A 144,179-nucleotide genomic window follows, 5' to 3' on the forward strand; every position below is an offset into this window, starting at 1 on the left:
CTTTCTCTATAAACACCTTAAATACTCATCTTCGATGGGGTGCGTGGGTGGCTCAGTCAGTTAAGCGTCTGACTTCAGCTCAGGTCATGATCTTGTGGTCCTTGGGGTTGAGCCCCGCATGGGGCTCTGTGCTGACAGCTCAGAGCCTGGAGCCTGCTTCGGATTCTGTGTCTCCCTCTCTCTCCACCCCTCCCCAGCTCGCGCTCTATGTCTGTCTCTTAAAAATGAATAAACGTTAAATAAAATAAAATAAAATAAAATAAAATAAAATAAAATACTCATCTTTGGAGTTCAAAAACATTCTATGTTCACACTGGTGTTTTCCTGAATTGGGAATTTGAGAAAAAGACACCTTCTCTTTCATGCCTCTCATTGGATCACACACACAGGAAATTTAGAAAACGTAAAAAACAAAAGTAGTCCACCACCCCACATCCCCACATTCCCCACTATCTCTCATCCCCACGTTACCAACAACCCCCAATCCCCAGGTTACCCTCAACCTCTCCATCCCCATATAACCCACAGCTCCACTTTCCTAGGACTACTATTAACCTTTTAGTCTCATTGTTTCTAGTCTTTTCTTTATGCATTCTCTCCCCCCACCCCCTCCACTAATGTAGTTGAGCTCACCCTGCAAGTTAAATTTTGCCACTTGTTTCTCTAACTAACATTAGGACGTAAGTTTCTCCCCTTCATCCCAACTTCCTTGTAAGTCACATTGTAAATCTTGGCCCAATGATCTCGCGTACAGACGCAGGGATTTTAAAGCCATGGGAAGTAGTTCTCGTTGCTGGAGAGATGGCTTCTCTCACCTTGTGGGCAGGGGACCCAGAAGAGTTTTGCAGATGCTTCACTTGGTCTGTGGGGAAAGCTGGTCCTGGGGGCAGGGGAGTGACTCTGCACTGTGTCCTCGGTCCCCCGGTGCCCCCTTCACGGGGTTGGCAGGCCCTTCATCTCCCACAGCCTGAAAGAACAGTGCAGTGATTAGGATGAAATCAGCAGGGCTGTCTGAGGAAGGGAGGGGCCTGTCAGGCGGGTACAAAACATGCCCTCAAAATATACCCAAATGCACAGGAAACAGCTGTCCTTTAGAATCCTAATGCTCAGAAAGTATCAACCGTTAGCACGTTGTATTTCTACAACAACTTGGATGGACTTGGGAAAATCACCCCATCCTATCTTTCTGGGCTTTTGTCCCCTTATTTGGCAAGTAACTGGCGGTGCCTGGTGGTATGCCAGCGATTGGCAAGGCCCACAGCACATATGTGGCCAACCTCTGATTATTTGGAACATCATTCTTTTTTTTAATGCTTATTTACTTATTTTGAGAGAGAGAGAGAGAGTGAGCATGAGTGGGGGAGAGGCAGAGAGAGAGAGAGAGAGAGAATCCCAAGCAGACTCTGTGCTGTCAGCAGGGAGTCCGACTCAGGACTGGATCTCACGGACCCTGAGATCATGACCTGAGCCAAAATCAAGAGTCAGATGCTTAACCAACTGGGCCACCCAGGTGCCCCTGGAACATCATTCTTAATATAAAAGCAAATATGTTTATCTTGGGGAATAGAATGCAAAATTTGCTTTTGTTTTAAAAACGAAGCACAAGTCTTCAAAAAACAATTTGGTAGATACTTCTAGAAACTCTGGGGATATGCTTTTGTTCTTCTCTGCCTGAGGGAGTGCCTCAGTTTGAGACACACTGGACCAGAGGGTGGCTGGAGATCCTCTCACCTATGATATAGAAGCCCCTCTGGGCATAGGTCACAAACATCTTTCACAATTACTCTCGACAAGTTCAGCCGTCGTGAGTGCACTGTTTTCTAATACTTTACATGTTGTCTCCTCTCCTTCCCTCTCCCTACGTTCCAGCTGGCCTCCTATCTGTTCACTTGGTCCTGCCTCAGAATCTTTGCCCCAGCTGTGCCCCTGCCTGAAATGCTCTTCCTCCCTGTCTTCATGGGGTAGGTACGTCCTCCTCATCATTCGGGTCTCAGGGGAAATGTCCCCTCCTTTCCTGACTATGACATACTCCCTGGCACACATCGCTTGTATTTTCTCAGTAGCTTTTATCAATATCTGATTTTTTGTGCATTCTGGGTCAATTTTCCGTTATCTGACTTCCTCAGACAGAAAGTAAATTCCACGAGAACAGCAATTCTCTCCCATTTTACTCGTTTTTTTCTTGGCACCTAGAGTATCACACAGAGTCAGGCATGCAGAAGGCATTCTGTAGCTGTTGAGTGGATAAGGGAACCAGGCACCTTTACTAATAGTGGCGACCCTGTGCATAAGGTTGTCGATTGGTCAGGACACTGCATTCCCCAAGTATCCTAAAGTATTGGGTATTGGCCTTGATAGGTGGGATATGGTAACCCCAGAGGACACTGGGAAGTTCTTGTTTCTGAAGCCTCAAGAAGTGGAGAGTGTCCTCTTCTCTAATCAGCTTTCATTTATTCTTTAGTTTCTGCCATTCTGGTCCTTGTGATCTAAGAAATACTCACGTCAGAGAGGTAGGGTGGCGAGACGACATGAGATCAGTCACAGGAGCTGCAATCTCCCCTCCTGTCTAATCCCTTCTGTGTGTTTCTCCATCGATCAACCCCGTTGACGCCGTGAACCCAGCAACTGCTCCAGAGCCCTCTGGCTTGAAGGCTCCCAAGCAAGGCACATGAAAGGGCAAGACAGAGGTCACACTTGCATACCTCTCTCTCTTTGGCAAGTCCTCCCATGGTCATGAGGTCTTGGGGGCAGAAAGGCCTTCAGGTCAGTTAGCCCACCGAATCCCTTTATTTCTGCATTTAGGAAATCCAAGGGTCTTCACTTTGCACAGCCAGTTGGAACATATTACTCAGTTTAATTCCCAAATATTTACTGTGTGCAGAAGATTGGGCAAGGTATTGTGGGTGGATGGGAGCCACAAAGATGAACAGAATGTAGTCACGAAATGAATATGAGGAAAGCCAGTCTCACAAATGACTATAATTCAGGACAGAATGCAATGAAAACAAGTAGGGGAAATGAGTTTTTCTTTCGCAGCCTTCTAAGGAGGCTGGTTAAAGAAGAGATCTTTATACAAGTTGGAGGTAGTGACAGCATGAGCTCTATCTAGATGAGACCCTCTAATCCCGGCTGACGCCAGACTTACTCTGTGACTTTGGAAGGGTTATTTCTCCTGTTTGGGTCTAATCTGGGGAAGGAGACGTTGGATCCCTAAGACACTCTTCACACTCAAAACAATTGTATAAGTTCTAGAAGAAATTAAGAAGTGGGGAGCCATTCTCAGTAGGGCATACATTTCCAAAACCATAAAGGAAGAGATTGATACTACATGACTACATGGAAATTTTAAAAAAAAAAATCACCATGGGAAAAAAATACTGTAAACATAATTCAAAGACCAGGGACAAGCTGAGAAAATACACTTCAAATATATGGTGGCCAAAGAGCTAATTTCCTTCTTTTGTAAGAACGTACACAAATCAACTTGGATGGGACTCTGCTCCCTCATCTGAAACCCAGGGGATTGAACCAGTGTTTGCCAAGGCCCCTGTCTTCACTCTTGGAGTCTTCTTGGGAGGCCCGCATTGCTCAGGCATGGCTGGGAAATGCGGGAATCCCGTAGAGGTATCCTGGGGAGCTACCCTACTAGTTGACCCCAGCCAACTGGTTCCGCCCAACTCAGAATGGTGTCTGGGGGGGGGGGTAAAGTGGGGCAGTGTGGGTGTGGAACAAGGCAACAGCTGTGCCCTGGTGACTCTCTCTGACCTGCCCCCAACACTGACGTCCCCTGAAAACTATTTCCCAGCTGAGCCTGAAGCGGAAGAAAATTGTTCAAAGTCATTGATAAGTTCTAGACATCTGACACATTTCTGTCCATTTCCTGAGCACCTACTATGAGCGGGCTGGCCACTGTTGGGTGCCTGCTACGAGGGTAAATGACATGCTGTTCCCATGCTGTTCTCTACATGAAGCTAGAGAGAGAGCGGTGTGGTGAAGGAGTGGCTCTGCATGCAGGGAAGAAGTGATAAGGATGCGGACTTGCATGGGCCGTGTCTCCAGCCCTCGCACACACAAGAAAGTGGTGATGGCGAGTGGGAGCCATCAAAGGTTATAATCAAGGGGAAATGCTGCAGATTTGTGAGTTAGATCACACTGGTGGCTGGGGGAAGGACGAGCAAGAAGCTGTTGGAATGTTCTAGGTGAGAAGTAGTGAAGGCAAGAGCTCACTGTGGTCAATGTAGCCACAAGAGGGACAGAGTGTCATTGGGCCGCCAGCCCACTGTGGGCCACTGAACCAGAGTGCTGCTACCTTCGCCTCGGCCACATCACAGGGAGCGACCGTCCCTCTGCCAGTGAGTGTCCCATGCCTCTGTAATCCGGACTTGGCTGGCCCTTTACCCTTCACCTTGGTACTCACCCGGCATCCAACTTGAGGCTGTTCTCACCATTTCATCTCACCTGATGGCTCAATTCCAGTGCACCTGTGGGGGCATGTATATTCCCCCCAAGTTTTCATCAAGAGATTAGAAAGAAGGTTTGCATCACCTTCCTCGAGATAAAACTTATAAAATCTCCTTTAAACATCTCCATTCCTTCCTCACTTTCCCTTCAGGTACCAGGTAACCGTTTCCTCTGTCTTTTTTCTTTCTGACTTTATGGTCTCTAAAATCTTTCTCTTTCCCCTGAGCAGTCGAACTCTGGTCCTCAGCCTGCTAAATCAGAAGCCAGACCGTTAGCTGGCCCCAGCACTTTAGGATGGAAGTTAGAGACCATCTTTGTATACTCAGGCACGTGGCATATAAAATGATTTACCAAAACATAGAAAAAACCCAACGAACAACAGTAGAGACAATAAAACCTGCAGGCTCTTCCAGGGGTGGGGCTGGGGAGTGGTGACATATTCTCATACATCTCTGCATGCTCCCAGCTGGGCCTTGCAAGACCTTCCTTCCACATGGGGTAAGTTTGTTGGACATGTGTCAATTTAGAGAATTTATGTATATTTCTGGGAATTGATTTTCTTTTTTTTTCTTCAAATTTTTATTTAAATTCAAGTTAGTTCACATACAGTGCAATATTGGTTTCAGGAGTAGAATTCAGTGATTCATCACTTACATACGACACCCAGTGCTCGTCACAAGGGCTCTCCTTAATGCCCATCAGCCATCTAGCCCATCCCTCACCTACTTCCCTCTATCAACGCCCAGTTTGATCTCTATCTTTAAGAGTCTCTTACGGTTTGATTCCCTCTCTCTCTTTTGTTTCCCCCTCCCATATGTTCATCTGTTTTGTTTCTTAAATTCCACATGTGGGCAAAATCATATGGTATTTGTCTTTCTCTGGTTGACTTATTTCGCTTAGCATAATATGCTGTAGCTCCATCCATGTTGTTGCAAATGGCAAGATTTCATTCTTTTTGATGGCTGAGTAATATTCCATTGTATATATAGACCACATCTTCTTTATCCATTTTTCAGTCAGTGGACATATGGGCTCTCTCCATAGTTTGGCTATTGTTGATAATACTGCTATAAACATCGGGGTGCATGTACCCCTTTGAATCTGTATTTTTGTATCCTTTGCATAAATACCGTGTAATGCAATTGCTGGATTGTAGGATAGTTCTATTTTTAACTTTGTGAGGAACCTCCATACTGTTTTCCAGAGTGGCTGCACCAGTTTTCATTCCCACCAATGGTACAAGAGGGTTCCCCTTTCTCTACATCTTCACCAACACCTGTTGTTTCTTGTGTTGTTAATTTTAGCCATTCTGACAGGGGTGAGGTGGTATCTCATCGTGGTTGGATTTGTTTTTGGGAATTGGTTTTCTTAAACACTGGTTTTCAGACCGTGAAAATCTAGAGAATTAACCTTATGTATATACAAGAAAAATCATAAAATGGAGGTGAAGTCCAGGTTAGAGAACTTTTTTCACTTTTTTTACAAAAAGAGCATTATCACATTTGTTTTGTGTTTTGTGAAGCTGATTCGGGACCGCTGGAGGGCCAGTCCTCTCCTCCCAATAAGATCGCTGCTTCAGGCTCTAAAGCAAATCCAGAGGCAAAGCTAAAGAGTTCCCATTTGGGAGTCCCATAGGGAAGTATTTGTGTCCAATGACTGTTGTAACAAATTGCCACGAACTTGGTAGCCTGTCATTCTTCTGGATGCTGGAAGTGTGGAATCAGTGTCCTAAACAGGATAAAAAGGCAAATAGCAAAACCAGGAAACCATTTGCCACAAACATGACAGCGTGGTTCCCAATCCATGAGAAAAACACTAAAATCTAATGAGAAAAACAGCAAAGGACATGAAAAAATAATAAATAGAAGAAATAAAGATGGTTGTTAAGATAAAAAAATCAGCCCTCATCATTGGAAAAATGCATATTGGAAAAGAAGGATATGATTTTGTTCATCAACTGTTCAAAAGTTTTAAATAAAACATGAGGTGTGCAGTGGGAGAGGCACTCTGAGATGATTTTGTAGGAATGTGAACTGGTGTTCTTTCTGGAAAGACGCCTGGTAACATTCATCCAGAGCCTTTTAAAAAAGGTTTCCGATCTAGTAACTCCCTTCATGCCTCGGAGTCTTTCCTAAGGAAGTGATTTGCCAGTCAAGTGAAGACGTTCATCATATTGTTTATGATGGTAAAAAGATTGAAAACACTATCAGAGGGGTGCCTGGGTGGCTCGGTCGGTTAAGCGCCCAACTCTTGATTTTGGCTCAGGTCATGATCTCAACAGTTGTGGGATCAAGCCCCATGTCAAGCTCTGTGCTGAGCATAGAGCTTTCTTGGGATTCTCTCTGTCTCTCTTTGCCCCTCCCTCTTGAAATAAATAAACATTAAAAAAAAAAGAAAACAATATCAGAGAATGACTAAATATATCATAGCACATCCATATAGAGGAATATTCGCAATATAAAAATCTCACTTTTGGGATGTCTGAGTGGTTCAGTCAGTTAAGCGTCCGACTCTTGTTTTCAGCTCAGGTCATGATTTCTCTGTTTGTGAGATTGAGCCCCACATCAGACTGTGCTGCCAGTGTGGCACCTACTCAGGATTCTCTCTCCCTTTCTCTCTGCCCCTCCCTGGAGCACTCTCCCTCTCTCTAAACAAACAAACAAACAAACAAATAAATAAACAAACTTAAAAAATAAAAATTAAAAATAAATAAAAAATAAATAAAAATCTTGCTTTTGCAGAATGTCTAATGACATGAGAAATGCTAATTATATAAAATCCAGTGAGGAAAGTGGAACAAAACAGGACATATGTCAATGGTGAAAAATGTGCATAGAAAAAGAATGGAAAGCATGAAGACATTTTTATTCAGAGTCATTTGTATTTCCTTATTTACTTGTTTTTCCTTTCTTTCATCATACTGTGAGGCCAGGGAGTGGGCGGAAGTCGAGGCCCTGTCCCACATTAGACATTCATTAGTTGAATTGTGGAGTGCGGTTGGATTTTGTTTTCTTCTTTATATCTGGTGTTTCCCTAATTTTGAGCAATAAACGTGTTACAACTCATTCTGTAGCAAATAATAGAAGTGGAACTCAAGGTAGTTTATACCTCATGATGGATTGACTCATGAGCATCCAAAGATCTAGGGCCCTAATCCCTGGAACCTGTGAATATATTTGGGAAAAGGGCCTTTGGAGGTGTGATTAAATTAAGGCTCTTGCGTGATGGGGTGATTATCCTGGAGTATCCAGGCGGGTCCTAAATGTCATCACATGTGTCTTACGAAGAGGGGGATGGGAGATTCAATGTGGACAGAAGAGGGGGCAATGAGAGCACAGAGGCAGACTAGAGTGATGTGACCACCAGCCCATGGATGCTGGCAGCCACCAGAAACTAGAAGAACCAGGAACGGGGTCTCCCATGAACCTCAGTGAGGAGCACTGCCCTGTGGACACCTTTATCCTGGCCCCGGGATACTGACATCAGAGTTCTGGCCTCCAGAAATGCCAGAGAATACATTTCTGTTATTTTAAGCCATCAAGTTTTTGGTACTTTCTCATAACAGCCACAGGAAACTGATACCCCCCCCCAAATATGTGGATTTTGCGGGTTCACATGCTGGGAAGCTGTGAATGGAGCTGACATCAGAGGTGCTCAAGAAATATGGTTCCACAGTGCCTGTCCTGCCTTCTTCCCTGCATCCCCTGCCTCTGCTTCTCTTTTCTACCCTAGATAAGCTTTGTCTATGAGATGAAAAGTGAGGCAATATCTTTATGGCAGGGTGGTGGTGGTCAGGATGAGGGTGGGGAGAGGATATATCTAGGTTTATATCAGTCTTACATTCCCAGGAGTGAGTACTTTTCTTTTCTCCCTAAGTCCACATTACATTCAGAGAAAGATTCTGATTGGTCTTCTTGGGCTAGGGTGCCCAACCTTTGGGCCAGTTGTGGAGGCCGGGGGTGGGGCTCTGTACTGTGATTGGCAGCCTCACCAGAATCCCATAGAATCAGGGAAGGATAGGGGCACCTGGGTGGCTCAGTGGGTTAAGCATTTGACTTCTGCTCAGGTCATAATCTCAAGGTTCGTGAGTTTGAGCCGTGCGTTGTGCTCTGTGCTGACAAGCTCAGAGCCTGGAGCCTGCTTCGGATTCTGTGTCTCCCTTTCTCTCTTCCCCTCCCCTGTTCCCTCTCTCTCTTCTCTCTCCAAAATAAACATTAAAAAAAAAAAAAGAAGAAGAAGAATGTAGGAAGGGTAATGCATCAAAGGAAAAACCAGGAGATGGGTATAAGGTGCTATCCTCAGAAAGATGATGAAAGGGATGTTGGGCAAAGCAGAAAACAGAAATCCAGATAAATATATATTTGCTCTGTGAATGGAAAACTATAGTCTTTCTCAGATTTCATGAGTTTTCTCAGAGTCCCTCTGTGAATTTTCAAATCATACCCAGGATCATAGACTTAGAATTTGAAGCAATAGCAAAAGTCATCTGGACCACTCTCATTTTACTAGGAAACTGAGGTCCAGAGCAGGAAACTAACTTTCCCAAGGTCACACAGCTAGTAGGCTGCAGAGTTGGGGCAGGACCTAGTTCTGATCTGTGGCCGAGTGTACTTTTTGGCTTCTCTGTCTCTGCCAGCAGTTAGCACACTAGTTACCATCCAGCACCTGCTACCCTGAATTTGGTCCTGGGACCTTGCTCTCTTTCCCCATCTCTCCATCTCCCCATCTAGGAAGGTAGCCATGGGAAGGAGGCACTCAGGCTGTACGTTTCAGCCCCAACTCTGCCACTCCTATTACATGACTTTTGGACCCAGCCTCTTTACTTATAGAATAAGGATAAGAATTCTTACTGGAAAGCACAGTTGTGCAGAGAAAGCGGGATATCTGAAATCACCAGCACCGTGAACACAATACTGTCCCACACGTGTTTGCTGAGTGTGCAGCTGCCGGTGACGACTCCTCTCAGTTTCCTAAGATCCATATCTGCAGGACCTCAACTCATTCAAATGAATTTTCTTTGCTTCTAACCTGGATTCAAGCTGTCTGCAGCTTTGTCCTTCCTTTCTCCATGTGTTAACTAGACTTTTCTGCACCTTATCATTTTTTTTATATTGATCAAGATCAAACCAGCTCAAAATGTTATTTAGTATTTTTTCTATCATCTGCTACTCATTCCTCTCTGTTCCCATCTAATAAAGGAGAAACATTTCCCTTTATTCTTTTTTGTTTTTTGCAGTATCTTTGAAGACTGTTTTTCTGTGCCTTTATGTACTCAGCCCATAAATTACATTTCAGTTTTTGCTTTGGTCTCCTGGCTTTTGTCTCCCTAAGCCTTCACTCTTGTACTTTTTTCTTTTCTTCTGAAAAACCAGGTTACACTTTTAAAAAAATAATTCTTTCTGGTGTAATGCATTGCTTACAACAATGCACGGCTCATGGAAAACAACCGTTAATTGGTGGTGATGACAGTTACTTTAAGGGTTTTTGGTTCCCTCAAATTCACTCACTCAGCCTCAGATTTACATCAGAGTTTTTGGCCCGATTTAGGGAAGGAATGTATTGTCATCTGAGATTTTAGTTCCAAGCTACGTGAAGTAGCTCTTTGGAAAGAATATTGAGAAGCCCCCACCTCTCGGAGAAGGCTGGGGAATCGGTTTGGGCAGGTACAGACATGAGGCACCCAGGAGTGCAGAGATGGCACCCCAGACGAGCCTGATGATGACACAGCTGTCACCACTTCTGTTAAACACCCAACACCCTGTTTGCCTGGCCTCACCATCAGACATGGTCATGGGGCTGCAGGCGTAGTCACCTGGTGTCCCTAGAAACTGGGTGTTGTCACCAGGGCCGAATCTCAATGGTTCCCACTTCTCTGCATCTTCAGGGTTCCCCACGTTAGGTCACATATCCTTGTCCCCCTTTCCAAGCCCTGTTTACCCCAAGGACAGCTATCATTTATAGCAGAAGCTCCGTTATTCAGTAATAAGTGGTATACTGTGTGCTACCTGAGTGTGTGTATGTATTGGGTGGGGAGCAGCACACGTGTATGTCAGTCATCCCAGAGGACCAGTTATTTATTTATTGGTTTGTTTTATTATTTTTAATTTTTTTAGTGTTTACTTATTTTTTTGAGAGACAGAGAGAGACAGGACATGAGCAAGGGAGGGACAGAGAGAGAGGGAGACACAGAATCCGAAGCAGGCTCCAGGCTTCGAGCTGTCAGCACAGAGCCCAACACGGGGCTCGAACCCACGAACCGCGAGATCGTGACCTGAGCCGGAGTTGGGTGCTTAACTGACTGAGCCACCCAGGCGCCCCCACAGCATTCAGCCCTTTAGACAGTGGCCCACGCGAAGCTCCTTTCATTCATATGCATGATCTGTCTGTTGGGGTTGCCAGAGCCCTCTCTGGGCATCCATAAAATGTAGGAGAGCAGAAAGTTCTGAGACAGTGCCTCCAGAGAATCAAGCCCTGTAAGAAACTCTTATTGCCTCTTTCAACGGGACTTGGGTTTTCTTTGCTTTTTCAAAGTCTCCAGTGATTCAATTGTTGCTGTAGACCGTGTAGAAAGTATTGCTCACTGGTGTGAGGTTGAGGATGTTGACGAGGAGAGTAACAGCTTCTCCTGCGATGTGCCTACATCCAGCGTCAGGCTCTGTGATGGAGGCTTTAAACGCTTCATTTCTAGTCGTTAGAACAAGCCTACCAAGAATTACTGCCATTTTACAGATGAGAAAACTGAGGATCCGGGGGGCTAATTACTTGCCAAGAGTCCCACATTTGGGTGATCTCCAGACTTTTATGGCCGCAAACCCGAGCAGTAAGAAGGTTTTGGAACACGCATGCACCTCCGTTTATGTTCGTTTATTTATCCATAAAGCATAAATTAGTCCCATGCTCATTAGTTAATATCTCTAGGCACAGAATATGCCTAGAGCAGTTTACTGTGAATAATAGTGGATGTAAATCCACATTTCATATAGTCTTCTTGATAATTTTTCATACTTTTTTTTTTTTTGGCCAATTGCTTGTCAGATGTGATTAGATCAACATTATTTTTACCTCATCATATGGTTGACAAAGAGCTTGTACCAGGATTGGGAGAAGTTTCAGCTGTCATTTTTCATGTCAGCTTGTGGTTTAAGCTACAATTTCTAATTGTGCTCTTGTGAGAGTAATTCAGTTCAACCCCAGTGATATTACCTGTGAGTTCACTTCATGAGGCAAAGGTAAGCTGTGGTGGACAATAGGCAGAGAGCTAACCTCCCAGTGCTGACTTTCCTCCCTCACCCCTCACAGTGCCCCTCCCCTACCCGGACACACAGACCAGGGCAGGGGGAGGGCACAAAACCTTTCATCACACAGTGGAAAGCTTAATTTCCTTCTTTTGTTGAGATTTTAGAAGTGCTTACGTAAATAGTTCTAAAAGCTTCCAGAATCCCAGTGCTTCCTCTTGTCCCCTCTCCTCTGAGCTCCATGAGGCAGAGGTTGGTTAAGCAGAGTGCTGAGATCCAAATGTGCTTCTCTGTCTGTCTGTCTCTCTCCAAAACCTGTGCTCTTTCCATGGGAGACCACCTCGGTGCCAGTTTCGCTCTTCCCTTGATTTTAGGACATAACTGGTTGGGATCAGTAGTCAAGACCCATCTTAACTGTTTGTCTTTCCTTCTCTTCCCTTCCGTATTTTGTGTCCTGCCCAGACAAGACCGATGGCCTTGAATTTGTGAGCAAAGCCCTTCTGTGGGCCAACGAATGAGAAGCTTTTAGGTCTTTTTTTCTAGAAAGTGTCTGTATCTTGCTTGACTTCATCCCAACCTACTTCCCTGATTCTGAGGAGCTCAGTGTTTGTGGAATAAATGAAGGAAGGAAGGAAGGAAGGAAGAAATGAATGAGTGTTTGGGGGATGCCCAAGATGGTTGGAAGAAAGGCAAGTTGAGAAATGATGGGGGTGACAGGACTTGGCTACAGAAAAGGGGGTCTCAGAAGTCCTCGGGCGCCCACCTTTGAGAATTAAATGACATCTAACCTTGGTCAGCGTTTGGAAGGACACTTTTTGTTCAAAAAAGAAAAACGTTACCGTACACTGTGATAAGACCATTTCCTTTCTCACAGCGTCTCCTTTGATGTCAGGTCTGAAATATGAAGTCATTAGGGGATATTAAAACAGTGCTGACAAACTAATTAACAAAAGACATTACGCCGGATGGGCTCAATTTATCCTTTTTAATGGTTCTTATAAATGGGTGCCGCCAATTAAAATTAATAAAGATTTACCAGCGATTGCCCGGTGTACATTGCTAAGAAGCGCTGCTGAAGGTCGGCTTAAAGTCAGCTTTGGCGAATCTGTAAGTTTCAGCTCTGGAGCGGCGTGTCCCACGGAGCCCCTGGTTTTTGTCCTCCCCTGGCTGCCTCTCCTCCAGCTCCTTTCACTGGCCATTCTGCCTTCTGCTGGGAGCGCGCGGTGGGTCTCCCCTACCCCACTGGCAGCTCCAACCCATCCTGGGCTGCCTGAGATGCCCCCAAATTAAACACACAAAGAGAAGCACAATGTGCTCTGCCCAGTCCTACGCTAGCTGCTCTGATTTGTCACCATTTGCATCGTGGCACTTTGGCTGTCACTTCCGGAAAGAGCCTTCGGGTTTGTTTAGCAGAGCCCATGTCTTGAGATCCACCCAGCCTGGACCGCTCTGAAGCCTTCTTGGTGTCCTCGGATTCCTGGGACAGTGCAGTATGGGTGCACTGATGCCCGCAGAGGTGACCCCAAACTCGAGTATGCTTTCAGTGGGCAGGGGTCCGGCAAGGGTGGGCATGGTCGCTAGGCAGAGAACCCTGTGGTCACTCTTACTATTTTTTAAATCAAGTACAGGTTCCTTGTGTTATGCATAAGACAGCCCCTAATTGTTCTCTCTCTCTCTTAAAGCAAGGGATACCTGCGATGTCCATGCAGATTATGCCCCTCTTCTGAAACCCTGGCTGTCCTTCCAGTCACTTCTCTAGCTCGAGGCTGAGCAGCTGCTCTGCTGGAACTCTTTTTACCCTGAGACCCCAGCCTCTTCTGTCCCACAAGCTCCACTCATCAGCAACCGCCCCCCTCACCCTGGAATGGATCCCCTTTATAATGTGGCATTGAGGATAGGCGCCAGCTAGCTCCTGGAGATCTTCCTTGGCTGGGAGGGCAGGAGGGGGGCTGAATTTTCATCCCCCGACCCCCAGGGCTGGATATGGTGGTAGTAGCAACAGCTGGGGATAGAAGGGGAGGCTGCAGAGAAGAGGCAAAGTCTTGGAGGCAGTTTTCCCGGCATCTTGCACTGAAATGCATGGAGAACATACAGACATCAGACCTCTGTTAAAGCTCCAAGGAGCCTGTGTTGGAGAGCGAGAGATGGTAAGGGGGTTCTGTTAGGACATAGGCCAGCAGGTTGGAGTCACAGGAGCCTGAGGTGTCGTTCCCCATCCTACCAGGATGTGATTCGAAGGATGTCAAATGGCCCCTTCTCCCTACGGGCTGGTCGTCATCCCTGTTGGCGTGAAGTTTCTAGGTGGAAGTTGCTGAGGGTTGCATGCCAGGTGCTGATTATGGCGTCAGAAGGCTGCAGATACTGCTGCTTCCCTGGCTCCCTTGCTGACCTCCAGGAACTCAGATGAATTTATCAGACGGACCATATGACACCTGGTCCTATCAGGTGACACCTATCCTGGTATCTTGAAGAAAAGGACAGGCATGTTAACAGGGTGCAAGCTGGGCAGGAGGGAGCAGGAGACTCCCAGGCTTGAGAGAACAAAAGAACTAAAACCCAAGTTTTCTACTTCACAATTTACCCAGTGCCTTCTTCTTCCTAGTGTGCCCTTATTGTGGCCTTCTGTGTATGGTTTCCCCCAAGAGTGGGGTCAAGGACCACTGGGCAGGTACTTGGATGCAGCTTCTTGAGTGAGATCTAATTTCCCTGCTACAGTCCCCAGCAGGGCTGTGTCACATACTCTTGTTGTCAATGATGCTTTTAGACTGTCTCTTACCTCATGGGTCTCCTGAGAGAATGCCATATGTAGGATCATCCAAGGAAGAATATTGCCTTAGAGTTAGCCAGACCAGAGATCTACTACGCCTGGCCGTGTGAGGTTGGAGGTGGCCACATAAAGGCCCAGCACATGATTATATGTCATTCATATTGGTTCCCTTCTTGTAGCTTTTTCTTAGATCCCTGCAACTTCCATCTACTGAAAATATGGAGGTAGTATTGCCCCAGTAACTGTGCCCATGTGGCTGGAGGGAGTTGTCTTTCTTATCAACTGTCTTTGTTAAAAGAATCCAAGGAAGACCGTAAACCTTTAGTCTCTTCCAAAAGGAGAGAACTGGGAAGACTTGGACTTACTTAAAAAAATCAGAGAAATAATAGCACAGTGGGATCTGTTTGTTCTAGGTCATTTGAGTCATAAAAGCCAGAGCTGGACAGGCTCTTCCAAGCAAGGGTTGGACTCAGGGGTGAAGAGAGACAACTCCCACAGAAGGCGGGTCCCTTCTCACCTTGGAGGGTCAGTGGGGGAAGTTGGCCCTGCCTGCCTTGTCTATTCTCCACTTCCCGCTTCCCACCTAATCCTCAACTCCATGTGGAAAAGGGCAACACAGATCTCCACAGAGACCAACAACAGAGCCTCCCGTGAAGGCCATGGGAAAGCCTTCCACAGGCAATGAATTCACGGGGAAATGTGACCTCCAGAGAACCCGATTCCCTGGGAGGCATTAGCCACACTCTTAATCGTGCATTTTATTGTTTCCTTTCTAGCATCGCACAGCAAGTCACTTGTGTGACAGTACATTAGAGGCGACAGAGCAAGTTAGAATAAATAGACTCTGTCCACTCACAGAGCCTCCTCTATCAGAAACCAGGACGCAAATGCCTTCTGAATGCCAGAGGGGTGAAGAGTCCACGAAACAGACTTGAAGAAACGATTCCAAGAGTTTCCAGGAGTGCCTTCAGCGGGACCAGTCTTAAACAGCAAGATGTGGATGCGTAGGAGTTGAACATTCCAACGCTTCCAATTGCAATCTCATGACATTTAAGGGACCAGTTTAATTTTAGCTGTGATCCTCCCCCCTCCCAAGCTACGGCAAAGGCAATTTTAGGGTTTAATGTGAGATTGCCCTCTTCAGGAAGGGGCAATGGGGAGCAGTTAAGAGGCCCCCCCAGACTTAGAATCAAAAGATGCCCTTGAGATCTGTAGCTCCTCCACTGTCAGGGTGATCTGGGATAAGTGGCTTTACTTTGCTGCTTTCTCATTCCCTCAGCAACCTGTCAACTGGGAATCATAACCCCCACCTGCGTCACCAGGGGCAACACACTGTTGCGAGACTCAGACGGGACCTATGTCCCTGAAAGCGAGGTGTGTGCAAATGTGAGACGTTACTCGATCGTCCTTAAGGATTTCAGATCAGGAGGGAAAAGGCAATGCGGGCTGGCTGGCAATTGTGTTCTTATCTGGGGAAATGAGCTAGCGCTCATTACACTTTAGTCGTCAGCAATCTTGTGGGTTGGGTGTTTGTGTCCTCTTTCTACAAATGAGAAACTCAAGGCTCAGCAAAGGTGTGAATTCCATGTGATTATATAACCAGGGAGTACCAGAGCCTAGACTTGAACACATATATTCTAATTCCAGAGCTCATACCCTTTCCACCCTCCTAAGCGGGCGTTGATCAGTGTCCCGGAATCATCGGGCCAGCACTCCAGAGCTCAACTCCTTCCCAGGAACGGTGGTAAGGAGACAGCAGAGGCAAACTAGAACAGGGCCCCAGCTTCTATTACCTGTCCACAGCCTTAGGGACACAGGTGAGGGAAGCCGTCATTCATTTTGTCTGACAATCCACCCATCCATTTATCCCATCATCTACCCACCTCCCTGTGTCCATCCATCCTTCCAGGAGACCTTAGTGTGATAAAGAAAGAACAGAGTTTGGAGTCAGAAGTGGGTTTCTGTTCCTAAGGCAGAATGCCTCTTCCCTGTACCAGAAACATCTGTTCAATATGTGCATTCTAAGACCTACTGAATTTGGTTCTTGGTGCTGGAGCTCAGTAATCTGCAGAGTTAACAAGCTCTCTGGGTGACACTGATGCACATGGGAGTTTGAGGATTGTGGCTCTAAAGGAGTATCATAACTTCCTCAAGGAATAGAAAATCAAACGTTAGTCTGGTTTGAAGGCGAGATTGTCCCTGACTCCCTGTGATGGGGGCGGGGCGGGGAGGGAGTCCATGCTGCACTCTTTAGTTTCATCCCTTTTCTCCCCAGTCATATCCTTTTCCCTCAGCAAAGAAACAATCCTCCCTGATTTGGTGACACTCAGACTTGATCCTGCTCTAGGGTACTTTTGTCTCCCTCACTCCACTGAAAGCCAACACATTCTGGAATCCTAGATCAAGGAAGAGCCTTGGAGATTCAAAGCTAGCTCTTTTTTTTTTTTAAGTTTATTTATTTATTTTGAAAGAGAGAGAGAGAGAGCACATGCATGTGCAGGGGAGGGGGAGAGGGAGAGAGAGAATCCGAAGCAGGCTCCATACTGTCAGTGTGGATCCCAATGCAGGGCTCGATCTCACAAACTGTGAAGTCATGACCTGAGCCGAAATCAAGAGTCAGATGATTAATTGACTGAGCCACCCAGGCATCCCAAACCTGGCTCTTCTGACAGCAGAGTCTCTGCTCTTTCTGCCACACAAAGCTCCCTTGCATACAGTTGGAGATTAATAAATGCTTGAATAATGAGTCAATGGCTGGTTATTTCCCTTGAGCTATTGTAGGTCCAAAATTTTTGCCTAGCTCAGGCTCCTCATGCTCACTGGGAAACCAGACATCTATCATGGACATTGTAATAATTCTTACTGGTTATAACAGTAACTAATGCCATTAGCATCATCTACTGAGCACCTGTGAGCCAGGTTCTGTATTAGATACTTTACGTACCTCATCTCACAGAGGTCTGAAAAAGTCTGTGTGAGTATCTCCATTGTGCAGATGCAGAAATTGAGGCTCAGAAAAGCTGAGCTGACTTGTTCAAAATCACAGCTAAGGGGGAAGAGCCAGGATTTAAAGCCCTGTTCGTCTCTGAAGCCATGTTCTTTGCACTATTCCAGGGTGGCCCTCTTTATGGCTTAATAAATGTTAGTCTGGTAGGTCTCCTAGAAATCATGTGGGCGGCTAGGACTCCCTTCACACCGAGGCTTTCGGGTCTTAGGTAGTCACAGAGGAGTGCTGGGGAAAAGCGACAGGGACCTTGTCCAAGCAGGAGCAGCTCTGGGGGCGGCCACCATCATTTCAGTGTGAGCGGGCTCGCGTTGGGATGTACTGTCCTACCCTCCCAGTAAAAAGGGAATAGGCTGGAGCCCTCTTGGCTCTTCCACAAAAGCAATTCCATACACATGCTCCAGTAATCCTCCTAACAGATCGAGAGGGGCATTATACTTGCTCTTAGGGGTTCAGGTGAAGATGCTTCTCAAAACTTTACAATGTAAATGAATCACCTGGGCAACTGGTTAAAGTGCAGGTTCTGATTCACTACATCTTCGTGGGGGTGGGGCTGGGATTCTGCATTTCTGATGAGCTCTCTCTGGTGCTCATGCTGCTTGCTGGCCCACGGCCCACCCTTTGAACAGTGAACCTCTTCTAGACCGAGATGCCCTGATGTGGTCACACTCCTCCAGGGCCCTCCAGGCCTCTCCCTTTATCCTGTGTGGGTGCTTCTTCCTGAGTACGATGTGGATGAAAGCTGAGTGGACAAGACATATGAAAGGTAAAGAGGATTGCTTCTTGTTGTTGTTTTTTTTTTAATTTAAAAAAATTTAATTTTTTATTTATTTTGGGGAGAGAGAGAGACAGAGTGTGAACGGGGTGGGGCAGAGAGAGAGGGAGACACAGAATCTGAAGCAGGCTCCAGGCTCTGAGCTGTCAGCACAGAGCCCGATGTGGGGCTCAAACTCACCAACCACGAGATCATGACCTGAGCCAAAGTTGGACACTCAAGGGACTGAGCCACCCAGGCGCCCTTTGCTTCTTGTTTTGATGTCAGTTTCTCCTCTGCCACACCACCTTTCACGTTCCTTTCAGGGACACTGGAGAAAAGAAAAGAAATAAAAATGAGAAAAGCACCTCCAAAGTGTCCAGCTCAGCACAAGCCAGGCAGGGCTGTGGCACCCACCCTCTTGCGGGTTTTCTAGTAGGGAAGCATGGGTGCTTGGGAAAGTAGAAAGGAGGTTTCATCTCTTCCCCAGGACGTCTTGTAGATAAACTTGAATTTGGTTAGCTTTTACTGAGAACCTGCTATAATAGCAACAACAGTTGGGAGGTAGTGAGGGTTTCCTACGGTCCTGGTGCTGTTTCAAACACTTTAGTCTATTAATTAGTTTAATCTTCCCAACAACGCTTCGATATATGTGGTATTTTTATTTCTTTTTACCCATGAGGAGGCCTAGAGTGTTGAAGTTACTGGCCCCAAGTCACACAGGTAGTAAGTGGCAGGGCACGGATTCAGATCCAGGCCCCCTGACTCCAGGGTCTGAACCCCTTGGCTGTGTAACTCCCCCCTTGGGCTGGACTGGGAGTATTCAAAGGACCATGTGACCTGGAACAGGAAAGCAGGTGATTTGATTGGCTTCATGGGATTGGTGCTTTATAAGCAACACCCCCCCTTCATCCTCACAACAACCCTTTAAGGGTACAAGGTGTCCCCCCGTTTTAGAGATAAAGAGAAGGAAGAGAGATCTGGTAGCCTTTCCCACAGTTAGCAAGTGACCGAGCCAAGGCTCGAACTCCGGAGCGTCTGACCCACAGCCCACGCTCCTCCCCAAGCCCCTGGAGGACTTTATGGTACCAGCTGGACACGCCCAGCAGCGTGACGTTATGATGGGGGCGGGGCCTCCATGGGGTCTCAGGGCACACCTCCCTTCCACAGCCCCTTGCCTCCCACGAGCCAGATGTGTGCACCTCATAGGGGAGGGATTATGTGGTCTTCCCTGCACCTGATGAGGGGCCCAGATGTTTACCCCAGGACTCAGGTTTCTGGAGAGGCAGGCGACAGCAGATGCACCGTCACGTTCTCCATTCCCCTGTTAGGAAACACGAGTGTGAATGTGCTCTCCAGTGCTGTGTGTGCGTCCCCTGGTTATCATTTGTAGTGAGCAGTGTCAACATCTGTGTGGTCAGTGGCTGTGGGACCCTGCTCCTGCCATGTGAGCCATCCCCTGTGAGGATGGGGCCCGAGTAGACCTCTGATTTTTACCCCCTATAACTTGTTCCTTCCTTCTGCAAGAGAAGAAATAGAGAGTGTTAATTAAGGTTGTTGCTCATCCATGACAAAGCAAGCCTACGGAAGACAGGGCCATCGTATCCCACGGGCAGGGGTAATGTTCAATGGCTTCACATCTGGAGGGCATGGGCATTGTCCAATGGAGTGGGCAGGAGAAGCAAACAGTACTCAGCCGTACTGGAGTGCACCAGCTGAGTATCTGCCCTGTCTTTGGGTTCCGAGTTTGCAAAGTCCTGTGACAATGCCTGAGGCTTAACAACAATGACGAAAAAGCCAACTATTAAAGTTAATAATGTTTTAATTAAATACAGCAAAACCTCGGATTGCGAGTACCTTGTTCTGTGAGTGTTCTGCAAGACGAACAAACATTTCTAGTAAATTGCAACTTGATAAAGGAGCGATGTCTTGTAATATGAGTAGTACAGGATGCCGAATGTCACGTGATCACAACCGAGTCAATGGTTCTTGAAATTTGCTTTGACAGACAAATTCTTTGGATTACAAGTATGTTTCCAGAACGAATTATGCTCGCAAACCAAGGTTTTACTGTATCTGTAAATCCTAACGTGTTAGCAGCTAATTTCAAATCAACTCTCAAATAGGGATAAATTCTATTTAATGTAGGCTGTAGGGTTAGATAAGCAGTGCGATGGGGTGTCCAGAAGTGAGAGGACCTGGGGTTTGTGGAGATCCTAAAATCCCCATGGGGGAAGGAGGGATGGTGACAGTTAATGATGGCTCTCAAGTCAAATCTCTCCTTTCAGATCCTGTTCTGCTCCTTGTTTTTCTCTCACATCCTTCCCTATAGTCATTAATAGAGTAAAAATCCCCACTTTCTGAAGGAGGAGTGAGGATAGGATGTCCGTGAGCATAGCAAGAGGGGCACTGGTCTTTGCCAGGAGAGATCTGCATTCCTTCCTTGGGTCAACTGTTTTCTCATTAATGCTGCATATGTTTACTGAGCCCCAGGCTTTGTGCCAGACCCTGGTGATATTACCAAGCAGCTATGTGGCCTGGCAAGTCACTTGACCCATTGAATCTCAGTTCCTCCATCTTTAAGATGAGGGGTTAGACTAGATTTCATTTCTGGGTCCTTTTAGCTGTTGTTGCCTGGAACTAGAATATATCTGGGGAGCAATGGTAGAAACCACCACGTGGTCCTCATGTTTCCTTGGGCACGTGGGAGCATCCCTCTTTGTGTGGCCAGCTGAGGCCAGGTCCTTAGGAGCTGCAGACCCCAGACCTTGGGCCTGGAGATCTCTGCGTGAGGCTGGCGGACCAGCAGGAAGTGCAAAAACTCACCCTGGGGCATTCTCATGCTGAGGGCTCCCTGACCACATCTGAAGGCTCTGTGCTCTGTCTCTGCTAAGGGGCTGTCACATCTTCCTAGCACCTGACTAGGGGCCTTTTTCCTTAGGCAGGTTTCTCCCTGGTCCCAAGCCTCTTTTCAGCCCCGAGTGGTTGCCAGGGAAGAGAAGGCAGAGAGGTATATCGTGGGGAGTGCTCCCTAGCACTGCCACCTTGACTGCATCAGGAAGTAGCCAGTGGGGAGTTGGATCTAAAGCACACACTTGTAATTTGTAAATCCAGGGTTTCCTAAGGCTTATGAAATAAGTGAAATTAATTTTAATATTGTACTTTATTTAATTCAATATAGCCAAATATTGTCATTTCAACTTGTAATCACAGAATGATTCTTAATGAGATAGTTTACATTCTCTTTCTCATACTAAATCTTTGAAGATCAGTGTGTATTTTATACTTACAGCATATCTCAGTTGTGACTGGCCGCATTTCAAGGGGTCCACATGTGGTTTGTGGTTATATACCATCTTGGATGGAAAAGCTCTAGAGCATTCATGGGTAAGCTTTAGGGAGGTTGTGAACCTTGTGGTTGTAAAGGTCTGTTTCAGGGCACATTTTTTAATGAGGGGTGTGTAGCTTTATCAGATTCTCAGAAGCATTAGTGACCCCCAAAAGATTGGGAAAAAAATGTCAGATTTCTCTGAGATGCATCCTGTGATACCCAAACTTAGCACTGCAGTGCTGGGTAGGGTACCTTGCCCAGAGACTTTCAAAACTCTGGCTGGCTCTGATTCCAGATAGATAGTTTACCTCAGTTTATGTGGGTCAGAAAGTGTGTTATAGGATGGAGGAAGGGACAACCCAGGACTGCTGAAAGGCAAGGAAAAACCATCATAGGAGAGAGGGACTGTCCTAGCTACTTGCCGACTAGTATCATTCCTAGGATCTGTTTTTCTGGATGAAATTCCAGATCACCAAGGAAATAGAAATACGGTTGGATTTTCTAAATCCCAAGACAGATGTAAAGAAAATAAAGCAGCCGGTTCAGAATTGTATGAGATATGGTTTTTTAAGCAGTGGATTTAAAAAAATTGTTTTTGGGGCGCCTGGGTGGCGCAGTCGGTTAAGCGTCCGACTTCAGCCAGGTCACGATCTCGCGGTCCGTGGGTTCGAGCCCCGCGTCAGGCTCTGGGCTGATGGCTCGGAGCCTGGAGCCTGTTTCCGATTCTGTGTCTCCCTCTCTCTCTGCCCCTCCCCCGTTCATGCTCTGTCTCTCTCTGTCCCAAAAATAAATAAACGTTGGAAAAAAAAATTAAAAAAAATTGTTTTTAATGTTTATTTTTGAGAGAGAAAGAGAGAGACAGAGCGTGAGCGGGAGAGGGACAGGGGTAGAGAGAGAGGGAGACACAGAATCTGAAGCAAGCTCCAGGCTCAGAGCTGTCAGCACAGAGCCCAATGTGGGGCTTGAACTCAGGAACCGCAAGATCATGACCTGAGCTGAAGTCGGATGCTTAACCAACTGAGCCACCCAGGCGCCCTACAGATGTGCTATAAATGTCACTCTGCTCTCTTTCGCTCAGAGTCCTTCCTTCCAAACAAAGATATTAGCTTTTGAATCACATGAGATGCTCTGAAAATAAAGTCACTTCTGAGTGGCCTTGACCCTTTCCTCAGCCCTCCATTTATTCCTGGAACAAGTCCAATCAGAGGGTTCATCCTCTACACCAAGGATTCTCCACCTGGTGACCATGAATGGGCTTTACAGAATACATACTTGTATACATACTTGTGAGAATATTTCTGGGGAGAGCATTCTAAGTTTTAATCAAATTGTCAAAGAGATCGATGACCCTCTGTAAGGGTCAGACCACTAGTCCACACCCTGCAATCAGTGGAGATTAGAGCTAAGATTCTGGGTCTCCCTTGGGTTCTGGAATATCTTATGGAATTCTCCCCTTGAGGACGCTCACCAACCCCCGCCCTCCTCCCCCGAGAGGTGGGTAGAGAAGCCATAGGGTTTCTGTGTGCTCAGAACCTAGGCTGGGCTCAAGTGAATGGCCTGCAGAATCAGTTCCAAATCCCCCACTGGAGTTCCCTGGGCCATTGGTTTTGTGTGATGGCTAAATCATGATGTAATTCTACTCTAGTGGCTCTATGGCCCACTGTCTTCTACTGTGTTCAGCTTTGGGGGATCCTGGGTGCTTGATGTGAGCTCCTGTCCAAGGCCAAAGAGTGAGGATACCAGAGTTTTTATATTGGCCCTCCATGCTGGATGCAGAGAATGTGAGTTAAATGGGGCCTTTGAGTTCATCTAGCCCCATTCCTTCATGTGACACATGGGGAAGCTGAGGCTGGAGTGGTAAAGTGACTTACTCAAGGACACGCAAACTGATGACTGAGCAATTAGGACCAGAACGCAGCTCTTTCCACCACCCAATACTGCCGCCCCTCCTGTCTCAGTACCCACAACCTAACTGGTGCCTTGTCTCGTCAGATGACTTAGGTGGAATCATGACTGCTTAACAACCCTGAAGTGTGACAGACCTGTGTTCAAACTTCAGCTTGGTCATTTACTGGTTGTGAGACCCTAGACAAACCATTTCAACTCCAAGCCCCAGTTTCCCAATCTGTAAACTGGGGATAATCAGACCTATATCCTGGGCTTACTATAAGGACTGGATTAGAAATGTGTTACAGATTTTGGCATAGGGCCTAAGGCATAGTAAGTCCTAAGTAGATGGTAATTATGATTGAGGCTTCCCCTCCTCCCCTTCCTTCAAAATTCCCTAACACATCGGTCCTCTTGACCTGGCAAAACATACTTGTCCTGGAATCTACAGAGGCAAGACCTTGCTAGGTGACTGACTAGCTGATTAGCACTCAGGGCCTATGGGCTTGCTTGTTGTGCTGTATCTTTCACCAGAGTGTGGGTTTGAGGAGCACTCGCATCAGCCTTGTTTGCTAGTGTCCACCCCAGAGTCCGGCATAGGGTAGATACCGAAAGAATGTTTGTCAATTGAACGCATATTTAAGTAGTGGCCTTCGGTGTCCTAGGAGGCTGAATAATGGCCCCCAAAGATGTCAAGTCCTAATCCCTAGAGCCTGTAGGTGTTGCCTCATAAACGAAAACAGTCTTTGCAGACATGATTAAGTTAAAGATCTTGAAATGGGGAGATTATCCTGAATTATCTAGTCGGCCCTAAAGGCACTCACTCAAGTGTATCCTCACAAGAGGAGAAGAGGGAAAACTGACTATACAGAGGAAAAGGCTATGTGAAGACAGCAAAGAGAAATTTCAAGATGCTGTCCTTTATGTCCTTTATGTCCTGGATGGCATGATGTGCCCACCAGCTAAGCGATGCTGGCAGCCGTCAGAATCTGGATTCTCTCATAGAGTCCCTGGAGAGAGCATGAGCCCACCAATGCCTTGATTTTGGACGTCTGGTCTCCAGAACTGTGAGAAAAATTAATTTCTGTTGTTTTAAGCCACAAGTTTGTGATGATTTGTTACATCAGCCATAGGAAACTAATGCAAATGTTTTTAGCCAAAGATGTTAGTGACGTGGGAATTTTAGGGATCAGAAAGTTACATTTTTTTAAAGGGTGGAACCAAGGAAGCTCAATATTCTCCAATTCTGTTTCCATTATTTCTCTGTAAATAGTGTTCTCCCTCTGTGAAGTCACTGACAAAGCCTGATGGTGTGGCCAAGAGAAGAATCCAGGAGGAATGGGTGGTGAAAGTGGGTTCTTCTCTTGCATCTAAGGGAAGAGAAAGAACAGATGACTTGGTGGGGAGGAGGGAGCACAATATTTAAGAAAGCTGAGCTGTGTAGATTCATTCATTTATTCAACAGGTATTTATTGAGTGCCTCCTATGTGCCAGGTGCTGTTCTAGGCACTGAGGGTGCAGCAGTGAATAATATGGAGGGGGGGAATCCCTGGTTACATGGAGCTTACATCCTAGTTGGAGGAGACATACACACACAAACAAAATGAATGCCCACCTCCAATGGCGATGCTCAGATGAGCAACCTGGACAGTGGCAGTGCTCCCTGTGACATCTACTTCTCACTCCAAAAGCTTTATTCACTGACAAGCTGTAAGCAATTTTCCACCCATGGTCATCAGTCTCTCCAAGTGGCTCTGTTTTCCAAAACACTGCCTGCCCACCAGGGCTCTGAAGGCATCCTCCAGGACATAAACACTGCACTCTTCTCTCTTTTTCTCTCTTGCTTTGTCTTTCTTGCTTCTCTGTCTCTTACCCTGCCCCATGAAGAATTGCTATTTGTAAACTTGTTCCTAGGACCTGTGATGAAATTAGGGGAAATGGAGGCAAAGAAAACACAGCCTTAACTTTTAAAAGAATCCCTTCTAAGAGAACCTGGGTAGCTCAGTCAGTTAAGTGTCAGATCTTGATTTTGGCTCAGGTCATGATTTCATGGTTCATGGGTTTGAGCTCTGCCCCAAGCCCCTGCTTGGGATTCTCAGTCTCTCTCTCTCTCTCTCTCTCTCTCTCTCTCTCTCTCTCTCTCCCCCTCACACACTCACACTCTCTCTCAAAATAAATAGGTAAACTTTTTTTAAAAAATAAAAGAATCCCTCATAAATTGAGGGGCAGAAACAAGAAGACTTTTGGATTAAAGTAGCTCTTTCCCAACTGGCATTTCAGAGTTTGTGATACATTTGTTACATCAGGAGCCACTAGAAAAGGGGTACAGAAAGAGGGGCTCTGGTTTTGTGTTTCAGATCAGTTTCTAGGAACTGATCTGAAAAATGTGAAGGAGAGAAGGTGCTCAATGTGAGAACCAAGATGAAGAAGTGACAGGAAGGCAGAGCCCATCCAGTTCATTGAGAATGAACTTTCTGGTTGTCATAGCAGTCCAATAATGGAGTGGGCTTCCCAGATAGGAGGAAAGACACATGTTCACCATCACTGGAAGAGTAAAAACATGGCTGAATGACCACTTGGGGAATGTTGGAGAAGGCAGTCAAGTTTCTGAAGGGGTTGAACTAAATGACTTTAAGATCTCCTCCAGCCTCGAGACTCTATGATTTTACCAAACATCCCAGAGAACAAGAATATAATTTTTAAACTGAATGCAATATACTTGAAATTTTATGTGCCAAACAAGATAGCATGAAAATATAGTAAAAAATGGACAGAAACTGTAGAGGCAGGAGACTTTACCACATCTTTCTTTGTATGAAAGCAAATGAGAAAAAAAAAACCTAATTGAGGAAATCTCTATAAGTTCCTAAAGGCAAAAACAAAACAGAGTACACTATGTGTTCATAATGTAGTAAACTGACAGATAAATAACATAATAAAACAATAAGCAGCATTATTTTTTGTGTGCCCAGTTGAGTCACATAACTATGCATAACTGTGTCTCCCTGCTTTGGGATTCCAGAAGCCATATAGTACAATTTGACCCCACCTCCCTGGCTTTGACTGATTGATCGATGATTGGACACTTGAGCCAGATGGGCCAGAATTCCTTCCCTGGGAATTTGGAATCAAGACACAGAGAGAAGAATATCTTCTCTCAGATGGATGGATGTTCAGTACACAAAATTGAGAACCATCAGTGATCACCATCTACCATATGAACTGAAGATAGAAGAAATATGTTGGGGAAGAGAGAGAGAGAGAGAGAGAGAGAGAGAATGATATATATACATAGGAGGGAACAGAGATTAGATCCTGAGGGAAGCTCCTGATGACTTCCCAGTCACTGATATGTGACTGTGTAAGAGTCTCCCCTTCACTCTTGCCCTTGAAGTTCACAAAGCTCTTATATCCTTATATCCTTATCTCCTCTTTTACTTAAGTCAGATGGAGATATTTTCCTTATAATCAGAGAGTTCTAACTCATAAAAACAAACAAGCAAATGAACAAAAAGAACACACTTCAAACCACTTGAAAATTTCAACACTGTCTTCTAAACAACTCTTGCTTCAATAGTGAAATAAATACTGAAGCTTTAGAATATTTACACAGTCATTACAATGAAAACCGTACAAACAGCAAACTCAAGGCTATAGCTAAAGCTACACGAAGAGGAAAATTCATAGCTTCAACAACATACAGTACAAATAGCCTGGTTAAAATCCCTTTTCTACCATCCACTAGCTTCATAAAAATCTTGTTCAAAGTTACCACTTCGTGCCTCAGTTTTCCACATCTGAAAATGGATGTAATAACAGTACTTATCTCATAAGGTCCTATTATGAGAATTAGTTTATACAAGGAATATATTTAGAACAGTGCTTAGCACATAAAATTATTAATTCTGGACATTTATTCAAATAATAATAACAATAATAAAACAATAAGTAATGTATAATGAAGCATGCATACTGAAGCCATCTTTAGGGATGGGCAGCACTGGGCAGCCTCAAGGGCATTTTAGCATTCTCATGTTCCCCTATAGAATAAAGGCAGTGCAACCCCAGTACATGGCTGGCTTCTCCTGTCTTCACAGATAGAGCTGTTCCTGGCTTGGGCTGAGGGCAGGAAATGGAACCAGGTTGCCATCTGAACATCTCAGCACCAGTGTAGGAGAGATGAACACGAGGCTGTCTTGGTGTGGTGACTCTGTCCTCCCTTGACTGAGGGGTTCATGGGGCAGGAGAAGGGTTTCTGGGCTCCCGATGATTTTTGATGCTGGAGGTCACAGAAGGGGGACCACTGGACCTGAAAATACACCCTCCTGACTCCCACTCACCACTGATAGCCCAAATTCCATGATCAGAAAGCAGATCATTCATTGCTGACTTCTGGCTCAGCCAGGCTGCGTTCTTATCTTAACATCCACTTCCTTATCTTTGCAGGTGGAAGATGGAGTGACTACCAACAACATGCATTCCTAAGGTGGTCTGATGGAGTGTGGGGCTCCAGCGAGGAAGTGAAGCCCTGGGCAGGAGGCATCTCATCATGGAGACAGTCTGTTATCTGGTAAGAACAGGGTGCTGGAGAGAATGCCTTGATCCTGCCTGGGCTGCTCGAAGGTCCGTCCAGGGTCCTGTGTTTTTGTCCGTCAACCCGGTATTTGAGGCGATGTGTCCCCATTGTCCTGTGGAGGCTCTTCCTCCTACATGAGTCAGATGTGCTGTGCTCCAAAGAGCTTTTGAATCCAGTTACACTTATGAGGACAGCTCGCCATGGCTGGACCCCGGGCGTTTAATTCCTTGTGGGTCTCACAGTGGCCATCTGGAGAGCCTGCTGCCCTATGCTCGGTGCTATAAACTACCTCAGTCCTAACAAATACTGATCAATAGCATATTCAGAGTAGACAAATTCATCATTTACTGATCATCTACTGAGTGCTAGGCACTGGGGACAGCAGGGCACAGGGGAGAGCAGGGCAAAGTCCCTGCCTTCATGGGGTTCACATTTCTACCGAGAGGCAGACAAAAATAAGAGAACAAGTACGAATGATGTTTCAGAGAGGTAGTTGGTGCTCTAAAACATGAAGCATGGTGGGAGCCATAGAAAGTGACAGGAAAGATGAGACAATACCAGGAAGATGGGGACATCTGGGCAGAGATCTGAACAATGAGGGAGCTACTCAAAGACCCGAGAAGGAAGTTTGGTCTGAGGGGACAGCCAATGTCAAGTCCCTGGGACAGGAACTGACTTTGCACAACAGTGAGAACAGTGAGCAAGGGGCAGGACGGGAGGAGATAGGGTCTGACCCTGATGGAACAGATCCAACAGAACTTGACTTCTGTAGCGTGAGGAATGGAATGTGATTGCCTCGCTCAATTATGCACTCCTTAAGTCAAGACTATAAACCCAGTGAACCAGTTTCACCACACAGCATTCTAGGATGAGCACTGGACTGAGAGTCAAGAGATTGCAAGTTAGTCTGCTCAGCAACTCATTTGCTGTGGGACCTCAGGCAGATCCCTTAACCTCTCTGTGCCTTCATTCTTCACCTATAAGATTAAAAAAGTAGAGGCCCCTTCAGCTCCATATCCTTGGAGTTTACAACAAGTCAGTATATTTCAGATGCAGAAAACTAGGTTGTTATTTGAGAAAGAAGTGAAGGAGGAAGAAGAGAAGGGAGAGGAAAATGAGGAGAGGCAGAGTCGCTTCCAGATTCTACGTTCTTTGCCTCTGTAAACAGCCAGCAGAACGGGAGCACACGAAGAGTGTTGCCAATGCCCTGGAGGCGAGATCGCATAGGAAAGACGTGAGGGTGTGCTCTGTCCCTGACCACGGTGCCACACGACAGCACCAACAAGTCATTTGAGAAACTAGTAGGGTTGTCCTGAGAGCCTCCAGGAATAAATAAAAGAAATTATAAGAAGAGCCAACCGGGAGAAACTTGAACATGCTCACGGAGGGATATGCTGGAGTTTCATGTCCTTCAGGGCTTGGGATATTTTTGCCAAGTGGTGAAGAGTAGAGAGAAGAAAACGTGCAGGTAGAGGGGCTCTTCTGAGAGACGAAGGCTCCAGGGAAGGTCCGGCTGGTGGAAGGGGCCCCAAGATGATGATTGCCAGGGTTTTTCCCTGGGAGGTATGTGGGGCAGGCCCAGGCCGGTGTCCCTGAGCAGGTGATCCTGAAGGTGTCTTCTCCTAAAACTGAAATGCTCTCTAGTGCATGGTGGGGACAGAAACTTTCCATGAGGCGTAGAGCATAGGTAAGAACCGTTCTTTGGAGTCAAAAACACCCAAGTCTGAATCCTAGCTCACCTGTGTGACCTTGGGCAAGTCCCTTAATGTCTCTATGCTTAAAAAAAAAAAAAAAAGGATGCTACTGACATCTACATCATGGGGTTGGTGCAGAGATTATGTTAATGTTAAGTAAGGAGTAAAAAAAAAAAAAAAAATAATACTGCCCTTTCCCACCAGGGCCTGAACCAGTTCCTGAAATAAATAGGAGTCCTCATAAGGAGGCCCCACATCACCATTATTATTGATAAAGGTCATAACATGTGACTCGTATTGACAGGATTTCCTGATACTGAGCCCCAGAACTGACAGACCTACCTGGCCCCCAGCAGCCCTGAACCTGCACCCCAGGAACAATCACGGGGACGGGGAGCCCAAGGGTTAGTTCCCCCAAAGAGGCTGGTAGGCAGAGGTTCTGCTGCATGTACTCAGTTCTTCCTCCCAACTCACCAATCAGATGAGTCGCTCCCTAAAGGAGAGAGAGAGAGACCCAGGGGTGTTTCAGCGGGTAGACCTCACTCCCTGTGGAAGAAACCTCAACAGTAGGGAATGATCTAAACACAAAATCAGGAGATCTATGTGACATGGTTGGCACAGGAACCGGGATCTGGTAAACGTGCAGTAAATTGCCACTTTATTTTATTTTATTTATTTATTTTTTTAACGTTTATTTATTTTTGAGACAGAGAGAGACAGAGCATGAACGGGGGAGGGTCAGAGAGAGGGAGACACAGAATCTGAAACAGGCTCCAGGCTCTGAGCTGTCAGCACAGAGCCTGACGCGGGGCTCGAACTCCCGGACCGTGAGATCGTGACCTGAGCCGAAGTCGGCCACTTAACCGACTGAGCCACCCAGGCGCCCCTTAAATTGCCACTTTAAACAGTGTCTTCAGCCTGGCATGGTTGGCTCATTCTTCCATGCCAGTATTTATCAGGCGTGGTCTATGGGCAGTGTTTTGTGCCCACTGCTAGGGAGGACACGAGAAACAAGTCCACCCTGAGCCCTCCACCCCTCTGCCCATTCTGCTGCTGCTATCACTATTTCTTACTCCTAGCTAAGGTTTACGAACTGGGTATTCCACATCGGAAACTCTCGTGCGCTCCTGATGTGCACCATCTCACGTAATTCTCAAAACTCTTAAACGCTTGTTATTACACATCACCTCTGTAGTTGTGGAATCTGGGACAAATGGGTGAAGGCCTTGCTCAGGGAGGCCAAGTGGGCGAGTGCTGGGCGAGACCAAAGCTCCTGATGGTTACGTAGCAAGACACATCGATGTGGGCCGACCAGGTCTGTCCCTCAGCCGTCGCCCTGGGTGGTGCATCACACATCACAGGCAACCAGGGCTGAGAGGTCCCCAGGGAGGGCTTTGGCGTGACGGTGGCCTTGCCATCAGCATTTGAGAAAAGCAGATGAGGTGGCCAACGTGTATGTCTTCAGGACATTTCCCAAGCCATTTGGGCATGACTTCGCTTCCCCGAAAGGGACATAAACTTGGAAGGAATAGAATCGTCCTGAGGAGGGAATGAAAGTGAATTCAAGCTGATTCAAGGGGCAGGGGACCAGCTTCAAAACCAGCCCTTCCATAATGAGGCCGCCTGCTTGGAGCTCATGGAGATCTGCTGGGCTCCAGATGGCATCGTTGTTTGGCTGTCCCTTTAGCCAGAGCTTTGGCTCTTTTCTCGAGGGCAGGGCTGCTCGCCTCCCCGAAGCTTCGCCTGGGCCAGCCTCTAGCACTGCTGTGCTCATGAGGTGCGATTTGGCCAGTACAGCTCTACAGTTCATATGCGCGCACTGGACCTCTCCCCAACACAGCCCCTCAGCTGCCTGGGGCCTGACGCATCTCTCACGGTTGCCCCACAAGGCCCGCTCTCCTCCTTGGCTCAGGGGTGGGTGGTGGGGGTTCCTAGTCCTAAAGGGGAAATGGTAGTGTGCACATTGTCCAGGAAGAAGTTGTTTTCAGTTTATGAGGCTTAATGGACTGCCCTCCCCACCCAATTTTAATAATGTTGCTAATGCGCCAGAGAGAGGAACTAACGAATTCACCTTTCACAGTTAGTAAAAGTTGCAGGACCCCTGTGTGAAGACACACAGGCTTTCATGATAGGAGCTGTAGGTTGGAAAAACATATAAACCAACAAGGGCACGGAGGAAAGAGGATCAACGTTTAACTGTTTAGTGTGTGTCTCAAATGGGGTCTCCCAAGAAGCAACCCCGAGACAAGGTCTGGAAGCAAATGGTTTAGTTGGAAGGGGATCCCAGGCAGCATGAGAAGGAGGGGGGCAGTGACACAGAGAAGGGAAGGAAGCTGGTTACCACCCAAGGACACTGGAGGTTCGTCCTACTGGAGAGTTCTGGAAACAGTACGGCTCACAAGCCTCTTAAACACCAGCCTCCACCAGCCTCAGTGGAGGGCGTGGCATGCCTCAAGCTTGCCTTGTCCTAGGAGGCCACAGCAAGCGTTCACAGCCACAGAAGCTCTTGGAAAAAGATGCAGATGCCTTTAGGTAGAGGTGAGGTCAGCCTGCTCAGAAATGGTACACAGCCCAAGGGTACAGCTGGGGCTCTGACAAGGTCTGCTGCACCGTGGGAGCTGATGCCTTCCAGATGACATGTCATTCATTATAACCTGATAATGCCGGTGGTGTGGTCCACACTACATAGGTGGAGGGGGGGGGGGCGGCTGAGGGTCAGAGGATGCAGTGTTTCCCAACCAGAGTGTTATTCTTTACAACCTAAGGTGTTTCCATCTCTTCCGTCTTCCCCAACTAAATACCAGTGGCGTTCCCCTCTCCCCTAGGCATAGTGACTAACTGGCTATCTGAATGGGGAAAGAATGCCCTCCTTGCCCCCCCCCACCCCCCACACACACTCACACAAGTGCTGCGTGGGAAGGTCTTCCTTTTAGACCACTTTGCATTCTACCCCAAGGTCATGATTATTGATTCGACTAAGAATGAGCCGAGCTGAGGCAACATCATTCTTGGAGCACACTTTACTTGACCTCTGTAAAATGGACGTCCTTAAACTGAGCTCACAGTTGTGTTGAAGAATTGAATACTGAACACGAAGGTAGCACAGCGTCTGATCGAAAGTCAGTGCTCAGAAACTGTTAGCCATTATTACCCCTTGAGGGGCTCAGGAATCTATTTCTTTCCTATTCCTTATTTCTTGCCCCCTCTCTCTTTTTCCGTTTCCTGCCCTCCCTCCCCTCCCCACCGCCGCCGGCCCCCTGTCCGTTCTCCAGGAGACATTCAGGGCAGAGGAAAGAACTGATGTTTGAGTCTCTGTCCTCACGAAATAAAGGTGCCGTCAGTCAGGCCAGAGTCATCTGTAGCCGCAGCTGGAGAGGCCAGAGAAAGACCAGCCAGGGTCTGGCCCTGCAGTGTTAGGGAGGGTTACGTGTGTGTGTCCAGCAAGCAGGGAGCTCAGCGTACGTAACGTGCACGCCGGGGCATCCAGCTGCACACTCATTAACACTAATGTGTAAGTAAACGTCACCCTCACCAGAATTTACCCGGATGTCTTTTTTTTTTCTTTGTTGTGGAGGCAGGTCTTTCATAAGCTTTTAGTGGAGTTTTATAACTTCTGTGATATTCAAGGCATGCTCCAGCGGCCGGGATGGCTTCAAAGGGGGGGGACTCAGGCCAGCTCACTTTTGCTTGGGTCAAGGTTATGAGGCATTGTGAGCTGACTCTAAGCAGAGGAGCCTCAGCCCGTGTTTGCTCTGGTGGCCAGTCCAGAGTCATTCCAGGCTTTGCACCACCTTCCACATCCTCAGCCAGGATGAAGGGAGGACCCAGACCAATATTAGTCTGATGGCATTTGTGTGTGGGACGGTGGCAGCTGAGAGGGAGTGAATTTGACCTCTTCACATGACGCGTATCAAGCTCCGTAAGCAGGATTCAGACTCAGTCATTGCGCAGGAGGCTTCATCTGTATGATGCATCCCTTCGCATCAGAGTGATAACTGGGAGTAATGAGAGGACTTAACACGAGTCCACCACGTTGCAGATGCTGCGAACACGCTGTTCGGTGCCTCCCCACAACCCTCATCGGTATTAATATTCCCATCTTACGCATAAAGAGGCAAACTCAGAGCGAGGATTTGACCGCTGAGGCCACAGAGCCAGTGAGAAACACAGTGGGGATTAGGATCCTTTGGGCAGCTAAGTCTCGTCTAGGGTATCTCAGCCTCGGACTGTTGCCATTTGGGAATAGATGATTCTTCATCATGGGGACTGTCCCGTGCATAGTAGGATTTCGAGCAGCATCCCTGACCTCTCCCCACTAGATGCCAGTAGCATCTTCCCAACTGCAAAACCCAAAAGTGTCTCCCCTCCAGAGGTAGCCCCAGTTGACATTTCCTTTCCGTGGGAAGAACCTCCATCTCGTGCTTCTACAAAGAGCATGGTCGGAGGGCGACCCTCGGCCCCAAACCCTGGCAACATCCGAGCCTCAGTCTCCTGGCTTCCCTTTTAGCCTCTCCCCGCGAAAGCTTCTCAGTTCATCAGTCCTGTGACCTCCTCCATTCATTCACTCGTTTGCTCAATGCCTATTTCTTGAATACTCTATACTCTATACCAGGAGACAGAGAAGCAAACAAACAATCAAAACCCTCCTGCCCTGATGGAGGTAATATTCCAGTGAACAGAAATCGCTCAATAGGTGTTACAACCCATGTGCCTGCACCGATGCATTTTATTTTCACACCAACCACTGCTACTTTCAGTGTCTCCGGGCACGGTCTGAGACACTGAGAGGCTAGAAAACTTGCTGAGGTCCCGGCTAGAGAGTAGTGGGAGTTGAGAGTTAAGGCCAGGCGCCGGGCTCCAGACCTGTGCACCTGCCCCTGCATTCCCCTGCCTTTTCCAATCTGCACCTTCACCCCACATCTCTTTCCCACGGTCTTGGATATTGCCACACAGAGTCCTGGTATCTTTCCAGATATGCAGGCAAATGTCATCTCCTCTCCCCACACAAACTGGCCATCCACTGATCTCCCCTGTGAACCAGGCTCGACGTGTTTGTGCCACTGTGGAGTCATGACCTTTTCCTCCATTCCCTACAACAGCTTCTTTTCTCAAGTCCCGCTTTTTTTTTTAAATGTTTTATTTATTTTTGAGAGAGAGAGAGAGAGAGAGAACAAGCAGCAGAGGGACAGAGAGAGAGGGAGACAGTCTGAAGCAGGCTCCTGGCTCTGAACTGTCAGCACAGAGCCCAGCATGGAACTCAAACTTATGAATCATGAGATCATGACATGAGCTGAAGTCGGACACTTAACTGATTGAGCCCCCCTAGGCGCCCCAAGTCCTGCTGGTTTTTAAGACACATCTCTCATCTTCATTCCAGTGACCCAGCTAGGCAAGCCTATTCGTACCCTCTTTTCATAGGTGAGGAAACTGAGGATCAGAGAGGTCAAGTGCCTTGCTCGAGGCCACACAGCCAATAAAGGTTAAAATGTATGCATGTCTTCTGATCACAAGCTTTGTGCTAAGAACAGATCGTTTCATGAAAAATGCTATGTTGCTGCACCTGCCTCAAGAGCCCCTACAAGGTTAAGGACCATGACTTGTGCCGTGTCTGGATCTCTTACTCAGCGTCTAGCACTTGGGTTGATTCAAAGAGCTGGAGCCACGTAGCCCAAGTTGGAAGAATGTGACCCAGACTGTGTCCTAAAGTTAATGCTCTGGAAGTCCGCCAGAGGGCAGTGCTCTCCCCGCGGAAGAGTTCATCTCACAGCAGGTGCACAGTGTAACTGAGAGGCTAGCTTGAAGTGACCAAAGAACTTGAATCTGAAGAGGTTCCCAGTCACATACATGCACGCCGTGTTTAGAATCTTGCTCGGCTCTCAGACACTGATGAAATCTTGGGGACTGTTACTCAGGCATTGCTAGAGAAGAAACATGGCTTGTGCCCGAGTCTGGCATTCGGCATTTCCTAGCTAGATGATCCTGAGGAAGTCTCTTCATCTCCCTCTGTGTAAGAGTATCTGCCTGGTCTCTCTCACTGATGGGGCCACGATGAGGCTAAAACTGGACACGTGTGATAGTGTTACAGCGATTCACTATTATAATTATGGATGTTATGAAATTAATGTAACTTAATTCAGTAATTAATTTTGTGCGAAAGCGTTACCTGAAGCCTTGCTATCAGAGCGCGGTCCACGGATGAACTGGCATCACCTGAGAGTTTGTTGGGACTACAGAGTGGAACTCCTCGTAGACTACTGACCTTTAATACTATTTTGGCTATTTTCTTTTTTAATTTTTTTAACGTTTTTACTTATTTTTGAGACAGGGAGAGACAGAGCATGAACAGGGGAGGGTCAGAGAGAGGGAGACATAGTACCCGAAGCAGGCTCCAGGCTCTGAGCTGTCAGCACAGAGCCCGACGCGGGGCTCGAACTCACGGACCGTGAGATCATGACCTGAGCCAAAGTTGGACGCTTAACCGACTGAGCCACCCAGGCGCCCCTATTTTGGCTATTTTAATAGTATTTTGACAAGACCTAGTAAGGTCTGACACTGGCTAGAAACAGAAGAGTTTTAATGAGTTAAGAAAATAGCAAGAAAAACAAGTTGTGGAATTTGTTTGGGAGTTAATACTGAGTTCGGTTCATTGTCCCCCATAATAGAAGTGTCCCCGATGATGAGCCTGAGGCATGTTAAGCAAATTGTTTGGAAAGCTAAAAAAAAATGTATCTGTATCCAAGTTATGCCTTAGGGAACTCGACTTGAAGGTAAAATAAAACATCCTGTATTTAAATCAGTTAGGATAGGCTAAGTTATGCTGCGGTAGACAACCTGACATTTGAATGGCTATAAAACCCCAGAGGTACAGGGCCGTCGCAGGTGGGTGGGGGGCTCTGCTCTGTCACTCAGGAGTCTGGGCTGCTGGGGCCACTACACCCCAAACATTGCAGGGAAAGAGCTCCGGAAGGCCTTGCACCGGAAGCGACATACCACACTTTGACTCACAATTCATTTGGTCCAAGCTAGTCACCCGAGCATGGGGCGTGGGGGCCCAAAGTGCAATCGTATCCTGTGCTTGCAAGGTGAGGAGCTATAAATATTCAGTGACGAGCACTGAATAATAATTCAGTGACGAGCACTTAATAATGACCACAAAGCTTATCCCTGAGTTATTCGGGGCAGCAGCTCCCAGAACTGGTTGTGCGGGAGAGCTGATTGAGGACAGCCTTGTTCAACGTACAGATTTCAGAGCCCCTATCCCTGGAATCTGATCCAGAATCAGGACTCTGTTTTAACAAGTGCCCTAAGGGGTCCTGATGCACTGCCTCCACAGACCAGCATTTGAAAACCACTGGCTTTGAGTCTTCCTGTCCCTTGACCCCATCTTGAATTTACAGGGCGCTGGATGTGTTTCCCAGGAACGCCTTGACAAATCACCCCAAACTGGGTGGCTCCAAACAACAGAAATTTAATCTCTCACAGTTCTGGAAGCCAGAAGTCCAAAATCAACGTGTTCTCAGCAAGGCTGGTTCTTTCTGGAGGCTCGGGGGCACAATCCATCCCATGCCTCTCTCCTAGCTTCTGGCTGCAGGATGCAATCCTTGGCATTCACTGGCTTAGAGCCATAGAATTCCGATTTCTGCCTCCATCTCCGCATGCCCTTCTCTTTGTGTCTATGTGTCCTAAGGGCACTCGAGGAATCCAAAATGATTTCATTTTTTAAAACCATCATCTAATTCATCTGAAAAGACCATTTATCCAAATAGGGTCACGTTGGGAGAACCTTTCTCGTAAATACCTTTCTGGGGTCCATATTCAATCCACTGCAGGCACACATTCAGACTGAACCCAGTCTCTGCCCGTCCTCTCTGGACAGCCAATAGTGGACTTTGCGAGCCACACACCACAAGGGGTCAGGCAAGCCTTATTTTTCCGCTGCTAGTTCCCTGCAGCACCCAGGAGTCCTTTCAATGTCAGGGGGAAACCACTTGGGCACTCCGCTGTGAGGGTCCACCAGGGCAGGCTGTAGGGCTGGGATCCCAGACCCAGGAACCAATTTCCCTCCTTGCTGCCTCTTGCAAAACAGAAGGATTGCAGCACGAGCACGTCTGTTTGTACAGCTGTCTCTGCCAAGCCACTGGGAAAGGTACCTAACATTCCAATAGCCTCGGGCCCATCTAGGACCCGGATGTTGCTGGCATTTCCCCTCCTCCGCGGTGAGGGCTATGTTCTTGACAACTCCCAAGGTTGGAGAATTCCGGGTGGATGGTCATAAGATATTATGAGGAAAATAGGTATGGGCATTCAGGACATCAAGCGAACGCTTATTTTTATATTCTCTAAAAGATGGTAGTAATGACAGTACATTAAGTAGAACACCTCAATGTCATTTGACACATCTTGAATTAGTAATAATGGCTCCTCAACAATTATTTTCCATTTAAGCAATTCCTTTGCTCGCCAGAAGCGTTTTAGTGCATTCGGTGGGATATCATACGTTAATCTTGCTTGGTTTTCAAGATTATGCCTAGGAAGAGGCACATTCCTTTCTGTCTGTGGTTTTTCACTCAGGAATGATGAGTTTGAAATGTGACAACACAGAGCCCCCGCGTCACTCTCCCAAAGTCCTAACCTGGAGAGACCTGTGGTTTCTCGCTTGGGTGGTGGTGGGGAGGCATATGGAAGTACGTCTCAGGGGACTAGAATTTGTCTCAAGCCAATTCGCAGCAGGAGGATGGGATTCCTAGGAGCTTGGAGTGTCTGGGCCTGGCCTTCTTGTCAAACTGGCCCAGTGCCCCAAACTGTCAGCTGCGTGGTCCCCTCCTCGGTCGGGGCTCTGCCTGACAGTCAGCCGCGGCCTGTCCTGTTTCTTCATCACTTTTGCTGTGATTTCTGTCCGTGGCCAGTTGGTTTATTTCATCATTTCATTGGTTTTGTGTTCGGCATTTTCCCTCCTAGAATGTAAGCTCCTGGAGGTTAGGGGTCTTGTTTGTTTTCCTGGAGCCTGAAACCTGTAGGGCTTGGATAAATTTTCCTTGAAACAACGAAGGTCCACTTGGTTGTGCCTGGAGCTGACCTTCTCGGGGACCTGCTTCCAGGACCTGTTGACTGGTTGTGTGCAGAAATGTTTGCTTTGCACAAAGAAAACCCTCTGCTTATTGTAAACCTTTGCTTTTTGATCTGTAGATTTTTCAGAGTTTGCAATATGCAAATGTGAATTGTAATCTCCAAGAGGAGAATTTACTGTGGACTGTTCTCCAAAACGTTGACCTTCTGTCTTGGCTGCCTGGAGCTATTGTTCCAGAAAGGGCTTCAGGCAGGCCTGAGCTCCATTCCCCTGTCTGGTTGTGCTGGCCAGCTGTGTTCCCTACTGGCTGGGGGCCCCTTGTCACTGCCGAAGAGACGTGGAATGACTTCTGGACAGAGTCGTGACATCTGTGTTCCCAGCCTGGTATAGTCATCTTCAGGCTGTTTCAGTGTGAGCAAGTCACGTCTGTTCTTTGGGCCTTGGTTTCCTTACTTCGTTCATTCATTTGGCAGATGTTTATTGAGTGTCTACTAGGTGCCTGGCTCACTGCTAGGCACCGGCGGTAGAATGGTGAGCAATGAAGGCAGTCCTGCCCTCCTGGAGCTTACGGTATAGTCAAGAATAAGGATGTTACCAAACAGTGCATGGAGAGGTATTGAAATGTGACCATGACAAGTGCTGTCATGGAGGGTAAGTCCCTGATGTGGTATGAGATCCTAATGATGGAGGGTCTAACCTAGTGCAGGGTTGCATACCGTGTAGAGAAGAGCACCCAGAGTTAGTTGGAAGCTGACGAATGAACAGGGGTGAAGAAGGGAGGGAGGATTTTTCCAAGCACGGAATCTTCTGGGACTCCGGCCCTGTGGTAGACAGGTAGAGATGAAGGGGGGCCAGTGGGGCTGGAGCAGGGAGGTTGGGGAGTGCAGAGGCCAGGAACAGGCCACCAGGGGCCCGTGGTGTGGGGGCTGGGCTTTATCCTGAGAGCCATGGGAAACCATAGATGTGTCTGAGTCTTTGAGTGCGGGTGTGAGCAGCATAGAGCAGCATGCGATGGCTTTGCATTTGGAGAAGATGCTACACTGGGGAGTGGCTTGGAAATGGACCAGAGAGGGCGGCCGTGGGCCACACCGGAGGTTACAGTAGTGGTTCAGATAGGAGATGGTCATGGAGGATTGGTCCATGGATATTTTTTGAACACCTACTATATGCCAGGTGCTTTTCAGTGAACCAAATAGGCAAAGAACCCTATCCTCATAAAGCTGATGTTTTAGTGAGGGGGGAGATGAACAGTAAACATAATAAGTGAGGGAGCTGAGATGTTGGGAAGCATTATGTGCAATGCAAAAAGAAAAATAAGTTGAACAGAGTAAGTGAGTTGGGAATGGGGATAGTTGATGGCAGAGATCCTTAGGAGGTAAAAATGACAGCATTATGGGGCTCCTGGGTGGCTCAGTCAGTCAAGCATTTGACTCTCGATTTTGGCTTAGGTCATGACCTCCCAGTTCATGGGATTGAGCCCCACTCGTCTTCAGGCTCTGTGCTGATAGGCTGGAGCCTGCTTGAGATTCTCCCTCTCCCTCTGTCTCTGCCCCTCCCCCTTCATGTGCACACGTGTGCTCTTTCTTTCTCTCTCTCTCAAAATAAATAAACATTTTTAAAAAATGACAGCCTTCTGTGATGGAGGCTGGGAGGTTAAGGGAGAGAGAAGCATCAAGGTCAACTCGTAGATTTCTGGTTTGTGCAACTGAAGAATGGTTGATCAAGAGTGTACTAGGCCAAACGTGATGCAAGTCCTTCTGATTCTGCAGCCGTGTGGGCTCTGTGGCAGTGGCCGTGGCTGCAGGTGGGCCTGTAATCTGGTCTCTGCATCCCAGAGACCACCCTGCCGTGGGAAGTCCCTCTCCTGGATTCACCACACAGGATGCGCCACGTTGCTCTCTGTGCATGGCGGGCCCACGCTGTGGGTAGCTGGGGCTCCTGCTGCATTGCCGTCAAGCCCTCTCCCTGGGGTTGGCGGCATCTGTCCCCATGTGTGCTCACTGATGGAGCTCAACAAACTTGATGTTGCAGACTGCTGCCCCGGGCGGGCACGCTGCCAGCATCGTCTGCGTATCCCTGCCCTTGCCGCTTCCTCTGGCCTGCTGAGTGTCCTGTGTCTCCGGAAATGACTCTGCCTTAACCCTCCAGGGAATAGGGTATTTGTAGGGTGCATTTCTTGAGATGGCCTGGGGGCTGGGGTTCATGAGCTTTAGGATTTCTGGGGTCTGCATATTCCTAGGGTTCTGGGTCACTTTGACCAGGCTTCCCCTGAATGATGATTTCAGTGACAAGAGGGATAGAGTTGGCTGACCCTGGGACCTGCCTGAATGGTCCCTGCTGTTCCCTCCCTAGAGAAAGCCAAGGCTTCCTGTTGGGCTCCCCTTGGGCAAATGCCTGGCATGGACAAAGGAAGATGATGAAATAACAACCATGATGAATGGCCACTGAATGCTTTGCACACGCTGAAGAGCTTTCTGTGGATTATTTCACTGAAACCTCAGAGCAACTCTATGAGGTAAGTGCTATTAGTATCATCTTTCTCCTTTTAGGGATGATGTAATGAGGCTCAGTGAGCTTGCACAAGTTGCCCAAGGTCACAGAGCTAGCAAGGTACGGAGCTGGATTCACACCCAGGCCAGCCCGTGCTCTGAACCGTCTGCTCTAGCAGCTGATGGACGGGCACGAAGGTCACCCAAGTGGGGGGGGGGCGTTGTTCAGACTCCAGTCCTGACTTTGCACTGCGTCCTGTGGCAATTTGGACCAAGTCCATTTACTCATTCATTGATTCCTTGAATATTGATCAAGTGCCTCCTCTTCAAGGGCTGGGGGCCCGGTGAAGTGATGTCTCACGTGAAGGGCTCACACGTGGTAACTGTGACAGACACATAAGCACATCATCTGGGTTGCAGAGGGTCAGGTGCTTTATGGAGCAAGGCAGAGGTGCGGGTGACAGTGACTGTAGGGGGCAGGGGTGAGGGTCTGGGAAGATGTGGCCTTTGTGTGGAGCCCTGAAAGAGAAAGATGCTTGCCAAGCTTTCCGGGCAGACAGAACTGTGAGAGATGGCCGAAGATGCCCGGAGTGCCTTAGGAACTTTGGGTTGTCTCTATAGGTGGAGTAGAAGTTCACGAGTGTGGTCTTGGTTCTATAATTAGAACCTACATGAGAACCACCTGGGGTGTGTGCAGCCAGTTTGTTAGAATGCAGATTCCAGGCTCCGTGCCAGTCCCGCTGAACCAGAATCTTTAGGAATTGGGGCCTGGAAATCTGCATTTCAGCCAGTGCCTCAGGACACTCTGATCTGTACTGAAGTTTGGCACAGGTGAGGAAAAGCAGAGGTCGGCAAACTTCTTCTGGAAAGGGAGAGTAAATATTTCAGGCTTTGTGGGCTAAGAGGAAAATTGAGGACACTATGTAGGTACTGATAACCATTCAAAAACTAGGGGCAACTGGGTGGCTCAGTTGGTTAAGTGTCCAACTCTTTTTTTTTTTTTTAATTTTTTTAACCTTTATTTTTGAGACAGAGAGAGACAGAGCATGAACGGGGGGGGGGGGGTCAGAGAGAGGGAGACACAGAATCTGAAACAGGATCCAGGCTCTGAGCTGTCAGCACAGAGCCCGACGCGGGGCTCGAACTCACAGACCACGAGATCACGACCTGAGCCGAAGTCGGACGCTTAACCAACGGAGCCACCCAGGCCCCCAAGTGTCCAACTCTTGATTTCAGCTCAGGTCATGGTCTCATGTTTTGTGAGATTGAACCCTGCATCAGGCTCTGTGCTAACAGCATGGAGCCTACTTGGGATTCTCTCTCCCTTTCTCTCTGCCCCTACCCCCCCCCCCAAAATAAATAAACTTAAAAAAATAAAAATACAAAAACAGGTGGTGAGTGGACTTGACCTACCGTAGTCTGAGCATAGCCTGCCGGCTCCTGTTTTAGACAGTTATCCATCATCTGAGTGGAGAAGAACTGGGACGGGCAGAAGTGAGGAGAGCAAAGCCAATGCCATATCCAGGGGAGCGAGGAGAATGTCTGAGTTAGGGCTTGTAGAGCTTCCGGGGGGTGGGGGCTAGAATGTTAAGAGATGGGATAAAGGACAGACTGGACAAGAGCTTGGACAGGAGGGTGGGGCCGAACAAGGAGTCAAGAATAACTGAACTGTTGGCTCGTGCTCTTGGGTGGACGGGGATGTCATTAGCTTACGATACGTAAGAACGTGTGTGAACATAGTGCCGTGTTGAGCAGAGGTCCCGTGGGTTGAGGACTGAAAGGGACGTCTTTGCATTTGGCCATTCAGAGGTAATTAACGACGTTTGTGGGAGTAGATTTAGGAAAGCAGTGGGCATCAGATGTCAATGGATTTGACAGGAATGGGAGTCAGGAAATGGAACAGGTCGGCTCACTGTCCCCACGCTCTGGCCAGCAAGCCCAGTGAGTGCTCTTCTCAGAGGCAGAGCTTGGGGAATGCACAGTCTCTCCCAGCCTAGGGCCCCGACCCCACAGACTACTCCCAGTGGTGGGTCAACTCACCTGGGGGCTTCTTGGTGTGTGTGTGGTGGGTGTTCTTCTCACCATGTGGGTCCTCAGCAGTTTCAAGATCCAGTGATTGTTGGTACATGTGTGGAAGATGGGGGAGGAAAGGGGCATCCTTTCCCAGGAAGTGTGTCCTTCCTGAACCTTGGAGATGGCAAACAACCATAGCCCACCCCTAGAAGTAGATGTCCTCGTAGTTAGCATCCTTTCTGCAGAGTTTCTGTGCTTTGGCTGGTACCAGTGGCATGGTGGGAAATGACGGAGACTGGGAATCCTGGCTCTGTGCCTGACAGCCTCGTGGTTCTGTGAGGCACTTTAACCTCTCTGAGACTGAATTTCCCTCTCTGCAATGTCAGGGGTTGGATGGGATGGAATGGACTCACAGGTGTATTCCAGGTTTGAGCTCCTATTTCTGTGGGATGCTGGGGCAGATGCCTTGCGTGGACACAAGCATCTTCCACTCCAATGTTTTGTTTAGGGGTGTGCCCAGGCTGTGTCCTGAGTGCCTGCTGAGGTGTGTACCGAGGGCACCCCCCCCAAAGTGGGCACACCAGCCTCTGCCCCACCCTGAGGCTCTGCCCCGCACACCTGAGTTCATCTTACTGTAGTCTCCACGGGCGCTCACTAAACTCATTCTACCCCGTCTCATGTCAACATTTTCTTTGATCGCGGGGGAAATGAGGACATTAAGGACAATGTGATGGATGGTTTCTTTTAAAGCTAACTTTTGTTTTTAATATAAAGAATTGTTCTTTCTTTGAGGTCATTTCCTCTCTCCCTTCATTTAATCGTTAAGATGTGCATTCTTTTATGAAATAAGGGTAAGGGTAGATGGTAGTTTTTTCTACTGACCTTACTTAAGAAAATGGATGTTTGTAACATCCATATGGGTCCCTGCCTGATTTGGGGGGTATCTTATTGAGCCATGAAATCCAAGTTTCTAGGCTGGATTGTGACACCAAATGGGGATAATAACATTGGGTACTTGCACAGAATTGTTGTGTAGATTGAGGTCCTGCGGGAAGGCACAGTAGAAGGCACAGGAAGGCACAGGAAGGCACTCTTAGCCACTAGCCACACCCACATCCCCCCCCCCCCTTCAGACATTTGGAGGGCCCACTCATGAGAGTTCAGAGGAAAACAAGGAGCCGGGACACCACAATGCTCCTCTCCCCAGGGCTGGCTGAATATTTCACCCTTTCTGGAATCCTGCTGTCTGGAATCCTTCCCAGTTGGTTGTTGAAAAGAATAGGGAAATAAACATTACATTCATGCATTCTTTCATCTCTTTGTTCCTTTATTAACCTTGCACCTCTTTCTGTTTAATATGTTCTAGAATTGAGTATATGGACATGGTAGGATACCAAGCTACCATTCTGCTTGGAAGACAGACATGCTGAGCCAACAAAAGCTATATGTTGTGGTCAATGCTCTTAATAAAGTCAGATGGAAAGAAGTAGAATGAGATAGATTACACAACTCTGGTTATTTCTGCAAATGAGCACTATCTTTAATCCTGAGCTTCCTGGAAACCTTGGTAAAAAGGAAAACATGTTCCTGTTGTCCAATATGGTATTCCCAAACTTCCATCATTCTTCAACAGCCATTGCGTGTTTTTTGCCTTTCCTGTGGATCTACCCAAATTTTTACGCGCTTGCTTTTTTTTTTTAATCAATACAATTATTTCACTTAATTAAATTGAAAAGAAAATTTGATATTTTCATAGCTGGAAGACCACCATCACTTACCACAAATAGAGGATAAACACATACATAAATGCATAATCATTAAAATAAGGAATTGTCTGCTAATATAATTTAAAATAATCTGAAGTTATTCTGTCTGCCACTTAAAATGCACCAGCTACACGAGGGTAATAAAATGACATATGTAAGGTCAATTGAAGACAAACTTCTTTCTTGGCATAAAATTCAAGGAAGTATTCATTGCAAGAGACCAGAAGTTCCATTCAAATGGATGTTTCTTATGAACCCTATAAAAATTAAGGGCATAACATTAAGTCTCAACACATTGAATGCTTTTCTTTGGGGAGGTGTGCCAGTAGCAAGACAAACATGCTGTTTCTGAAGCTCTGACTCAGGAGTTTGCAAACTTATTCTGTTAAAGGGATCCGTAGCGAAGAGTTAGGCTTTGCGGGCCATATGGTCTCAGCTGCCACTGCTATTCTGACTTTGTATCTTGAAGTAGTGACAGACGTGTAAAACAGGAGTGGTGATATTTCAATAAACTTTATTCATGGACAGTGAAATTTTAAATTTTGTATATTTTCACGTGTTACAAAATATTATTGTCTAAAAATTCTTTTCAATCACTGAAAATATTAAAAGCATCTTTAGCTTGTAGGCTATATAAAAACAGTCATGGGCTGGATTTGGCCCAAGGGCTATAGTTTCGAGAACTTACCAGAGTCGAGATCTGTTATGTTTCGTCCACTGTGGAAGGCTTCACAAACCAGCAGCAAGGTCATGTAAGGGGTTGGCAGCAGAGTTAGAACTAGAACCCAAATTTTTCAGTTTCGAACTCTGAGTCCGTCCCCGTTCTAGATGCTGCCGCTCTGGATGGAGGAAGCATTTACTCTGTGTCAGGCCTGATGTAGGTCTCTTTGTAAATAGAATCTCACTTAATCTTCCCGGCATCCTTTGTGTGGCATTTTGATCCCATTTTGCAGGTAGAGAAACAGAGATTTAGAGAGCTTAGGAATTAAAAAACTGCTAAGTCATGGAGTCATAGTTTATACCCAGATCTATTTGGTTCCAGGGACTTTGCTAAGGAATTGCCTTGACTTTGATAAAGAATCGTTTGCCTGTCTTCTTTCTCCTGCACCCAGGCTTAACCCCCACAAGACTGCTCTTTAATTATAAATGCCTGGCTTGTGGGGGAAGAAAACATGGCCCCCACTTTTCAGTAACAAATAAGCTCTATGATGGATGAGGCGAGTGACAGCAAGCACACAGGGGAGAAAAGTGCTGTTTTGTTATATTTCCTAGATTCTTCTTTTAAAAAATTTTATTAACGTAGAATTGACATACTAAATGGTGCATACTTAAAGTGTACAATTTGATGTTCTGACATATTTATACACCAATGAAACCACCACCACAATCAAGATAATTAATGTATCAATTGTCCCCTCCACCAAAGTTTCCTTATGCCCTTTCTAACTACCCACCGTCTGCCCTTCTCTGCCTCACGCTATATCCAGGCAACCGCTGATCCCCTTTTGTCACTATAGATTAGTTTGCATTTTCTATAAATCTGTCTGATTCCTTTACTCAACATAATTATTTTATAATTTATTGCACTATGCATGAAAAGTCCATTCCTTTTCATTACCAAGTAGTATTCCATCGTATTGATATACCAATTCATTTATTCATGCACTTGTTGTTGACATTTGGTTTGTTTCCAGTTTGGGGGTACTATAAATAAAGCTTCTAGGAACATTCATGTATAAGCCTTTGTAAGAACATATGTTTTCATTTCTCTTGTATAAATATCTAGGAGGAGAATGGCTGGATTATATACTAGGTATACGGCTTTTTGGTTTTTTGTTTGTTTTTTTATTTTACAAACTGCCAAACTGTTTCCCAAACTAGTTGAAAATGCCATTTGCTCCACATTTTCCCCAACATTTGATACAGCTGTTCCTTTAAATTTAGATATTCTAATAGGTGTGTGGTTTTAACTTACATTTTCCTAATGACTAATGAGAGCTTAGGCTTCATTAATTACCACTAATGAATAATGATAGTTTAGTTTCCAACTAAAAATAATTGAACAGCTTTTCATGTGCTTACTTGCCATCTGTATATCTTCTTTGCTGAAGTGTCTGTTCAAATCTTTTGCTCATTTTCTCATTGTTTTGAAAGGTCTTTATCCTGCATACATGTCCTTTATTGGATATACGATTACAAATAATTCCTCCCAGTCTGTGGCTTGCTTTTTTCCCCCTCTTAACAGCGTCTTTCAGGGGCGCCTGCATGGCTCAGTTGGCTAATTATCCAACTTCAGGTCATGATCTCACAGCTTGTGGGTTCGAGCCCTGCATCAGGCTCTGTGCTGACAGCTTAGAACCTGGAACCTGCTTCAGATTCTGTGTCTCCCTCTCTCTCTGCTCCTCCCCTGCCTGTGCTCTGTCTCTCTCTCTCTCTTTCAAAAATTAATAAACATTTAAAAATTTAAAAAATAGCATCTTTCAAAAACTGGCACTTTTAATTTTGACAGAGTCCAACTTACCATTGTTTTGATGGATCATGCTTTTGGCATCTTTCTAAAAAATCTTTGCAAAGCCAAGATCCTAAACATATTTCATCTACATTTTCCTTTAGAAGTTTTATAGATTTAGGTTTTACGTTTAGGTCTATGATCTATTTTGAGTTAATTTTTGTATATGATGTGAGGTATGGATTGAAGTTCAATTGTTTTCCATATGAATATTCAATTGTTCTAGTGCCATTTGTGGGAAAGACTATGTTCTCACCACTGATTGTATTTATACCCTTTTCAAACATCAGGTATTCATGAGTGCGGATCTATTTATGGATTCTCTGTTCTGTTTCATTGATCTGTTTGTCCATATTGATGCCAATATCACACTGTTTTGATTACTGTAGTTTATGGTGAGCCTTGAAATTAGATGTAGTCCTCCACCTTTGTTCTCCTGCAGGACTTTCTTTCCTTCTCATCTGGAAACAATGCTGGAGTGGCTGTGGAGGGTTCTGCTTCTCATTCTTTGCCTGATCAATGACTTGAATCTCTGAAAGCAGAGACTCTCTCATTCTTAGCCATCTCTGCTTAGCTCCAGTGGCTGTCCTGGAGACACCCGAAACCCTAAGTTCTTGCTGTACCACGGTCCCAATCTGTCTGAACAAAGTGGCCCTGTCTTGTGCCTTGTGAGCAGGAAGCAGTGCCCGAGGGAGATGCTCAGTGTACAGTGATTACAGGGAAGGCCCATGAGGAGCTTGGTACATGACTGCCCAGTAGGGATGCTTTGTGTTGGATTGTGACAAACTGATCCGGTCCAAATCTCTCTTGGGGAGTAAGGGTGCGAAATGCAGACAGAGGTGGGTTAGGAAGCGATGAGTTGTCACTTACAAGAAAGAGCTGGCAACCTTGTCCTTGAGTTGTTCTGTCCCAAGCATGCTATGCTCTCCATTCTTTTTTCTCCAGATCTGCTCTTTTCCCAAGAGGCCCCTGGTAAAGCCGTGTCCATTCTCTTAGTCACACAAGCCAGAGTCATCATGGACACCACTACTCCTCAACTCCTATCCACAATAAATCCCCGACTGCTGTCGTGTTTACCTCCCAATTTTCTCCCCCACCCATCCCCTTCTCTCCATCTCCCTGGCCACCACTTGGTCTACGTGCCATCACCTCTCTGCTGAACAGCTTCAACAGCACCCAACAAATCTCCCAGCCTCCTCTCTAGCCACCCTCCAATCTGTTTACCACATCATTCAGAGGGACATTTTCATAATTAAACTTTACTTTGAGATAACTGTGAACTCATATACAGTTGTAGGAAATGATATAGAGGGATGCCATGCACCTTTCCCCAAGTTTCCCCCAACAGTAACATCTTGAAAAATGACAGTACAATATCACAACCAGGGTATTGACCTTGACAGTCAGATAGAGAGGCGTTCCAGCACCACATGGATCCCTTGTTGCATTAGTCCCCGGGGGCTGCTGGAACAAATTACACACTTGGTGGCTTAAAACAACAGAATTGGGGCGCCTGGGTGGCGCAGTCGGTTAAGCGTCTGACTTCAGCCAGGTCACGATCTCGCGGTCCGTGAGTTCGAGCCCTGCGTCGGGCTCTGGGCGGATGGCTCGGAGCCTGGAGCCTGTTTCCGATTCTGTGTCTCCCTCTCTCTCTGCCCCTCCCCCGTTCATGCTCTGTCTCTCTCTGTCCCAAAAATAAATAAACGTTGAAAAAAAAAATTAAAAAAAAAACAAAAAAAAAACAAAAAAAACCAGAATTTACTCTCATAGTTTTGGAGGCCAGAAGTCTGAAATCAAGGTGTCAGCAGGATCCAGTTCTCTGAAGCCTCTAGGAGAGACTCTTTCCTTGCTGCTTCCAGCTTCTGGTGGCTCCTGGCATTCCTTGGCTTATAGCAGCAACATGTAGCAACATGTGGCTGTTGGCAGCCATTTTGTTCTGACATAGGACCAGAGAATGAAGCCAACAGAGAGGGAAGCAGAGCTAAAAAATCAACTCTTGATGATACTTTTTGGATCCTTGACAAAACATGTGCTTGAAGAGAGAGTTTTCAATTTGGTGAGCTAAAAATAAATAAATAGATAGATAAATAAATAAATAAATAAATAAACAAATCCTTTTTTCTTCCTGTATGCAGCGAAAGAACGCTGATTAAATACATAGAATGACCATTGTCAGTGACTTTCTCTCTAGCCCTCAGTTTCCCCATCTGTTAAATGAGGAGGATAAAATAATGAGTTCAATTTAATTCTTCAAAGATATATTGAGCATGCATTGCCAGGTAGGTGTTTGTGCTTGGTACAGAAGGATGATTTAAATGCAGTCCTCCCCCTGCAAGAATTTGTGAGCATAAACCTAACTGTAATACACTCTGAGAATGGCTCATTACTACTATGCACAAAGTGCTCTGGGACCACAGAGGTGTGCTTGATTTGGCCCCAGAGGAGACTCCACTGAGTAGGTGACATGGAGCCTACGTTCTGAAAAATGACTAGGGCTTTTTTTTTTTTTTTTTTAGCAGAAAAAACAGGAAAGGGCATTTTAGTTAAAAAAAAGAATATGAGCAAAACTCCAAAGTAAGAAAGCTCATGATGTGTTTGTGAAATAGTAGTTCATTATGCCCAGAGCTTAAAATAGAAGAGGGAGAGGAATGGGCTCCAGACTAGGAGAGGTCAGTGGGGTCTGGTTGCCATGGCCCTGCATGCCGTGTTGGGGATTTCGGGCTTTCTCCTGCAGGAGAGATGGAGGCAGGGAAATGTAATGATTCGACTTGCATTTGGTAAGATCACATTTGTGAGCGAGAAAGACAGATTGCTGATGGGTAGAGACTGGTGGCATAGGGACCAGTTGGGAAGTTATTGCAGTGGTGGAGGTGAAAAATGATGAGACTAAACCATGCATTCAGGGATAATTTGCAAAGTGTTATGTGTTGGATATACTGAATTGGCATATGGTAGGTGCTCAAAAAATGTTTGTGGAATACACATTGCTGAGTGATGAGGAGCATGTTTGGGAGAGGATGGATTGATTACCTGAGGGTTATGAATCGGGTGATGGGTGGATGAGGTTAAAGAAGGGAGTTCGTGGAGGTGTCAAAGCCTGAAGAGAAGCCAAAGGAGGACTCCAGTGACTTTAGCAAGACGGTTTGTTTAGAGTGACAGGGTGGGAAACTGAATTGCAGCACATTGAGCGAAGGCAGCAAATAAATGTAGTGTCCACTTAGAGGAGATTAGGGGCTAAGAAAAGGAGAGAAAATGGTAGATGGGAGAGGGGAAGGTGGTCAAGTGAACCTGCTGGTTATCTTCCAAGCTCTGTCCCCCACTTCTTGCTTCCTAACAGAATCCCAATTTTGTTAACACCTCCACCCTACCCTGATGAAACCCTTTTGACTCAGAGTCACATGGTTGGGTACCGATTAATCTAAGTCAGTCATGATAATCCCATTTCTCTTTGCCATTGATGGACTCAAGAACATGAGCGTTAAGTCCATCAGTGCAGAGCATTCGTCTGGCAACTGTTATTTATTCTCCAGGGATGGGCACTTGACCTTGTGGTCCAATCAGACTGATCAAGTGTGCCCATGGCTGCTACTGGCCACTAGATAACCACCAGGAGAGAAGCCAGTCTGAGGACAGAGAGCTGGACCTTGATCTGAATGGTGTCTGGAGACTGCCCTACACCCAGGTTTCTCCTTAACATGAAATAATACATTTATGATTGTTTAAACCATGTTAGTTGAGTTTTCTGTTAAGTGCAGCTGAAAGCATCATTGATGAATATCCGTGGATTTTATTTTATTTTCAGGATGGAGGGTACTCAGGGTCAAAGGAGAAAGTTCAGAGATGAGAAAGAAATTAAAGACACAAAACAGAGGAGAAGGGGGTTGATGGGGGAGGCGGTTGGATGGCAATGATTGTGTGCAAGACCGCTGGTGGAGGAGCTGACTTGGGAGGAAACAGGCAAAGTCCTTCCTCATGGTACAGAAGGGAAAGTGGTATGAGGAAATGAGTGAATTGGGAGGTGGAGACAAGTTGACAGAAGGATCTGTAAGGACACTTCGAACTTTCCTGCCTGCAAGTGCTTCCCCTCTAGTCAAGGAGGTGAGTGGCATCAGTTGATAAAATCCAACACCCCAGGGTGGGGCGGGGGGCGGTGTGCAAAGAAGAGAAGGACCGCCTCCCGCTGGTGTCATGAGGAGAATCTCCATCGGGGAGGAAGATTCTGGGTCAGGCCTCCAAGGATGAATGAACTTAGTGTTGGGGGTGGTGGGGTAGAGTGTCCACACTGTGCTTCCATTTCTGTTATCTCGTTTAAATCCCTGAGGAATGTGTTGAAGCCACAGGGACAGACCACTTTGGCTGCAGCAGATAGTTCACTGGGTGGGAAAAGTCAGGCTGGAATCAGATCCTAGAAAACCTGATGTGCCAGGCTGGGGTTATTAACTTTGATGGACTTTGATCAATGTTTCTCCAACTTGAGTAAATAAAATATTTCTTGGTAACACCAGTTTTGACTTAAAATTTTATCAATATAAGAATACCTCAATATATATAGATATAATACCTAAATATATACAGATATATTGTTAATATAATAATACCTCAATATATACAGATATAAAACTCCTTATGCTTATATCTCTTATATGAATCATAAAATCAAACCTAATTTACCAATTAAATACAAAATGAGATAAAACTAATAAAATTCCACATTAATGTTGTGGACCAGATGATGATGTTTGCTGAAAGTAAATGGCCTCTCAGAGGCAAATATGGTGTTGGCTGTTACTGAGAGTGATGTGCTGGTAAATTGCCTTTCCAGAAAAAAGAAAGCCTGTGTCATAGTGTTTGCTGATTTCCATGGTGTAAATACTCTTACCATGGCTCCCATCATACTCGCTGCATTTTAACAACAGGCTCTCACAATGCCTGAAAATCTGACCCTTCACTCTTGTGAGCCAGAACACGCTGCTTCCAGCACACCATTGCTTTGCGGCTTCTTCTGAATTCCCTGTGCCTGTTTTTCTGTGTGCTGTACTAAGTAACTCCGTTGTCCCCTCCGTATTCTGTTCCAGTTCCTATAAAGCCTGTGTTCATTTGGGCACAGTGATGTAACGTAATTTGTTCTTTGCTTTGATGAATCTATCATTTATGTATTAAAGTAGTCACGATTCTTTTTTCCTTGAAGACAAAATGCAGGTATTCCTTGCTATTTAAATCTATTCAGTTGCAAAATCAATATGGTGAGATTTCACATGGCAAGGCGTGCCAAATTATCCAAAGCAATTTTGTTCCCCAGTTTTGGTAACAAATCCTGAGAGTTTAGATAGCAAGGCGTATTAGCCCTATTTTTTTAAATATGGATTTTATTTAGTTCCTGAGTTCAGATAGCAAATATTTAGATAGCGAAGGATACTTGCAGTACTCTTTGCCATAAAAACAGTTGTTGACTTATGTCAACATGACTACTGAAATATCAAGATAGTATTCAGTTAGGTAAGGCAGGGGGTTTCCAGATGATTCAGGATATGCTTACATTAATTTTTAGACAATCATTGAAGTTAAAGCACAAATTTAAGAAGTTGTATCTGTCAGAAATGCTTCAGCTGCAGGTAGTTGAAAACCCATCCAAGAGTGGCTTAAAGTTTAAGGGTTTTTTTTAAATAATTTATTTTGAGAGAGAGATAGGGAGCAAGTTGGGGGAGGGACAGAGAGAGAGGGAGACAGAATCCCAAGCAGACTCCCTGCTGTCAGCACAGAGCCCAGCTCAGGGCTCGAACTCATGAACTGTGAGATCATGACCTGAGCCAAAGTCACGAGTTGGACCCTTAATGGACTGAGCCACCCAGGTGCCCCAAGAGTGGCTTAAACTTTAGATATTTGTTGTTTACGTACTAAGAAGTCCTGAGGTAGACAGACTTCAGATTGGTCTGCAATGCCAAAATGGCATCGAGGATCCAGGTTCTTCTATCTTTATCAACCATCCAGGAGTGTTAGCTTTTTTTTAAGCTTGATGTGTATGGCCTAAGAGTCATAAAACTGCTACTGTGGCTCCAGGCATTGTGTGGTCATTCACATCAAAAACGAGAAGGAAGAGGCAGCTCCAGACTCACCTATCTCTGATTAAGAAAGTTAGTTTGTCTAAGAGCCTTCTAGCAGTTCACCATTTCCATAGTCCAAACTTGATCACATGGCCTCTAACTACCAGAGAGATTGGGAAATATAGTGCCTGCCTCTCCAGATGCTATAGTAGAAGGCAGCAAGAAGATCATAGTGGAAGCATGGAAATGACTTTTGTATGCCGGTGGAGACAATCCCAATGAAATTTGTAGGACCTTTATGGGTACATCTGTGGAATCCTCAGCACCGAGGGACCCACGCTTGAGAATCTGACCAAGGCAACTACTCACGGTGCTAGTCACTAGTGTTTGGGTAGCACTTACTGGCACAGAACATATAATAAGTGCTCTGGGCGAGGGGAGGACCAAGGAAAGACACACACACACACACTGCCCCTGTCTTTGAAGGACTTAGCTAGTTTACCTGCACATCACTGCATTGCACTAAGTGTCTGGATTCTTCATGGAAGACTTCCTTGTCTTATGTGTAGTTTCTGTATTTGAATCATGAGGACTGACCGCATTTGGGAAGCAGCATCCAGTGTCTTCACATGTTTGACTAATAGGTACTGAGTACATCCTTTGTTCCAGGCATGGCACTGGGCACTTGGGCTACATCGTCAGCCAGATGACTGACAACCAACCGCTATGGAGACAAAGTAAAAGGTGTTAGGAACTGTATGAGAGAGAGAGCCTTGTTTGCCCATGTGAGGAGGAAGTTGGTGGAGGCCTGAGGAAGGCTGAAGCACATATCAGAGCATGGAAACTTGGCAGTCGTGTTAGGGTTGTCAAAATTAAGGCTCTTAAGGGGCACCTGGGTGGCTCATTGGGTTCAACATCCAACTCTTGGTTTCAGCTCAGGTCATGATATCACAGTTCATGAGTTCAAGTCCCGCATCAGGTACTGCACTGACAGTGCGGAGCCTACTTGGGATTCTCTCTCCCCATCTCTCTCTGCCCTTCCCCTGCTTGCTCTCTCTCTCTCTCTCTGTCTCTCAAAATAAAGAAACATTAAAAAAAAAAAAACAAGGCTGCCTATGATCCCTGCATGAGGTGATATATTTATTATTATTGTTGTTATTTTAAATGTGTTATTGTTATTATTTTTACTCATAGTGAAATGGGTGTCGCAGGATACCAGGAGACAGGACCCAGTTCCAGTCTCACCCACTAGGTTAGTTTGCTAAGGCAGCCATAACAAAATACCACTCACTGGGTGGCTTAAACAACAGAAATGTATTTTCTCACAGTTCTGGAGGCTGGAAATCCATGATTCAGGTGCGGTCAGGGTTGGTTTCTGGTGAGGTCTCTCTTCCTGGCTTGCACACGGCCACCTTCTTGCTGTGTCTTCACATGGACTTTCCTCTGCACATGACTGGTGAGAGAGAGCACTCAGGTGTCTCTTCCTCTTCTTGTAAGGGCACCAATCCTATGCAGTTAGGGGCTTGCCCTTATGGCCTCACTTAACCTGAATTCCCCCCTGAAAGGCTCTCCCTAAATAATTATAGTAATATTGAGGGTTAGGGTTTCAACCTGTGAATTTTGGAGGGACACTTGTATCTATAACAGCTACTCGCCACTTATTCCCCATGAAGTGCAATGCCAACTGCTGCTGCTTCAGAATTACTAGTAGTGTTTGTCGTCCTGAGTCTGAAGGTGGGTCATTCAGTTGTCTGGACACTCCTGGACCCAGAGCCAGGCCACTCATTGACTGACAAGGTGGAAGAGGCACATCTACTTCCTTGGAGAACCATCAGAGACTGTGAAGTGTCGGGTCTGGGAGGGTGGGGAGCTGTGGGTGTTCTGATCCTGTGTGTGTGTGTGTGTGTGTGTGTGTGTGTGTGTGTGTGTATGTGTGTGTGTGTTTTCAGGGCAGAGTTGGGAGCTTATAGTGACATCCGATCATGGCTCTTACCTCATTTGGGATGTGGAGGGGCAGTTTTCTATCTATTCTTTTATAGAAGCATAAAAAGAAATAAATATGAATCCTACAGAAAGCAGACCTTTTAGCAGGGGATTTTCAGGCATTATATTTTCTCCTTTGTTGTAGATATTCAGTCCATCTCTGGGAAGATACCCATGGATCTTGGTGAGACCCATGAAGTATGCTTCCAAAGAAAAGGAAAGACCTTCCATGGGGCTGTCGGGGTGTTTCAGGCCCCAAATGAGGTTATGCCTCAGGGTTTTCATAAGGGCTTTGCTATCCAAGTGATGTGTCTATGGAGGTCTAGGGCTGTGGGCCACCTCTGCTGCCTGGGTGGCCACTGAACGGAATGCAGAAGAGGCTCCAGGGCCTGGTTTCACTGGAATGAGAAATTCTAATAATGAGCCCAAGCCATCTGCCACATGTCCTGCTTTGGAGAGCCGCTGTTCTCTTTGAATAGACTTTCTGCTAAGCAACCCAGCAGCTGGTGGCCACAGAGCCATAGGCCTGTGAGAGACCCTGGCACAACTCAAGGATCATGAGGAGGAAAAGGAACTCCTGGGGGCACTGTGGGCACTCCTGGTCACTTGCATTAGGGGCAATGGCAAGCCCCATTGGCCCTAGGGGTTAGGAGACCCAGCTCTAGAATAAGTCCAGATAAGTCACTTCACCTTGCTGGCCCTGAGTGACTTTTCACAGGGACTGACACCGAACAGGTGCTCAGTAGTGCTGACAAAAACCTCACTGATCTGCAAAACCATGCCTGTCTTGCTTATCTCCTAGGTTTTTCTTGGAACAATATAAATGGAAATCTATTTAGAATTACAAAGCACTGTAGAATCTCAAGGTATTATCATAGTCAAACCAGGGGAGGGAGGAAGGAAAGAACTTTCACAGGAGGCCTGCTGTGGGCCTGATACACCAGGCATTTCCATGTAGCCTCTTTCTGAATCCTTACAGTTATTCCAGCTCAGGAGTATTAGTCCCATCCTGGTACATGGGTCCTCTGGGCCTCAGAGAGCTAAAGTAAGTCTTTCCAGTCTCATGCCCTGTGAGGGGCAAAGCTGGGGTGTCATTCATTCTGCCAGTCATCCTGGCCTCCAGAGGGAGAAGATATAGATGTCAGGCAGTGTGAACGCCCCAGTAGGGACACCAAGAATCCTGAAGCTGGGGAAGACTACGAAGGAGCCAGAAAGGCCCCAGAGAAGTATGGGGACTGGTAATAATTAGCTGAGATTGGTGCAGACACTGAACATGTCCCAAAAGCCGCTGTCCCTGTCTTCCACCTTCCCCTCCCCTGAGCCCCAAGCTGGACTGGGTGGGACTGGGCTGGACTGGCCTGGCCACCGGCTCCCTGCCCTCCTCACCTCTGGACTCACTGCCCCCCACCTGGCCCTTCTCATGCCTCTTTTACTTTCCCTGCCAAGTTCTGTCATTTAAACCCCCCTAATTTAATAGGTTTGTCTCATTATTTTGATTAATCATATTAACTCATGTTAATTAAGAGAGAGAGTTAGGCGATGACAGAGGTTAATGGAATCAGCCCGTGTTCTTCTCTGGCTTTTGTTGGGGGCCCTGACAGGCAGCGGGGGGAAGAAGAGGAGAGACTTGGGAATGGAACGCCGGCTGGGCCAAGCCCAGGACAAGCCAGGGAGTCTGCACAGAGAGAGTGGAGAGAAAGGTATCAAGGAAACGATCAGTTACCAATCAGAGTTCCCTGCTAATTGAATGTCTGATTTTATTAATGATGGAATTTATAAAGGTCCTTAAGAAAAGAAAAGAATTTATTCAGTTCAGCAGTTAACTGTGAAAATTAATGCAGAAGATATAAGTTAAAATGGCCATTTTATTTGTCTTCCTTTTGTCCCCCTAGTGGTGGGGATGAAATTGGACATATCACCTCAAAGGGCTTTTCCATTTCTGGGCTCTCTGGATCTGTTGACGTAGAAGCAAATGGATGGGTCTGGGGCCTCAACCTGATGTTTCAGAGATGTGAAACTTGTCTGAGGTTTCACAGCTTGAGAGCTTCCGACCCAGGATTCCGACCAGGCCCCTGACTCCTGTGCCAGGGAGGTTTGTGAGGAGAATGAGTCATTTTCCTCACAATTTAATTCCACAGCTCCAGGGAGAAAGCATTAGGATCAGGGCCACCTCAGTCTGATGACGGTGACTTTGGTTCTAGGGAGGAGCTGTGGCCTCCTGGCTCAGGCCCCATTGGAAAGGACCTTCGTTTGGAGAAAACAGAAGTGGATGGAGGCAGACATAGGCGGATATGGAAATCACTGTCTTCCAAGTTGTTCTGGGGCCGGGAGGCCTGGTGTTATGGATTGAGGTGAGTCCCCCAGAAAGACAGATTGAAGTCCCAGCCCCAGAAACTGTGAATGTGACCTCATTTGGAGATAGGGTCTTTGCAGATGTTATTAAGCTAAGGTCATCCTGAACTAGGGTAGGCTCTAATCCAATGCTTGGTGTGCTTGTAGGAGAAGAGAAAGGACCCAAACACTTAGGGAAGAAGGCTAGGTGAGGGGGGTGGGTGAGAAGAAATTGGGGTGATGCTCCATAGGCCAAAGAATACTTGGGGCTACAGGAAGCTGGATGGGACGAGGAAGGATTCTCCTCTATAGCCTTCAGAGGGAGCATGGCCTTGCTGACACCTTGACTTTGGACTTCTAGCCTCCAGAACTCCAAGAGAATAAATTTATGATGTTTTAAACCACCCAGTTTGTGGTAATTTGTTATGACAGCCCAGGAAACGAATTCACTGGAAAAGTCTTGACTGGATTTTTACTTGCTGGCTGATGTTTCCTTAGCTTAAGATCTTGATCCCTGTTAAATTACAGAAAATGTTCTTCAGGCTGCCATCTGTTCTTTGCAGATAATTGCAAGGAGGGTGTGATGTGTGGCACTTCTTGGGGTCACACAGGGCAAATGCAACTAATGCCGAGTGTAACTTTGATCCAAGCTTGCCTGGGGCAGCCCTCACCATGACTGCTGAAACACCTGGTCCCCAAACCTGAGTCTTTTCCTGGGCCAGTAATTCCAGTGTACCTGTTCTAAGTGCTTTTCTCTCAGACCCTTGGAATGTAAGTGAATTCTTTATGGCTTGCAAACTAATTCTTACTAGAGTGTCGGTGGCTCCCTGAATCTCCCTTTACATATGAGGATTTGAAGGGTCTGATACAGGGATTTCACCCCTTCCCCCTGCTGCACCATGACAGACATCATTAAGAGGTCGTAACATACTTTTCTGCTATGCCTGTGAGAATCCAGGGCTCCAACTGAGCAGAGCTGGCACTTTAATATTTATTTGTTCATTCAGTAAATGTTTATAGAGTGCCTGTTAGTGCCAAGCTTGGTGCTTGGGTATACACTAGTGAGCAACACAGGCAGTCCTATAGCCTGGAATAAACTTTTGGGTCATCCTGACCCAGGGAGAAAATCACTCACCTGGAATCAGAAATGCCACTACTTGGACCATGCACTTGACTGGTGTCAGTTTGCTCATGTATAAAATGAAAAGGCTTAGCTATATTACTTCTGTGGTTCTTTCCATCTAAATTCAAAACTCTGCATCTGAAAAGCAGACTGAAGAGTGAGTGTCTCAACTAACACCCAAGTCTCCAGTGGTTAGAACTCCAAGAAGGTAGTAGTCATTTGGGCAGAGAGGTGGAGAGATATCTGGGAATCACAGAGCAAAGAGATGACAAAGGCCTTCAATCACACCCAGACAACACAGTGCCTTTACCAGCTGGGTGATGAACCCTCTGAATCAGTAGTCAGCCTCCTTTGTACTCAGAGATGAAGGATAGACACATGTGGGAGCTCCGTGGATGAAGGAAACTTGGGAACAAGTTAGTCAGCTGCAATAAAGCTAATGGAGCAAGCAGAACTGGAGAAACTATGACTTAGCAACAGAACATGTGAAAAAGAGTTAAGGGCTGCAGGTAGCTCCCAGTTCAGGAGGAAGCCACTGGGATCTTAACTTGCACTAACCGAAATAGCATCCAGGATAAGGGGAACAAGAGTCATTCGATCTACTATGCAACTTGTCCCTGGAATACCATATTCATTTCTAAACCCCACATTTTAAAAGAGAAGGGTGGGTATGAATGAAAAGTTTGACACTTAACAGCCACTATTTCGTTTTAATCCTGACAACTCCATAATCTAAGACAATCACCCCTTGTTTTACAGATGGGGAAATGGAAGTTACACCATTCCCCAACGTTCCTCACTCATTTAGCAGTGGAGTCAGGACTCCAGAGTCCATGGTCTTTCTGTAGGCAAAAGAGAAAGATCACTTCCAGGCTAAGAGGAGGTGAGAAGGGATGTCAGACTTAAGCCTGGTCTTGAAGGAAGGATAAGTGTGTTTGTTGGGGAGGAAGCACACAGGGAAAATGTCACTGAGAAAAGAAAGTGAGTAGAGGCTTAGAAATAAGAATCTGGGAGGTGTATCTGGTGAATGGAAAGTTAGAAGCACTCACATTATTTGTGCAGAGTGAAAGCAGTAGACTAGGGTGGGCAGTTTGGGGTCCACATTATAGGTTTTGAATGCTAGGTTAAGGACTATAGATTTTACCACTGAATGGGAGGCCGTAAAGATTGAATAGTGCTTGGGGTTGGAGTGTCATGCTAGGGTTGGGCTTTAGGAAGGTAGTCTGTTGGCCACATCCATGGTGGATAGGTAGGGACAAAGAAGGGTACTACCTACTAGGCTATGGTAAGCAGAAAGTAATGTGACAAGAATAAAAGAGATCATTAACAATGTTTACAATCTTTCTCATTTTCTTTATTTTCCAAGAGGGGTTATTCTTCCTGTAAACAATGAAATATATTTTAAATAAATAGATAAAACAGAGTTTATATTTACATAAATACTTACCATCTCCAGCAATCTTCATTTTTCTATGTAGTTCTGAATTTCCCTCTAGTATCATTTTCCTTCAGCCTGTACAAATTCCTTTGACTTTTCCTATAGTACAGATCAGCTTTTATTTGGATGAAAATGTAGTTCTTCACTTTTGAAGGATATTTTCACTGGATGTAGAATTCAAATTCTAGATTAACAAATTTTTTTTTCTTTCAACACCATTGCCTTCTGACTTTCAGTGTTTCTGACAAGAAGTCTATAGTTATTCTTATTTCTATACCCCTGTATGTAATAAATCCTTTTTGTCTGACTGTTTTAAGATTTTCTCTTTATAACAGGTTTTCAGATATTTGATTATGATGTGTCTTAGTGTGCTATTCATTGTGTTTATCCTGCTTGGGGTTTACTGAGTGTTATGAGCAGAATGTTTGTGTTTCCTCAAAAATCTGTATGTTGAAACCTTAACCCCCATTGTGATGCTAGGGAATGGGACATTTGGGAGGTAATTAAGTTTAGATGAGTTCATGAGGAGGGAGTCCCCATGATGGAATTAGTGCCCTTTTAAGAGGAGGAAGAAACACCAGAGCTTCTCTCTCCATACACACACACACCAAGGAAAGGACATGTGAGCACATAGCAAGATGGCAACTGTCTTCAAGCGAGGAAGTAAGCCCTCACCAAGAATTAAATCTGCCAGAACCTTGATTTTGGTCTTACCAGCCTTTGGAACAGAGAGAATTAAGTGTTGTTTAAACCACCCACTCTATGGTATTTTGTTAGAGAAGCCCAAGCTACGATACTGAACTTCTTGAATTTGTGGGTGTATAATTTCCATCAAGTATAGGAAATTTTTGAACACTATCTCTTCAAATATATTTATTTTCTCCTTCTCCACGCCTCTATGATTTCAATTACATATGTATTAAACTGCAACTGATATTTTCCCATAGTGGCTTTGTATATAGAGAGATATATTTGGAAATTTTATTCTTTCTGTGCTATTGTATAGCTTCTATTGCTCTATCTTTAATTCTTTAATTACTATATTACTATATTATATATTATATATTATATACTATATTACTATACTATATATATATTATAGTATATAATATATACTATATTACTACTATACTATATTACTATATATTTTTTACTTTTTAAAAATATTTATTTATTTTTGAGAGAGAGAGAGAGTGCATGAGGGGGAGAGGGGCAGAGAGAGAGGGAAACACAGAATCTGAAGCAGAATCCTGGCTCTAAGCTGTGAGCACAGAACCCGAAGCAAGGCTTGAACACAAACCATGAGATCATGACCTGAGCTGAAGTCAGACACCTAACCGACTAAGCTACCCAGGCACCCCTAATTACTATATCTTTTAATGTTTTTTTCTTCTGAAGTGTCTCATCTACTAAATAAACCACCCAATGGATTTTTTATTTTAAAAATTATATTTAATATTATATTGTTTAATTTTAGAAGTTCCATTTAGTTCTTTTTCATATCTTACATTTCTCTCTCCATTACATTCATGTTTTTTTTAATATTTGAGGATATTTATAATTTTTATAATAGTGATCATAAAGTTTTTGTTAATTCATCATCTCGTCATTTCTATATCTGTTTCTATTGGCTTTTTCCTTTCTCTTGGTCATGGGTCTCATTCTTGCTTCTTTGAATGCCAAGTAATTTCTTTTATTAATTTTGAATTACTATTTTTGGGGGTGCCTAGGTGGCTCAGTCAGTTGAGTGTCTGACTTTGACTCATGAGATCAGGTCATGATCTCACAGTTTGTGAGTTTGAGCCCTGCATCAGGCTCGCTGCTGTCAGTGCAGAGCCTACTTCAGATCCTCTGTCCCTAAAGCTCTCTGCCCCTTCCCTTCTCATGCTCTCTCCAAAAATGAATAAAAACACTTAAAAATTATTTTCTTAAATGCTTATTTATTTTGAGAGAGAGAGTGTGTGTGTGTACACAAGTGGGAAAGTGGCAGAGAGAGAGGCAAAGAGAGAATCTACAGCAGGCTCCATGATGTCAGTGCAGAGCCCAATGTGAGGCTCAATCCCATGAACTGTGAGGTCATGACCTGAGCCAAGATCAAGAGTCAGACACTTAACCGACTGAGCCACTCAAGTGCCCCAGAATGCCTAGTAATTTCTGAATGGCTGCTGGACATTATAGATTTTACATTATTGGGTGTCTAGATTTTGTTGTCTTCTTTTAAAGAGAAGAGAAATTTGTTCTGGTAGGTTGTCAAGTTACTTGTAGATCAACCTGATGCTTTTTAGGCTTGTTTTTAAGTCTTGCTAGGATGAGTCTAAAGTAGACTTTACTCTAGGGCCATCTTAGACATAGTATTTAGGTATTACCCTTCTAAATTTTTTTAATGTTTATTTATTTTTGAGAGAGAGAGAGAGAAACAGAGTGTGAACAGGGGAGGAGCAGAGAGATAGGGAGACACAGAATCAGAAGCAGGCTCCAGTCTCCGAGCTGTCAGCACAGAGCCTGATGCGGGTCTCGAACTCACAAACCGCAAGATCATGACCTGACCCGAAGTTGGACACTCAACCGACTGAGCCACGCAGGTGCCCCTAGGTATCATCCTTCTAGGATCTTTACTCAATGTCCCTGGTGTTCAGCTAACATCTTCCTGCCCTTTGTGACCAATAGTCTTAAGGCGGGCTCTCGAGAAGATATCTGGGATCTTTCTCTGTACAGTTCCTTTATCTATGGTGCCCTACCCTTCAAATTCCAGCCACTCCAGCTTCCTTCAGTTACAATCTCAGCTTCCTCAATTTGACAAATTATTGTTCTCTGCTTGGGTTCTCCTTATTTGAACTGAGGTTTGGGGGGCGCCTGGGTGGCTCAGTCGGTTGAGCGTCCAACTTCAGCTCAGGTCACGATCTTGCGGTCCGCGAGTTCGAGCCCCGCATTGGGCTCTGGGCTGATGGCTCAGAGCCTGGAGCCTGCTTCCAATTCTGTGTCTCCCTCTCTCTCTGCCCCTCCCCCGTTCATGCTGTGTCTCTCTCTGTCTCAAAAATAAATAAACGTTAAAAAAAATTAAAAAAAAAAAGAAACAGACTTTCTTCTTGAACTGAGGTTTGGAAAATATCTCTAGGCATAAAACTGGAGTGATTGTTTCCTTTCTCAGTCCTGTGATACCTGTCGTCCAAAGTCTGAATCAGCTGTTTCACATATTTTTTAGTTTTTTAGTTGTATTTTAGCAGAGGACAGTTGTATGTAAGTTATTTCTCATGGTCATTAAGGTCATCGAGCCTGCCTTTGCCATCTGTCATATGGCAGAGCCTTGTTGTGATTCTAGAACCCTCCTTATGAACAATCGTAACGTGAATGCTCCTTATCTAAGCTCCTGACTCCCTGAAGTCCAAGTCAGCACTGCATCTTCTCCAACTTCATCTCTTGAAGGATTAGAAATAAGAGACTGGCAACTGGCAGAAACCACCATAGGTTCAAGAGGACCTGTGAAGACAGGTCCTAGCTTGAGGATATAATGCAAAAATGATCTCCAATTTCTTTAGGGCCCATACTACTTTAGTTGATAAGAGACTATATGGCCCTTCTGCCTACTGTGTTCATATTTCTAGTTGCTGCTAAAGGAACTTAGAAGGAGAGATGGAAGAAAAGCACTGTTTCCCATGAAGTGCTGTGTTGTCATCCACACCAGCAACGAAGTATAGGTACTATCATTTCATAGTCCTTGCAACATCAGGGAACTGTTCTATCTGAAGACACTCCTGGATCACTGGCAGCCCCTCAGGCACTATTTGAGAATTGTTACTATATGAGATACATTCTGAAGCACAGATCCAGTGTCTTCTTTCCATCATAAGGCCCGAGCCCAAGTAAAAGCTTAGAAAATGCATATTGAATTATTTTTGACATCTCTCCCAAAGGTCCCACCCTTGCGGTGTACTTCTTGCCTAGTTTATCTTAAAGATGACTGTATTCTAAAACTTTTCCCCTAAGTAATATCCTTTTATGGACAGTATGGAAAATTTGCTGCACTGGGGGAAAGAACCAGCATCAACACATGGTGAAGGAAGAGCTGGTTCACAGATGGGGCACAGAAAAAGGAACTGATGAAATTTTCAGTGACTTCAGTGGTGCCATAAAGTTATGATACATGACTAGGTGTTGCAGTCTGGTTTAATAGGTAGAAATAAGAACTCAGAGGAGAGCTGAAGCCTTTGCTCTGTTGTCATTGCTCATGATGTTATCCACTTTTCCTTCACAGCCCTTCTCAGTCCGTAATTGTAGAATGATGGTGTTCTCTGCCTCTTTTACCCTCTGCCTCCCTGCCCATCCTCACCTGCCAGGATTAGCAAGGGAAAGGCTTTTCTGCCTTCCAGCACTTCACACTGAAGACTTTAAAAGGTGAATTCATCTCCTTCTGTGGGGATCCACTTTTGCCTCCCGGGAGGAAGCCGGGAACTCTGGTGGGAAGTGATGAGGTGAGGTGGGTAAGAGAAGAGAGCAAAGACAAAACCAGGCGTAAGAGACTCCCAGGGGCCCATCTAGGGCAGAGTTTGTGTGGGAGGAAAGGAAAGCTGCTGGGGAAAGTGAAGAAATCCTGTGGGTCTCATATGTGTTTGGGGTTGGCTAAGTCAGTAGTTCTCAGCACTGACTATACATTAAATTCACCTGGATAGCTTTTATGAAATACTGATGCTCCCCAGATATTCTGATTTATTGGTCTGAGATGGAGCCTCAGCATCAATAGTTTATAAAGCACCCCAGGTGATTCTAATTGTAGCCATTGCCAAGAACCACTGCACAAAATGTAGTATGGTTTCCTTTTTGTCACTGTGGTTCTAAAAATCAGCCACAGCTGAACCATAGTGGCAAAATGTGGGTTCACGAATGGAGTGGAAAGACTTGTCACTCAAATGAGTGAGTGGAAAGAAGGCATTTTTATGGCTGGTCCTCTCTGAAGGACCCAGTACTCCTGGGTTTGCATTCTTGCCAAGAGCTTAGCACGAGGGAACCCCAGCTGAAATCTCAGTCTTTTCAAATGTCTGCTGTGTAGCCCAGTCAACTCACTTACTCTCTCTTAGCTGTACTTTCTGTAGCAAATAGAGGGTCATGGCAGTTGTCTAGTCTGGTAGGTGAGAGCGTATGTGAATCCTGGAACAGGCTGCCTTGCCACTGGTAAGCCATGTAACCAGACAGATCCCTTAACCACTCTGAGATTGGGTTTCCTCACCTGTAAAATGGGGATAATAAAACTCAGAGGGTGATTGTGAGGATTAAGCTGATTACTACGTGCAAAACACTGAGAATAATAACTGGCCCATAGCAAGTGTTAGCCAGTGGCTCCCACTATAGTCTCCCTAATAACTTCTAGAATTGCCTGAGTACAGCTCCCTCCCTCCATGCCCCAATATGTTCCGATAAAGAGCATTTCCTTTCCCTGGACTCCAGTCTTTCATTTGGCCAATCGTTCAAATAGGCCATAAGTATATATTTATCAACAAAAATGTTTGGATATGGGAATATTTTCTCAGTTGGACTTGGGAGCTCCCCTATGCTCAGAATATTGGTCTTTTTCCATTGATAGCGAATGTGGTAAATTAACAGTCTATGAGCTGAGGCTCAGGTGGCTGCCGATCATGGAGGTGTTTTGTAGGTGTTCACTCCCAGACAAACACACCTTTTCATTCGCTTTTTCGTGTGTGAAGTGGGAGAGGGTTCCAGTGGGGAAGAAAAGCAGGAATTACTGCAAGATATGAAGGAGGTTGCTCTCGGAGGTCTGATGAAGCCGTGTTTTAAAGGCTGAGTATGAGAGGGATAGAGAATGGCATTGTCATAAGGTCAGGTGCATCAGGTCGCTGACCATGGCACCACCGGCTCAGGGATAGGCATGTGACTCAGGTTCACCCAAGAGACTCATTTCTGTTTGGCTTGGCTTGTAGGAACCTCTAAAAAATGAACCTCTCTTGTCTTGTGTTCTGAACAGTATCTCTGTCAGGCCTCATAGCAATTTTGCCATGCGTGATTATCCTTATTATATAACTGTTGATGGGAGGTGTTTTTATGCCTTTGAGGTGGCCTTTGTATGAAGGAAGTAGTTATTTAGGGGTTTAAACATTAATGTGCAATAAACCAAAATTATACATTAAAAGCCCAAGTTCTTCCATAGGCTTCCCCCACCCATTGTTTTTATTGTGATTAAAAAGCCCCACACATAACATAAAATTTACCCTCTGAATCGTATTAAAGGGTACAGTTCATTAGTATTAAGTATATTCACGCTGGTGTAAAACGGGGCTCCAGACTTTCTCATCTTGCAAATCTGAAACCCTGTACCCATTAAACTCCTCTTTCTGATCTCCCCCAGCCCCAGGACACCACATTCTGCTTTCTGCTTCTAGGAATTTGACTACTCCAGGGGCCCCATATAAGAGGAATCATACAATTTTTGTCTTTTCGCAACTGGCATATTTCACTTCACATGATATCCTCAAGGTTGATCCATGTTGTTGCAGGTGACGAGATTTCTCTACAGGTTTTTAAGATCACCTTATGCAATCTTATTATTCAATTTATAAGTCAGTTTACAAATCTTGTTATTCTTACTTCAGCAGTCATTTTAAGGGGCCCTTGAATTCTAATTCTGCCCCATTTTAAAACCTAGTTCATTAAATGCTTTTGAGAATTTAAAACTGCATTTGTAAATATACTTTATTTCCTTCTTAAGTACTTCCATTTCCTTACTTAAAAATGTCTCTCCAAGAACTCAAATAATTATCAAGAATCTATAAAATTAAGGGGCACCTGGGTGGCCCAGTTGGTTAAGCGTCCACTTCAGCTCAGGTCATGATTTCATGGCTCATGAGTTCGAGCCCCACATGGGGCTCTGTGCTGACAGCTCGGAGCCTGGAGCCTGCTTCAGATTCTGTGTCCCTCTCTTGCTTTGCCCCTCCCCTACTTGTTCTCTCTCTCTCTCTCTCTCTCTCTCCCCCCCATTCCTCTCTCAAGAATAAATAAACATTAAAAAAATTTTAAAAATAATCTATAAAAGTAAGCTAATAGGGGCACCTGGGTGGCTCAATCAATTGAGCGTTCAACTCTTGATTTTTGCTCAGGTCATGATCCCAGTGTTGAGGGATCGAGCCCCACATTGGGCTCCGTGCTGAGTGTGGGACCTGCTTAAGATTCTCTCTCTCTCTCTCTCTCTCTCTCTCTCTCTCTCTTTCTCTCTTGAATAGAAAAGAGCCCCTCTCTCCTATTTGCACGCTCTCTAAAATAAAATAAGAAAATTTAAAATTAAGCTAATAAAGTGAGTATAAGTTTCTCTTAAATGTTCCAACACATACAATGTAAAATCTCAAGTCTTAAATCAATTATGTAATTATACATTTTAAACTGGAGTAGAAAGTTATTACTTTCAAGGCCAAAATCCTTTGCAAGTATAGAGGATGTCACATTTTTAAAGATTCCCTAATGTAAAAGTATTAACATATAATTTTGATTTCTTTAATTATATTTCCTAGATTATACATTTTCCTGGGTTGAATGATGGATGGCCCTTAGAAAGCAATGACACCAGTCAACTGAGGTTACTGATGATTGAGATTTTACCAGGATTCTACCTGGATTCCAGCCCATGCCTCTTTTGGGATGCACTAAATACTATTTATGGATGCCATAATGTTGACGTCTCCACAACTCAAAGTGGGTAGTGGTGAAGTACGTTACCCATATATCCACATTATGTACATTCCAGAAAGCCCGCAACTTCCAATTAGGTGTTATAGGATTGCGTCTTCCTTTTCCGCCCCCCTCCTGAGATTTATACGTCTTCTTTCCTAGGCAGGAACTGAATGAAATTCTGCCTTCTTTTTATATCTTTTCTATCTTTTTAATATACACACAACTCTTCTATATGAATGTAATACCAAATTGAATGTCACGTATTTTGGGTATCTCGCTTGGTTTTGTCTGCTTTGCAGTTACATTCTGTGAGGTCATTTTACTAACCCAGATAAAGAAACCGAGGCACAGAAAGCATGAACGAACTGCCTTCGACTTCACTGGGAATCAGGGGCATGGGAGGATTTGGTCTGTGGACTCAGGTGCTAATGGTCACTCCACTGCCACGTTGCAAATGGTGTAAGTCAGGCATTCACAGGTTAGGGTAGAAGGTTTGTAGGACTCCGTTCAAAATCATTACTCTATCAGTCCATCAACAGCATTGCTTCTGCTTTGAGCCAGGCTCCTGCCATGGGGGAGCTCATAGCCTGGAGGAAACCCGTGTTGGCTTTTGGCAAAGTGTAAGAAGGGTGGTCTGGGAAGTCATAGTGGGGTGACTTAACCCCTGCTGAGGGGCCAAAGGGGCTTTCCAGAGTGGACCTGATGTAGGGGGGAACATTCACTAAACCAGAGCGTGAGGGTCAAAGCATCGCTGGAATGGGCATGAGGGAGGTCTGTGGAAGCTTTGTACTCAATGACACTTTTCTAGTTTTTAGGAGATACATTGACGTGACCAGTTAAGATCATGAAAAAGAAAGGTTAGAAGAAAAAGTGCGAAACCAAAGACACAGGGAGAGGCCAGTCAAATAGTGTGTCCTTTTTCACATGCTCAGAGACAGGCCAGGTTCTGATGCCCTCAATTGGACCTGTGGGTTGACCTCCCCGGATGTGAAAATGCTAAAACCCACCTCCTGCCTCCAGTTTGCTAGGCTTCCCTACAGAGGTAGAGCTCAGTGGACATTTGTCCCCTCTTCCTTCCTTTCTCTTTCCTCTCTTCTCCCTCATCTTTCTGGGGCTTCTACTAAGTGCCAGGTCCTGTGCTAGGGACTGGGTTACATGATGGGCCAAAGCAAAAGGGGTCCTTGTCCACCGGGAGCCCATGGCCAGGCCTTGATGAGATGGTTATTCCCATCCCTCTACAAAAGATTTCAGTGCACAGGTTTTTTGTTCATTTGGTTGTTTTGTTGTTTTATTGTGTACTCTCCTAGTGAACTTAAAATATACATAAAACCTGAGCCCACCTCTTACATCAGATGTGGTTCTTTGACCTAAAATACTCCTTAAGAAGTTTCTTCTTATAAAGTCCCCACATATTCCACTTCAGATTTTAAGGCCTCATTCGTCAGATAGATAAACACACACACAAGAGCATGCATGTGTATTAAAAAGGCCATTGCATGGAAAATAAATGAGGAAGAAATGTCAAGAGAGCCTTATCCAGTGGGTTATCTTAGTATCTTTTCAAGAGAATCCCAACCCCTGACTGCAAACAGATAAGGGAGGAGAGAAACAATGATAAAATAGGAAACGTTGTAATATTTTACTCCGTTGAGTGTCTACAGTAGTTTCTGAGGCGGAATTCCTTTATTCCATTTCCAAGCCCTCCCCACCGTGACATGTGTGGACACGCGTGTGCCCAGCGCTGTGTGCTGCTGTCCTTGGTCCTCGGCACGCACACCGCCAGGCCGTCGGCGCACAGCCCTGCTGTCGGTGTAGGCAGCGTCCGCTATCTTCTGAGCCCATCCATATGCATGTGTGTCTGTATCCCAGCAGCAGTCGGCATCATTCATTTCCAAAACCAGCATGCATTCATTTTCATAACTTTTTGTTCCATTACAATATTAATGGGACTATCAATGGGAAAGGACAAGAGAAGCATTTTTAATGTTTATCTGACAGTTGCAAATTTCACTTGAGGTTGTTTACTGGGATCTGATTGTTGGCAGAGAGGAGCAGGAGAGGCGGCAAGATTAATGGGATCACAGGAAGAGGAGATGTATTTATGGGCCTTCTGAACACCATCTAAGAGTAATAAAAAGTCCTGCCGCACCCTTCCCCAAGTGAGACTTAAGAAGTTTTAAACGCTGAGAAATGAGGGATTGTTTTAATTAACTTCCATCTAATCCAGGTGGCCTGCTCAAAGTGAATCATGTTGCATTTATGTCTCAGTCTATTAAAAATTAGACGGCCCTCTCCCATCCCCCACCTCTCCTCTCTCCTCTCTCTCTCTCTCTCTCTCTGTCTCTCTCTCTCTTTCTCTCTCTGTCTCTCTCTCCCTCTCTCTCTGCTCCCATTCCCCCACCCTGCTCTGGTCCTGGATTGCTGTCATTCTGGCTTGCCCTATTTTTTCCTCTTTCTTAAACTCCTATGCGATCTGGAGAGAGGGTCTGGCGGGGGCCTTTGCCCAGGGGGACAGGAGAGAGAAGGAGAGGAGGGTACAGAGGTGCTAAGGGGAAGGGAGGTGGGAGCTACGTGCTTCCCCCTGGAGCCTTTCTCTCTGCTCCTGACTGCTTAGGTCTGAAGCGATATGGCAATGGTTCCCAAAGAACCTCGTGAAAGTCACCTTAGTGGGACGAAGAGCTTGAGAGGCATAGGATGACCCATCCCTGAGCCTCCCAGGACGAGATTTGGCTTCAAGAAGGGATCTTCCTGGGACCAAGCTCCAGGAACACACGCCTGCTGTGTGACCACTTGCCTGGCTGAGTTCTTTCTTCCTCGGGTCCTCAGCAGGATTGCCAGTTGAAATATAGAGCATCCAGTTATTTGGAATTTTTGGTAAACAATGAACCCTTTTAAAGTATAAGTATGTCCCAAATATCTCATGGACATAATTGTATTTAAAAAATTATTTGTGAGGTACCTGGGTGGCTTGGTCGGTTCAGCATCCAACTTTTGATCTCAGCCCAGGTCTTGATCTCACGATCGTGAGTTCAAATCCCACATCGGACTCTGCTGGGCATGAAGCCTCCTTAAAAAGAAATTATTTTAAATCTAAAAAAAATCTTTGTTGCTTATCTGAAATTCAAATTTAACTGGTGTCCTGTATTTTTATTTATTAAGTTTGGCAACCCTACCAGGGAAAGAACTCCCTACCTAGTGGAATGGTTATGATCCCAGATTCGGGTTCTGCATCACCTACATTCAGAACTGAATTGCTATTAATTTCACCTCTTTGACCTCTGTTTTTTCGTCTATTAAATGGGGACAGCAATACTACCTACTTCTAGGAATGTTATAGGATTAAACTAAATTAAGTGCACCAAATACTTAGAACACGGACTGGCGAACTTTTTCTGGGAAGGGCCAGATCATGACAATTTAGGCTTTGCAGCCCAGACAGCCTGTCTCACAGCAACTTCACTCTGCCAGGGTAACGGGACAGCAGCCACAGACAGGACGGAAACAAGTAAGAGCGGCCATGTTCCAGTAAAGCCTGGATTACAAAAAAGCAGGCGGTGGGCCCCATTTGCCCCTGGGCTGAAGTTTGCTGAGCCCTGTCTTGGCAAACAGGATATGCTTCGAAAGTGCTAACCAGTGTTAGTATTTACAGCTATGCGTCTCCCGGCCTGGGTTGCTAAGGAATGTGAACTGAATGTCACCGAAAAGTTCTTCTTTCCTCTTAGTTGCCTGCTTACTGATGCCTGAAATTCCACAGATCGAAATTCAGTCTTTGGGCCTAAATAGCTCTGGACGAAGTCAGTCCTTGGGCCTCACCCTTTAGCGGGAAGGCTGTTACTTAGCACAGACCAGCATTTAGAGAACACTTAGGCTCTGCCAACCCTGGGCGAGCACGTGGTGTCCTGTATGTCGCTGACCCTCACACTCACAGAGGAAACAGTTGCTATTATTTGCATCTTACACCTGGTAAGCTGGAGGTTGAGAATGGAAGTCATCCTGGGCCATGCAGCCTGTCAGGGCCAAAGCGGGCATTTCGATCTGGTTCTCTGGCTCCAGCCCACAGTTCCTGGGCCCCTAGGGCCTAGCAGGTCAGATCCAGGCGGGGCCCAGAGCCCCTCATCGTACCAATGTGGAGATTAATCCTCGTCATTTCCCAGGATGGGGCTGAGACCCCTGAAGCAGGACAGACCTGAGCTTGGTAGGAAGGGATGAGAGAGAGACGGGGCCAGAAGAAGGAAACAGGCCCGGAAACAGGGATCGAAAATTGGAGGAAAGTTTTCAGGGAACTCAGTTTTGCCAAGCTGTGCTACCTCCCAGCCTCTGTTCCTTGTGTCGAGTGGCTCCCGGAGCAGTGGCCTCATCGTTTACCTTCCGCCCTCTGGGTACTGTCTGAGGGTGTCGACCAAGAGGGTACACAGCCAGGCTTACCTCAAGTCTACACCACTGGACTGGGATGTGTGCATCCAGATGTTCTGCCTTCTTCCTGCCAGCCCCTCCGCAAATCATGCTTGTCTAGAATTAAATGCACCATGTGAAGCAGAGGAGACAAACGGATGTGGCAGGTCCACAAGCTTACTGTCTCCCCAGCCCCGCCTTCCACGCCGAGTCTGAAGCAGCAGAAGAAGGAGCCTTGGTGCCATGGGCCATGCGGGCTCGAGTCCGACCCGGCTGCTGGCGCCCAAGCCAGATGCACGCCTCTCTCTGCCGCAGGTTCTTCCTCTGTAAGTGGAGGTGAGAATATGTCATTCTAGAGCTATTGCAGGTGTCAGATGAGAGGTGCAGGGCCTCACCCACTGGGGAGCACAGAGCAGGAACTGCCAGCTGGTTCCATGCCCTTCTGTCACTATAGATGCCGTCAGGGCAGTGACCTTGTATGAGGTGTCTCCAGGTGTGCCGGCCAAATGCCCAAGCTCATGTGGTATCGCAGCACCCCAGTGGAACAAGAAAGGAGGAGTCAAAAGTCTTGTGGGTCATCCTCCCCTCTGTCATTAACTAGCGGTGTGGCCCTCAGCTTGTGCCTCAGCTTTTTTTGTCTATCAAATTGTAATTAGAATATGTTCTCAGGGCGCCTGTGTCTCAGTCAGTCAAGCACCCGACCCTTGATTTTTAGGACGTGATCTCGTGGTTTGTGAGATCAAGCCCCACTTTGGGCCATGCCGACAGCAGGGAGCCTGCTTGGGATTCTCTCTGTCTCTCTCTCTGCTGCTCCCCTACTTGCTCTCTCTCTCTTTCTCAAAATAAATAAGTAAATATTAGAAAAAAAAAAAAAAAGACTATGTTCTCATGTGGCAGTGACCCGCCAGAGTCATTACGGGCATTCCGACAAGAAGAGAGCAGGGTGAGCAAGCAGGTTCCGGAGTCAGACCACAAGGTCACATCCAGTTCCGCCTCCAACCCCCGCTGTGCACTTCAATAGGCGCCCTGCAGAATGGTTATAAGAATAGCACCAGACTCTTAGACCACTGAAGGGTGAAGTGTGCCGCAGGCTTAGCCCGGTGTCTAGGAGTAAACTCCTGATACACGTTAGCCATTATCATTATCCATTCATTCAGTAACTACTTGTTGAGCACTGACCACACGCCAGGCTTTGGGCCGTGTGTGTGGTGGCAAACAGAACCAGGCTGTGTCCCCAGAGGTCTGCTTTGTGGTGGTTCTTGGATCAGCCACCTTCCCACCGTTGCCCCCCACTAGTGGCCCCTGCTGGCCTCTGTTGCAGCTCCCATGTTCCCCACCTTCCCTATCCAGCTCTGTCCTCTGCTCTTGCCATCAGGAATCCCCTTCCTCAAAACACCACCTCCTGTCTCACTACTCCTCTGGTGACTTGTGGGTCAGGACCCCTGGAATGGAAATCCTTCTCAGGAGTGTGAGGGACCCCTTGGTTAAGGAGGTTTCTTTAAAAATTTTTTTTTAATGTTTGTTTATTTTTGCGAGAGAGAGAAAGAGACAGAGCATGAGTGGGGGAGGGGCAGAGAGAGGGAGACACAGAATCGGAAGCAGGCTCCAGGCTCGAGCTGTCAGCACAGAGCCTGACATGGGGCTCAAACCCACAAACCGCGAGATCGTGACCTGAGCCAAAGTCGGTCCCTTAACTGATTGAGCCACCCAGGTGCCCCAAGGAAGTTTCTGTTTACAAACACTGAACTGCCTCCACCTTGGCAAACCTTCTTCATACCCTAATGTCAGCAAGGACACCCACATCCCACTTTTCCTCCAGTCTTCCGACATTTGTGGTGCTTCACAGGCCATCTCTTGAATCTTCATCCTGCCACATCCCCTCAGACACTACCACCCCCACAATCTCATCTTTGCCCAGACGCTGACCAAGGCCAGAGTCCTAGTCCTGACTGATACCTGTCTCAGACAAGAACAGATGGGGGCACACTGACTCTCTCCTTACTTTCTGTGTGCTCAAAGTCATGCAAATAAGCATGCAATTAATTTGAGAACCGAATTGTCAGCCTAGGTATAAACGGATAATTTGCTAATACGTATTTGGGGGAATTTAGCCCCAAATATACATAGGATAAAAAAGCCTAGAATTGGAAGGGGCATTGTGTTTACTTGACAAATGAGGAAGCTGAGGCCCAGGGAAATAAGAGTGTTGTTCATAATGCCAGAGTCATCATCCCAGGACTCCAGGACCTCTTCTAGCTTCCAGACCATCAGCCCATGTACACACCTCCACTCCCCACCCCCACCGCACGTCCTGACATGAGCGGAGTACCATATGTTTGTCACTCATTAGAGTTTACTTTAATGGCTATTTTGACTGGTCATTTGTCCTGCCTCATCATTAGATGGCAATACACACTGGGACAAGGGCTGGCCATCAATTCTCCCTGGGGCCTAGTCTAGGGATTTTCAGAGGATGGGTGCTTGTTGACTCTCTGATCGATGCAGAGATGGTATTGAGAGGCCTGTAGGACACGGGCCATTTCCAAACCCCTGAGCCCTGCTTCTCAGCTGGAAACTGTCCACTTAATGTTTGATATGGGTCCAGTAAGCTCTTCCAATATGCTAAGGAGGAAAGGCTGTTTCCCATGGAAGAAAAATAGGCCAGACTGGGCTACTTTCTTGGATAAACTTTGGGATAAGGAATAACATTTATAATACGAGCTTTTCGTGGCGATACCCACTTTGTTTTCATTAGAATTTTCTTCCTATATCATACATATAAAAGTATTTAAAGACTAGTAATAAAATGAACTTCTCTGTACCCATTACTCAGTTTAAAATATAGAATCACCGTTATCTTTGAAATCTGTGTGTGTGTGTGTGTGTGTGTGTGTGTGTGTGGCATTCCCAATGCCATCTGAGCACTCCCATTGTCTTAGTGCATTCTGGCTGCTATAACAAAATATAATAAACTGGGTGGCTTCTAGGGGCGCCTGGGTGGCTCAGTTGGTTGAGCATCTGGCTCTTGATTTCAGCTCAGGTCATGATCTCGCGGTTCGTGGGTTCAAGCCCTGCACTGGGCTCTGTGTTGACAGTGCAGAGCCTGCTTGGGATTCTCTCTCTCTCCCTCTCTCTTTGCCCCCCTCCACTTGCATGTACTCTCCCCGCCCCCAAATAAATAAATAAACTTAATAAAAAATAAATAAACTGGGTGGCTTCTAAACAACAGAAATTGTTTCCTCCCAGTTTGGGAATTTGGGAAGTCCTAGATCAAGGCCCTGGGAGATTTGGTGGAAGGGGTTGAGACATCTTTCTGAGATCCCTTTTATAAAGCACTAATCCCATTCAGGAGGCCTCCATCCTCATGAACTAACCCCCTCCCCAAGGCCTCCTAATGGCATCACATTGGGGGTTAAGATTTCAACACAGCATTTGGTGGGAGAGGGATACCTTCAGTCCATGGCATCCGACTTGTAGAAGTTTGTGTTGACAATTTCTTGCCTTTATCTGCGGTTTTGGTACATCTATCTATATCCCTGAACAATATGTTGTTTAGATATATGTGTTTTCAACTGTATACACATAGGTAAATATATACAGAACCATGTTCGATGTATTCTTCCACAATCTGCTGTTTTCACTGCACATTATGCTTTCGGGTGTTGTCCATGTCGGTGTGTGTAGCTATAGTTTCTCCAGCTTCACGGTTGTGTGGTTTTCCATTGCCCGATCACACCCACATTTACTTACCCTATTGCTGTCAAAGGATATTTGGATTGCTTGCAAGTTTTGCTGTTATGATCAGCATTGCTATACAGATTCTTTCTGTGTGCATCTCTAGGGCACATGTACAAGTTGCTTACAATAGGAACTGAGAATAGAAGGCTGCGTATACAGTGCGTGTGTGTGTTCAGCCTTCGTGGTTATCGCTGAGTGGCTTTTCCACAGTGGCTGTGCCAGTTCACACCCCCACTAGCATCCTCATGATCCTTGCTGTTGTTACAGTCAGATTTTTGCCAATCTAGGATGTGTGAAATGGTATCTCAGTATGGTTATAATTTGCATGTTGCAGATTACTAATGATCTAAAGGGTTTTTTTCCCCCTCTTATGCTTATAGACTATTCCTTATTTCCTCTAGTGGGTATTTCCTTTTCACATCTGTTGACAATTTTTATTGTTTTTGTTTCTTTCCCTATTGATTTATATACCTTCTTTTTGTATTCTGGATATTAACCCTCTATCAATTACCTGTGTTACAAATGCCTTCTTATCTTTCCATTCTCATTATGGTATCCTTCGGTGAACAAAAAAATCTTGATCTTAATGTAAGCAAATGTAACAATAATTTCCTTTATGGTTTACACTCCTGTGTCATAAGAAATCATTCTCTACATTAGGGGCTTTTGATATTCTCTTATTTCCTTTATTTTCTTCATTAGGGATGCTGTCTTCTTATAGGAAGATGTTCCTGAGGCCCTCACTGGTGGGTTTTCTCCCGTGTCACCTCTTTCACGGCTCTCCTCCTCCGTTGTAGTGATCAGTAACTTGCATTCACCCCACCGGGCCACAAGCAGGGATCTTATATCACCCAGTTCTAACTTTGCAACTTTCGTAATGCCGGGCACACATTAGCCTCTCCTCCCTAGGGCCTCTTCATTTCCTGATTTCCTACAATCTCTTTTGCCTTTGACTCTGCAGCAATGGGTTCTCAGCCGTAGCTGCACACCTTGCCGGGCCCCTCCCCCAGGCTTTCCAACTTAATCATTCTGGGTGGGAACCCTGGCATTAATGTTTTTTAAAAAATGATCTCATGTACTGTCAGGTCTGAGACCCACTGCTCTGTAGTTTTGTGAAAATGGCAATATCCAGCATCTGCCCTCGGTGAAGCAGACTCCCATCTCGCTGTCTTCTGGCTTCCTACTTCAGCCTCAAATAACAAGCCAGGAGGGGATGCTGGAATACTGAACTGCAGGCCCTGAAAATCCCCAGAAGGTGGCCTGCCAAGGGCCCACCAGTCTCCACCTATCAAGGCCGCCATATTGGTGGTATCAGTTGCCACTGATGGGAAATGGATGAATGGGGGTATGAGGAGGTTTGGAAGGGGCGACAGGACAGGAATGCCATCTGTGAGAAAAGCAAAGGGATAGAGGGAGAAGCAAAAGAAACATATTTTGGAAAGCGCCAAAGTTTTGACAGGAATCTGCCTCCTTCTCCCCTCCCTTTCCCATCTGTTTTGGAGAAATGTAAATGTGCCCGTGTTCCCAGGTGACTGGCCGGCGGGTAGCCTCTTTGGAATTCTGCGAACTGGCCATCTGTCGTCCCGTAATAAATGATAGCTATAAAAGAAAGTGATTATGGTGCCGATAGGGGGAGAGGCATTTGTTTATATTCTTATAATATGTATCAGATTGAATAGAAATTATCACTTAAAATTGACAAATGGAGAGCAGGGTTCCTTGGAGAGGGAGTCAGGGACACAGCAGTAGTGATGGGACCATGGGCAAACTTTATTTGACCAAGTGTCAGGGACCAGCTCAGCCCCAGAGGTTTCCAGAATATGCCAGGTCCCCGAGGGTGGGAACCCAGCTTCCAACCTTCTCTGGAGGGCTTGGGTGTGCATTCTACGAATGTGACGTGGCTAACTGCATATGAGGGTCATCTGTCCCTTCCTGCTAGGAAAGCAAAAGGGGTGTCTCTTTGAGATCAGCACAAAGCTAAATTGGCTCCTCTGTCCCTGTGGGGGCTACTTGACCTTGTAACTCCTAAATATGCCCTTCAACAAAGGACTACCCCTCTGTTGGATTTTTTCCCCTTGCAGCCAAGCTTTTCTAGCCTCTGCTGTAAAGCCTGCTGGCTTGGTCTCCAGCCCTCCAACTTTGCCTTTCTCCTCTCCCTCTCCCTGGCCCCCGTTGCCTTCTTTCCTGTTCTTCGAGAGCAACACACTTCCTTAGAGGTCCCTGAAGGGGGCGGGGGCTCACTTCCCTAACATGTGGCCCTGAATTTCTGGTGCAATCTGGTTACCTCCTGCTTCCCACCCGCACCTAGGGAGAGGCCACAGCTCACCTCTTCCAGAGAGAAGCAAAAGACTTAAGTAGCTCCACTGTGTCCCCACCTTCTTGCGTTCACGCACCTTGGCTAACCCTGCCACCCCTCACCCCCAGGCTCCTCACCTCTAGAATGGAGTGTTTTTACCAGGTCTCAGAATACTACAATTTGATGTTTATGGAATGCTGGCCACTTCTTCATATCCTATAGGATAGACAAGAAGGTTTTATTCCCCCCATCTCCAAGCTGGGATAATTGAGCATCAGAGAAGTTACATGGCCAAGGTCACATATAGACAGGCAGACTGTCCCACTATTCATTCTTTACAATAACCTTTTACTCCTGATTAACACCTATCAGGCAATCCGAAAGCCTATTTTGGATTTCAAATAACTCTTCATAAATTCTCTCCTTTTTGGGGATTATATATATATATAATTGGGATTATATATACATAATTGGGATTTTATATATATATGTGTGTGTATATATATATATATATATAATTGGAATTATATATATATATAATTGGAATTATATATATATATAATTGGAATTATATATATATATGTCTGTGTGTATGTGTATATTCATATAAACATAAAAATACATTTCTATATTAAATATATATGTTTATGTATTAAATACATTTACGTTTCAAAAATTTTTTTTCTTACATTTATTTTTGAGAGACAGAGAGAGACAGAGCATGAGCAGGGGAGGGGCAGAGAGAGAGGGAGACACAGAATCTGAAGCAGGCTCCAGGCTCCGAGCTGTCAGCACAGAGCCCGATGCGAGGCTCAAACCCATGAACTGTGAGATCATGACCCGAGCCGAAGTTGGATGCTTAACCAACTGAGCCACCCAGGTGGCCTTACATTTACATTTCTAATGCTCCTCTGTAGTCTTGGTCAGTGTTGCTCCAATCATTTTAATTGTCTTAGTCCATTTTTGGTAGTCTTTAGGAGGGGTTCATGGGGATTTCATGACAGTTCACAAGTTTGTCTGCAACTTCTGTACTTGGCTATAAGTTTGTATGGATATAACATCCTTCAGTTACTTTTACTTTCCTGGAGTTGCTTTAATATACTGATCTATTCTTTATATGGGGGGGGGGCACAAAGCATTTCTGTTGAAAGTCTGATGACAATTCGATTTTCTCTCCTTTGTAAATGACTTGGCCTTTTGCCGTCGTGACTCTAATCCTTTCCTCTTGGCTCTTGTTTAAGGGAGATTTGTGTCCTGTACTATTAGGAAGGGGACACAGGCAAGAGAGCTTTCTAGCTTTCTGTTCAAGATCTCGTCTGTTATTGTTTTATCAAAATGATAAAAAACATGACCGTTTTCTTTCCGAGCTCTTTGCTTCCCTCCCACACCTTTACCTCCAGCATTGTCCTATAGAACTCTCTAGGGTGATGGATAAGTTCTGTGGCTACACTGTCCAATACAGTAGCCATACAATGGGAAATCACTAGCCACATGCATCAAGAATTTGGGATGTGATGAATACCAGAAAATAATTGAATATTAAAATTTAATTTTAATTAGCTTCAGTGCCAGAAGCCACATGTGGCTAGGGGCTCCCACACTGGCCAGCACAGGATTCTAGATTTTCTTTCTCCTTTGCCCCTACTGTCCCAGGCCTCCTCAGTTGAAAGTATCCAACCAGCGGTTCCTCTGTGTGGGGTTCTGATCTGGAACGGAGCTCCCATGTGTTAGTTTCAACAGTTATGAGGTTCAGACCCCGCCAGCACGCCCTCACCGGCATTCCGGGTCCAGACCCCGCCAGCACGCCCTCACCGGCATTCTGGAGCCCGTCAAGATTACATCCAGCCTGGCTGCTCTTTTCCCATTGGCCTGTCACTCAGGCCAGCACCTGCCAGTGGCTTGGAGGGTGTCTAATTCTCATGGCCGGCAGAAGTATTTGGGCCTTGTCTCTGCTGCCTCGGGCACGGTTGCTCATACCACACAGGACTTACTGTTGCTGGAGGCTTGGCCTCACCCACTCATATTTGGGGATTCATGGGATTTCTCTTCACCAATTTTGTTGTAGATGTTGCCTATGGATCTTTTGTCTTTCTATCCTTGCTCCTCCATCTGTTTCTCTGGGAGAGTTCAGGGAGATGCGAACCTATGCTGATCTTGGTGCCATCATTCTGTTTTTCTTTTGCAGACCTTGCCTGTGTGTGTATGTCTTAGGAGTACAGCCATTCTTGTGGGCTTTCTGGTGCTTGTGTCCCAGGAGGGAAAGCTACAGGCAGTAAAGTGCTTGGTATGAGAGTAGCACTTAAAAAATACATATTAAATGAATGAAGACTCTTAACAGCACTGGATCAACTTTAGACTGTTGAGTAGATCCTGACAGTGTAGCAGAAATTCTGGGACCCTGTACAAAAATGGCAGAAATGGACCTCTTATGCAATGACGATTTGGTGGCCAGGGCAGGGTGGCATCTGTGACTTTGAAGCCAGGTGGATGGCCAGCTCTAACTAGTTCTTTGCTGCCCTTGGGCCTTCCGCATTCAGATCCCTGAGTAGAAAATCAGCGATCCCCAACGAGCCGAAGAAGGGTCTCCCAGCAATAGGAGGCAGACAGTGAATCTAGAATTGAGCACTGGAGGAAACAACAGATATGGCTTAAAGTGAAATATTTATTATGTGCCCAGCGCAGCAAAGATACTGTGGACTGAATAAAGGAAGGACTAAATGAATGAGTGAAAGACTTGGGGAGCATGTGTTGGTGAGGAGGCAAACCTTGACTGTGCTGCATGCGGCTGGAGCCACCCTACAGGTCACAGCTGCTCTCACAGTTCGCAGGTTGCTCTTCTGTGTAAAAATAGCCTCACAGGGGCTCCTCTGGGCATTGACCCCTCTGTGTCCCCTCCCCCCAATCCTATACCTGTGACAAAGTTTGGTCTAGAGCTGTATCCTGAGCCTCCTTGGTGTTGATCCCTCCTCGGCGCTCTCTGCAGGCATGCACCGTCGTTGTTTTGCTCTCGTAGGCGAATTCCTTATCCCGAGGGCCCCAGGTTCTGTGGGGTGGGTTCCCACTCTCCCCTTAGCTCCGGAGCTCCACTTGAGAATCGGAGACTTTTTCTGGATCTGCAAGCACCCTTGACTCAACGTCAACGAAGAAACTCACTGATGAGAACGCGTGGGCATAGACCAGAGATCTGCAGAACACAATGGAAGCCGAAGGCCCGCCAAGCCTCCGCGCACGCTCACCCGGAGCTGGAGCCTCCAGTCTCGGTGTCTGGTCTGGAGGCGAGACCTGCTGCCCACCACCCAGGGTTCGCCTCTCCTTACCCCTCGGCCTCAGGCCCCAGCCCATCAGTAGGAACCTCAGTGCTACCTTCTTTCTAACCAGTGTCCTTCCTTCAAACACCTGGGCGTGGCAGCTTCTCAGTGCACCTCCGTCGAGTCCTCGAGTCCTCGCAGGGAACAGCCTCTTGGCTCCTTCTTCGCGCATCCATTTCAAAGAGCTGGGATTGGGAGAACCACGCAGGAAGCAGCCCACTTCTGCTCCCGAGAAGAAAATAGTCCTTCCTCATTGCCTGCAAGAAGCAGCCACTATCCAACTGAAGGGCCAGCACAGGAGGAGCCAAGAACCCCGATCTTGCTCTGAACTGCCCTGGCAAGGTGGCCGCAGCCCAAGGGTCATTATTCCTTCCCGGCCTGGAGCCCCAGCTGGACACGGACTCAGAGGAGAACTGCAGCTAGGAGTCATCCCGGGGCCCTCCTTCAACCCCATCCCAACCCGATAGTGATCTTTTGAGGCTTTCTGGAGGGTTCCTGTGTGGCCCAGAAACATCTGCCATCCTCAGAAGCATGAATTGAGCCAGGCAGATGACTGACGTCAGTGTCTGCCCGTGTGACCTTATGCTGATAAACGCATCTTCTGGGGACTTCCTGCCCTTCCTGACAATGGGATGTCGATGTCCAGGAGCCCACATGCTTCCCTGGTTTCTAGAAGGTCTTTGTCCTCATTGCTTTGATGAGAACAGTACTAAGACAATCACTACCTGACTTGGATTCACAGACAATCTAGTCCAGGGGGCAGGTCATGGGACCCGTCAGGTTACTTGACATCCCTCAAACGTGCCCCCACCATACCGCACCTTCCTCAGTCACCTGATTTGGATCTAATAGTACACATGTCTCTAACTCTCCTGGAATCCATTTAACTTTTTTATCCATGTCAGGTAGGGTTTGTTCGGCAGTAATCAGCAGAAACCTGAAGCAGCAGTTGTTAAACAAGTAAGGGGTTTATTTTTCTCTCAGGCAAAGAGCTCGTGGAGATAGGAGGTCCAGCCCCTGGATGTGGTCAATGTCCTTGGCTCCCTTAACTTTCTGCTCCACCACCCTTAGAGCATGGTTTCCATCCTCAAGGGACCTCAGGGCTGCAGAATGGCTGCTGCAGCTCAGATCATCATGCCCACCTTTCTGGCTTAAAGAAGGGGGGAAAGGATGAGTTTTCGAGAAGAGTCAGCCCCTTTTCAAGAGATTTCCTGGAAACCCCACACAATGACTTTTTCTATGGGCTGTCCCAACTGCAAGGGAAGCTAGGAACTGTAGTATTTAAACTGGGCACGTGGCCCTCCTCAACAATATGAGGATTTTGTTAGTAAAGAATTATCGAACAGCTAACGCTCATGGAGCACTGACACTGGTTCTAAGCACTTTACATACATCACCTTGTGGGATACTCAGAGCAACTCTGTAAGATGAAAACCATTATTACCCTTATTTTCTGTAAGAGGAAATTGAGGCATTAGGATTTAAGGAAGAGGTTAACGCTTAGCCTCTAGGCAATGCCACAACTCAGGGATGCAGGGGAGGCAGCCCAGTTCCCCAAGACACGACATGGGCTGCCACATGATCAGAGAACAGGGCACCAAGTACCCCCCCCCACCCCCGCCCAGTCAGGTTTTCTGCCTGGGCCCCTTTCCCTCAGTATGAGCCAGTCAGTGTGACCTGCTTTGTTTCAGGTCCCCAGAAACCCCGTCCTTAACTCCCACCTCCACGGCCTGTGGCCTGGTGCAAGAGCTTGCCCTTTGGGGTCAGAGAGGCCAAGGCTAAAGCCGCTCTTGGAGATCTGCGCGAGTTCCCCCACCTCTGAGGCTCGCTGCCCCTCCTTATGCCATGGCCAGCCTTGTTACTTCCTGGTCTCCTATCCTGTCCCTCCGGTCTTCCCCTGTCCCTCTTTCTATTGTACTGTTTCCCCCTCTACTTCTGTTCCAACAGCTTCCTTTCTTTAAAATAATCCTTAATCCTTTCTCTAAAATGAAACAAGCAGTCTTGCAGCCAGGGCTTAGTTTTTATGCACTCCCACTGCCCTGCTCCCTCTCCTCTCTCCTCCCTCCTCTCTCCCCTCATCCCCCCTACAGACACTGCCTCCGACAGCCCCCCACCTGGCACACAGCCACCCGGAGCTCACCCAGGGAGCAAGCCCAGAGCCATAGCCGCCAAGCTAGGGCCATAAACATAATGGAGCTGGCACGGCCCCCTCCCCAGGGCCGGCAGTCACTCACTGTGGCTAACAGGCCCTTGTCCCCAGCTCCCTTCACGGTGCTTGGGAGGAGAGAGCCCAGAGTGAAGGGGACTTTGATTTTCCTCAGAGGGAGCTTTGCCTTCCGTGTTGCTACTGTGATCCCCCTGCCCTGCTCCAGGCCCGCTGGCAGCTTGAAAGAGTATTTGGCCCAAATGGGTCTCTCTCCTTCACTCAGCAAACACTGATTAATTAACTAGAATAATCAATAGCACCAATAAAGAGCTTGCAGGGTGGAGGGTTCTGGGATGTGGGGCTGGAGCCCCAGGGCTGGGTCTCCTGTCTCCCCCTGCGACTCCTCTCCAACACCACTGAGGCCGAGATTTCCGTGGAAAAGTAACTTTCTCTGACAGTTGCAGGTAAGTTGCAGCTTAATTTTATTCATCCTCAGAGCAGCCCCTCTTCACGGGTAAGGCAGTGCCCAAGTTCAAACGGTAGTGAGAGCCACGCTTCTATCTCAAGGCTGCCCTGCTTTGTGCAGAGGACCTGCTTCTTTCAGCAGGACCAGGGAGGACAGGAGTGGCCCCCAGCCTGAGGCAGGAGTGTGTTCAGTCCCAGCTCTTCCCAGCAAAGCTGTGTGAACGTGTGTGGCAGACGTTGCCATCTGGCTACCCAAAGCAGGACAGAAAGCCACATACCCACACTCCCAGCGTCTTTTCCAGCTAGGGTGGCCATGTAACTCAGGTCCCACAGGTGCACACAAGAGAAATTTTTAGAAAGCTCCAAGGAAGGTGTGTTGTCTTGTTGTATTAAAAGGAAGGGCTTTTCTGCCTATTCTCTTCTTTCCTGCTTGGCACGGTGGTATTAGGATATAATGTTGGGAGCCAAGGCAGCCATTTTGTGGGCATGAGGTGCCAACCTTTAGGATCAAGAGCAATATGTTGAAGGATATGAGGAGACTGAATCATGAAGCACTGCCCCCAAGCCCCAAGTCTCACCTCCAGGCTCCTTATTATGGTAGGAGAATAAGCCTCTATTTCTTTATGTTGTTACCATAGGCAGAATAATGCCCCCCACCCCAAATAGGTTTGTGTCTTAATCCCCAGAACCTGTGAATGTGCTAAATCACATAACAATAGGGACTAAAGGTAGCAGGTGGAATTAAGGCTGCTAATCGCTGACTTTAAAATGGGGAGATTATTGTGGATTATCTGGGTGGACCCAATGTAATTGTGTCAGTCAGTATTCTTCAGAGAAACAGAACTATATATATATATATATATATATATATATATATATATATATATGGAACTGGCTCATGGGACTGTGGGTGCTGACAAGTTTGAAATGTATTGAGTAGGCCAGTTGGCTGGAAATTCTGGGAAAAGTAGATACTGCAGTCTTGAATGCAGAATCTGCAGGCTATAAACTCAGGCAGGGCTCCACGTTGTGATCTTGAGGCAGAATTTGCTGCTTCTTTGAGAAATCTCAGTCTTTGCTCTTAATGCCTTCAACTGATTGGATGCGGCCCACCCACATTATGGAGAGTAATCTGCTTTACTCAGTCTATTGATTTAAATGTTAATCACATCTAAAAAGTACTTCCCAGCAACATCTACACTGGTGTTTGACCAAAGAATGGGCATCATAGCCTGGTCAAGCTGGCACATAAAATTAGCCATCGGTAATCACCAGGTTCCTTAAACTGTAGAAGAGAGGCAGAAGAGTGAGTGTCAGAGTGATTCTATGTGATAAAGACGTGACTGGCCGTTGCCGGCTTTAAAGAGGGTAAGAAAGGGGCCGTGAGACCTTCCAAGGAATGTGCTCGGGGAATGCAGGCAGCCTCTAGCAGCTGAAAAAGGCAAGAAATGGGCTGTCTTCTAGAACCTTCAGACAGCAACATGGCCTTGTGACACCTTGAGTCTAGTGTGATAAGATCCATTTGGGACTGCTACTGTAAGCCACTAAGCTTGTGGTAGTTTGTGACCGCAGTCACAGGAAATGAACACAGCCACTGTAAGTTCAGGGTTTTTTTCAGGCACCCGCAGCCCAGAGCACAACTAACATTCACTGGGGAAGGAGTTGATGCCCTGGCAGTTCAGTGCGGCTGTGGGAAAGAGGGAGTGGAGCAGGTGTTGCAGACGGCACTGCTCTAGGCCTGTTCCGGTCCTGCCTGGCTTGAGTTCTGCGCCTGCCCCACCCAGGGGTGGCCCATCATTCCCTGGCCATGTCCTCTGAGGCACTGTACAGCTGGCCCTCCAGGTTGTTGACCCTGTTTGTTGGCTGCTGCTACCTTTGAGGTTCGCTGGCCACCTGCTAAGCATTTCAGGGAAAGGAACCACGTCTTCTCTTTCCTTGTATCTCCCCACAGCACCCACTGCACGAATCAGCTTTTCTGGCACTCTCCTGTGACCAGCTGTGTGGCCTTGGACAAGTTACTTAACCTCTCTGAGCCTGATGTTATTTGTCTATAATAGGCAGATTAGGCCTACCTCATAGGCCTATCATAAGGAATAAATGAGATAGTGGGCAATAAATGCCCACTGAGCACATGCCACTGAGCACAGTGGCCACTGAGCACAGTATCAGACATACAGCACATGCTCAATAAATATCACTATTCTCGGTGGTAGTATTATTACTCACCACAGTAAATATATTGATTGGGTGTTATTCTCACCATTTTGCTATTGAGGGAACTGATGTTCGAAGGGGTCAACAAACTTGCTTGAGACTACAGAGTTAGGGAGGACACAGTTAAATTTGGAACTCAAATCTCTGGTTAAATCAAAGGAAACAACACACATAAAGTAGCTAAAACAGTGGCTTGGCACATAGCAGGTTCTCATTAAATGGTAATTGTTTTTATTTCTACTACCCTGATTTCTGCCTGATTATCCCATTAATATTTATTGAGTGCCGGTTATTTTTGTGTTAAATCCTGTGCTAAGCAGGAAGAACACAGTTTATCAGTCACCCTGTGCCCAAGGTTGTCTTTAACCACTGGCGTTTCTGTAACTTAATCACAATAATGCAGCCTACCCACACAGGTAGGGAGGGGGCGCAGCAGGGAAAACAGCAGGGACCCCACTCTCTTCCCTCCGCTGTAACCTACTGGGGCTACTTTTAATCTCTGGAAACAGACCTTCCCGTTCTCACCCCTGGGCCTGGCTTGCTGCCACTTCCTTACCTACCCACGGAGATACTTCCTCTCCTCCCCTCTCCCATTTCTGCCTTTGGAAATCCCGTCCATCCTATTAATCTCAAGTCAGCTACTCCCCCACCCCCCTCCACCCCTGTGACCACAAAGCCTTCCTGGACAACCCCGTGGATCTTTCTTTGAACACCTCAGGCTGCTGTATCCATGGGTGATGATCGAAATATTTGAGAACAGCAATGTCACGGGCACCAGTGGGTCAGGATGCTCCCCAGCTGTAACCATAAGCCTCTATGGGACTCCCCCAGCTGAAGAGCAACCCTTGGAAGCCACCCGGCTGGTACTTAGCATTGGCTGCCTTAGATGGTAGGTGTTTTAAAATTTTCCAGCTTTTTGCTGTTTCCCTGTGACTAAATTGTAAGCTTGTATGAATTTCTCACAGCACCTGGCTTAATGCCTTTATCATGTGTGTTTATTAGGGACCCTTTTATTTTTTATTTTTTTGAAATGTTTTATTTTTGAGAGAGAGACAGACAGAACATGAGTGGAGGAGGGAGGGGCAGAGAGAGAGGGAGACACAGAATCTGAAGCAGGCTCCAGGCTCTGAGCTGTCAGCACAGAGCCTGAGGCGGGGCTTGAACTCACAAACCTGTGAGATCAGGACCTGAGCAAGAGTTGGGATGCTTAACCAACTGAGCCACTCATGTGCCCTGGGGGGGGGGGGATGCTTTTAGATGCAAATAAAAGAAAAAACAACTTTCCGTGTTTTAGAGACATAAAGGGTTATCCCCATCCCCCCAAATCAAGGAGTCTGGGAGATGATGGGAAGGAGGGAGTTTCAGTGTCTCCACAGCATCAGCATTTTGCACAACCCTTGGCTTTCCCCTCATGTTCTACAAACAGCTGCCACAGTACCATTAGCAGTAACTGTCTTCTCAGTCTTGCCCCCTAAATCTTATTGGCACAACGGTGTCACATGACCATTCTTAGCTGCAAAGGAGGTTGGGAATCTATGTGTTTCCCTTTTTGTCAGCCTCAGAGGTGGCGTCAGGCTAGGAATGAGGGGCTACAGATAGGCGTTGTATCAGATAGCCAGTCACGAGTGCCTGCTGCAGTGTGCATGAATGAATGAATGAATGAATGAATGATGAATCTAAGAGAGTTCCCACCGGGACAGGTCCAGGATAGAAAGGAAATTGGACAGCTGGTGTCCAGAGTCCTGGTGGTCGCACTGGCTTATGCCCGATGAGTTTACTTGCCACGTTCCCTCAGACCCCTCTTCACTTCCTCCTCTAACCCCGCCCTTTCGCACGCTCCCCTCAACTGCCGAACCCCAATACAGCTCTTCCTGGCCAGAAGACACAGGCAGGGGTCCGTCCCTTCTGCCGGCCCCTGCCCCCATCCTGTCCATACAAGATTAATAATGAAACCAATACCTTTCACCAGCGTAATTTTCATATTTAATGAGCGTGACTCAAAAACTATTACATTAATTAGTCAAATCCCACAAACCGTTAATGGTGCACGCGGTAATTAATATCGTATTCAATTAAAAAATGACCTGTTTCGGGGGCCTCTCCCAGGTTGGGGGCATGCTGCTCTTTCTTTCCCTTTTTCCTTTCCTGGTGCTTTGTGGAGGGAGAAGGCGCCCCGAGAGCATGGTCCTCCCGGCCCAGCTGCCCGGCCAGCGACTTGCTTCCCCTCCGTTTGGCTGCTCTCCCCCTCGGCCCGTTCCCCGTCTGCCACGCAGACAGCCTGCTTGCTCTGATTTATGGGAGGCCCTGGCACAGGGCTCACAGACTGGAAAATTTCCAGTTTACACAAGAATTCCCTGAAAAATGAGCTTGGTTAATTTATTTCTTTCATTAACGAGTTTGAACTATGAGATAATCTTTCTGAGCGCCCCCCCCACCCGATGCCCGCCCCCCCCCGCATTGTTCATGCGTCCTGACAAGCTGTCCCCCCCACCCCACTCCCGCCTAGGCAGGGCCCCCCGGAGGTCTGACAACAGGCCTCAGTGGGTCTCTGCCCATTGGCCCATCTGCTGGGATTGAAGCCGAGCTAAATCAACAAGACCCCTCGGCTGGCTCCTTGTTGGCTCGACGTGCTTACAGAGGGCAGAGCACCTGGTGTGGGCCCTGGGGGTGGTGGCCAAGAGGAATTTAAGTTCAAGTGCTCCTAAACCAGGAACTTCAGACCAAAGTGTAGATAGAGCTAGAAGCAGGCACACCTGGAGGCCAAGCTAAGACGAGGCCCACCCCTCACCTGCGTGGGCTGGAACAAGAGTGGACGGTGGGCGGTCCCCAACCTGTGGCTCTCCCACTCCTTTTCCCACAGGACATCCCAGCCTCCGCCCGGCGCTGTGACCCTCTGTGCCACACAGCTGCCTCTTGACCTTGCAGCAGGCCAGCGTGAGCACGGTGGTAGCTCGACCCCCCCCGCCCCGGGCGTGGACCCACGAAGGGGGCCCATATAGACACAGGAAGCCACTTAGGCAGAATTCCAAGTGACCAGGAATTAGGAGGATGCAGAATATGGTCTACTGAGGGGCACGGGCTTGGCTCCAGGACTCCTTGTCCCAGAGGGAAGAGCACGGCTAGAGAAGAGTCACAGCGTGAGGGATAAGGGACCCTGTTGCCTGGGTGTGGGGGCAGATCTTAGGAGATTATGATGAAAACACAATCTGAAATGGGAAGGGCAGTTGAGACAGCGTGATGTGTGGCTGGAGTCCCTGGGCTTTGAAGTGGGACTGCTTGATTGGAAACCTGACTCAACCACTTTCGGGCTATGCAACTGTGGGCAAGTTACTTAACCTCTCTGGTCTCTGTGGTTTGGTTTTATGGTAGGGATAGAAATTGTTTCTTCTTAGGACTGTTGAGACATAGATAACATGTGTAATGCACAGAGCCCACTCTCTGACACCTAGAAGGGATTCAATTAGTAGAAGGGATTATTATTACATTCATGGCAGCATTATTAGGAGACCTAATGACAATGCTTTGGAAACATCCAGACTTGTGGTTGATATTGCAGACTCAGGAGGCACCTGTTTCTACCTATCACTTTGTTCCAACCACATAACCTTCCTGTGCCTTGGTTTCCTAATTTGCAAAAAAAAGAGATCATAAAAACCATCTCATAAGACATTATACAAATTATATGGGATAACACGTTAAGGGTTTAGCACATGGTGAGTGCATAGAAAAAGTCAGTTATTATTTTCTGTTAAGCATCTGGTACCCCATCTAAATATTTGAGGTTCATCATTATCACCACCCTCCTAAGCGCAATGGGACTAGTGTGACAATGCACACGAATCCCCGGGACTCTTGGTAAAATAAGTTGCCCAATTAGCGGTTCTTTTATATACAGTGTATACAGTGTGCTCTTGACTTCGGGAGTAGATTCCTGTGATTCATCACTTACATACAACACCCGGTGCTCATCCCAACAAGTGCCCTCCTCCATGCCCATCACCCATTTTCCCCTCTCCCCCACCCCCTCATCAACCCTTAGTTTGTTCGCTGTATTTAAGAGGCTCTTATGGTTTGCCCCCCTCTCTGTTTGTAATTATTTTATTTTCTTTCCCTTCCCCCATGGTATTCTGTTAAGTTTCTCAACTTCCACATATGAGTGAAAACCTATGATATCTGTCTTTCTCTGACTGACTTACTTCACTTAGCATAATACCCTCCAGTTCCATCCATGTCATTGCAAATGGCAGGATTTCATTCTTTCTCGTTGCCAAGTAGTATTCCATTGTTCACATAAACCACATCTTCTTTATCCATTCATCACTTGATGGACATTTGGACTCTTTCCATACTTTGGCTGTTGTTGAAAGCACTGCCATAAACATTGGGGTGCAGGTGCCCCCATGAATCAGCACTCCTGTGTCCTTTGGATAAATTCCTAGTAGTGCTATTGCTGGGTCGTTCTTCTCACCTGACATGCCTCCGAAGGCAAGGGAAATAAAAGCAAACTGAACTACGGGACCTCATCAAGATAAAAAGCTTCTGCACAGCAAAGAGAAAACTAAAAGGCAACCCACTCAGCAGTTCTGAGGAGTGAGATTCTTCATCTCCCTCCAGCTTTCAGGTGATGCCATCGCTGGTCCACAGACCACACTTTGAGCAGCAAGGCATTGCTTTACCTACATAATTGATGTGGAAATGGAATTTCAAAAAGGTCATGCTCCTGGCAGCACTTGGTGAAGACTGGGCTTCACACAAAGGCATTTTGACTCCATGGGACCCTGAAAAATGTCAATAAATGAAAACTTGATGGTGTTCCAAGTCACTCCTGACGTACTAACCACACTCGCATATTCCAATTCTGGGAACAGTAAGCTAACGTGATTAGTGCCACACACTTGAAGTGCACTGTCTCACACGTCCTCCTTGCTTACTCTCTCTTTGCCTCATTTGCTGCCTCTGTAAAATGGGTATACTAAGAGTTCTTAGGTCCTAGGATTATGTGAGGATGAAGTGAGTTCTTTCAAGCAAGGCACTTAGAACAGGGCTCCCTGTGAGGGCCAATGTGGCACAGAGGTTAAGCACGTGTCCTCTGGAGCTACGAGGCCTGGCTGTGCCATTTATTAGCTATGTGGCCTCTGGCAGTTGAAGTTAGTTACTGGGTGCCTTAGTTTCCCCATCTGTGAAAAGGGGATGATGATAGCGGTTGAATGAAATCTCTTAGAGTAGTGCTTGTTGAAGTCTGACTGGTATTCGTCTTTTTAAGAAACCTATGAGATAGTTATTATTGTCTTACTTTGTGTTGCTCACATGTAAACTGAGGCTCAGAACTTAAGTTTCTTGCCCAAGGTCACAGAGTAAATACCAGAGCTGGGACCTGAAAGCAGGTGTTCTGACTCTAGCTGTTTTTACTCCAAATCTCCTTGAATGACTGGGAGCTCGGGCCAGCACTGTTGGGGGTCGGGTGGGCTGGGTGGAAGCTAAGAAGGGAATTCTTCCTCCTCCTCTGTGGAGCGGGGGGTGGGGGGTGGGGGTGGGGGCTCCAGCACATGGGAGTCCCCAGGGCAGTGTGTCAGCAGCACCCACAGCAGGAAGGGACCTCTGGTGCAGGATGTGTCGGCAATAGCAGTTGTGGGAGCTCCTGGTGCAGGAAGGGTGCTTTGGAGGCCTGGGTGTTGCCTGCAACCAACACCAGCTCTGTAAAGGTGGGTTCTATGCCCATGTGGCGTCCTCCTAGCAGCCACAGGGGCAGTGATGTGAGGGTGAGTGTTTCCACAGTACCCAGGATGTATCAGGCCCGGGGGGAGGGGGGGGAGCGGAAAGGCGTTCCCTGCTGGCTAGAGGGCTTGTTGATGAGACCATAAGACATACCTACTAGGAACTCCCAGAAACCTCCAGAATGGACTTTGGCCAACAATGGGTGGAGAAGAGAGGCAGAGAAGTGCCACCCGTTGCTGGTAATGCTACTGCATTTTGATCTCCGGATTCTGAGGATGGGAGGGAGCAGGTCTTTGCACATGCCAGCAAGGATGTGAATTCCTGGAGGACAGCAGCCATACTTCATCCGTTTCTGTGTTCTCCACAAGACCTGCCACGTTGTCTTACAATTAATGTGGCTTTCCTGCTTCCTGAACAGGTTAAACCAAGGTATGAATGTGCTATGGACTGAATGTTTTTGTCCCTCCCCAAACTCATATGTTGAAGCCCTAATCCCCAGTATGATGGTATTTGGAGGCGGGGCCTCTAGGGGTAATTAATTAGGTTGAGATGAGATCATGAGAGTGAGGCCCCATAATGGGATTAGTGTCCTTATAAGAAAAGGAAGAAACCCGAGCTCTTGCTTGTCTCCACGTGAAGACACAGTGAGGAGGCCAGGAAGAGGGCCCTCATCGGAACCTGAACCAGCACCCGGAATTTGGACTTCCAGCTTCCAGAACTGTGAGAAATAAATATCTGTCATTTAAGCCACCCAACCTATGGTATTTTTTCCAGCAGCCTGAGCTGACTTAGGCAGAAAGGGAGTGGCAGGGGCACGTGGGTGGCTCAGTCAGTTAAGCGGCTGACTTTGGCTCAAATCATGATCTCACGGTTCATGAGTTCAAGCCCCACATTGGGCTCTGTGCTGACAGCTCAGAGCCTGGAGCCTGCTTCAGGTTCTGTGTCTCCCTCTGTCTCTGTCCCTCCCCTGCTCGCTGTCTCTCTGTCTCAAAAATAAATACACGTTAAAAAAAAAAAAAAAGGTAGAAGCAAAGGTCTTAAAATACTTTTGGACAAAGATGCCTACCACCCAAGCAGGGACCCAGCAGCGTAAGGCAAGAGCACGGGGATGGTTAGGGTGCCAGTTTTGACATTGACCCGATAAGTTCTTCACCCCCTACCCCTGTCTTCTACCAAATATTTTACTGCTTCCTTTACCACTCTAACAGGAAATCCATAAATAATATAACCTACTTAAATGTATAATTAAACTATAACATCATGAGTCCAAGTGTAATGTAAGGAAGAAATAAAAGTCATTTATGTAAAAAAATATGTGACTTATGTAAAAAATAAAGTGACTTTAGGTATAATATAAAGAAAAATAAAATCCAAATAATTTATAACAAAACCATTTATATTTTAACCTAATCAATGGCATAAGCCAACATAAAGGAAGAGTCAGTTGGAGATATCTGAGTCAGGTCTACAGTCTAATCATATCGTGCCAATCAGTTTTCTGATTTTGATAATGAACTATATAGTTAGGTAAGATGTTTCCATTGGGGGAGGCTGGGTGATGGGTATATGACACTTCTCTGTACTATTTTTGCAGCTTATTTTGAGTCCATACGTATTTCAAAATATGAGCTAAAAGTTTTAAAAAGAAGTTGGATGCTTGCACCTATTTGTAGATTCACTGTGAATTTGACAGCTTCAAATACAGACAGATACATCCTTCCAGACAAGCAAAATGCTATGAGTGGTGTCCCCATTTTGTGATTTCATTTTCTGAAACGGTGAGCAATTCTTGGCAAGGTCCTGAACAAAACAAAGTCTAGTTTCACCTTGATACACAAGAAATGAACTGCTGGAAAATTTGGTGATATTAAAACTTTGCAAAAAATTGCTTTATATGTTACATGTAAGACACTGTTAGGTCCAGACTCAGATCACTCAAATCAGGTTTTTCACGTACATGGATATCCAGTGGAATGTCCAAAATTCACATGGGATAGGAGACAGTCTTTGTTGTGCAGGGTTACCCTGTGTGTTTTTGGACGCCAGTCTCCCTGGACACACCCACGAAATGCCAATGTGGAAACCTGGTCACTGGAATAACCAACACTTACCCCTCATACACAAAGAGCCATTATCATGAACTGGGTTCCTAACATGCGGAGGGGCAGGAGAAAGGGGATTCATTTAATATTAATTGTCTTGAATTTGGGCCTGAAATGCCAGGCTTCCTGCCACTCCAGGAAATGGTTTGCAACCCCCTCCTCTGTATGTTTATTCGACTCCATATTCCTTTAGCCTGGCCCATGTCAATCAACATCATCTTTCTGAAGCCACGTTCCAGGAGCTGAATTTCTGGATACAGCTGTCATCCTCCTGAGAGCAATCATCCTCTTGGCTTGGTGCAGAGAGAGAGAGAGAGAGGAGGCGTAGCCACAATCCCGAAGACCTTCCCCACTGTGTAGCCCAGCCCCATGCCTGAGACCCACCCTTGCTCTCTAGTCTGCTTTCTGGAATTTAGAAACTGGGTAGGACTTCCTGCCATCCTACGACATCTCCAAAGAATGAACTGCTCAATCAAGTGTCACATTTTCTTACTAATGAAAGGAAAACATGGAGCTGGGATATGCTACCCTTGGCAAAACTGCTCTTAAACAGAAACAAACTGCTTATGAGCTGTGCAACTCTGAGCAAGTCACTTAACATCTCTGAGTCTTTATGTGCCCACATTATGGACAGATCATGTGAAATAGCTTATATGAAAGAACTCTGCAAACTATAAAACTTATATTAATATGATAAATTGCTATCACTGTTAATTGTCATTTGCACCAGTCCAATGATCCATTTAAATACGCCAATGAATAAAAGAGCAACGGATGGGAATCCACATGAGTTACAGGAACATAGAATACACATGCTCTTCAAATCCATCATCTAGACCAGGGGTTGACAAACCATGGCCTGTGGGGAAAATCTGGCCCACAGCCTGCTTTTGTAAATAAAGTTTTATCAGAACAGAGCCATGCTCCTTCAGTTACATCGGGTCTTGGCTGTTTTTACACAACAGTAGAGTTCCGTAATTGTGACAGAGAGCAGATGGCCGGCAAAGCCTAAAATATTTACTATCTAGTCCTTTCCCAGAAAAGTTTGCTGGCCCCTTATCTATACAGCCAACAGAAAGATCTGTCTAAAGAGTAAAACCATGTCCCTACCCATCCCTTCACTGGTTCCTGATGACGACAGAGTAAACTCTTAAACATAAGAGGCGAAGCCCCTCCACACCCTGGCTGCGGCCACCAGCCAGCCTCCCTCTTCTCCAAACTGCATGCTTTAGAAACAAGCTTCTCTCTGGCAGTTCCCCTGCTCAGTGCTGTTTCTCACTCCGTGCGTGCATTTGCCAAGGACATGAGGCTGGCGTGGGATGGTTCTGGCAGGCTGAGGCCAGAACACCTTTCCCAACTCCCACTTGGACCGCTTAGCCCCATCCCTGGAGGCCTCAGCACCTCCATCCTTGAAACACGGATTCGGTGTTCCTCTCAGCCTTGGAAGGCCCTGAGCAGTGAGCGTCACTCAGGAACTTGGCTCTGGGGTGCATAAAGCCCCAGTTCTATGCCTGTCACCCAGGAAGGAGCAACGAATAGCTATTCTTACAGATTGCCACCTTTGGGCACTACCAAGGCCCAGATCGTTCCAACTTTCAAGGGATCATGAGGATTCAGGGGGAGAAGGCTCTTCCCCACGACCCACCTGCTGCCTCACTCTCTCTTCCCTCTCTGGGAGATGGCAGGGATCTTTTCAGGCAGGGGACACTATAATTTCAAGTGCTGTGTAACAACTTTTTAGTTACCCTTAATAGCATTTCCTGAGAAAGAGCTCACGTCCACAGTCATTCTGGACCTCCTACTGACTTGAGTGTAATTGCTGCTAATAGACAAAGAGGTAATTACTGTGTAACCTGCCTTCTGGTTTCAAAGCAAACAATCACATGTGCTGTGCTCTGGGGGGCCGGGGGGCACATCTGAAGGGTGTTACTGTTGTACCCGGTTGGGTCGCAGGCTCTGCCCTGCTCGAAAAGACCCAGTGATCCAATCAGTTATAGGACCACTGAATCCCTGGCCAGGAAGGGAGTGGAGGTCCGAGGGTAAGCACAATAACGCCCCTCAAAGATGTCCCCATCCTCATCCCCTGAACCTGGGACTCTGTTGCAGTACGTTGCAAAGCGGAACTAAAGCTGTAGATGAAATGAAGGTCGCTGACCTTAAAATAGGAAGATTGTCCTGGATTATCCAGAATGGCCCAATATGATCACAGGGATCCTTCCACGTGGAAGCCGGAGGCAGAAGAGAAGGTCAGAGAGAGGTGACGGGGAATGGACTCAGCTGGCCATGCCGTCTTTGAAGATGGAGGGAGGGGACCACAGGTCAAGGGATGCAAGTGGCCTCAATAAGGGGGAAAGCGAGGAGCAGATCCTCCCCGGAGCCTCCAGAAAGGACCACAGTCTGCTGACACCTGGATTTTAGGCTAGTGCATCTCACGTTAGATCTCTAACCTACGGAACTGTAAAATAATATGTCCGTGTTGTTCGACGCCACAAAGCTTGTGGTCACTGGTTACAGCAGCCATACAGGACTAGTGCAGGGCCCTCATTTATTCCAGCTCCTTAGCTCCCTGCAGCAAACCTGATTCCTGGTCAGCCGGTGTCTGCTCGAGGACTCCCAGGAACCAGGAGCTCACTCCTTAGCACAGAGCTTATCAGATACTGGTCAGCTGTCGTTGTGGAAAAAGCTTCCTTTGTGGACTCAAAATCTGTCTCTCATGGCTGTCAGTTTCTCTTGGAAAACACCCTTGTCCAGTTGTCTCGCCTGACAGAGGGTTCCAGCCCTGCCCCCACCTCCGGCCATACGGCTGGTTCTGGGCAGCACAGGACTCAAGCCAGAAAAACGGGAACCAGTGGGACCCAGTTCTTGGACTTTGGTGGGAAGACCACCATTGAGAAAGAGGAACGCTTCTCACAGAAGCCGCAGGAACCTGAATTTTGAGCAAGTACCCCAGCTTCTTGTGTCGCACGTCTCCCGGTCACACTTTGAGAAACACCGCATGGGTGTTGTTTATCTGGAATCTCCATGTGGACCCCATACGTGTGGACTCAAGTCCCAATCCTGGAGGGGCCTTTGAACTCAGGATCTTAGGAAGGCAAGAAAAGGATTGTCTGAGAAAACTTGAGCCTACATGAGAGGAAACTGTGGGTAGTTTTGTTAAACATAGAAATATGTAGTTCATTAAGAATAATATTATGGAGTCACCCCAATTTACTTGAGGTCTTGTCTTCTAGCTAAATAGTCAGCCGGGCTGTCATCTCTGTCTCTGTCTCTGTCTCTCCCTTCTCACGCACACACCAGGTTCTGGAGAACAAAGAGGGGCCCAGGAGGAACCCTCCGTTTCTCACCCCCAGCCCTAGGGCAACCAGGAAGTTAGTCCACACCTCCACACACAGAGAGAGAGAGAGAGAGAGAAAACAGACATGTTTTGGAAACTTAGGAGGGTGTGTTTTTAATTGCTTCACAGCATTGTTGAGGATCAAGAAGTTTACCTGTGAAAGAAGAGGTTTGGAAAGTGTTAAGCACCATCACAGGTACTATTATGAAAGAATCATCCCACTATTGTGAAAGCAGAACCGATTCTGATCACCAGCCTGATAATTTCTTAACCATTTACGTTCCCCTCTCTGCCAGTTTCTGTCTCCCTTCTTCCCCTCGAATGCCTACTGGAAGGAGCAAGCATTCCTGACAGCCCAGTTGGGAACATGGGATGGGTTAACCCAGCTCCAAGCCTTGTGGCACATAGTTAACACTCCCCACAGGGGGCTGGGAACCCCTGTCTCCCTCAGGGTGTGTGCGTGTGCAATCATGTGTGCCTCCCGGAGCATAGGGAGAGGATCCAGTGATATTTCACACAAATGAGAAATGTTATTCTGCAGATTAAAGCCTCGCCGAGCCTGGTTTTGTCTTTATTTATGCTTTTCCATTTCCCTCTGCGTTGACATGGGTGCCCATGCCGGGGAGCACAGAAGGACGTAATTGGCGTGGTGAAGGATTGTTGCGCAGCCCCCGATGCTCCCTCGCAGGGCTACCCCCCTTCTTTCCCCCATCTGTCACCATCTAATGTGACAAAGTTTTTATCGGGCATTGAGGCACAGGAGATTAAAAGTAAATACTGCAATCAGGAGGCAGCTGGGGAGAAAATGCAACGCATTTCACAGTAAGCTGCACAGCTCATCAGGGTAGCCTTGTGGCTCCAGGAGGCAAGCGTGGTGGGGGAGGATGGAGAACTCCAGGTGGGGGTGCAGGGGAGACACAGACTCCAGCAGCTGCATTTTCACACTTTGGCCGGTAATAATAAAATGGTAGCAGTCGCCATATATCAAGTGCCTCACGATGATAGTGTAAAGTTAGTGTAAGCTCCTCTTTAAAAGAACCTGAAGACCAGAGAGTTTAAGAAACACTCCTGAGGGGCGCCTGGGTGGCTCAGTTGGTTAAGTGGCCGACTTCGGCTCAGATCATGATCTCGCGGTCCGTGGGTTCGAGCCCCGCGTCGGGCTCTGTGCTGACAGCTCAGAGCCTGGAGCCTGTTTCAGATTCTGTGTCTCCCTCTCTCTGACCCTCCCCTGTTCATGCTCTGTCTCTCCCTGTCTCAAAAATAAATAAAATGTTAAAAAAAAAAATTTAAAAAAAAAAAAAAAAAAAAAAGAAACACTCCTGAGTGGCCAGGATCCCCTCTCTTCTCCCACCGCTTCCTGCCCTCTCCTTCAATGAACAAAGATTAGAGTTTGGGTTGGCAAGATAAATTGTCACATGAGAAATGTGGTTTTGTTACATCTTCATTGCTACATTGCACCACACACAAGCTTCCGTCATTAATTCAATCCCATATTGTCATTTAGAATGTAAGCTCTATGTTCTGTTTGGTCTTTCCTATTTGGTATCTCCAGCACTTGGAATATTCATTGTGTGGCCTGTAGTAGGTGCTCAACAAGTATTTGTTGAATAACTGACTGAATGAATGAATATTGGTCCAGTCCAATATGGTAGAATATTGGCCAACTAAAGTATGGTTCAGAGACCAGTAGCATTGGCATCACCTGGGCACTCGTTAGGAATGCAGAATCTCAGGTGCCACCCCAGACCTCCTCAATCGGAATCTGCCTTTTGACAAGCTCCTCAGGTGATTCACGTATATGCCAAAGTTTAAGAGACATTGGCATATATATGAGACCCTTTGTCTTGATGACCCAAGGTTTCTTGCTCCATCATCGTGGGTGAAGGGAGGTTGAATTTCACATTTACTTCTGTGATAGCATTTTATGCATCATTAAATCCCATTGTTAAATCACCACCATTATATGATCTTTCGGGGTGGTCAAAATCAGCCATGTATGGGCACCTGCAAATCCTTTCTTTCCTTGTCTCCCTGCCCCTTTACTTCTTTTCCCTTCTTCCCTCCTTACAGGTCCCAGCTTTGTGGTCCTGGCCAGTAGTGGATCCTTGAAACCTTCAGATTGGGCACTGTCCTTGGCCACAATACTCTCTGTTGAAGACTTTATCCCCTCTCACGGGGAAGAACAAAGAGGGGTGAGGAAGAAAGAGAACTCAATCCTGCTGAGCTTTGAGCCGAATAAGCCTCTACTTGTTGTGGTCCATTGGAAAATAGAGTCCTGTTCCTTAATAGAGTCGTATAGCTTGGGAAACTGAGACCCAGGAGGCAGGAGAGGCCCCATGTAGGCGATGACACCAAACACTGAGTAAGTATCACGTCCTTGATAGGAAGATGAAGACTGAGCCAATGCAGCCTACGTGCTACAAAAACAATTTCCCTTGTTGAGTTGTCTCCCTTTCTGCTTCAGGCCTGTGGGCTCCACTGCCTTGGGGACAAACATCACGGCCGTGACACTCATCTCATGCTCCAGCCTCTAACATTGCCAGCCTCTGGCTGCCAGCCTTTCGATGATGTAGGATTTAGAGCCAAAAAACATTATGTCAGCTGCTCAGTGGCATCCATTATCACATTACCACAAATAACTTTATCAAGTACTATAAATTTAAATGTGTTTTTCTCATCTTAATATTTCCAGAATTAGAATGCAACTTAGAAGAGATAAGTTCATTTGATATATTGCTTTAGTTAAGAAAAGTTTTATGGAATTGATGGCACGTGTTACAATTGTTGGTGTCTTAGAATTGAGAGAATGTGGTGCTAAGGCTCTAAAAGAATGGGGACACTGCACAGGTACATTTTGATAGATGATAAGGAGCTTAGGAAATGTGGAAATGAGGATAAATTCATAAGCACTGAATAATCATAACTGATACTACTTACTGGGTGCTTATTTTGTGCCAATTATACATTTTCTCTAATTCTTAAATAATCCCCACAGGAAGATAATGTGATTTTAGTCATTTTAAACCTATGTATATGATAGTCTCCACACTGTGGCCTTTTTCTTGAATAACAGCTTTATTGAGATATAATTCACATGCCGTGAAATTCACCTTTTTAAAGAGTACAATTGAGTAGATTTTAGGATATTCACGGGGTTGTGCCTATAGTCTCTTTACCTGAATTTCTTGGGGATCTGAACTTATCATCTCTTATATCTGCCATCATTCTCTCATAGTGTATTATTTCCTTGTGAGTTTTGTAATTTTGGATTGTGAGCTTATCTTTAGTGACATTTTATGTGTGGAAATCCTCTATCAATTGGATCGAGCATGTGTCCCTCCAGAGGGGGACCTGACTCACAGGTTCCAGTGAGGGAATTGGTGGCTTCCCTGCCTGGACCTCAGCATACATGTGGCTACTGAGGAATGCCAAAGACCATAAAGCCTTGTGCACATATTTGGATTGTTGTCAGCAGCCCCAGTGGCCCCTCCACGCTGGGGGACAAGCTCCCCGAAAGCAGGGGCTTATCTTACTTTGCTCACCACTGCTCCTCTTGTGTCTATATCAGTGCCAGCCTTGGTAGGTGTCCAATAGGTAGCCGTTAGAGAAATTAGTCATCTCTTGGAGATTACAACAGGACGTCTTTGGGTACCATTATTCGGCCAACCTCAGAAGGGGTCTTATGATCTTTTCAACTCTCTTAACATTCTAGAAAAAGAGACAGAAGTCCAATGAGGCCTCCTGGCATGTAGCCTCATCTTCTTTCCATCCTACCTACTACCTTGGAAAGGAGGGGCAAGGTTGGTGGAGACAGAGTTCTAGCAAGAGTTGCTGTGGGAAATGCCAGTTCACTCAGAGGTATCCAGTAGTCCTCAATCTGGATACCTAAGCCAAGGATGGAAAGAGCGATGGCTCTGTTCACTTTACAAGTATTTATCAAGCGCCTTTTGTGTACCACGTGTTATGCTGAGCTCAGCCACGAGGGGAGTAAGACCCAACACCTGTTATATGTTGGGAGAGAGGCACAAGCTTTGGAATAGGACAGGTGTTGAGTTTGAATCCATTTTCTCTACTTAGGACCTATATGACCCTGGTTAAATTAATCTCAGCAATAATTTCTTTATTCACAAAATAGCAATTGTCATTCATTCTTTATATTACATGGTGAGCATCAAAAAATTCTGCTTTGGTTTTTCCCTAATCCTGGAACCAGGACTTAATTGTGTGACTTTGTAACTGACAGGCCTCCTGGGTCTCAGTTGACTTCCCTTTGGAATAGGGATTTCACTCCAAGCGAGAGACTGGAGAACACTTGCTAAGCACTTTCCTCCTCAGCTCTGGCCACTTTTGCAAGAGCAGGAGTCTGTAAATAGCCAGATGCAAGTGGGCCTGGGGTGCTCCTGGGCCCTACCTGTCTGCCTCAAGGGTGAAGGGGAGGTTTCACTGTGTGTATGTAACCCACTGGCGCCCCTGGCACCCAGGTTGGAACGTTCCACTTTGGAAGGTTGTAGGAGGACTAAATGACATGATCTATGGCAGTGTTTCTTAACAACCACACCACTAACGTTTTAAGCTAGATAACTCTTTGTCGTGGGTATTGTTCTGTACTTGGTAGAATGTTTCACGGTGTCTCCGGTTTCTACCCACTAGATGCCAGTAGCAACTCCCAGTTGTGACAATCAAAACTGGTTTTAGGCATTGCCAGATATCCTCTGGGGGACAAAATAGTTGCTGGTTGAGTTATATGGAAAAGCACTCTGTAAGGCTAAATGTGTGAGCTATCATCCTTGTAATGAATTACTATTACTATAGTGCCAAATGCTGACAATATGCTACCTTTGAGGCAGTGCGTGAACATTTTTTAAAAATGGGGCCCGAGTGGGGAAGGGGCAGAGAGAGTGGGAGACACAGAATCCGAAGCGGGCTCCAGGCTCTGAGCTGTCAGCACAGAGCCCAATGCGGGGCATGAACTCACCAACCGCAAGATCATGACCTGGGCTGAAGTCAAACGCTTAACCTACTGAGCCACCCAGGCGTCCCAGAATTTAACACGTTAACCAAAGCCCTATGGAGACAATCTGAGATCAAGTTTAAATGGGGAAATTTGAGAAAACCTTAGCAAACAGGCAAGGAGAGTGCTTTAAAACAGCCGGACAGCAGGTTGTCTGCAGCAGACTAGGCTGAAAGAGACAAGAGACCCTGTTCTGGTCTCAGCTGCCTCGCCACCTGCTGGGCGGCCCCAGGCAAGTCCCTCTCCTCTTGAGCCTCCGGTTCCTCACTCGATGGACTCTGAGATCCCAGAGCAGATGTCCGTCTGCTCTGACCATCAAAACGGCCACAGATCGGGGAGCGAGGTCCTCCAGCAGGAGCTGGGAAGATGGCCTATCTCTCTGTGGCAGTTGGGAGTGGGGCACGATTTGGAGCCGAGGTGGATCCGTGTGGATAAAGGGTCGCCAGAGCTAATTAAAGATCAGTCGTGGCCCTGCACCCCATGGCAGAAGACATGGCCTTCCTAGGCTTGGTGGGGTTTTTTGTTTTTTTCTTAAAAAAAGCTACTTAAAACCAAACAGAGTATAACTGTTTCTGCTTTCTAGGGAGGAAAGAATCATTCAAATGAGTAAGGAAATAAAGCTCCCTATTCCTTTCTTCCTCTAGCTAAGACCTGTGAGAGGAAGAGGAGAAAGACAGAAAGGTCCAAACACCTGCCGTGTTTTCTGTGGCTGAGCAGTGAGGCCTGTAGTAACTAACTGGTCTTTGCAGAGCTCAGCAGAGGGCTTCGGAGGGTCAGGTGAGCCCAGAGCAAGGACAACCAGGGGCCTAGATCATCCTGCACAATACATTGAGGGAGTTGAGTTTCTGAGGGAACTTGGGAGGAAAGGCAGATGGGAGAAAAGGGCACCGGAGTGTCATGAGGGTCACATTGGGTTGCTGATGTGACCAAACAAAACTCCTCCAAACTTCCAAAAATGTTTGCTACGCACCAAAATGCCTGCCTGTGTCTGCAGTGGTTGAGAGGGTGGCTATTTAGGAAATGGAGCTGGACAGCAAGGCCAGCCCAAGAGTGTTCGATTCCTGAGGCTGCTACAAATGAGGGGGCTTAAACAACAGAAATATATTCTCTCACAGCTGTGGAGGACAGGGGTCCCTAGTCAAGGTGTCAGCAGAGCCATGCTCTTTCTGAAGGCTCTAGGGAAGAATCTTTCCCTCCCAGCTCTTCATTTCTGGTGGCTGCTGGCAACCCTTGGCACTCCTTGGCTGACTCTGATCTGTTTCTGTCGCCACATGGCTTTCTTCTCTGCATGTCTGTGTCCCTGTGGGTCCTCTCCTCTTCTTACAGGGACATCAGTTGTATAGGATCTAGGGTACCCCCAATCCGGTATGACTTTATTTTGACTAATTACATCTGGAAAGACCCGATTTCCAAATAAGTTCATATTCTGAGGTTCCAGGCGGACATGCACTTTTGGGAGGCACGCTATTCAGCCCAGTTCACAAAATGAGAGGCACTGTGATCCGTAAGTGGAATCCTGGGGAAAGCAGAATGACCCCAGGCCCTTCCCCCACCCCCATCCTTGCATCACATGCATGCAGGGTGTGGCCTTGCACCTGTGTAGTAGACTTTGGAGCAGGTGATTCATGCCCAGAGCTCTTTTCAGATGACTGCTGCACAGTTAATGGCTTGCACTAACCAGCTCCCGTGGCCTTCCATCCAAGGGTCCTGCTGGTCCCGGGCAAAGCATCCTCTTGTTTGCAGTATGTATTAATAGTGAGTATTTGTTGTCTGTGGTCTGTGCCCTGGGCTTCCAGTTCCCTTCTTTGAGTACATAGCTCTTGGATCCCCTTTTGGAGATGTGTCCTCCTTACTCTTAGACTATATAGGGCCCCATCCGAGGCTTCCGAGCCTGGTCAATAAACATATTCAATCCCCCTGGTCACAAAGGTGGATGGGCACATGCTTCAAATTAATGCAATCACAGTGATTCCCTGAACTTGTACAGAAAAGGAGAATTCTTTCTTCTAGTTTTGAACCTGCAACCCTGCAGTTTGGACCTCTAGCAGCCACTTTGCCATTGTGAGGTCAGAACTTCCCAGAGAATGGAACTCACATAGAAAAAGTGGAATCAAAAGATCAACAGAGAGAAATTGGGGTTTGATGTTCTCAGTAGCCCCTAGATCAAGCCTTGCCTGAAGCTCTACTATTGGTCTTTTTAGTTATCTGAGCCATTAAATTACCACCACCTCTCTTCCTTACTTTGCTTGAGCCATGAGTTTGAGTCATATTTTCTATCACTAGTACAGAAAGTTTATTAATTATAATTCACTTAGAATGGATCCACCAGACTGGGCTTTATAATTTGTTTGGTTGGAATGCTTCTTTTTGTTTATCTATGGAACAACCCAGATTAAGAAGTGGATGGCATGCCCCTGTGGAGTGTCATTGCAGGCCCCTGGTAGAGTAGAGTAGAGCCTTCATCAGATATATATTTTTTAAGTTTATTTATTTATTTGGAGAGAGAGAGGAGGGGCAGAGAAAGAGAGAGGAGAATCCCAAGCAGGCTCCACACTTCAGCACAGAGCCCTATTTGGGGCTTGAACTCACAAACTGTGAGATCATGACCTGAGCCAAAATCAAGAGCCTGATGCTTAATCAACTGAGCCACCCAGGTGCCTCATCAGATATTTTTTGAGTGCCTGTCTTGTATTTGCCTGGGAAGGGGCTTAGATTAGACTGGTGGCAGTGGAGATACAAGAGGGAGGTAAAATCAACAAAACCTGGTAGAGATGGGCCATCAGTGACATGGGAAAGGAGGTGTCTTGGCTGGGTCCTAGGCTTCCAGCTTGAGAATGGAATGGCTGCCCCGTCCCGAGATGGGACACATTACAGAGGACCAGGTGTCTGGGGAGGAGGGGACCGGTGAGTTTGGTTTTGACCATGTTAGTGTCTTATGCCTTCACAGCTTCCAAGTGGGGGTGTCAGATAGGGAGTCGGACACACAAACTAGGGCTTGGAGGGGAGGCTGGACTAGAGTTACCTGAGTGGGGGTCTCTTGTCTACAGATGCCGCTGAAGCTGGAGGTGCAGGGGAGTGGCTGGAGATGGTATAGAACGAGACACGGAGGCCTTGGGTCGGGGCCTGGTGGAGCACCAGTAAGTGGAGGGGTTCGTGGCCAAAGCCATCCTCTACCCTGCTTCACTGGATGCCAGGGCTTGGCTCTGAACCACTGCTGTCCTGACTCCTGAACTTGACTCCTGAACTTGATGCCCTGGTCTGGTTCATCTGAAATAAGCTTCTTAGAGAAAGAGACTGGGTCTGTCTTGTGCGCCACTGAGGAAAAGGCTGCTAGTGTGGCCTACCCTCTGTGCGCTCACCCCTCCTCTCTGCACCCTCTGTGTACTCACCCTGCAGGTACTCGCTGAGTACCTGTTGGCTGAGGAAGCATGTTTAGGTCTATACAGCATTAGGCTGGAAGCACCAGGGAGCTGACTCCCCTGGGAGCAACCCTTGACCCTCCTTAATAACCGCTGGGAATGGAGGGCAAATACCCCACCTGTTCTGCCTCCAGAAGGGGAGACTGGCTCACACACTCCCCCATAGGTACATGTACACACACACACACACACACACACACACACACGCATTGCCTCACCTCCCTCCCCACTTCCAATAGCCCTCTCCTGTCCTGGGGCTGCTGGTCATATCCCAGCCAACCAGCACACTCTCGTCCCATCTCTGCCTCTCCCTGGGGGGGATCCAGCCTAGGGCAGCTGGGTGCCCATAACGGTGCCTGACCTAGAGCCAAATGGCTTTTGAGGGTCACCAACTCCTGCATCTGCAGCACGAGGAGACGGCCCAGTGAACTTTGGTTGGAATGAGAACCGTTGATCCTGTTCCTTATCCGTCCCAGCCTCTGTGCCTGTGCACACACACTCGGGGTCTCTGCATGGTCACCACCCAGTTCCTCCCCCTGATCAAAGGAGGTCAACTGAGGAAGCCAGGTCCCCAGCACCTGGGCAGCAGGCTCAGCAGCGTGAGCTCCTGCACTCTTGGCAGTGGCCCGCAGGCCCACCCCCAGGGTGTCATGTCCACATCCTCTTACGGGGGCTCCCAAACTACGGGCAGCCCTGGCAGCATGACCTTCCAGTTGTCTCTGTGCTAACACACTGGGGCTAATCAGATGAATATGTGTTAGTGTGCCTGGCACCTGTGTGTGTGTGTATATGTTTAGCGTGTGTGTGTGTGTGTGTGTGTGTGTGTGTATACATGTACCCATGTGTTTTTGCTTCCATGTGTATTTGCGTGTGCGCGGTGGCTGCTGTCATTATGCTGCTAATGGAAATACTGCCACGGATCGCAACTCTCAATTAGCTCCTGGGGCGATCGCTGTGACAGCCAGTTACCGAACAGCAAGGCCTAAAGGAATGAATTAATTTGTAGTACACGGCAGTTAGAGTCACCGTGTTAGCAACAGACTCGACAGCCAGAGACCCCGATTAGAGAAGCCGGGACCATCGGGCACCTGCAGGTACCTGGGAGGTGTTGTCCCTGTGGCCCTGACCTGGGAAGGGGATCAGAGGGACACCAAGGACCTTCAGTGAGCTCAGGGCCATGCCGCCTGTCAACTGTCTAGAGCTGTACCACCCACCCCCAGGGGAGGAGGACCCTGGCTGGCACACAGCCAGAGCAGAGGCAGGAATGCTAGGAGCTGGGAGGGATGGTGAGGCCTTGCTCTCTCTCTCTCTCTCTCTCTCTCTCTGCAAACAGGACCTTCGATGGATTCATTGGGCTGGAGTGTGGCCAGGTCTCTTCAAAGAGGCAGTCTTTCCGGGTCAGCTCAGGGAAACCCTAGGGCACCGGGGAAAGACAGGAGCCCCCCACTCCCTCCATGTGTTAGGATTCTTTCTGTTTTCATTAAAACAAATTAAATGTTTATTTTTGAGAGAGAGAGAGAGAGACAGCGTGAGTGAAGGAAGGGCAGAGAGAGAGAGGGAGACACAGAATCCGAAGCAGGCTCCAGGCTCCGAGCTGTCAGCACAGAGCCGGATGTGGGGCTCAAACCCACAAACCATGAGATCATGACCTGAGCCGAAGTTGGGCGCTTAACCAACTAAGCCACCCAGGTGCCCCTACCACTATCATTATTATCACAATTAGGTAGTGAAATTTTTAAAGGAACATAGAATTGTAGACAATGAAAAGACATCCTTGACCAATAGACTCCTGTGTGAGGAGATGGGAACACTGAATTTGTTTCTTGTCACTGCCTATGTATGATGTGCATTTGTCACTGTTTTTCTGCTTGTTACACCTGTTATTTTCTTCTTTGTTAATGTCTTCTTGTAGAGGTATCCTGTCTTTGTCCGTAATTGAGACGTCTGGTGATTTAGAATATCCATATTGGTAACCAAGTACAAGGGGACATTGGCTATGACCGTGACACCACTCCGTCATTCCCTCAGGCAGAATGAGGTGGCTGTGCCCACCCGGGGGTCTCCCTGACCCAAGGAGGTGTGCCTGCCCTCTGAGAGTCTTTCAGAGCCGCATGGAGGGGGGGTCTGCTCCAGCCCCAAAAGGGAATCAAAACATCCCTCAACCCCATTTTCCTCAAGTTTTACCTTCTCACCTTCCTCTTTCATGACGCCACCAAACTTTTTCAAACTTCTTCAGTAGCCTTCACCCGGCACCTCGATTTCCTCCTTCCAGTCTGGCTTCTCCTCTCCTGCTCTGCTGAACGGGATGCTACAGCATCAGCAACAACACAACCACCACCCCCAGCTGCCCAGCAGCACTCACACCTGCTGGCCACCTCTTGCTCATCCTTTGTGACACTTCATCTCATAGGTCTATGACCTTGCCCCCTCCTGGCTCTCCTCCTTCATCCCTAATCACTCATGTCTCCTTCGCTGGCTCTTCTTTCCCCTCCCGCCCCCTAGATTCAGGTACCTCCTGAAGTTCTTTGTGTCCTGCCATGTCCACTTCTTCCCCCTGACGAGTTGTCTCCGTCTGCTGGGGCTGCTGTAACAAAGAACATAGACTTGGGGCTTAACAAGCAACATTTATTTCTCACAGTTCTGGAGGCTGGAAGTCCAGGATCAAGTTGACGGCAGATTCGGCATCTGGTGAGGGTTCTCTTCCTGGTTTGTAGATGGCCGCCTTCTTGCTGTGTCCTCCCATGAGCAGAGAGAGGGGGATTTTCCTCTTCTTATAAGGACATTAATCCCATCCTGAGGGCTGTTCTCTCATGACCTTATCTGACCCTAATTGCCTCCCCGAGGTTCCACTTGCACATACCATTGCTTTGGGGATTGGGACTTCAACATGCGAGTTTGGCTGGGAAACAAACATTCAGTCCATTGGATAAGTCCATTGCTCTGCTAGCCTCAAAGAGCAACTCAAGGCAGATGACTCTATGCCCTTCTCCTCCTGTTTCCCTGCTCCCAGATTGACTAAATAAGTGTATTGTCACCCACCTTTTGCAAAAATCTCTCCAAATCCAGGTTCTACACCTTCTAATCCCACCTGAACATGCAACCAGAGTCATTGTCCCAAAGTTCAGCTCTTTGTCAGTTTTCTGTTTGATAGATCTCAATGGCTTCCCTTTGCCCTTGAAGAAAATTAACACTCCTTACTATGACATTTAAGATCCCTTGTAATCTGACTGTAACTTTTCAGTCTTATTTTTATAAGACTTTGTAGTTTATTTTTCCACAACGTATCTGCTACAGCCTTGACATATTTTGAACCTCAAACCACTTGAATATCTCACCACTATAAATTTGCTCAGTTTCTTTCCTTCTACCTGGAATACCCTCCCAAGCTTTAAAAAAAATTACTTTTTTCCTGATTATAAAATACATAGTAATTATAGTAAATGGTCTATAATATCTGTGGGGTCTAGTAATCCAAGGCATGATATTAGCCAGAAACCACCGCCACACTCCCAGGTACCATCACCTTAGATCAGCCTTATGAAGTGTTTGATTTTAGAGCCCAACTTTGGTTCATGAGGTATTTCCTCATCTTACCAGAAGCAGTTTTTTTCTTTCATCCTAAATACTGTAGTGTTTTTTCCCTAAGAACAAAGACATTCTCTCACATAACCTTAGCATAATTATTAAAATCGTGTAACATCATAATTATCAAATCATTTAACATTGATACAACACCATCCTTGAATTCACAGATGATATTCACATTACATCAATGGTCCCTTTAGTATCCTTTCTAGCTGTCTTTCCTCCTCTGTCCAGGACTCAGGACTACAGGATTACAGAGTGCATCCAACTGTCATGTTTCTTTCCATCTCCTTTGATCTGTAATATTTCTTTAGCCTTTCCTTGCATTTCTTGATCTTGACATTATTTTTTAAGAGAGCAGACCAGTTATTTTGTAGTCCTTCATTCTGGGTTTGTCTGATGTTTTTTTTTATTTTTCATGATTAGATGGAATGGATGCATTTGGACAGGAATTTCACAGAAACAATGTTGTGTTCTTTTCAGTGCATCATATCAGGAGGCACATGATGTTGATTTGCCCCAATATTAGTGGTATCAACTTTGATCATTTGGTAAGAAGATGTCCACTAGCTTTCTCTATTGTAAAGTCACCAAAGTTCCCTCTGGAATGAAGAAGTCATTTATGGGAAGATACTTCAAGGTTATGAAAATATCCTGCTCCTCCTCAGATTTTCACCATTGTTTCACCATCATTTCACTATCGTTCTAGCATTTAGTGATGATTTTCTAACTCCATCATCCATTCTGTGTTTATTACTTGGCATTCTACTATAAGGAAAAATTATCCCTTCTTTCTCATTTACTTGTTTATCAATTTAAATCAATATGGATTGGGGGGGTTCTTATTTTATTTATTGAGCTACAATTGATTACTATTATTATTAATTTTGATGATCAAATTGTCCCAGACTTTGCCATCCCTTCAATATGGTTTCTGTGTCTCCATTATTCTTTGGCACACATTATTGTCTGGCACAATGAGGTGTTTTGGGCTCCTCTTGTCCTTTCCTTGTTCCAGAGCTGGAATCAGATTTTTCACCAAGGAGCCTTCCAGGCCCAATTAGAGTTCACTTATCTAGAGAGCAGTGGAGGCCCTCAAAGGAACAACTGCCATGTATATGTCATTGTCACCGTGGTCCAGTTGGCATGTGTTGTATTAAGCTCTCTCAGAGTATTTGTGCTCTAATAATATGTAGTAATAATAATAATAATCTTATTTATTAACCAAATTATTGTCATTTCTGACTTCTCATATGTACTTTTTTTCATTAAAGATTCAAACACACACACACACACACACACACACACACACATACAGTGATATGAAATGTAAACTATAGACTATCATACTACAAGAATAGACATTGAAGGATTAGCAGTCTTCCTCCAGAGAACTAAATGAAGAAGCAATCTAAACCAGAGGTCAGCAAACTACAAACTACTCCTGTTTTTGTAAATAAAGTTTTATTGCAACACAGCCATACTTGTCAGGCTACCTATTATCTATGGCCACTTTTGCCCTATTCCAGAGTAGAGTAGTTATGACAGATTATGCAGCCCACAAAGTCTAAAATATTTACTATCTGGATTATTACCAAAAAAGTTGGCAAACCCCCAGTCTAGATGAACAGCTGCTGAGGATCCAAACCAACAGGAAGAGGAACTAATGCCTATTAATTCCAGCTCCCACATGCGACTACTTAGAACAGCGTTGCTTCTTACATGGGGGACGGGACAGCTTGTGCAGTCAACTTGTAAAGAGAAAATCACACACAGCCCAACTCACCCTGGAAAGTCTCCTGGAAGTTGCCATATTGGAGACTGATCAACTCTTGCTCACAAAGGCCTGCACAGACAGTGTTACCAGCATCTACAAATCTGCGTGGAGCATTTCAACAATGTATACACCGAGGTGCATGGAACTGCACTAGGCAGTTTTCACCAGCCCCAAGACCAGAAGGATCAAATCTGCAGCGTAATCAGCTGCAATTCTGAAACCAAATCACATATGGGCTGGCAGTGTTTACAGGGAATAAATGATTAAAAACCCTAGAATAGCATTCCCCAGAAGCTCTCTCATTTGGAAAATTGCAAAAGGAAATTGAAGAGAAGTGGAAAATGTTTTGCCAACATGAAAGCTAGAGAAAAAAAAAGCCCTCTTAAACATATGTTGAAAGAGACTGTCTTTTATATCTGTATCTCTGTAAATTACCTCAATTATTAGTGAGAGTAATAAACACCATCTCACTATGAGTGATTAGAGAACGGATTTGAAAGACCGTTGCAAATATGTTTGAAACTCTATGCCCTGATGAATACAGTGACGAGGCACTATTTCATACCCATTGGGTTGGCAAAATACAAGTTGGATTATAAATGATGACCAGGATATGGGGACTTGAGAATGCTTATACATTGCTGGTGGGATTAAAGTTAATAAACACTCAGAAGAGCGATTCGGGAGTGACTAGTAAAGGTAAAACGTGCCTGCCCGGCCACCCAGCAGTTTGTCTTGTGGGTAGACACCCCAGAGCAGCGGTGCTCCAAGTGTAATCCCAGACTCCTGGGGATCTTTGAGGTGCTTCAGGGGAACTGCAAGGTCAAAAATGTCTTCAGAATAATACTAAGAAGTCATTCGTCGGGGCGCTTGGGTGGCTCAGTTGGATAAGCGTCCGACTTCGGCTCAGATCATGATCTTACGTTCGTGGCTTCGAGCCCTGTGTCGGGCTCTGCGCTGACAGCTCGGAGCCTGGATCCTGCTTCCGATTCTGTGGATCCCTCCCTCTCTCTCTGCCCCTCTCCTGTTCATGCTCTCTCTCTCTCAAAAATAAATAAACATTTAAAAAAAATTTTTTAAAAGAGAAGTCACTTGTCTTTTCTGCTGTGTTCACATTTGCATTGGTGGTTTAAAAGCAATGGTGGCTAAAACTGCTGGTGCGAATCAAGGCGGTGTCCCTAAACCATACCAGCCCTGCTTGTACTCTGTGCTGCCGTGCACTTTGTAGGGAGGAAAACCGTTTTACTGAGGAGCATTCTTTTTTTATTTTAAAAAAAATTTTTTTTTCAACGTTTATTTATTTTTTTTGGGACAGAGAGAGACAGAGCATGAACGGGGAAGGGGCAGAGAGAGAGGGAGACACAGAATCGGAAACAGGCTCCAGGCTCTGAGCCATCAGCCCAGAGCCCGACGCGGGGCTCGAACTCACAGACCGCGAGATCGTGACCTGGCTGAAGTCGGACGCTTAACCGACTGCGCCACCCAGGCGCCCCTACTGAGGAGCATTCTTGATGGAGCAGTAAAATTTTTAATTTTTAAAAATCTTGACCCAGAGTCCCTGTCTTTATAATACTCCCCGTGATGAAATGGAAATTGCACATAAAGCCCTTCTGCTGAATCCTCAAGCACAGCGGTCCCCAGGGAAAGCACGTATGTGACTGAGCTCAAGGATGAACTGGCCACTTGTTCCACGGAGCACTGTTCTTCCTTGAAAGAACTGCCAACAAACTATGGTTATTTGGGTTTTCGGATATTTGGCAGATATTTTCTCAAAACTGAAGTGAGCCTGTCACGTCAAGGAGAAACAACTGATAATATTTGTTTCCAATAATGACATCTGAACTTTCCAATTTTAGGACCCTTAGGTCTGCCACTGTGAGCACAATAGCTTCCTAATACTCAGGCTTTTGAAGATCAGAGGTGATATTAACAAGTGAAAAATTCTGAGATTGTCTAATGAAGTGTGCTAACATCTGGAAGATCTACAGGGCTCGGTGAACCAATATTTTCCAAATGACTAGTGTATGGTGTTACAAAAATCACGAGTTAAAGATGTATGCAAAGTACAAGATAGAGCAATGCATCTTTTTTTTTTTTTAAGTTTATTTATTTTGAGAGGGAGAGAGAGCGAGAGCAGGGGAGGGTCAGAGGCAGAGGGAGAGAGAGAATCCCAAGCAGGCTCCACGCTGTCAGCATGGAGCTTAGCTCAGGGCTCTATCCCATGAACCGTGAGATCATGACCTGAGCCAAAACCAAGAGTCAGATGCTTAACCGCCTGAGCCACCCAGGCACCCCGAGATCAATGCATCTTCATGTAAGGGTACAAAAAGTTCACTGAGATGGTTTCGGATTTCACATTGCAGCTGATCTTTAAGAAATAGTCACTTGTTGAGTTTTGGTTCATTATCAGGGAATATCCACAATTATCTGAACGTTACCATCCCCTTTTCCAATTATGTATTTATATGAGGCCAAGTTATCCTCAAAAATTTCAACACAAACAATATAGTTTTTGTAGATTTATAAAAATGAAGAACGTCATTCATCTTACTATATTTATCTTACTGCACTTATTTTCTATAAAAATATGGTATTTATATTGATATAATGGGTTTGTAATTATTTTAAATTAATTAATAAATAATTATTTTTAAAATTCATTTTAATCTATAAAATGTTAACTATGATACCCTACTGATAGATATAATTCCCTGAAACAAAAGCTCTTTGAGGTCCTCCATAGTTTTTAAGACTGTAAAGGAGTTCTGAGATAAAAAAGTTGAGAGGTGCTGCTTTAGAAATCACTCTTACAAGGAAAAGTATATAAGGAAGTTCACATGGCATTGCTTGAAATAGTGGGAAAACTGGAAAGAACCTGTTTTTCAGCAAGAGAATGGATGAACTGTCCAGTGATATAATGTCATATAAATTTATTTTAATGTATTAAAATTTACATGTATTAAAAAATATGCATGGGGGGGCATCTGACTGGCTCAGTCAGTGGAGCACGTGACTCTTGATCTTGGGGTTGTGAGTTTGAGCCCCATGTTGGGTGTGGAGCCTACTTTAAAAAAAATGCACGGGGATGATTTATATCACTTTCAAGATAAAGATTCCTCTGAGTACAAGTAAGAGAGAAAAAGATGAGAGAGTGAGGCTTAGACTATATAACGTTATAACATTTCTTAAAAACTCAAAGTTCTAAAGCAAATGAGCTAAGGTACATAAGAATTCAGGGTGCCTGGGTGGCTCAGTCGGTTGAGCATCCAACTTCGGCTCAGGTCATGATCTCGTGGTCTGTGGGTTCAAGCCCCGCGTTGGGCTCTGTGCTGACAGCTCAGAGCCTGGAGCCTGTTTCAGATTCTGTGTCTCCCTCTTTCTCTGACCCTCCCCTGTTGATGCTCTCTCTCTGTCTCAAAAATAAATAAATGTTAAAAAAAAAAGAATTTGTTTATATTGTTTTCTATAATTTTCCGTATGTTTCAAATCTTTCGCAGCTGAAAACAAAGAATCTTTCTCCTTTTCAGTAAATGATTTATTTCAGAATAGAGGTGTATAATTTTGTTCAGTAGTAAGTACCAGCTGCTCTCTGCTTACACTAAATCAGGGTTAAATGTATACTTATGGGGCGCCTGGGTGGCGCAGTCGGTTAAGCGTCCGACTTCAGCCAGGTCGCGATCTCGCGGTCCGTGAGTTCGAGCCCCGCGTCAGGCTCTGGGCTGATGGCTCAGAGCCTGGAGCCTGTTTCCGATTCTGTGTCTCCCTCTCTCTCTGCCCCTCCCCCGTTCATGCTCTGTCTCTCTCTGTCCCAAAAATAAATAAACGTTGAAAAAAAAAATGTGTACTTAAAGATTGTCAGCATAACCCGTGTTAATTCTTTCTCTGCCTGGGGAACCCTTACATATTTGTGTGGCCTTATGATCGGAGAGAAGAATGTATAGGGGAAACTTTCACTTTCATTGTTTTGTTTTGTTTTTAATTAAACTCTGTACCCAGCATGGGACTCGAACTCACGACCCTGAGATCAAGTCACATGCTCTACTGACTGAGCCAGTCAGATGCTTCAGTCTGTATTGTTTTAACTTTGTACTACAATTATATTTTTCAGGAAAAACAATTAAATAAGTTTCCACTGGAAAATAGTAAAAAGTTGTGTCTGTATTCAACTTTAAAATAGTACTGAGAAGGGCGCCTGGGTGGCTCAGTCAGTTGAGCGTCCAACTTCAGGTCATGATCTCATGGTTCATGGGTTCATGCCCCGCATCAGGCTCTGCACTGACAGCTCAGAGCCTGGAGCCTGATATGGAAACTGCTTTTTCTCATTAAACCTGGAATGATTTTTTTATGTCATTAGTTAATTTTCAATATCACTATTTTCCTGGGTACCTAATATTCCACCATACAAAGTGCAGTAAGTTTTGAAAAATCATTCTTGTGTTTTTATTCACTTTGGCTGCTTCCAGTTTTTTGCTATTATAAACAATATTGTGATGCGTCTCCGTTGTATACAATAGTCATCTTGACTTTTGATTATGAAGGAGTTCAGAACATATCACTCCAAAATATACCACTCTGGCATAGCGACTATTTTGAGTCAAAGGCACTTGAAAAACAGCAAATGTAAGAAACACATTCTGACTTTCCCTCTTTTTCTTAAAAGCAGGAGATGAATTCCCATAGGAAAGATGTCTTTCCAATACCAGTAGAAAAGTAACATTCTTATCATCAAGGACAAGAAATTGAGACCCGGAGAATTCTATCCAAACAGACCTTGTTAAAATAACTCCACTTTCTTTAGCCTGCCCACATAGTTGTGGCCTCATATAAAGCAAGTAAGTTTCGACATTTCTTTGGGCTTTCACTCCTGATGGGGGCTCCCATGTCACGTAACATGTGCATTAAATAATTGTATGCTTTTCTCCTGTTGACCTGTCATATGTCAACTTAATTCTCGGGGCCAGTGGAAAAGAACCCAAAATAAAGGTTAAAGTTGCTTGCTCTACAATTATTTCCTGAAATCTTAGCTGTGTAACTTCCCTTGGGCAAAGAATTTAGCCTCTCTGAGCCCCGGGCAGGGTCAGAATCATTTCTAACCAGGGGCGATTTCTTCCCCCTGGGAACACATGGCAATATCTGGAGACATTTTTGTTGTCACAACTGGAGGAGGGAGAGGCTGGCCCAGTGGGCCAGGATGATGCTGAACATATCATACACAGGACAGTCCCTACAATAGAGAATGATCTGATCCAAAATGTCAGTGGTGGCAAAGATTGGAAACCCTGGAACAGAATGATCCCTAATGTGCCTTTGTGCCCAGGGTGAGTCTAATGAAGACTCAGGTTAGAGGGGTGGGTCCTACCAGCTCCACTATAGAATCCCAAAGGGGCTTTCTAAGCAAGGTTGGGGGTGGGGTTCTGGAATCTGGGTAGTTTTGTTGTTCAAGTTCCAAAAGTGATTTTGATGAAAGCAGCTTAAAAGTTTGCACCAGCTTTGGGGCGCCCGGGTGGCTCAGTTGGTTAAGCCTACAACTTTGGCTCAGGTCATGATCTCATGGTTCACAAGTTTGAGCCCCGTGTCGGGCTCTGTGCCGATAGCTCAGAGCCTGGAGCCTGCTTCCGATTCTGTGTCTCCCTCTCTGCCTCTCCCTTGCTCATGCTCTGTGTCTCTCTCTCAAAAATAAATAAACATTAAAAAAGAATTTTTTTAAAAGTTTACACCAGCTTTGGGAGATATCTGTGGGAGTTTCCTGGGCACTCATTCATTCATTCATTCATTCATATTCAAGGTGCTAGGATTAAAGAGAGGAGTTTGGGTTTCCTGGGTGGTTAGTCGGTTAAGCGTCCGACTTCAGCTCAGGTCATGATCTCATGGTTCGTGAGTTCGAGCCCCGTGTCGGGCTCTGTGCTGGCAGCTCAGAGCCTGGACCCTGCTTCAGATTCTATGGCTCCCTCTCTCTCTGCCCCTCCCCCACTCTCTCTCCCTCTCAAAATAAACATTAAAAAAATAAAAATAAAAAATAAAGAGATGAGTTAGACACAGAGTCCACCTTTAAGGACTCAAGATCTAGTAAGGAAGGTAGACCCACTAGCAACTCATTAGCAATTCAACTGCTAATGTGACAAAAGTACGAGCAAAATTCTTTGAGCACAGAGGAGGGAGGGACCTACCGTGCCTGAGGACTTCAAGGAGGAGGCTGACTTTTTGGGTCTTAAAGGAGGAGAAGGGAACCATAGGGAGGAAACCGTGCACTTTTTTTTTTTAAGAATATCACTTTTTTTTTTTTAGTTTATTTATTTTGAAAGAGAGAGAGAGAAAGAGAGAGAGCATGAACAGGGGAAGGGTAGAGAGAGAGGGAGAGAGAGAGAATCCCAAGCAGTCTGCACTGTCAGCGCAGAACCTGATGTGGGGCTCAAACCCTCGAACCTCGAGGTCATGACCTGGGCCAAAACCAAGAGTTGGACGATTAACCAACTGAGCCACCCGGGGGGCCCCAGAAGACATACATTCTTGACTGCACCAACAGTGGAAGGAGATCCCTTAGCAGAGAGAAGAGACAGCAGGTCCAGAAAGGACGGGAGGGAACTTGCCCCCTTTTGACTCAACATTTGCCAGAGCTACACAGCACGGCTGCATTTTCAAGCAACTGGGTAATACAAACAATGCGAACGAGGTCTTGTTTGTCCAAAATTTGAAATAATGCAGATCCTACTTTATGTCTATTTCTGTAGGAAAATTAGTCCTGAATGCACCTCTCACATAAAAACTGGCCTGCTGGGAAGCGAGCACCTGCTCAGGGTTCCAGAGAAGCGTGAGGCCCTGCCCCATCCTGGAGGAGCTCACGGCCAGGTGCACAGCCCCCGTCCTCCTCCCCACCGGTGGCGACCTGTGATGCGAGTCAGGTGGGTGGAAAGGCAGGTAGAGGAAGCTGGGAGGAGTCTAGCAAAGAGAGGCGGACGGGGGCCAGGTGGAGACAGTATGGATTGCTGAGGGAGCTACATGGGCATTTTAGAGCAAGGGCATTTAGAGCTCTGTCCTCCAGAGCAAGGACAATGGGCAGAAGAGTTGGAGTGACCTGCCACCGGAAGCCACAATCGTCCCTTCCCGTCCCACTGTACCATAATACCTCTGTTCTTGTCCTCTCAGCTTGACTGTTGGTTGCTTAATTCGGTCAGGAAGTATCTATTGAGGATTGTTCTATGTACTAAGGCCACACCAGGGAACAAAGTATACCAAAATTCCTGCCTTCATGATGCCTACATTCTCGAAGGAGACAGATCATAAGCAAAATAAACAGACAGTTTACATAGTATAGCAGGTGATAAGTACACTGTGGGAAAGCACAGCAGCAAAGATGACAGTGCATGTTGGATGTCTGCGCATGCATGAATTAAAAAAAAAATTTTTTAACGTTTATTCATTTTTGAGAGACAGCGGGAGACAGAGCATGAGTGGGAAAGGGGCAGAGAGAGAGGGAGACACAGAATCTGAAGCAGGCTCCAGGCTCTTAGTTGCCAGCACAGAGCCCAACGCAGGGCTCAAACTCATGAACTGTGAGATGATGACCTGAGCCAAAGTTGGATGCTCAACCGACTGAGCCACCCAGGTGCCCCCCCTTTTTTTTAATTTTTAATTTATTATTTTTTTTGCACATGCACGAATTTTATTTTTTTTCAATATATGAAGTTTATTGCCAAATTGGTTTCCATACAACACCCAGTGCTCAGCCCAAAAGGTGCCCTCCTCAATACCCATCACCCACCCTCCCCTCCCTCCCACACCCCATCAACCCTCAGTTTGTTCTCAGTTTTTAAGAGTCTCTTATGCTTTGGCTCTCTCCCACTCTAACCTCCTTTTTTCTTTTTCTTCCCCTCCCCCATGGGTTTCTGTTAAGTTTCTCAGGATCCACCTAACAGTGAAACCATATGGTATCTGTCTTTCTCTGTATGGCCTATTTCACTTAGCATAACACTCTCCAGTTCCATCCACATTGCGACAAAGGGCCATATTTCATTCTTTCTCACTGCCACCTAGTACTCCATTGTGTATATAAACCACAATTTTTTTATCCATTCATCAGTTGATGGACATTTAGGCTTTTTCCACAATTTGGCTATTGTTGAGAGTGCTGCTATAAACATTGGGGTACAAGTGCCCCTCTGCATCAGTACCCCTGTATCCCTTGGGTAAATTCTTAGCAGTGCTATTGCTGGGTCATAGGGTAGGTCTATTTTTAATTTTTTGAGGAACCTCCACACTGTTTTCCAGAGTGGCTGCACCAATTTGCATTCCCACCAACAGTGCAAGAGGGTTCCCATTTCTCCACATCCTCTCCAGTATCTATAGTCTCCTGATTTGTTCATTTTGGCCACTCTGACTGGCGTGAGGTGATATCTGAGTGTGGTTTTGATTTGTATTTCCCTGATGAGGAGCGACGTTGAGCATCTTTTCATGTGCCACACATGCACGAATTTTAAAAGGCTGTCCGGGAGGGATCCTCTTTGAAATCTCACATAATTGTCTCAAGTCACATTTACGCGTGTATGTTTGTATAAGTGACTTTTTTTGCCAACAAAACCATAAACTTTGCTAGGGGCAGAAACTATCTTGCTTGTCTCTAACATGGTCCACGGGACCTAGGACAGAGGTGAGCCCTTCATGAGTATTTAAAAATACTTTCTGGAGAGACGGATGAAAAAGAAATTAATAAATAAACAAAAATGGAATGAAGGCATGAATGAGTGAAATAGAAAGAGTCCTGCTGTCCCGCTGTCTTGAATTTGGGCATCAAGCCCAGATGTCACAGAGTCTTTGCTTGTGTCATCCTGGCCCTCCCTCTTCTGGTGGAAGGAAAGGAGGTACGGAGGGAAGGGGAGAGCCCAGGGTGGGGGAGGGGAGGGGTTGGGCTGGGCTGGAGGGTGCGGTGGGATGGGGTGGAGTGAGGTGGAGGGGTGGAGAGGAGACAGTAGAGCCCAGTAGAGCTGGAAGAACAGGAGGGGAGAAAACAAAAGATCAATAAGGACCATCAGGGGGTGACAGCCGCCAGCCAGGGAGCGCTCCTCCCTTGATTAGAATTCATGAACTCCCCTCTTACATTAAGTCTTTATATGACACCTGGCCTTTAATGCAAAGCTGGCTGCGAACATTAAAAATTAAAAGCCGAAGGTAGGCTACATCCATCTCTGATAGCGCAGCTCCCCTCCTATCTGAGGTCTGCACAAAGCTATTACACATTGATAAATTATTTTGGGTAATAGCCGAGATATTACATTGTTTCTGAGTGAAGGTAAAATCTCTCCCTGACACGGGCATTTATCAGGAGTGCCTTTCATCTTATTTATTATGGGCCAGGTGAGCATGGGACTGTGGCCAGCTGGGGTGTGGGCTGGACCCCCTTTCCCTCCCCTACCTCTCCTCCCTCTCCCTCTGTCTCTCCCTCTGTGGGGTATTGGTGAGCTCGTGACAAGTTAATTATTAACTAGAGATATGAAGTTCACCTGAAAAGGGGCAGGGGCTCCTGGGGAAGAGGGAAGTTGGTTACTGAATGATCACAGCCTGGTCTCGACCCACCCTGATCCCACCTAGTAAACCTGACTCTAGGCCCATCCCTATGCTGGGCCGGCACCTTACCTGGGAGGAAATTACCTCCCTTCCGTCTTGTCACACCCCCAGGCCCTCTCCACCCATTCTGACAGCGGGCATCCGGTCAGAGTTGCTGACCTCGTTGGCTCTGTGAAGGGACAGAAGCCTTGGAAGTCTTCACCTGCAAGGCTCCTCCCAAAACTCGCACACCAGAGGTACATCCTGAGAAGCCACTGCCTCCTGTTGTGGAGCTCCCAAACTGGTAATATCTGCTCCTCCTGCCCTTCCTTCCCCTTGCCAGCCTCCACACCCTCACCCCAAACTCCTTCATTGTGCCCTCCATGCTAACAGTTCAAGGAAGACAGCCTTTGGAACCTGCTTTGATTGTAGTCTAGTCATTCAAACTTTCTGAGTCTCCATGTCCCCAGCTGTCGTAGGAGTGTAACACTAATGCCGACTTCTCTGGGTTGCCATTGTAAAAGGTCAGGTTGGGACTGGAAGGATGTCAGTGTAGGGGGCCTAGTGGCTGGTGTGTGTGAAGTTGTGGGTTGACATACGTGGTGGACGCTATGCCATGGAGAGTAATAGCTAACTATGTGGACCGTTTGGTTTGGGGCACTCAGGGGTCATCTACCCACATTCCCTTTTGGAAAAAGCGTTTGTTCTAGAAACGACTGCCAAGTGCCTTCTGTTTTCTAGGCACTGTGCTAAGTGCTGACTAGACCAGAATGAACATAACAGACCCAGCCCTTGGTGTCCAGCTGTTGGCATCTCCCGGAATTGGCCTGCTGTTCTCCAGAGGGGAAAAGCAGGTGCCCGGGATGATTTTGTCCCCAAGGGATAAGCTGGCTCGCTGGACTTCCAGCCTTGGGTCTGTTAGCTCCGTCAAGTGCTTGGCACACAATCAGTGCTCAATAACCATCTTTGGAACAGATGAATGGATGGCTGAGAAGGCCAATGTCGAGTCCCAGGTGGACAGCTGTAGCCTGCTGAGCCTCACTGGGCCAGAGATGTACAGACAGCTCTGCTTTCTAGCAAACAAAGACTGCCAGCTCTGCTCAGGGGAACTGGCCATCTCAGAGCCCCAGGCAGGTAAGACAACCTCCAGCAAAAAGGAAATTGCCCATTGTTGTTGGGTGTAAGCTATGCACTAAAGTCCCTACTGCTGCAGGGCGAACAAGAGTGATTGTCTTCTTTCTGGAATTTCTGCCTGGGGACCAGACATCCAAGGTACCCACCAACACACCAGAGGAGTAGGGAAAGGTCACCCCAGGACACACACACCCTCTGGGCCCCACTTCCCACTCAACCTGGGAGGTAGCCCGGTGTGCAGGACAGGGAGGTGCTGGAGGAGGCCTGGCGCAAGGTGTAGCCCACTGGCTTGCTCTGCCAGCCTGGCCAGTGCCTCTCTAGTTGCTCTGTGTCCCTAGCCCACTCTCTCTCTCTCTTTTTTTTTTAACGTTTATTTATTTTTGAGACAGAGAGAGACAGAGCATGAACGGGGGAGGGGCAGAGAGAGGGAGACACAGAATCTGAAACAGGCTCCAGGCTCTGAGCTGTCAGCACAGAGCCCGACGCGGGGCTCGAACTCACGGACCGCGAGATCATGACCTGAGCCGAAGTCGGCCGCCTAACCTACTGAGTCACCCAGGTGCCCCCCTAGCCCACCCTCTTGAACTTGGATGGGACCATCTGACTGCTTCTCAGTTTTGGCTTCAGCCTTGCTGGCTATCCTTCCAGTCTCCCAATTCCATCCCTCCAGCTCCACCCCTACACCCAGCCGAGCTTCTCAAAATCCAGGAAGGATGCCTGGACCCCGAAGGTGGATGCACTTGGGCATCGCCAAGAATATGCACACCTGTTTGGCTTCTTTGGGGATTTGGTTGTCAGGCTGAACCACCTTCTTCTTGACAGGTGTTTTCTTATTAGGGGAACCACGAGTCTGAAATGATGATTCCCAGCCACTGTTGCGAGTTGTTTTCCCTTCTTCCCCACGCAATGTACCCTGCTGGCCAAACTGTGAGTCACGGCTGGCTACTGCTGAGAGTGGGTCTTATTCAACAAGTGCGATGAGGCAGAATAAAGGCTGAGAGTCTGCTCTAAAGACAAGATTGTGTAAAGTGAAATGGAAAGAAACACCTTCTAAGATACGCCCAATGATAGAGTGATTGTTATCGTGATTATCGTCATCATCATGATCATATTAGCAGCGAACACTGAGTACACACTACATGCCAGGCCCTGTAATAAGGATTTTGTGTGCAATCTCTCATTTAGTCTTCATAAAAACCCAGGAAGTTGGTTCCAGGGGCTCAGAGGGATCAACAGTGAGAGGCAGAAACGAGATTGGAGCATTCTAGACCGCATGCTCTTAACCATTACTCTGGAAAGGATCTTCGTGACCAGCCACCCCATCTCTTACACAGAGAAACTTTATTTCCTTACTCTCTAGAGAGGGAAACCCATTGCCTGGAATCTGGCAGAGCAGGGACTGAATTCTGAGTACCCTAATTCCAAATCCAAAGCTTTTCTCTACTGCGCCACACCGTTCACTAGGATTGGCTCTCCCTTCCTGTCTCCTGTCCCTTCAAGACTGAGGGGGGTCATAAAGACAGAGAGAACCCAACGCCAGGAGAGCTGGGCACTGCCTGGAGTGTCTGGGAGCTCCAGGAAGCTGGTTTGAGGGACAAAAGCCAGAGTCAAGCCAGAAGAGCAGCTGGAGGTAGAGAGTATACAGCGACAGGAGGGCCCAGGTAGGTCAGGGTTCAAGAAATCCATGAAGGCAGTGGCCATGAGGCTTGCATACTGAGGGCACTTTGGAACAGAATCTGGTAGAGCCAAGGGTTTGCTGAGGCAGGAAAGATCTCAACAGGCTTGAGTTAGAACCACCAAAGAAAAAAGGTGTCGGCAATAGGCACAGGCAGAGATTTGGGGGCCGTGAGGCTCCGTGGTGAAAGGAGGCAAGTGTCCTAGTTACTAAGAGGAGAAACCATGGAGGCAGCCACGTTTGTGGGATGGGTGGCAGTCACAGGAGTGGTGAGCCCGGGGTGGCGGGCTGGGGTCTGTGCAGCAACCTGAGCCTTGCTCCCAGGCTTGGAGGGCTTCTTGGTTTAGACTTGAAAGTTAGGGAAGGACGACGATGTCCAGAGCATCTCAGAGGTCTTTCCTGAGTGTCAGACAAATATTTTCCCTTTGTTATTTTCACAAGTAACTGCTATAAATATTTAACTTGTATTGATCACTTTTTTGTCAGACTGTTTTTTTTTTAAATGGAAATTTGTGTTGAGACTAGATCACACCGGAGCTTGAATTTTTAAGGGCTGTATTTGAAATCAAGAAAAAAAAAATCAAAGGTAATAAAAGGACGTGGTAATCATATACCTACTGCTCCCTCTCTGCATGATGTAAATTTAAAACTGATTTTTTTTTAATGTTGGTAAGGAGGGGTGCCTGGTGTAGGACATCATTTCTCTTGAATTTACCTCTCATTGGGGCTTGCCAGGGTCCTCAAAAATCTTTCCATCTCCAGAAGGAGTGCTACAGCCAGGTAGAAAGTGAGTTCCCCGCTTCCCACCTTTAAGAATGCACAGACTGGCTTGGAGAGGGAGATCCCTCATCAGATTGGCAAATGAATTGCAACCACTCTGGATGCATAAGCAGGCTGGTCTTGCATCCACAGTCTTCACTAATTCTGCACATTCCTAATCTTGGCAATATTTCAAGCAGCTGGGCTTTAGACTTGGCTATTTAGAGTTAATGTTGCTGGGGGGGAGGAGGGGGGGTCGAGGAGGGGTGACGAGTTCCTACAAACCCAGTGCCTCTGCACCCAGATCCTGGTAAGGGGGCAGTGGTCAGAGGGAAACAGAGGGAGAGAAAGATATCAAGTGTAGTAATCAGAATGAAAAATGGAGCCGCGGTTACTTTAAACAAGAGCTAATTCATCACAAGAACGAGTGGATAAGTAGCTGAGTTTCAGGCGTTCAGTAAGTTCCCCGTTCTGCTCCAAAAATTATTCCACCCCTGTCTGCATGCTCCCATAAATCATCCCTTCTTCACATCAGCTCCGATTACCAATTACTCCTGCCTGTAACACGCTTTCCTTGCCCAACACCATCTGATGGGGCCTTGCCTTTTAATTTTACAAATGCCTTTTTTCCCTACTTTTTCTTTCCTCTTTCTCCTCCAGTCTCTCCCCTCCCCCAGCCTTCCGTTCTCTCCCTCTCTCCTCCTCTCCCTCTCCTCTGTCATCTCTTCTTTGCACAAGGCCCCTCCCCCTCCCCGGGCCCCAGCCCTCCTGGCCATCTGCAGTGGTTCCCCGGGAAGGGAGGGAAAGCCACCTTGGGTAGCAGTGGCCCCAGGAAGGCCTGGGACGAGGCGTGGGAAGGGGACAGGTCACACCCATCCCGGCCTGCTTCTTGGTCTGCAGACCCTGATGGAGTTTGAGTCTACAGTTCTGACAACCTGTTGGAAAGGGCTATCGATGGATCGTCCTTCCATCGTGGGGACTCTCCAGCTATCGTGGGGAGCTTTACACTCCCCCAGGCACCTGGCATGATGACAATGGTCTCTGTAAATATGTACTGCAATTTGTATTGGCTCCTGGCTATGTTGGAGCACAGAGGTAGAGTCTGCAGGGCTGAGGTCCCTTAGAAGAAACTCTGCCTTCTTGTTTCTTTTTTTAAATAAAGTTGATTTATTTATTTTGAGAGACAGAGAGCATGAGCAGGGGAAGGGCAGAGAGAAAGGGAGACAGAGAATCCTAAGTGGGCCCTGCTCTGACAGTGTGGAGCCCTACATGGGGCTTGATCTCATGACCTGAATTCTGCCTTCTGCCCCACCTTCCGCTCCTGACCCAGAACCGCCCAGCCCTGGGATTCCCAGGCTTCATTACGACTGTGTCGCTTTCACGTTCTTGGCCACACTCCAGTGCCACATGGCTCGTGTGTTCTTAAACTCAACTGTCAATTGATTTTGAAACTTAACTTTGACCTGAGCAAAAATTCACAAGTTCATGTGTATGAAGGGATCGGTCTATTTTCCCCAGGACCTATGAAAGTAAATGCTTCGGTACTAACCAACGAACGTGGCCATACCAAGCAGCACCCGGTGCACGCACATTACGCGTTGTTAAAGCTTCATTCTCTCCTGTATGCTCAGATACGTGCCATGATGGCTGACATGGGACGAAGACACAGAAGTCAAAGCAGCTCAGACCTTGGAGAATGTCACTGCCCATTCCGGGCCCACCTCCAGAGACTGAATCAGGAGGCAGGGCACAGGCCCAGAAATCTGGAGTGGGAAAAGTGCCCTTGGGGGCCTCTGCCCCTGCTTTTAGAAATACTGGTCTAGCCTGTACTTCAAGCCTAATTTGCTTTGTGGCCTTAGGAAAATCACTTCTTTCTCCATATCCTCATTGCTTAAGCTGGGAGAACCCTAGCTGTCCTTCCTACCTTACAGAGGTCAGAGAAGACCCAAACCTGACAAACTAAATACAGGATGGATTTTGCAAGGTGCCCAGCTCTGTTCAGGTGGGACAGGGAGGCATGGCTTGCTTCCTGCAGCAGCTGCATGGGGACAGGGACTCAGTCCCACCTGCCATGGACTTCTGTGTGCTGGCCTTGTATCCCCACTTTGCCATCTGTTTTGATTGGCTTTGAAAACTACGGATTCCTGGAGGTTTGAGGACCCCAAAAGTGGATTCCATGCCAGTTTCATGGTGGTCATTTAAGTATAATTGGGTGTGGGGTATGGAGATATGAAAAATCACCCAGAGGCCCAAGGTGGGCAGCAGAGTGCTACAATCAAAGTATCTAATGAGCGACATTCAAAGAGGCACCTACTCTCAGGGGCTGACCCTGCTCTTACACAAACCTGGGAGTGAGGGCCTCCTTAAATGCGGTCCTCTGGTTGTCTGCCTGCCTCCCCCTAGGGCTGGCTCTGCAGAAGTCACGGTGTTGCTGGACCTGAGTCCTTGCAAGGCAGGGTGAAGTCAAGAGAAAGAGCCTAGAACTAACTGAACATCCACAGGAAAAGGCACTATGCCAGGTGTGTCCACACATGTCATCTCCTTCACTCTCTCAGGGCCCACAGTGGGGACATCATTAATTTCATCTTACACCTGAGGACCTCAAGGCTTAACGAGGTGGAGGAACCTCCCCAAGAAAAAGAAAGGAAGGAAGGAACCGACAGATCTGGAATTTGAATTCAGAACTACCTGTATTCTTTCTACTTTCCCTTTCTCACCCAGTGTTAGTTAAAATGGGATTGATTCCACCTCACAAATGAGTCTGATGAGACCCAGACCACTCATGTCTTCTATGCATTTAATAATTGATCACTTCTTTTTAAGTTTATTTATTTATTTTGAGACAGCATAAATAGGGGAGGGACAGAGAGAGAGAGGGAGGGAGAGAGAGAGAGAGAGAGAGAGAGAGAGAGAGAATCCCAAGCAGGCTCCATGCCATCAGCACTAAGCCCGGTGCTGGGCTTGAACCCACCAACCGTGAGATTGTGACCTGAGCCGAAGCCAAGAACCAGACACTTAACTGACTGAGCCACTCAGGTGCCCCAATAATTGATCACTTTTAAATCACTCATTGCCCCATAGGGCTTTAGATCACTGGTGCTCGTTTAGACGTCTCACATCCGTCCACGCATGGAACACGACTGAATAAGCACGCACACACAGATGCAGCAGGGAATTCAAAGCTTCTTTTTGGGGACCCGAGAAACCAGTTGGGGGACCAAATTAGCTAGTGATAATAAATGAGACCGAAGAAAGTAAAGAAAGAAGTGTCTCATGTATAATCAATGGTAGAGAGACTTACTCCGGAAAACTCAGGCTGAAGATGATTGTCAGCAGACGACAGAATTCAACCCTGAGCTTCCCTGGCAAATATGGCGGCTCCTGTTAACCAGCGAGAGCACCCCCGCTAATCGGATGAGAGATGCTTTCTCTACACTAAACCATAAGCATAATTTGTTGCTGAGCCTCTCCACACAGGGGGCACTGACAGCAGCAAAGCCAAAAATAATAATGTAGCAATGATAATGGCCACCATTTATTGAGCAGGAGCTTCCAAATGTTACTGAATCGAATCCTCAACAGCTACACCATGGGCATTATTATAACCCCGTGAGAGTGGGAAACGGAGCCATCAAGCAACTTGGCCACCGTCCCACGGTCAGAAGTGGCAGGTAGGATGGAGAGCAGGTTTTCCCAAAGTGGCTCCTTCTACACTGTGTCCCTCAGCTGCTCCTTCTACGAGGCCAAAGCCTCCGGTCACAGGAGGAAAATCACCTCTTCTTACTGAAGGGACGTATTAAATAAGTGACACAGACATGGCTAATTAACTGTTCAGCCCCCTGCCCTTTTATTTCATAATCAACCTTGGCTTATAGAAGGCAGAGTTTCTTCATGCCCACTGTTTTATTCAGGCCCTCTCTTCCTGCATGTTTGGGATCGCGTAGGGCTGTGTGGGGAGAGCTCCCACGAGGGAGGGGTGAGGAGAGACACAGAGGATCCAGGTATCCTGGAGCATCTGCATGATGAGGTGAGGCTTGAGGGAAGCTGCCTAGGGCAGAGGTTCTCAAAGTATGTTTGAGCAGCAGGACCTGGGAGCTCATCAGATACGTAAGCCTCGGGCCCCATCCCCAGACCTGCTGAGGAAACTGGGGTGCAGCCCAGCCATGTGAGGATTAACTGGGTTAAGTCAGTCGTTTTGACTGTGGCTGAGCACCACATCACCTGGAAAGCTTTAAGAAATACCAGTGCCTGTGTCCTACCCCAGGGTAAGGGATGTAGCCAGGCCCTGGGAGATTTTAAGTTCCCCAGGTGATTCTAGAGTGCAGCCAAGGTTGAAAAGCCCTGGCTTAGAGGTCAGAGGACCCTAGACTTCACCTCGGATTGGTGACCCTCAATGACAGGATGGGGGTAGGCTATCCCAGGGTCTCAAGACTTCCAAGTGTCACTTTGCTCTGAAATTCTTCTCAGCTTGAAGGTTGAAAATTAGGCACTGGGAGCAGGGAGGTAGGGTGCTATCAAGAAAAGAATCTGGAATTGGAAAGACTTTGGAGCCTTTTGAAAATGAACATACACCAAAGATTAGCTGTGTGGTCTCTCCCAGCCTGACTGTGACCTGCTTCCACTGCTGTTCATAAAACACGAAGGGCAGTGACTGTTGGTGGGGTTGTAACTCATTAAACAGAAGGCATGTTTTTCTTTTTTAATTTTTTTAATGTTTATTTATTTTTAAGAGAGAGAGAGTGTGAGCAAGGGAGGGGCAGAGAGAGGGAGACACAGAATCTGAAACAAGATCCAGGTTCTGAGCTGTCAGCACAGAGCCTGACGTGGAGCTCGAACTCACAAGCTGTGAGATCATGACCTCTGATGACTTCGGATGCTTAACCGACTAAGCCACCCAGGTGCCCCCAGAAGACGGTTTTTAAAAAATGGGAAGTGGCCAAAGGGAATCATGAATGTAGGGGATTCTGCTATGACCCACAAGGTCAGGGAAAAGGAGAAAACTGAATGGTGATGTTACAAGTAGGGAAGAGGCTACCTAAAAGGATGAGAGGAAGGTAGACTTGCCTCTGTCCTGTGGTGGTAGAAGGGTTCAGGGGAGAAGGGGTCCCCTGGAAACTAGACTCAGTCCTTGGCATGGTGAGGGTTGGAGACAAGACCAAGCAACAAGCAGTGTATGAAAATGTGCATCCTGGCAGGAAGAGGAAGATGTAGCAAAGGGACCATTGGGATGTCCCCTCCGGGGATGGGGATCCCAGTGGGAGGCAGCCAGGGTCTGTCTGCATCCTGAGATGCAGGAAGAGGGCTGTCAGCACCCGGAAGACACAGTGACCAGGAATGGACTCCAGAGCTGCCAAACTAGGGTTTTCGATAAAGCTCTAGTCTGTCAATAAAGGCAAGACAAGACCCTAGTGCAATGGCATCGGGAACCCAGCCAAGAGCCTGTGCCCTTGGGAGCATTTGCAGAAGGAGAATATGACACTGTAACCTTGGTTCAGTTTGCCCACCACACTTGTTAGGTTAGTTTGGGGTGAAGCAACACATGTCTTAGCAGGCTTACCTTGAGCCCGACTCAACCCTTCTCTCTCCTGCTCTCTCTCTCTCTCTCCTTTCCCCAGGAGGCCAGCGTGAGCCCAAACTGATGTGAGGTTGGGGGTCAAACCTGTCCTCTTCTTTAACACAACTGATGCCCCTGTGAAGGGATTCAGCCTCCCATGCCTTGCTCCCTGTGTGACTGCACCCCTGGCTGCCCCACCCCCACGGGGCCACTTAGCTGTGCCCTGGGCTCTGGTGGTACCAAGACCGTCTCTGGGCAGGGCCAATGTCAGGGGCCCACAGCTCAGGTGTTCAGCTGCTGCTACAAAAGACAGTCCTGCTGCCGACCTGGCCTTACCTGACCAAGGCCCCAGCGACACCCACTCCAAGCCTCCTCCATGCTGCAGAGCCTGACAGAGCCATGGAGATGTGTAGTGACCGTGAGCCCGGCTCTTTTCCGTGGCTCCCAAGGCCCACGTCCACCTCTCCCACCATCTGCCTTGGGAAGTCAGATTTCCTGGGGTTCTTGGCTCATTCCATGCCCTTCCCATCTCTATTCCTTTGTTTGGGGTGTCTCAGCCACATGATATGCCTTCCCACCCCACCCACTGCTTCCTACCTCTTCTTCCAATCGATTCCTGCCATTTTAAAGAGTCTGCTCAAACCCCACCAGGAGCTCTCCTTGACTCTTCCATATTGTGTCCTTGGCATTTCCCAAAAACCCTTGCAAAAATAGACCATAAGATATGGATACAAATTACCAAATCATGGCAGTTCATTAGAGCTGGTGACAATCATTCTGAACCTGGCAGGTGTAAATGGTGGCTGGGAAAGGATGGAGGTATTGGGTCTTGGGTGATCTGGGAGGGAAATGCTCTTCCTCAGAGATGGAAGGCAAACCAGAAATGGACAGGAAAGCCACAGGTGTCCTGCGGGTTCAAGGGGTGCTCCGGGCATGGATGGGGAATTGGGAGGCTCAGCCCCTCACGCAGGCCACTTGTGCTCAGAGCAGTGGAACCTGGGGGAAGAGTCAGGTCATCGACGTTTCCAAATGCTTTTCCAAGGGAAATGTTAGGGAAGCCTTACACTCCCTGCCCCCTTCTTTCCATTCCCATTTCGGATGTCAAGTTCAGGCTCTTGTCATTCATTGAATGACCTATTTATAGCCTTCCTGTGAGTATCATCCCTGTGCTATTTGAGTTCACCACAAGCCTGGTTTGTTCTATTGGCTTTACGTGTATTAATGTGCTTAATCCTTACAAAACCTTTGTGCGTAAGCACTGTTATTATGCCCATTTTACAGAGAAGGAAACTGAGGCACAGAGAGATTAAATAACTGCCCAGGATTTCACAGCTGGGTAGAGCAGAGATTCCGATGCAGACTCTCTGGCTTTGGAGCTTAGTTGTTAACCACTCAACTAAACCTCCTTCAACCACCCATTCATTTCTGCCAGGCAGAGCACTTGGCACAGGGCTGTAGCAGACACTAATAGCTGTCCACCTGGTATCTAGTCTCCATTTCATCCTGGCCACTAAAGCCCTGATTTTATTGAGGACTGCAACTTATCACATTAAAAATACTCATTTTCCCAGATTTCTTTGCAGCTAGAGCGATCACGTGACCAGGTTCTAAGTAGTGAGAAGTAAGCTGCAGAATTGGGCTTTGAGGGGGACTATTTCCATCCAAAAAGATGCCCGGCAAGACTAAATGGGAACAGAGTCAGCTGGCACAAGCCTTCATGCCTTTGTTCTTTCTGCCTGGAACATGGTAGAGAAATCTGGAGGTGCAGCAGCCATTTTACAACCATGAGGATGAAAGTCACATGTCAAGAGGATTGGAGCCTGGGTTTTGGTGATGTCCTTGGAAGGTGCACTAGCTAGCCCTGACAACCCTTCTCTGAACTTCTTGTTACAAGAGGAAGATAAAAGCCTGAACTGGCTGAGCAATTGCATTTGGGCTTATAGGCTTATAGTCTATAGGCTCCCCTTAATGGTCAGTCTTTTATTATTTTAAGTTTATTTATTTATTTTGAGAGAGAGAGAGAGAGAGAGAGAGAGAGAGAGAGAGAAGCAGTGGGAGAGGGGCAGAGAGAGGGAGAGAGAGAATCCCAAGCAGGCTCCACACTGTCAGAGCAGAGCCTGATGTGGGGCTTGGACCCCTGACCTGAGATCATAACCTGAGATGACATCAAGAGTCGGACGTTAACTGACTGAGCCCCCCAGGTGCCCCAATGGTCAGTCTCAATATTATCGACAGCAGTGTCCTTAAACTTGAGCATGCATCAGAATCACCTGGAAGGCTTACAAGAAACTTGGTTGCCGGGCTCCACCCCCAGAGATTCTGATTCAGTAGGACTGGCACAGGGCCTGGGGATTTGCATTGCATTTCTAACAAAGCCCCCAGGTGATGCTGATGCTGCTAGTGCAGGGACCCCACCTTGAAAACCACCACCCTGCAGAATGGGGCTCAAACCACCACTTTAGGGCCCTTAACAATCTGACCCCAACTGTTCTTCCAGCCCTGTCCCTGACTCCCCATCTCCCAGTGCCCAAAGCACTCTATTCTCCAGCCACGCCAGGCTGGACAGTTCCCCCAGCACCCCCACACATGCTCACCCCTCCAAGCCTCTGCCGACGCCAGTCCCTCACCTTGCAAAGCTCAGTCTTCTCCATGACTTGCTCTCCACCTTCTCCCGAGGATGAAATATTCTTCCCACGGAGTCCCCCAGCACTTTGCTTTTATCCGTTCTAGCATTTGCTTTCATTCTGCCTGGAATTATAGGCACGTGCTGCTTGCATGTTGCTTGCTGGCTCTCCCCAAGATGAGAGTTCCATGAGGCGGGGACCAGATAATAGTACTCAGCCCTGTAACCATCCCCTTTGACCTGGCTCCGTGCTATGCACATAAAAGTTACTCAGAAAATAATCGGTAACATGAGAGCATTTGGATGGAAAAGAGCCTTTCCCCAAGCATAGTTAGTGCTTACAAAGCACAATAAATGTTTCCTAAGCACTTGCTGGACCTAGTCTACTTACACTGTCTCACTGAGTCCCACCATGCGGTGTTAGAATAGATTCTATCGTCCTCCTTCTAGATGAGGAAACTGAGGCACAGGGAATTTAAGAAACGTCCTGCAACTAGAAAGTGGTGGAGGCAGGATTTGAACCAAAGCCCGTGCATTTAACCAGGCATTCACCTGCCTCTCAAGTACAAACTCCAGACCCGTCAGGTCAGAGACAAAGAAATATTAGCGAGAAAGGTGATCCATTCCTGAATGACTAGGAGGTGAGTGACATTAATCAGGGTCCTTAAGTGGCAGAGAAATGAACTACCTATTAAAACCTGTCTTTAATAAGAAAAATAAAGTTAGGAAATGGGTGCAATTAGTAAGTCATAATAAAAAACAGGTAAAGGGTCACTTAGAAAAATTAAATGCTAGGGAGATACATAAATCAAGGGGTCCTATGGCATGCAAACCGAAAGGTCTGGCCAGAATTAGCTAATGAACTTGAGGGACCCTTGACGTCTACTTTCAGAAGTGAGGGTGAACCACGGGGGGCGGCACAGAGAAGAAACAGAGAAGAAGAACGTGGGACTGTACTTGAAAAACAGGAAGAAAGCCGATTCCAGCAATTTCCCCCCAGGGAAGCCATAAGTTCCGTTTGTAGGCAAGCCATAGAACAAATTTTATGATTAAAAATTTACGATAAATCTTATGAGTAGAAAATCCAGTAAGCGGCTGGAGGGCAACAGAGGCCTGAGCCATAAACTGAACTGGCAGGTTTACGCAGAAGTCATGCCGGGAAACCATAACGCTGTTTTATTCTAACTAATTTGTAATATTAGTGGGAAGAGGGTCCACCGAAGATTTAGTGCTTTTTGATTTTTAGAAAAGCCTTTGATTCAGTGTCTCATGAAATCTGACTGGCAAAATTAATTTAAATTGGCATGGACAGGGACCGTCTCAGGGATGGGGTTCGGCTGAAAGGCTATAAACAAAGGTGTGATGAATGGGAGTCACAAACTGAAGGGGCGAAGGGGCGGGCCCAGCCACTGTTGGCAGCATGAGTGGAGCAGAAGCAGGTACCCCATCACGCTGATGGTCTCCCTGAAGATGAGGTTAATGACTGATCAATTAAATCTGCATGTATAATTTAACCAGGGTGACACAAACGGGGCATTGGCAGCCGGGGGGGTGGGGGGGGGATACTGAGAGACATGAGAAGGACAGAATTATTCCCAGGAAACAAGTGTGTGCCATGTAGCAGTTACCTGAGACCTGAAGACCCAAGGCCCACCTTGCAGGAGAAATCTGCATCCAGGTAAGTTTCTAGCAAGATCCCCAAGGGGTGAGGACACACACAAGTGGTCAAAGCTGGAAGGGGGTGCAAGTCACAGAAAATCTGCCTTGAGCAACAAAGAAATTTATCTCGCATGTAGGAATTAGAGACATGGCGTCAGCTTCAGGCACAGGATGATCAAGGCTCTGACTTAGTTTCTTTGCCATTTTCTGACTCTGCCCTCATGTTAGTGTTATCCTCAGGCTGGCTTTGTTCAAGACTCTGCGAGGTGAGTGGTGCTTCCCAAAAAGATACGTTCATGCCCTGGTACCTGTGAATATAATCTTATTTGGGAAAGAGGGTCTTTTCAGATGTAATTAAGCTAAGGATCTTGAGATGAGATCATCCTGGATTGGCTGGGTAGGCCCTAAATCCAATGACAACCGTCCTTATGACAGAAAAGGAGAAGGCATAGGTGTGGAGGAGGAGACCAGGCAAAGACAGAGGCAGAGCTTGGAGTCACGTGGCCACAATTTGAGGAGCGCCTGGAACCACCAGAAGGAGGGAGGGGTCCTCTCCTCGAGCCTTCGGAGAGAGGGTAACCCTGCCAGTACCTTGATTCCGGACTTCGGGCCTCCGAACTGTAAGAGAATACACTTCTGTTCTTTTAGCCCACCGGTTTGTGGTAATTTGCTACAGAAGTTTCAGGAAATGAATACAAGGCATGCTAGGAAGCTGTGTGCTTTCTCGGGCTCGGGCAGACTAGGGCTGTGCGGCTCTCTGGTAAGAGTGAAGAATTTACTTTCCCATAAGCGCCCGGCAAGCCTCTCGTCACCTCTCATTGGCTAACCTCATTGGCAAGCCCCGCGTTGCCCCTGAATCCATCACAGACGAGGGGGTGGAGACGCTACCGTGGGGCTTCCACTCACTTCCTGGGTGAAGTGGGGTGGCAGCCTGTGGCCACCTTCTAGGAAGCCGAGCCTCACAGCCTCCATCTCTTGTGAGAGTGGGGTGGGGCAGGAGACCACCAGCCTCTGCGGCAAACACGCAACGTGAGTGAGAAAGGATCCCTTCCTCTGTACCTGGGTACCGCTGAGCCCTGGGGGCTGGTTGTTACTGAGGCCTCCCTGACTGATGCAGAGGGGGAGATCACTGCATTACCTGGAAGGACTGGCAGAATTTGGACAGGAAGATGAGAGAGACGGTCCAGGCAGGCAGAGCTGCATGAGCAAGAGACGTGGAGACAGGCTGTCCTGGGAAAGGCGTGGCAGGGAATGAGGGAACCATTCCCCGGAATGGAAAGGAAGGACAGGGCCCGGCCAGCCAGCGAGAAACAAGGACTCTCCAGTACAGTTTGCGTGTGAAGCAGAGGGAATACAGGTGACAAGATAAATCTAGAAGGCGGTTGCCAAAGTCCACGTAAGAATGAACAGGACCTGAGCCAAGGGGGGCAGTGAAAATAATGATAGTGATAGTGATAGCTACCATTTATTAAAGCCTCGTGATGTGCCAGGGACTGGGCACGCTTCTGTGGCCGGAGAGAGAGCCTTCTGGCAGGTGTTCACAGTAGGAAGTCACTGACGTGCTTGGAGACTGTGAGTGCAGGGGGAAATGGGCAGGCTGTTGACAGGCTTCTGCTGTGGACAGTCCCCAAGGGACAATGTGAGGCTGTTACCGCCGCAGAGGACGGGAATGCAGGGCAGGCAGAGAGAGCTGACATCTTCTGTAGCCAAGCTCCTGACGGAATGCACCCTCGGCAAGACAGGGAAGAGGACTTTGGATGCCACCCGCCCCCAAATTCATGCATGTTTCTGGACAGAACATGTCTAAGTTTCACTGGACTCCCAGACAAGATTGGATCTTAATTCTGGAAACATTAAGAACCATTTCTCTAAGGCATCGACAGAGAAAACTGAAGGATTCACCCTAATGAAGATCGATGATAGATCCAAACACCAATCGCTAATCACTAATGGTAGAATTTCAGGCTCCACGAGAGTTGTTCCCAGGGTAGAGATCCTTGGGAAGAGGCACCTTACCTGTCTTTGGCGCCCCACAGAGAGTCAGTCATCCTCGATGACTAATCACATATAAGAATCATTACCAACTTTGGATCTTTTAATCAATAATTTGTAAGGCAGGATAGATGAATAAGTATCGTCTCACTTTAAAGAAGAGAAAACTGAGGCTCACAGTGGCCACACAGCAGAGCCAGACTCTAACCCCACTTACCTGACTGCAGCGAGATTCCCCTGTTGCTGTCCCACATGTGACAAAAGAAACTGGAAAAAAAAGTGCCTGGCGATGGGACTTGATCCCTCCCACTCAGGGCGCATTCCTTCAAGACTTTTCCCGTTGCCTAAGCCTTCCCCTAAATCCAGACCCCACCCAGGGCTGCCGTCAGAATGGTAAGGGGCAGGGTAGGAGGAAAGCTTGGGGCCCCCAGGAGCCCCTATTACTAACAGAACACTGTTAGTAATAATGGCCACCCAGTCATGAGGAAAACAGGAGAACATATGTCTCACAGAGTCTCTAAACGCATCCAATTATTGATTTTGCAGTCACCTGGTCGAGCATTTTTGTCTCTCTGTGTCCACTTCTATACACACAAGGCAAAGTTCCCACATGTCCCAGAAGACGGGATCTTTCTGGGTAACAGGTGCACCTCCGGGCACTCATGCTGGCATGCTGTGCCTACCCTAGATCAAACCACCCAGTTAGCTCACCTCAGTTCTCCAACCACCCAGTTAGCTCACCTCAGTTCTCCAACCACCCAGTTAGCTCACCTCAGTTCTCCAACCACCCAGTTAGCTCACCTCAGTTCTCCAACCACCCAGTTAGCTCACCTCAGTTCTCCAACCACCCAGTTAGCTCACCTCAGTTCTCCAACCACCCAGTTAGCTCACCTCAGTTCTCCAACCACCCAGTTAGCTCACCTCAGTTCTCCAACCACCCAGTTAGCTCACCTCAGTTCTCCAACCACCCAGTTAGCTCACCTCAGTTCTCCAACCACCCAGTTAGCTCACCTCAGTTCTCCAACCACCCAGTTAGCTCACCTCAGTTCTCCAACCACCCAGTTAGCTCACCTCAGTTCTCCAATGTCAACGTTCAGAGGACAGCTGCATCTGAGGCCAGGCTCTCTGAGGATGAGTCCTGGCTCTGGGCTCCCAAGTTTTATGATCTTGGGCAAGATTCTTAGCCTCCCTCGCGCCTTTGTTTCCTCATCTGTAAAAGGCAGACGGTAACGGTACCTAGCTCTCGGATTGTTTTGAGAATTCAATGAATATGAATAAAGTGCTTAAAACTGGCACACAGGAAGTATTCCATAAATGTTAGCTATCTGGATGATTAACAAACGCTCTAGAGGAGAGGCCACTTAAGACTCGTCTTTATTCCTGTGCCATCAACACTTGGTGAGCAGACTCACCATGTCACCACGGTTCTCCTACCCAGCTGTGGGTGAGAGATGCCAGGCTGGGGAGTGAGTGTCCTGCATAGAGAAGTTTTAGACTTGCTTACATGTCACTCCCCAAAGGGGGGAGTGTGGGCAGACTCCTTTAGTTCAGCTGGGCTCCTGGGACAGAAGACAACAGCCAGCGACCCCTGCCCCCCACCTCCAAGAATTCCTCAAGAGGAAACTGCCCTGAGCTGACGACAGGACTTAGGTTAGTGATCTGTCGGGTGTGCTTTGAAGCGTCCTTCCCTGAGAGTCTTGAAGATGAGCATGGAGGTCGCCTACCCCCACTGGGGACAGCCAGTTATATTGGGGGGTCATCACCCTTCCTACCTCTACCCATCCTCCCGAATCTTGCCTGGCCTGTTTTCTTTCAGGGCAGAAGAATCTCACTATTTTACTTGGTCTTTACAATAGCCCTCATGAGGTGGATACTGTTTTATCCCCATTCCAGAGTTATAGGAACAGGAACACAGAGAAGTTAAATAACTTGCCCAAGGTCACACAGCTATTAAGTAGAAAAGTCGGGCTGCAAACCCAGGTCTATACATCCAGTGCCAGAACCCACGGCTAACCAGTAGCCAAAGAAAAGAGTGTCTGCAATGCCCTTGGGGGGCTTCAGTGGTCTGCTCATGAGCAATCAGGACATGAGCTTCCTCATTCAGATCCCGAACTCAGCTGCTCTGATTCTGCCTTGTGTGATTGCTATCACGTAGGAAGCCCCAGGAGAGCGGGAGCTCCAAGCTTCCTGAATTTTGTTAATGGGAGAAGAGATCACAGGAGTTCCCAAAAAGGTTCCCAGTGAGATGACCCAGAGATGATGGTGATGCCATGGAGGAGAGAATCAAATGCAGAAAGAGGAAGCCAGATCCAAGAGCAAACTTCCCACAAATTGTGTTTGCCAAAGACTGGCTAAGACTGGCTCTGCGGGGCCCCTTCCTTCCCAGGCATCCCCTTCCCAGCCTCCCCAGCCTCCCCGCCCCCAGCGCCTGACCAGGATGCAGCATCACAATGGGCTGTTTTTAATCCTTGCTAGATCTCTTTTATTTTTTTCCCCCTTTGCTGGGCTTCCTGGGCTGTAATTTTTCCCTCTGTGTCATCCATCACAGACACAACGTCGCTTGTGCAAATTAAAATGCACCTCAGAATAATAAAAAAGGGGCCTTCTTCCCCCTCCTTTTCCTTCCCAGCAGCAACTTCTCAACACAAAACATTTGTCTCTGGGCAAGAGCAGGAGCATTAACCCTGCATGTGCCATCACCAGGCCCATACGGTCCTTGCAGCCACGTGCAGTCAGTGATTAGGGCCAGGGAGCAGCTGGAGAAAGGCAGAGGCATGACCCCACCGTGTGCTGACTGTGTGCCGGGCATTGTTCATACATGGCCTCTTCTGTCCTCTCTATACCCTGCCCGGTGGGGGTGGGGGTGGGGAGGCAGGAACTACTATTGTCTTCGTTTTACGAATGTAGAAACTAAGGGTGGTCAAGTGACTTTCCCATCTAGTTGGTCCCTGAGCTGGGATTTGAACACTGTCTCACTCCAAAGTCCATACCCTACTCTTGCTACTCAGAGTGTGGTCCACAGACTAGCCGCATCATGGGCATCACCTGGGAGCTTGTTGGACCTACAGAATCTTGAGCTCCAGCTCAGACCTACTGAATTAAGCCCACATTTTTAACAAGAGACCCAGGTGATTCTTGTGTACAGTAAAGTTTAAGAAGTGATGCTCTAAACCACCAAGCTATAGCTACTCTCTTCTGCTCTCCATTCCTACCGCCTTGATGTCCTCACCTTGACGTGCTAAAAAAGGGCCTTTTCTGGGGATGCGTTGGGAACTCCAGTGGACTCCTCTCCTCCTCCACGAAGCTGGGCTCCAGGAGCATCTGACCAAGTGTAGCACAACAAGCATTAACAGGTAAAATAAGTATAATTGCACTATTTACCTACCTGCCTACTTTCTCTCTCCAGGGTGAACTTCCCAGGGCTGGATTTGTGCCTTATTTTGTTTTGTGTCTACACTTCCAGTACAGTGTAACCAAAAGGCTGACAGCCATGATGTGCCTATATCTTTTTTTTTTAAGTTTATTTATTTTGAGAGAGAGAGAGAAAAAGCACGAGTGGGGAGGGGCAGAGAGGGAGAGAGAGAGAATCCCAAGCAGGCTCCGTGCTGGCAGCACAGAGCCCAATGTGGGGCTTGAACTCACAAACCATGAGATCATGGCCTGAGCCAAAGTTGGATGCTTAACCCACTGAGTCACCCAGGCTCCCCACAACATGCCTATATCTCAATGCTCCCAAACAGACACACACACACACACACACACACACACACACACACCCATATACATTCTCACTTTTTTCCTAGTTTGCTTCTGGGAAGATTGACTAGACATACATTCCCCTAGCACTTCCACTAAGAATAACTAGAAACTCTGGACATTATACACAAAACAAAAAAGATTCTGAAATGTGGAAGAAGTCACCAGGGAGGGATGTTTAGACCCTAAGAATGACATAGTGGTGAGTTCAGTGAGTTTTCTTTTTGCTTCATATGCCCCACACTTGAAAGCTGATGCAGCTGGCAACCTGGAAACACCAATGGGCACAGATTTCAAAAAGCCCAAAGAAAAGACTGCTCTTTCCAGCTGAAGGATCAGGAAAGGGGAGCCTTGCAAGACAGAAAGCTTTTAGACTATAACTGCTCTATTCTAGCCAAACGCTACAGGAAAAAACTGAGGCTGCACACCCCCAGCAGCGAAGACCCAGTGGGGAGCCTAGGTTTCCATCCTTGCCAGGTTATGACAAGGCACCCTAACCCCTCCACGAGGGTGGTGTCAGAGAAGGCCACATAGGGATCGGGGACTTTCATCCCCACCGGTCAGTAATGAGACCCCTCATCCATAGTGTCAGTGGAGTCAACCTGAAGAGCAGTAGTGAGGTACTCCTACCCTCGTGGCCAGGGAGGGACCGGTGGAGGCTTGTGGGATGCCAAGCTCCCATCCCCACTCAGTTGTAAGGGAGAGCACCATCTCCCACCCACATTTGGCAGTATAAGGCAGCCATCTCCTCTCCCCCTGCCAGAGTAGAGTCAGAAAAAAGTAGCTAAAAGAAATAAATAAGATCCAGAGTCTTATAATACCAACAATGTCCAGGTTTCAATAAAAAATTATCATACCAAGATCCAGGAAGATCTCAAACTGAAAAGAAACAAAACAATCAATAGATGCCAACACCAAAATGACAGAGATGTTAGAATTAGCTGACAAAGATTTTAAAAGAGCCATCATAAAAAAAAAAAAAAAACACCTCAACAAGCAACAAACCTTCTTGAAACAAATGGGGGGGGGGCGGGGGGAAGAAAGAAAGAAATGAAGGAGAAGGTCTCGGCTAAAAAAAAATAGAAAGTCTCAATAAAGTCTTAGTAAAAATAGCAAGGAAAACAAAGTAGAAATTTTAGAACCCAAAGGTACAATAACAGCAGCAATAACAAACCACTCAACAGAAGGGGGGGGACAGACAAAAGAACCAATAAACTTGAGGATAAAACAATGAAAATCACCCAGTCTGAACAATTGTCCTAAAAAAAAAAATGAACAGCCTCAAGGACTTTGGGGACTATAACAAAAGAGTTGACATTTGTGTCATCAGAGTTCTAGAAGGAGAGATGAAGGGGAGTGGGGCTGAGAAAGTACTTGGAGAAATAAGGAGTGAAAGCTCCCCAAATTTGGCAAAAGACATAAACCTACAGATTCAAAAGTTAACCAAACCACAAACAGGATGAACCCAAAGAAATTCGTATCAATACAACACAGTCAACTTCTGAAAACTAAAGACAAAGAAAAAATCTTGCAACCAAGGATAGAGAAATAGCACCTTAATAGGGGAAAAACAGCTTAAATGACAGCAGATTTCTCATCAGAAACCCTGGGGCCAAAGGAAGTGATACAACAGTTTTCAAGTGCTCAAGGAAAAGAACAATTGATATAGAATCCTAGTTCCAGCAAAAATAAAAGGGGAAGTCAAGATACTTGAAGATGAAGGAATGCTGAGATATCTTCTTGCCATTAGACCTATCCTACAGGAATGGCTAAGAAAAGTTCTCTAAACGGAAAAGAATAAAAGAAGGAATTCTGGAACATCAGGAAGAAAGAACACAGTATGCAGAATTATGGGTCAATAGCACAGACTTTGCTTCTCCTCTTGGGTTTCCTAAATTATGTTTGATATTTGAAACAAAATTTATAACATGCTCTGATGTGGCTCATTTAAGACAATTATAAATTATATAATAAATAAAGGAGGGTAAAGGAACAGAAAGGGAGGTAAAGTTTTTACACTTTGTTTGAACTGATAAAATGATGACACCAGTAAACTGTGATAAGTTATGTATATATAATATAACTAGAGCAACCACTAACAAAGCTATACTAAGAGATACACTTAAAAAAATTATAGAGAAATAAAAATGAAAAATTTGTTCAAGGAACCCACAGGAGGGCAGGAAACAAAACCCAGAGAGAGCAAAGAAAACAAAAACTTAAGCCCTCACACATCAATAATAACATTAAATGGTCCACAGCACCATTTAAAAGACCGAGTAGATTTTTTAAAATGACCCAACTATCTTATTTCAGGTTACTATAACAAAATGCCATAAACCTGGCAGCTTAGACAATAGAAATGTATTCCTCACAGTTCTGGAGGTAGGAAGTCCAGATCAGGTGCCAGCATGGTCCTGTTCTAGTGAAGCCCCTCTTCTGAGTTGTGGACAGCTGACTGTTTATATTTATTTCCACATGGTGGAAACAGAGTCAGCTCACTCTCGGGCTTCTTCTCCTAAGGATACTAATCAAATTCATGAGGGCTCCACCCTCATGACCTAATTACCTCCTAAAGGCCCCACCTCCAAATACCATCACATTGGGATTAGGATTTCAACATATGAATTTGGGAGGGGACACATACATTCAGTCCCTATCACTAACTATGTGCTATCTACAAGAAATTGGCCTTCTATATAACAGTATAGGGAGGTTGAAAATAAAAGGGTGGAAAAGATGTGCCTTACAAATATTAATCTGAAGAAAACAGAAGTATCTATATTAATATCAGATAAATTAGATTTGAAAGCAAAGAAAATTACCAGACAAAAGTGGCACATTACAAAATGACAATGTTAATCTACTAAGACATGGCAATCCTAAATGTATAAGGACCAAACAACAGGGCTACAAAATGCATAAAGCAAAATTAGACAAAAATGAGCAGAGAACAGGAAAATTCATAATCTGCTTGGAGACTTCAACACCCCTCTCTCAACAATTGATAGAACAAGTAAAGAGAAACCCAAGCAAACAGAATCTAACCAACATTTATAGAACACTCCACAAAGCAGAATACACATTCTTCTCAAGTGCCCATGGAACATATACCAAGAGAGATCATCCTGGACCATAAAATGAATCTTAACAAATTGACAAGAGTTGGGATCATTCAGAAGGTACCTGATGAAAATGGAATCAAGCTAGAAATAAAAACAGAAACATAACGACAAAAAATCTCCAACAATTTGGAAACTAAACAATATACTTCTACATGATCTATGGGTCAAAAAAGAAAATTTCAAGGGAATGTAAAAAATATATGGAACTGGGCACCTGGGTGGCTCAGTTGGTTGAGTGTCTGACTTCAGCTCAAGTCATGAGCTCACGGTTCCTCATTTAAGCCCCGCATCTGGCACACTGCTGTCAGCACAGAGTCTGCTTCGGATCCTCTGTCTCCCTCTCTCTCTGCCCTTCCCCCGCTCACACTGTCTCAAAAATAAATAAACATTAAAATATATATATGGAACTGAATTAAAATGAAAAAAAATAGTATATTAAAATTTGTGGTTTTGTAGCTAAAGCCATGTCAAGAGGGAAATGTGTAGCATTAATGGTTACATTAGAAAAGAGGAAAGTCTTAAATCCATCATCTAAGCTCCCACCTCAAGATCTTAGAAAAATAAGATCAGAATTAATTCAAAGCAAGCATAAAGAAGGAAATCAGAAAGAGAAGAACAGAAATTAGTGAAATTGAAAACAGACAAAAATTTTTTTAATCATTGGAAAAAAAGCTAATTCTTTGAAAATATCAATAAAATTGACAAATATCTAGCAAGACTGAC

The 144,179-nt window shown here is 46.5% G+C and overlaps 1 long non-coding RNA gene across 2 annotated transcripts; it reads left to right on the forward strand.

Moving 5' to 3' along the window:
* Positions 1-27,891: 27,891 nt before the first annotated feature.
* On the forward strand, positions 27,892-119,085 carry LOC124512622 (uncharacterized). Of its 2 annotated transcripts, none has more exons than XR_006962168.1 (5): positions 27,892-28,009; positions 41,129-41,291; positions 99,921-100,212; positions 116,303-116,474; positions 118,371-119,085. It is a non-coding gene; the product is annotated as an uncharacterized LOC124512622 (long non-coding RNA). The 2 variants fall into 2 exon arrangements; XR_006962169.1 differs by having other exon boundaries at positions 116,306-116,474.
* The last annotated feature ends 25,094 nt before the right edge of the window (positions 119,086-144,179 follow it).

The sequence above is a fragment of the Lynx rufus genome, unplaced genomic scaffold (genome assembly GCF_022079265.1).
Source record: "Lynx rufus isolate CCGP_SWC_20201006 ecotype Redwood Valley unplaced genomic scaffold, mLynRuf1.p SCAF_17, whole genome shotgun sequence".
Classification (NCBI taxonomy): Eukaryota; Metazoa; Chordata; class Mammalia; order Carnivora; family Felidae; genus Lynx; species Lynx rufus.